Source organism: Vitis riparia, chromosome 11 (genome assembly GCF_004353265.1).
Source record: "Vitis riparia cultivar Riparia Gloire de Montpellier isolate 1030 chromosome 11, EGFV_Vit.rip_1.0, whole genome shotgun sequence".
Taxonomy (NCBI): domain Eukaryota; kingdom Viridiplantae; phylum Streptophyta; class Magnoliopsida; order Vitales; family Vitaceae; genus Vitis; species Vitis riparia.
In genome coordinates this window covers 7,304,179-7,439,009 of record NC_048441.1, presented here as the reverse complement: position 1 = coordinate 7,439,009, position 134,831 = coordinate 7,304,179, and the positions used below count along the sequence as shown (strand labels likewise).

The window sequence follows — 134,831 nt, the reverse complement described above, 5'->3', positions numbered from 1 at the left end:
TTCATTTCCTAACCTTAGATCTCATAAGGCACATGCAATCTATTCCTAGGCTTCTTTAGATCTAAATGCAAAAAAAAAAAAAAAAAAAAAAAGAATCAAAACTAATATAACTTAGATCTAAAGATAAAAACATAATATTTGTGATTTAGGTATTCTCAAATCGATTCTGATATGATAAAATAAACCATAGGCATTCTATATCTCATATATCCAGGGATCTTTTGTTTGATCACTCCTTTCATTGATCATGGTGCAAGAAAAGGGTTGTCTTCTCTAGAAAAATGCTAGGGTTTTCTTTTCTAGAGTTTGGAAGACAATGGCCAAAAAGTTTAACCTTAAATCCCTAAGAGGGTTTATATAAGCTTTCTTGCAAGAGTTGAGATCTGCCATAAATTTCTCAACTACATTAGCTAACAAAGCAAAACAACTAACTCCTAAAAATAAAAAAACAAACTAAGAAAATAAAGGGTTAATCTAAATAGATAAAAAAAAAACACCCAATGGGGGAGGAGGGGGTGAATTGGAGTTAAAAAAAAAAAAATTAAAACACAATAAAATTAAGCACAAGAAGCACAAATATAAAGCGATAAGGATATAGAAAGCAAACTCAGATTTATAGTGGTTCGACACTTCCTTGCCTACATCCACTCTCCTCAAGCTCCTAACCGAGTGAGGGCTCCACTTATATTTGAAGCTTCAACCAAGCTTCTAATCACTTTTTACACTTGGATTCCGACTTCAATGGGTTCTTACACAATCTCTTCAAGTCTCTACTTACTTAAAGGTTTTAACACTGAATTGACAAGTTTGAATATCTCAACCTATCTCAACAATGGTTCAAATACAACTCAATGCTAGGATGAATCACAAAGGTGCACTAAAGAATATGCAAATGAAGATTTAATGCACCAAGAAAAGAATGAGAGTTTTTAAGGCAAAAACAAGTAGGTAAACAAATAAATGCAAGTGTTCTACTTTTCATAAATGAAGTAAAACTCTCAATTTATAGGTTTCTAATCTTGGAACCAAAAAACCAAAAAACAGCCTCGACCGATCGAGTTGGGGGTCGACCGGTTCACTGGTCGTTGGAACATTAAATGCTTGGCAGGTGACCGTTACCCTTGATCGGGAAGGCAAATCCCTTGATCGAGAAAGAAAGGTTACTGGAAGAGAGAGAAGATTTTTTCATCTCTTAATCGGACCTCGGTCGAGAAGGAGTAACCGGTCGACCAGTACCCTAGCCGGTTGAGCTAGTTGGCTAGTGTCTTGACAGGTTCACCATTTTTTGCCCGAAAACCTATCTTTTTATGGTCTTTTTGCTTCTAGCACTTAGACAATGTCTTTAGGTAAAATAATATGCCAATTTTGAAATGTTTTGCCTAAGGTTCATTTGATAAAACTTGGATTTTGATGGAAATGTAACTTTAATGCATAAATCGAGTTTTCAAATATGCATGAAATGATATGAAAATCCTAAGTGCACCCATGCATTCATCTTACATATGTTTCCTATTATTAAAATGTCTTTCAAAAGTCTTGATCTTGCATCCATTAGGTCCTTTGATGAATTTCCAAATTAACACCTGAAATTCTTTATAATTCAAACCAATTAGTAACTTAACCATGGTTTGTTATCATCAAAACATAATTAGGAGAACCCTTGGGCTATCAATCTCCCCATTTTTTATGATGACAAACCTTGGTTATCAAGGATAAGAAGAATCTCCTCTTCAAACCAATCATGGATCAACAATCAATATTTAAGAACTTAAAACCAAAATGATCAAGACATATTAGAGAGAAATTGAAACAAGAAAAATGTAAGACATCAAATATATAAGCATATCATATATCATAAGTCAAATGTATCAATGTTCAATATGTATGATCCAAAAAAATAATAATAATGCATGTGTGAGTCTCCTATATCTAGCCTCCTAGATCCTAAAATATCTTATCTTTTTAGCAACATCAAAAAGGAAGAAAGGGGGTGTCTAATGAATCAAGGTTGAGGTGGTGGATATGAAAACATCGAACCCAGATAGGTCATCATCTTCTCATGTCGATGTTCCAAGTGATCCTCAATATGCTCAACCCTCTGCTGGAGATACTCAAATTGTGAAGTGAAACCAACCTGATATTGATCCATACAATCTTCCATAGAGTAGAAATACGTATCACTAACCACAACAAGCTTCTCCATGCGAGTGCCAAGAGAGTTGATCTGAGTAGATAAATCCATCCATGGAGCATGGTCAGGAGTAAGAGTGCCTGAGGAGGTGGTATCTTAGTATGGGTAGGCTCAGTGAATGCAAGTCCAAAGCAGGAAGGCTCAGTGTTTAACAACAGAGTAGATGGATCCTCTGTAAAAGTCGGCTTTGTCATCATTGGCTCATATAAGACAGTCTCAAACTGAACACCCTTTGTCTGGAGTAGAGGAATGTCAAGCTCGAGTCATCTCTTCTTATAGCCACTCTGAAGGTCTACTCCACCTTCCATCTCTCGAATCTTTGTCTTCTCCTCAACTCCAGGATGTGTTTGTCCTTGTCTCTATCCTTGAGCCTGTGTTAGTGTTCTCTTTGCTTTTCTCACCCAAGAGCCATCTGGGGCTTTCTCAAATTTCATCCTCCCCATGGATTGATCATCATATGTATCATATGTATTGGGGCCTCAAAATTCGTCTCTCTACTCAGAACAATGTCGGCATCTTTTAATACTCTGGTAAGGAATCGACCATAGGGGAGTATAAAAGTCGTGCTCTCGCAACATGCAATCATGAACATCATCATCAAATATCCCAAATGGATCCGTTTCCCAATCAGAATGGAATCTATAAGGAATGCCTCATAATAAGAGACCTCATCTCAGTGTCCACCCTGTGGTGGTGTAGTACTCTGCTGATAACCGTCAAGTTATGTGTTGAGGGTTTGCCTATCTCGTGGGCATCTGGAAGTCCATAAATCTTCTTAATAGCCTCTTTAGGCTCAAATCCAGGCATATTGGGCCACATCTTGGACTCGTATACTCTGAGTCCAACCGGAGCAATATCAAAGATACGATAAATGCTCTTCAGATCCAAAGAAATTTCAACTCCTCTAATAGTAGAAGTGATTGGGCTACCCATGTCGTAAGTCGCCCTTGAGTAGAATGCTCGCACTAACGTCGGAAAAACCAGCTCAGAAACAGTAAAAATAGACAACCAACCCATCCTTGTGAATAATCCCTCAAATTCGAAGTGTTGAAGTTGGGAGAAATTGATGTTTCTCCCAGGAACTACTCATCTTTGAGCAAAATGTTGCTTGTATCACTGGTAGTCCTCCACAGTACTGAACAAGGCGGTGTTAAATTGAGCCTTTTGGCATGTTTCTAGCAAAGATAGCTCAGTTGGGCACTTTCCCTATGCCCTGGAGGTTGTAGGCTCTTGCCTAGGGGCCATAGAAGATGGAGATAGAGCAAGATGAAGAGAAAGAATTGGTAGAGGCTCACACCTGAAATCCTGACGAACGAAAATGGAGAGGGATCTATGCTGGAGTTGACTGTTACGCACCTAAGGAAGAGAAGACCACCCAAAATGGAAACCCTAGCCTTCAAAGTCTTCAAAACTCTCCCAAAATCCGGTCAATCGGTCCAAAACGCATTGAAATCGGTCTCTAGAAGCCAAAACCAGAAAAACCCTAAAGAACGGAGAAGAACGATGTAGAAAAAGGAGCACGAGAGCCTCTTAAAAATTCCTAGCCCTAACGAAGTAGTAGACCAGTCCATAGTTGGTCAACCACCTAGTCGACGTGGTCAACGATTTTGACTTTCCAATTTTTGCATACTTTTTCATTTTGTGATTCTTCCTCTGCCCTTTTCAGTTGAAATCCCCAATTTTTTATCCCAATGCCAAGGGAATTTTGATTTTTGATCAAAAATTGATCATTATCTAAGTATATGTCTATATGATGCATATGACATGAAATTTATGCAATAAGAAGGCATTTTCATCAAGAATTCATTAAGCAAACATTATATCATAATGAAATCACCCCTATTTGTCTTCTAATATCAACAAATTGTTCTTCACTTAGAGGTTTTGTAAATATATCGACAAATTGATCTTTAGTGCTTACAAATTCAAGTATTATGTTACCATTTTGTGCATGATCTCTAAGAAAGTGATGTCTAATCTCTATATGCTTAGTCCTAGAGTGTTGCACGAGATTTTTTTGATTACTTATGGCACTAGTGTTATCACATTTAATGGGAACATGCTCAAAAGATAAATCAAAATCACTAAGTGTTTGTTTCATCCCAAGGATTTGTGCACAACATAAATTGGATGCTATGTATTCAGCTTCCGTCGTTGACAAAGCTACCGAATTTCGCTTCTTACTATGCCATGAAACAAATGAGTGTCCTAAGAAATGACAAGTGCCACTAGTGTTTTTTCTTTCATCCTTACAATCGGTAAAATCAGCACCCGAAAAACCAATTAATTCAAAGTTATCACTCTTAGGATACCATAAGCCTATGTCCATTGTCCCTTTCAAACACTTGAGGATCCTTTTTACGACACTTAAGAGAGATTATTTATGATAAGATTGAAATCTAGCACACAAGCATACACTATACATAATATCGAGTCTACTAGCAGTCAAGTATAACAAAGAACCTATCATGCCTCTATACACAGTAGAGTCAATAGATTTACCTTTCTCATTCTTATCAAGCTTGATGATGAGTGGAGTCTTCATTGTTTTTACTTCCTCCATGTTAAAACTTTTGAAAAGATCTCTTATATCCTTTGCTTGATTGATGAAAGTTCATTCCTTTAGTTGCTTGATTCGAAGTCCAAGGAAGAAGTTGAGTTCTCCTATCATGCTCATTTCAAACTCACTATGCATGCACTTAGCAAATTCTTCACAAAGAGAGACATTAGTAGCACAAAAAATGATATCATCAACATATATTTGAACTAAGAGCATATCATTTTCTTTGGTTTTTATGAAAAGAGTTGTGTCAATTTTTCCTATTTAAAAACCATTTTCCAAAAGAAATTTGCTCAATCTTTCATACCATACTCTAGGTGTTTGTTTCAAACCATAAAGTGCATTTTTAAGAATAAAAACATGGTTAGGTAAGTTGAAACTTTGAAAATCAGGTGGTTTTTCAACATGCACTTCTTCATTTATAAAACCATTTTAAAAAACACTTTTCATATCCATTTGATATAAGACAAAGTCTTTAAAACATGCAAGGGCAAGTAGCATCCTAATAGCTTCCAACTTAGCTACGGGGGCAAAGGTTTCTTCATAATCTATCCATTCTTCTTGATTAAAACCTTGGGCTACCAACCTTGCTTTGTTTTTAACAATTATGTCATTTTCATCCATTTTATTTCTAAAGGCCCATCTAATTCCAATAACACTTTGATTTGAAGGTCTTGGTACTAATTTCCATACTTCACTTCTTTCAAATTGATTTAACTCTTCTTCCATAACAATCATCCAATTTTCATAATATAAAACATCATTTATATTTTTAGGCTCAATTTGATATATAAAAGCTAGATTATTGCAAATATTTCTAAGAGAGGATCTAATTCTTACTCCGCTAGATGGATTGCCTATGGTTTGATCTTATAGGTGATTGATGACAAATTTCCATTCTTTAGGAAGGTCTTGGCTTTATTCACTTTGCACTTGTTGAGGAGTGAGTAGTGCCAATGGTGATCCTTCTTTCTTGGGATCATCTCCATTTTCTTTTTGTTATCTTTTATCTTCAATTTGCAATCTTGTCATGTAGGTATCCAAACCTAAATCACCATCAACACTCTCTCTTTCTTAGAGAGAATTGTTAGATTCATAAAAAATAACATGGATGGACTCCTCTACAACCATGGTTCTTTTGTTGAAAACTCTAAAGGCTTTACTTGAAATTGAGTAACCAAGAAAAATTCCAACATTCAATTTTGCATCAAATTTTCCAAGATTGTCATTGGTGTTTAATATAAAACATTTGCATCCAAAGACTTTGAAATAGCTAATGTTGGGTTTCTTGTTTTTCCAAAGCTCATAGGGAGTTTTCTTAAGTATGACCCTTAATAAAACTCTATTTAAAACACAACAAGAAGTGTTAACTATTTCGCCCCAATAATAATTTGGTAGGTTGATTTCATTTAACATGGTTCTTACCATCTCTTGAAGGATTATATTTTTCCTTTTAACTACCCTATTTTGTTGAGGAGTTCTAAGAGCCGAAAAATTATGGTCAATTTCATGCTCATTGCAATAATCTTCAAAATCGATATTTTCAAATTCTCTCCCATGATCACTTCTTATATAAGTAATTGCAAAACATTGTTTTTCATTTTGAACCTTATTGCAAAACTTTGAAAACTCATAAAAGGCTTCATTCTTTTGGCTTAAAAACAAGACTCATGTGTATCTAGAGAAGTCGTCCACAATAACATACGCACAAGACTTTCCTCCAAGACTCGATGTCCTAAAGAGACCAAATAAATCCATATGCAATAACTCAAGTGGCTTAGATGTGGAAATGAAGTTTTTGTTTTTAAAAAAGTTTTTTATTTGCTTTCCCACTTGACAAGCTTAACAAATTTTATCTTTTTGAAAATTTATTTTGGAAAGACTTCTAACAAGTTCATCTTTGTTGAGTTAGGAAATGAGGCCCATGTTGGCATGTCCTAACCTCCTATGCCACAACCAACTTTAATCATGTATGCTTGAAAAACATTTATCATGACCATCATATTTTGAAATATTTATAATATAAACATTATCACATCTATGACCCATGAAGATGGTTTTATCATTTTGAATATCCTTGATAATGTAATGAGATGCTTCAAAAATTACTTTAAAACCTTTGTCACAAAGTTGACTAATGCTTAAAAGGTTATGTATTAAACCATATACTAATAAAACACTTTCAAACCAATGATATTTCCTTTTGTATTGTCTCCAAAGATAACATATGCTTTATTTTTCTTTGTAAGAAAAGCAAACTTGGATTCATCTCCAGTCATGTGTCTTGAGCATCCACCATCCAAGAACCACTTACCCTTTTTTGAACCCTACAACATAAAAATCAAGTTCATTTAGGTACCCATATATTTTTGGGTCATTAAGGGTTAGTGACCTTGGATTTTTCAATCCAAATCTTTTTAGCTTTTGTATTTGATTTTTTTTTAGAACCATTTCTTAAAGGGCATGTACTCTAATGTGTCCTCCTCTTCCACAAAAGTTACAAATAGTGGAAGGACTTGCACTTGTGGATTCCTTTACAAAATAGTTTTTAAAATACTTTTGATTTTTTAAAGATTTGAATCCTAGCCCTTGTTTGTCAAAAACACATTTTTGGTTAGTTAGAATCATTTCAAAATATTTTTGTCCACAAGAAAAGATTGAAAAAGAGGAGGTCAATCATTATTTTTTCTTTCTTAAAATCTCATTCTTTTTTTCAAGATGAGTTTTAGAAACTTTAACATTTGAAAAATTTTCTTTTATTTCTCCAAGTTCTTTTTTCAAGTTGTTGAATTTTCTTTTTGAGAGAAATATTTTTCAAACCGAGTTTTTCAAAATCCTCATACAATTCTTCAAAAGCATCACGTATATCTTCATCACTAATGTTAGAGTTTACCTCATCAAGTTCAGTTATTGCCATGAAGTACATGTTTGCCACTTCTTTCTCATTTTCTTCTTCGGAGGATTCATATTCACTTTCACTCCAAGTGCCCATCGTTGTCTTCTTTTTTCTCTTCTTGGCTTCACTTTTGTAGAGAGGATAATCATATTTAATGTGTCCTGGTTTCTTGCGCTTGATGCACACCAAGTCCATTTTTTCTTCCCATATCTCTTTGTCACAATGAGATGAAGATTCATTTTTAGAAAAGTCTATTCTAGAAGTGAACCTTCTTCCTCTAAACTTTTCACCCTTTATGAATTTGTTGAACTTTCTTGTGATGAGGGCTAAGTCTTCATCTTCTGCACTTTGTTTTTCTTCTTCAACTTCTTCTTCTTCCTTGGTTGAAGCTTTGAGAGCTATGTTCTTCTTACTTTTGTCTTCTTCTTCTTGCCGTTTCTTTGCCAAATTGATCTCATATGTCATCAATGACCTTTTGAGTTCCTCCAAAGGTAGCTTGGTCAAGTCTTTGGCTTCTTGAATTGCGGTGACCTTTGTATGGCACTTTAATGTAAGTGACCTCAAGATCTTCATCACTTTCTCCAATTCCTTGTAGGTCTTTCCCAAGGCTTCAAGACCATTAACAATGTCGGTGAACCTAGTGATCATCTCAACAATAGTTTCATTATCTTTCATCAAGAACAATTCATAAATATGAACAAGTAAATCGATTTTTGACTCTTTAAATTGATTTGTTCCTTCATGAGTTATTTCAAGTAATCTCCAAATTTCTTTAGTTGATCTGCATTGAAAAATTCTATTATATTCATTTCTATCCATAAAACATTGCAAAGTGTAAACTGCCTTAGCATTTAATTGAAAATTTCTTCTATCGCGCTCATCCTATTCTTGCTTGGGTTTTGGAACCATGACTCCATCAACTAGTTTTGAAGGAAAAGTCAAGCCATTTTCAATAATGTCCCATATGTCTAAATCGGTTGATTGTAAAAACCAAGTCATTTTAGTTTTTCAATAGGGATAATCAGTTCCCCAAAAAAAATGGAGGTCTATTGGTTGCAAAACTTTCAATGGGAGATGAGTTTGATACATTAGTCATTTCCTCTTAAATGATTAAGTTTTAAACAAGAAGCCTAACTCTGATACCAATTGAAAAAATAAAGGGTTAATCTAAATAGATAAAAACACCCAAGAGAGGGAGAGGGTGAATTGGAGTTAAAAAAAATTATTTTTCAACACAATAAAATTAAGCACAAGAAGCACAAATATAAAGATACAAGGATATATAAAGCAAACTCAAATTTATAGTGGTTCGACACTTCCTTGCCTACATCCACTCTCATCAAGCTCCTAATCGAGTGAGGGTTTCACTTATACTTGAAGTTTCAACCAAGCTTCTAATCACTTTTTACACTTGGATTTTAGCTCCAATGAGTTCTTACACAATCTCTTCAAGCCTCTACTCACTTGAAGGTTTTAACACTCAATTGACAAATTTGAATTTCTCAACCTAGCTCAACAATAATTTAAATACAACTCAAGGCTAAGATGAATCACAAGATGCACTAAAGAATATGCAAATGAAGATTTAATGCACCAAGAAAAGAATGAGAGTTTTTAAGGCAATAACAAGTAGGTAAACAAATAAATGCAGGTGTTCTATTTTTCATAAATGAAGTGGAGTTCTCAATTTATAGGTTTCTAACCTCAGGAGCCAAAAAATCAAAAAACAACCTCGACCAGTAGAGTTAGGGGTCGGCCGATTTACTAGTCGTTGGAGCATTAAATGCTTGACTGGTGACCGTTACCCTTGATTGAACCTCAATCGAGAAGACAAATCCCTTGACCAGGAAAGAAAGGATACTAGAAGAGAGAGAAGGTTTTTCCATTTCTTAATCGGACCTCGGTCGAGAAGGAGTAATCGGTCGACCAGTACCCTAGCCGGTTAATCCGGTTGGCCAGTGCCTCGACTGGTTCACCATTTTTTTTGCTCAAAAACCTATATTTTTCTGGTCTTTTTGTTTCTAGCACTTAGGCAATGTCTTTAGGTAAAATAATATGCCAATTTTGAAACGTTTTGCCTAAGGTTCATTGGATAGAACTTGGATTTTGATGGAAATGTAACTTTAATGCATAAACCAAGTTTTCAAAGATGCATAAAATGATATGAAAATCCTAAGTGCACCCATGCATTCATCTTACAAATGTTTCCTATGATTAAAAGGTCTTTCAAAAATCTTGATCTTGCATCCATTAGGTCATTTGATGAATTTCCAAATTAACACCTGAAATTCTTTATAATTCAAACCAATTAGTAACTTAACCATGGTTTGTTATCATCAAAACATGATTAGGAGAACCCTTGAGCTAACACAAACAAATTTTCCTATATTAAATAATTCAAATTTAAAATTTGAATTTTATTAAATAGAAAAAAGAAATTATAAACCCCTAACATTTTGACATTTTCCCTCAAGTTGGTGCATAGATGTTTATTATGCCTAACTTGCTTGTTAGAAATTCAAAGTTTGGCTTAATGAGTCATTTTGTAAGGATATCAGCTATTTGTTCAGTTGTTGGAACAAATGGCATGCATATAACACCAATTTCCAATTTCTCCTTGATAAAGTGGTTATCAATATCCACGTGCTTAGTCCTGTCATGTTGAATTGGGTTATGTGCAATGTTGATTGCAACTTTATTATCACAATATAAGTTCATTATTCCTTCAATTGGTTGCCTTAACTCTTCTAGGACACACTTTAGCCACAACATCTTAGAAATTCCATGTGACAAAGATTTAAATTTCGCCTTAGCACTATTTCTAGCCACTACGCTTTGTTCTTACTCTTCCATGTAACCAAATTACCCCAAAAAAATGTGCAGTAACCTATGGTGGACTTCTTATTAGTAACCGAACCAACCCAATCAGCGTTAATATAGGCTTCAACACCATATTGTTCTTTCTTCTTGAAAAATAGTTCATTTTTTGGTGTGCTCTTAAGGTATCTCAAGATTCGATAGACGAATTCAAGGTGCTCTTCATATGGAGAGTGAATGAATTGACTCACCACACTCACTACAAAAGCTATATCTGGCCGAGTATGAGACAAGTAGATTAGCTTACCAACTAACCTATGATATCTTATTGTATCAATTGGAACCTTTTTGTCACTATCTCCAAGCCTCAAGTTCGGTTCCATAGGTGTTTTTGATGGTTTGCACCCACTCATACCAGTTTCTTTTAAGAGATCAAGGATATACTTCTTTGGTGAAACCACAATTCATTTTTTTGATCTTACATTCTCCATGCCTAAGAAGTACTTTAAGGAATCCAAATCTTTAATTTCAAACTCAGTGGCTAAGCTTCTTTTCAACCCGTCCATCTCTTTTAAATCATTTCTAGTGAGAATGATATCATCCACACAAATAATTAAAACTTCAATTTTACCTCCTGATGAAAACTTTACAAATAAGGTGTGATCTATTTGTCCTTGTGTGTAGCCTTGCTTCTTGACTGATTGAGTAAACTTATCAAACTAGGCCCTTAGTTATTATTTAAGGTTGTATAAAGACTTTCTTAGTTTGCACTCCTTTGAATCGTAGTTTCCATCAAATCTTGGAAGAGAGTCCATGTACACTTTTTTTTTTTTTTTTTTTTTTTTTTTTTTTCTGAATCTCCATTTAGGAATGCGCTCTTAATGTTTCATTATTGGAGTGTCCAATATAAATTTATTGCAATTTATAGGAGTAATTATACTGCATTCAACTTAGCAACCGGTGCAAAAGTCTTAGAGTAGTCCATACCACAGGTTTGGGTAAACCCTTTTGCCATTAGTCGAGCTTTGTATCTTTCCAAGGTGTCATCTGCATCGTACTTGATTGTAAAAACCCATTTGCAGCCAACTGTTTTTCTCTCATTTGTGCAGATCAACTACTTCCCAAGTTTCATTTTTATTAAGAGCCCTCATTTATGATGACAAATTTTCATAAGATATGAAGTTAGGCATAGGATGTTTTCTGCAAGTTTTTAAACCTTTACGAAAAGTAATAGGAACATCTAAATTTTTTATTGACTCAAACTTGAACTTAGAAAGGATTGACACCAAAGGAAGTTTACCTGACAACTCATCTGAGTAACTAGTAAAGTTTTGATTTGTACCTGGGTTGGACTCATGGAGTTGTTGCAAAGTTGAATATTTTTTTCTTTGAAGATGTTTCTTCCTTGAATAGACATGAAGCTCATATTCTGTTTTACTTGTTTTTTCTTTCATCTTCGTTTTTTCATGCTTGTGTAACGACATTAAAGGATTGGTTCCATTAATTTCATCCTGTAAACTACCCGAGTCTTGATCTATGGTTGTAGTGTTTTAATTCAAGTGTTGATCTATGGTTGTAGTGTTTTGGTTTAAGTGTTGATTTGTGGCTACAATGTTTCAATTCAGGTATTGATTTATGGTTGTAGTGTCTTGATTTTCTAGAACTGAAGGAATAGGGTGATCAAGGTAAATTCAACTAAAATTGGTGGTTTTGGTTCTATTTGGAAAACATCCCCAACACAAAAATCTTCACTCTCACTCTCCCATTGAAAATGATTATTATCAAAATATGGGGTTGTCTAAAAGAAAGTCACATTCATACACACAAACAATATTCTTGAAATAGGATAAAAACAGTTATATCCTTTCAGTGTTGGTGAGTAGCCAACAAAGATACATTTCCTAGCTTTAGGATCAAGTTTCCTACGATTATGTCTATGAATATGGACAAATGTAGTGCATAAAAATTTTTTTAGTGAAATATTAGTGACAAGACATAACGTGGGAAAACAATTTTTAAAAGCATTCATATGTTTTTGAAAATGCAAAACTCTTGTTCAACATCATATTTTTCTCTTAACAAATACACCCATGCTATCTTTGTATGATCATCAATGAATGTAATGAACAATTTTTTTCTTGAAAGTGTAGTAATTGTAGTAGGGCCCCAAACATCGCTATGAATGATAGAAAAAGGTTTGGAGTGTTTATTTGGTTGTAGAGGAAAAAGAGAACGGTGGTATTTTACCAATTCACAAATTTCACATTGAAATGAAGATGGATTTTTATTTAGGAATAGATTCGGAAACAAATACTTTAGATACTGAAAGTTTGGATGTCCTAACCTAAAATGCCATAACATAATCTTATTCATACTAGCAACAGAAAGATATTTGAAACAAATACCCTGAGCTTGTCCTTCTAATTCAAATCCATCTTCAAAGAAATAGAGTCCTCCATTTTGCTTAGTATTGCAAATCATCTTCCTCGAGTCCAAATCCTGAAACATGCAAGAAGAATGGAAAAAATGAGCCTGACATTTTAGATCATGAGTTATTTTATTAATAGACAAAAGATTACATGACAAGTTAAGAACATGAAGGACATTATGCAGAATAATGGAAGAAGAAATAACAATTGATCATTTCCCAGCTATGGCCGAGAAAGATCCATTTGCTATTTTTATTTTTTGGTTCCCCATACAAGGATTATATGAGGGAAATAATTTAGAAGATTTGGTCATATGGTCAGTTTCTCTCGAGTTTATAATCCATGGACAATTAAAATTGGGTTTGACACTATAGAGGGAAGTGGTAAGGTAGTTTACCTTTCTGGGCTATAGAAAATAAGGAAGAAGGATTTATAGTGGGACTCGAGGATTGAAGCAATTTACACAAGTTGTCTATTTTTCTTTCGTCAATGGAAGTTGATTTGAAAAAACTTGGTTCCCTTGATCTTCATTTGAGACTTGGAATGCACGACCATCTCCCACATTATTCTTTTTCCAATTCGAAGGCTTCCTATGTAGCTTCCAACATGTCTCACACGTATGCCATGGCTTCTTACAATGATCACACCATGGTTTTTCTCTTTGATTGAAGTTTCTTTTTTCCACATCTGCTTTTGGTCATTTTGTTATGAGAGTTGAACTCTCAATTTCAAGGTTGGTCTTTGGTTCTTGCTTTTGTAGGATGATTATCTGGTAAGACTCTTCTCTCCTGATCGTTGAGAATACTTCTCAGAGACTAGGGTGAGGTTTTCATCTTAGAATTCAATCTCGCACTTCATCTAATTCTTTGTTAAGACCTACTAGGAATATATAAACCCTGTCATTTTCCTTCCTCTTCATATATCGCATACTATCAATGGGAGAATCCCATTTCTCTTCATAACATTGATCTAACTCCTGCCACAAAGTTACCATTTCATTATAGTACACAACAACTTCTCTATCTCCTTGTGTAGACTACCACAACTTAGTCTTTAATTCAAATATTTGAGATGAATTCTCCATATCTGAATAAGTGTCACGAACAACATCCCACACTTCTTTTGCTATTGGAATGAACATAAATGACTTTCCAATACTCGACTTCATCGAGTTGATGAGCCATGCTATTACCTTGGAGTTTTCAGATCTCCAACTCTTCAGGCGTGGATCATTGTTTGTTGGTTTTTTCACTTCACCGATCAAGTGACCAAGCTTCCCATTTTCGTCAATTACGAGCTCCACCGTCTAAGCCCATTCCAAGTAGTTTTTTCTATTCAACTTGTTCACAGTCAATTCAAGGGAATTTGATGAAACAATAGACAAGTGTTCTGCTTCATTAGATAGTGCAGCAAAGTTGCTTTGAATGCTCTCTATTTCATCCCTTGTAGTTGCTGAGCCTCTACCAGCCCCAGCCATAACAATTTTCACCATAAAAAACTTTGATTACATCAAAGCTTTGATACCATGAAAATTTTGAAAGGGAAAGTTTTTTTTTTTTTTTTGAAAAATTGAAATTTGAAACTGATTACATCAAATAAATAGACTTAACAAAAGTTGAGATCAGCCACAAATTTCTCAACTACATTAGCTAACAAAACAAAACAACTAACTCCTAAAAATATGGAAACAAACAAATTTCTTTATCTTAAATAATTCAAATTTAAAATTCCAATTTTATTAAATAGAAAAAAGAAAGTAGAACTCCTAACTTTTAGCTCCAGCTAACTCCTAACATTTCGACATTAATAATATTTAAATTATATATTTATGATGTTACTAGTTTAACTAGGATTGAACCGTTGGTTCAAAAAATGAATTGTGAACTAATAATTTTTCTAGTTCAATGAATGGTCTGATCTTAAAAACAATGAAAAAAATTATTATGCATATTGAGAAGCTACATATGTATTATAAAATAAAAATTATTCACAAATAGAATATATGAAAACAAGAAAATAAGAACCTATTTAGCTGAGTTTTTAAAATAGCTTTCTGTTTTTAAAAACAGAAAATAGTTTTAAAAAATTTGTAACACTGTTTGATTATTGTTCTCTGTTACCAGTTTTTAAAAACAAAGTGAAATAAAGAACAACTTTTAGAAAACAAGTAAAAATTGTTTTCACTAGTTTTTAAAAACAATGGAAAGACATATACACTCTATTATTTCTCTTCTACATAGAATTATTATTTTTCAATTTTTTTTGCTAAGCAAATTAACTCCAAATTAAACAAAACTTAATGCATTGGATTTGTTAACAAGTCTATTAATTTTTAAAAATAATTTAAAACTTAAATACTAAACTCATTAATACTAGAAATTTATTAATATAATAAAATATCTTTTTTCAAACATATAATAAAATATTATATTTTCTACTAAAAATATAATTTATGATTTTATTATAATATCACTATTTATGTTTTACTAAAAACTATATATATTTTTAATTTATTTATAATTAAAAAATTATTTCATTTTCAATAAGACTTCAATTAAATTTAATTAATTAATATTATATAAATTGAATTTAAAATGTTTTTTAAAAAAACAATTTATCCGAATAGGCCTTAATATTCTACTTGGAAGCAATGCTAAAATTATATTTATCATAGCTAGAAATTGCATAATTATTTGACTATTTTTATTGTTTAATTATTATTAGTTAATATTGTGATTTTTTTTTTGTATAATGTTTTATTTCCATCTTAGAATATGTTACTTTAATTAGATTATATATAACTTTCAAATAATGTTAAATTTCATTAAATTTAAATATATTGCTCTTGATCTTTCAAGAAAAAAAAAAACTATTTAGTTTGGATACTCAACATGAGATTCATCCAAATATTATGATTCTTGGTTTAACCATTAAGGAAGGAAATAATATACCCTCTCAAGGATCATTCAAAAGCTTTGATATTCCTTTGTTATCATATTGACGAGGGATTGAAAAGTTAGTACATCATAATAAAGGACTTTTTCCCTTTTAGGAATAAATTGAAAAGAAAATATGACCATTAAAAGATTAGTAATCTCTTGAAAGCTTGTTATAAGTGCACTTAAAACTAAAAGATTTCAAATTTATTGGTGAATATAACTATGTTTGATTTTAAATTAACTTCCAAATAAAGTTATATGAAGGAAAAACAATTGAAAATGACATTGATGGTCACAATGATTGCTTGATGTCTAACTATCCCAAATTCATAAAACCATATTACACTAGACATTTGTTTGAACCAAAACAATTTAGAATGAAAAGCTATGCGATATGACTTTCTTAATATTGACCCACATGGACTCATATGAATAAGCCAACAAAATTAAGGTAAATTATCTCAATTTAAGCTCTGAATCTAAAATATCAATGGTAAATTTCTTAAATGGGATTAATTAGTTTCACTACATGTCATTCTTGTTTTCCAATAAAAATAATTGGTCCCTGCAAAAAATGAAAGTCGGTTGATAGAAAAATCTTCCATATGAGATGAGTTTGAAGAATTAACTTTATCCTCTTAAATCATTAAATGAAAAACAAAAGGTTTAGTTTTGATATCAATTGAAAAGTAAGGCTAAGAAAAACACTTGAGAGTGGGAGAGAAGGGAAGTTGAATTGGATGACAAAAACCTTTTGAAAAATAGTTAAATTAAAAATGCAAATCACCTAATCGCAAATGCAGTAAATTAAAAAGAAAGAGAAGAGGAATGCAAATGCTTTTTATAGTGTTTTGATAACCTGCCTATGTCCCCTCTTCTCAATCTCTTAATCAAGTGAATGTTTCACTATCCAAGGCTTCGACCTAATCCTTTAATCTTTAACACTTGGATTCATTAGATCCAATGTACATTATAATCCCTTCAAGTTTTCAACCAAATTGAAGTCTCAACCACTTAAAGAGAATATGAGAATTTAATATTCTTATCCTAGTAAAAATGCAGTTCAATACAAAGAAAAGATTAGGATCGATTTCAAAAGGTGCACTAAAGGATTAGCAAGTGAAGGATTCAATGCACTCAAGTGAAAAGCTTTAAAAGAGAGAAAGTATATGAAAAACAATTCAATGCAAGTATTATCTTTTCCATAATGTAAGAGAGCTATTCAATTTATAGAAAAGTAGGTGGGGTACCTAAAACAACAAAAAAGTCGTTGGCCGATTGAGCTTCGACTTGGCTGGTTAACTAGTCATTGGTGAAATTAACATTCTATAAGTGATCATTGGTGTTTTTAATATTCAACTAGACCTTGACTACACCTCGGTCGACCAGACACCAGCTACTAGAAAAGAGAGAAAATTTTGTGCAAGCATGACTATTTCTCAATTGGGATAGTCTAATAAGTTGAACTAGTTCCTTGATCGATTAGACTAGTTTAGGGCACTCTTGATCGATTGCACAGAAAACTACCAAAAATGCTTATGTTTTGAGTTTTAATCTTTTAATAACTTAAGCATTTCATTTAGAAACCTTTATAAGATGTTTTTTTTTCCTTAAGAGTTTAATCTAAGGTTTTGAAGTAAAACACACATTCATTCAATTTAATGATAAAATGTCACTTTTAAGTTTATATGAGGATGATAAAAAATATTTAGAAGTGCATAAATATATTTTATCCTAAGTGCACTGATGGGATTTTACATCTGCTCTTGGACAACTTAAGTCTTCAAGGATCCATTCTTCATGACTTTCGAATCTCTTATAAGAATATTCAAGTTTTCTTTTGAATTTATCAATAAAACTTGAAAACTTCACTTGTGTCATGACTTCACTCAGTTACTATGTTGTATTGTCTCTCAGCCTTAAGAGAATATTGATCTTGTGTCAAAGTTAGCAATGACTTTGACCTACAAGTGAGATTCTAAAGTGATCAAATATTCCATATAGATTGGGTCATTATTGATGGAAATTGTAGGATCTCAAGCACTACCAACTCTCCTAAAAGCAATTACTGTCAAGAAATGCTCATACTCTAACCTTATAGTGCATTCACCCAAGCGCCCATGAAATTTGAGTACAAGGGGAATTGATAAACGCGATCAACCCTTTGATCTGTCAACAATCTCCCCCCTAACGACACCCTTGGGTTTCGAACTCGTGACCTCGGCTCTAATACCACTTGTAGGACCTCAAGTGCTATCAATGTTCCTAAAATCAATTGCTGTCAATAAATGCACATACCCTAGCCTTATAGTACATTCACTTAAGTGCCCACAACATTTGAACATAATGAGAGTTGATGGGCAAGACCAAACCTCCGGTCTACCAACAGAAGCTAATAGCAACAAGTATTCTCAATGGAGGTACCATAACATCTCATGGACTTTAAGACAATGTATCCCTTTGGATGATCCAAAGGACCTGTATTTAGGTAACCTATAGTCATAGTAGTTTTTAATTTGGAGCTTGACATAAGCTCTGTTTGATGTAGGACTTATCAATTAATAACAAATAGGAGTATTTGTAACTCAAAGATAATATAAGAAATCTTGAGAGGTTGATAATTTTCACCTTATTAGATTACAGACACCAATTCATAGGAAGACCATACATAGTGGATGGCAAGTCATAGACTTGAGCATTTAGTGTTTCCTTGTAATATACATAGGGTACTGAATATAGTTGACTCATTATAATAGGTTGATGAGTTAGCTACAAGATTAGATTTTGAGAGAGCCAATACTATCCTATGGGTCTATTAGGACCTTGTTCAAACTTATATACCTTGATGGCAGGGTTTATGAGGGTTGGATTGATTGTTTGTTCACTTATATGCATAAAGGCTTTTTAGTAATTGTGTAAGGTTGTATAGGGGTTGGTGAGCGACATCTCTAGAATGGGCTAATTGATTAATAAGAGCCCTGATGGGTTAGTTAATCAATTAAAACTTTTTTTGGGTTAGATTCCTAAGCCCAAGATGTGTTTAAGTAATTTAAACCTAGTAGGAACCTTATAAATACCCCTTATGGGGTTAGGTTTTTAGTTAGGGATGGCAATTTTATGGGCTAATCGGGTAACCCGCCCCTATTGGGACGGGTTTAAAATATAATAAACGGGTATAGGGCAGGTATGGGAATATTTTTAAAACCCGAATCGGGTTTGGAACGGGTATGGATTTTGTTCCAACTTGCCCCACCCCGAATATACATTTACAAAATTACCCTTCAACTACCACTAAAATGTAAAAAAACTTCCTATATATACTTCATTATTTCCCATTTCCCCTAATTCTTGCCCTAATTCTGACGGCTGCTCCTTCTTCTTCTTCTTCTTCCTCTGATACAATGGTACTTCATTCTTTCCATTTGCCCTAATTCCGACAGCCACTTCTTCTTCTTCTTCCTCGCTTGAATCTCTATCTCCAGGATCAATACGACTTTTTCTTCCTCCCTCACACCAACTAAAATACTCTGAAATCAATTCCATCTTGTTCTTGGTTTAGCCTCAGAGCCCAAAACTCCTCTTTCGCAACATCAAACTAGTAATAGATGATTGAGGATCACCTTGAAATCTTTGTCCGAGAGCACGACACAAAAGGAACGCGAAAACCGTAGTGGATTTGATGAAGTCTTGGTTCAAAGATTGACTTGAAGAGGGATTCACATCCACGACTGTTCTCGTTTGGTTCAGTTTTCATAAATGGTTTAATTTTTTTTTTTTTTTTTTTTTTTTGTGGGTGTTTTGCACTAATTTTGAATCATTTAAGCTAACTATGGGCTTAAAATTAATGATTGTTGTGGTGTTAATTTCAACTTTGATATTATTTTTTCATTTTTTGGTATATTATCATAATCAGTGAAAGGAAAGTGCATTTGGGTATGAGGTTTGTTCATCACCAGTTAGGGTTAGGGCTCAATGGCATTCGGGACGGGGCGGGGATGGGATTATTAATTTTTTTGTTAACGGGGATGGGAACCAATCAACCTGCCCCGAAACAGGTTTGAGTCGGGGATGGGAAATAACTGTATAATCGGGTGCGGGAATGGGATGGGAATGACCCGTCCCAAACCTGCCCCTTTGCCATTCCTAGTTTTAGTCTTCAACCTCTATTCTCCTTGCATTCCAAAGAAAGTCATAACCTCCACCTTCTAGACTTTTACATCATATTCTACTTTCAAATTATTGACATTTTTTTACCACAATGATTAATCTGGGAACATCCAAATCTAGGTAAGTTCTCTAATATCATTTTATAGATTCTAAAATTGTTTGTAAATGCATATTTTTCATTATGCTTAGGATTTAGATAAGCTTAAGGAGAATTGCATGCGCCTAACCTGGTTCTAGTTCTAGGATAAGAAATGGAGTAATTCCATATTCCCTACATAATATGCATGTCATTTTGCCAAATCAAGATCAAAATCAAAATAAATTGCTTCTATTATATATATATATATATATATATTCAAGTCTATGTTACCTTGGCCTTTGATTATACCCAAGAATAAGAATATGTTCTGATTGGATTGAAATCAAGACCATGGAACTCAAAAAAGATATTAATAAAGAATGTATTCTAGAAAAGTATACCCACATTTTTTCCATGAAAACTAATACAAATCAAGATTCTTACCGATTGATTTGATTATGTCTTAAGAATAATACATGATATGAGGTACAAAATTAAGAATATCTACGGTGCATGTCTCTTTAAAGAATGAGTTAGAAAGAAACATTTATAGAAAGGTAGAATTATGATTTGAAAAATGGCGGAGTGTAGTCACCAAGAGACAAGTGTCGTTTCTACATGTCTGCGTTGTTAGCATTAATATAAGCATGATATATCATTTTTCCATGAGAAACCCAAGGAAAACAAGGTGAAGCTAAGATAATTTAATTATTAGTAGGGTTTTCTTCCTCTTTTTCTCATCCTTTCACATAGCTTCTATGCTTAGCATTCACAACTGAAAGATCAGAGTATTGCCAATTTACTTTTGTGATGGATTTATGACATCGCAAATTTTTAACACACACACTCTATCATAAATTGAATTAATCGTTGCTTATATAATTTCTTATCAATAGTAATTACAATAGTAAATATCCATTAGAAAAAGTATAGTATTCTAAAGAATTTAAGCCATTGTAAATCAATTAACATACTTTATTATAAAAGAAATTTACTCTAAAAAAATAAATGACTTTTCACAAACAAGTCTTTTAATGAAAATTATTGTTAAAAAAATAATGTTATTATAATTGGTATCAACTAATACAAATACCAATATACATAATTTGTTTTGAAAATAATTTTTACCGATATGAATTCTTTATATATATATATATATATATATATATATATATATATATATATATATATATCTCTCTCTCTCTCTCTCTCTAACGAGTGACTAGACAATATAATGATGTTTTTTTTTTCAATTTCATACTATATCAATGAATACCAATTTATAAGATAACATATTTTTTAATCAAAATATTTTTAATATTTTCATAGCTACTTTTTTTAGAAGAAATTATTTAAAATATTAATATATTTGAAATATTTTTATAATATAAATAATGTCTTTTTGTATGATATTGATAATATATTTTATTTATATTCTATTCTTATATTTTGTAAATTTAATAAAAAATTATAATTTTTTTTTTAATTTTTTGATACTTCATTCTTATATAAAAGTGTAATTATTTGGAATTTTTTTCATCTATTTTTTGATGAAAAATCTTTAAAAAGAAGTCATTTGACATTATGATATAATTTAGAGTTAATATTTCTTACAAAATAATTAAAAAATCTAATGACTAAATTAAGCTATAAAAAAAAAATACAAGAATGATTATTATTATTATTATTTTAGAGAATGAGAAACATTTTTTTTGACATTTACGACGGGTCATATACTTTAGTATATTCATTGGGCTGGGAGCTGAATCCTTTGGAGGATTGGCAAGGAATAGTTGAAAACATGATTGAGAGAGTTTGGAGGATTGATAAGGTCGGAGTAGTTGAAAAGTTGGCGACAGAGTTTTCAGATGTTTAAAGAAAGAGTTTAATTAACTGTAGATTTAACTTTATGCATGTTGTATGAATATATTCTCAAAACAATATTCGAACTTTTCAGCTTATATTTTTGGAAGTTTGCTTTGGATTATTGGTGATGTGATCAGAACGTCCCCAGGCTATTATGCCAATGTTGACTCCGGGTCAGAAAGGTGGCTGACTTTTGGAGGAAGTGAGAAAAACGAAGTAGTTAAAGAGTGAGATGAGAGTTCCCACCTACTAACTATAATGTAGTGGTGAAAATCAGTGAGCTATTTCCACCGACAAGATCAAGGTTATGTTTGGTAATTTTTTTTAAATGGTTTTTGAAAATAATTTTTATTATTTTAAGGTATAATTTTATTTGAATTTTAAGGTTTTGTTTGACAATTGTTCTTAAATAGATTTTGAAAATAATATTTAATTATTATCATTTAATTATATAATTATTATTTATGGTTTGAAGTGCATAAAATTTTAATTATTTTTACCATTTTTTTTATTAATCACGGATAAATTTATATTTCATATAAAAGATAGGATATTTTTACATATTATGACAAAAGAAGCCTGTACAAGTACAAGAAAATCCATACCGAAAACCGATTCAAGGTCAAACGTTTGTCTTTCACCTGTCATGGTTATACGGGGGTCAAGGTTGAAGTGTACAAAGATCGATTTTTTGGTGTGATTTAAAAAAAAATGTTTGTCTAAAATTAAAATACCTCATACTAATATAATTAGAAGTATAATAAACATTTTAAGTTGTTTTATTGAAGAATTTGATATATATATATATATATATGATATAATTTGTGATATTAGATGTAATTATATCCTGTTGATCTGTAAGAAATATTAATTTTGTAATTGTACACTCATTATGAAGTCACATAAAATACTTCATTTCATTAAATATCAATAATTTGTACATATTACATTGTAATATCCCTTTAGTACCAAAATGAAGATCGATGTGGTTCAATGGGGTTGGTAGATGAAGGAACCCCGTCTTGCTGTTGGAGACAATATTGGTACCAACTCAACGAGCCTCGATAATATTGGTTAAAAATTCTAACATGCCATGAATATATCTCTTGAGTCATGCCTACTGCCTCTACATGGATAAGATACTCAAAGTTCACCTATGTGTTAATGTCAAATCCTCCTTCCATCTGATATGGAACTTGGTATGACATTTGTGTGGAAGGGGAGCAACGCGACATACCATACTCTTCATTGGTTGAACTCGAAGGTTGACCATAACTCATCACATGAAGAGGGAAGACGTTAGCCTCATTCGAGGAGTCACTAAATTGAGTCCCTATACTCATAGATTCAAAACTCCCTGAAAGTAATTCCTCGTTATATGGTTCCATTGTTCATTCTCTTCCTTTATAAGGCTTCCCATTAGTTCCTATGCTTGGATAAGCTCTTCTAGAGCCATGGTCTTCATCTTGTGTGCAATGTGTGAAATCATTTTCACAGGTAAATTGGCTAATTGGATATTGACTTTGTTGACGTTCCCAAAATATCTCCTCCCGCACTATCACCTCCATCATCAATTACTCGTCTTGAACCATCGTAACCAGAAGTAGAAGTACCTGCAGCACTAGGTCTACTACATAGCCAACACTTGTGGATTCAACCTCTTGGCGGGAATTCAATGTTGTCTGAAATGAATCATCAGTATCTTTGCTAAAACTTTTAGAGTGAACTTTTTCGAACAACACACGTTCAACATTAACTCCAAATTCTCGAGCATGAGCGGCAATTCGTGGATCAGGATTTCCAACTTCGTCATCCAAGTAGGCCTAATCCATTGGAACAATTGATTATCTTCTTCTTCACCCACCTCGGTTGAAATGTCAAGAAAATCAAGGTAATTTTTTTTTCAACAACTCGATCATTTTCTGCCTCCATATCGCATAACTTTAGCCTCATATTATAGTAACAAAAAACTAATTGCTCCAATCGAAGGTAAGCCAAACGATTTCGTTGCTTTGTGTAGATAAGAGCAAACATGCTCTAATTTCTCTCACAGGCAGAAGATGATGTAGTTTATGAGAGGACTTTGATGGCTAACTTTCTTAATGTAGGTGTTTGATTCCCATACATGAACCACCATTCGGCTGCAACCAATTTGATAATTATATAAATACTTATGTGGTGAATTTACAATAATGATAATCAATTTTTTCCTGTAAATACTCATTGGGCACCATGGTTAACCTTGATATAATCGCTACTCGATCACCACATCATTTTTTTGCATCTCAAAAAAGCACAAGCTATGTATTGAACATTTAATTTGTTAATATCATATTTGTTAGTAAACATTCAAATAAATTAATGAATGAAATTATTATGTTATTGACAAAAATAACAATTTTTTATTTACCTCATTTCCAAATTGACTAAGCGATTCAATAGTTGGGTCTAATTTTGCAAAAACGTCATGGACCGCTTGAAGTAGTTCCGGATCACTACCAACTCCACGCCTATATTGAAATCTTGGATTTAAGAAGTATGCTACAATAAAATTAAGTAGATTTAGTATTTTATTAAAGAAAATTAAATACAAAGTAAAAACTTATAAAAATAGATAGTATTTAAGTACTTCCTACATGAAATGGATGTTTTAGTGTTTTCTCCCAATGATCTTTTATTATTTTGAAGATCCAATCTCTAGCTCTTTCATGAATAAGGTTCTCTTTCATCATGTGCATAAGTTCGTACACAAATGACATTGTAGGAACAACTTCAGAATCTATAAGTTGAAGCACCATGTATAATGGCTCATATAATGAAACTATATTTGCCACTCTGTCCCAATGCACATGGTTAAACAATAATTGCTCTAAATCTTGTCCAATTTTTGTCCGATTGAACTTATGTTGTGCCCATTCATTACTCATAAATTTTTTTTTCAAATCAACCATTTTTTTAAGAAGACTGTCAAGATCAATATGATTGGTAGCAAACCTCGTAGCTCCTGGTCGTACAATGTCTCCACCACAGTACTTTCTCATTTGTGCAAGTAACCAACCATGGTTGTAAATGAAGTTAGTTATCTTGCAAGCATTGTTTATAACATCTATAACACTGGGTCTTTTACCCATGCCTTCAAAGATTAAGTCAATGTAGTGCGCCGCACACAGAGTCTAATATAAGTTAAACTTCATCAATAGTTTCCCTGCTTTCACGAACGCCAACCTGTTATCTATGACAATTTGGACCATTTTCTTGATCGACTTCTTTGATAACAATCTTCAATAGCTTGTATATATAATTGTGGTCTTTGATATTGTTCGATGCATCGATTGACTTAAGGAACACCGTGGTCCATTTTGAATAAACCATGAAATTAATAATACTTAATTTTGTGGGCCCTGTCCATCCATCTGACATTATTGTGCACCCATATGTCTTCCATTTTTCTCTTTGCTAGTTCACATAAACTTCCATTTCTTTGTACTCCATTTCCAAGTACTTGTTCTTTATTTCATATGGAGATGGAGGTTCAATTCCCATTATTGCACTTCATATATAACAAATATATAAAACATGACACAAAAAACTATACTTACTAAAAGTTTGAAACAATATAACAATTCAAAAATTAGTAATTACCTACTTGTTATGCACCAATAATCATATTCTTGAAGTGATGAGACTTTGTTTTTTGGGGTGTGATGCTCTTATAAATGAAAATTTTTCTAATTAAGTGTCCTATCGTTTCTTTAATTGAACCACCCTTCAATATATCTTTGATATTTGTTTGTCTTGCTGCAGAAGACTTGTAGAACGAAGGGGCAATAGGGGGTGATTGGTTCGAATGTTGCATACTTCGTGATTTTTGCATCGTTATCAATGTACCAGTAGACCGTGGAGGCTTTCCCGTTTTACATTTGTTTCCTACAATATTCTCATATTGTTGACGTTCCCATTTTGTTGCTTTCGAGGCACGAACTGCAAATCAATATGCATCCCACTCATCTAGGTACATATACATATCTTCATCATCATTTTCATCTATTAGATGTGTATCACTAGCCCCCATTGTGGCACGTAATTGACCACGAATCTCTTGAATATCTACAGTTTTCTTTGCTTTCGCTTTATTTTTGTCATGCACCATTAATCGTATCTCTTCTTTCACTTCGGGAGGCACTCTCGAACACTTTTTGGAGTTGTTATGCGTTAAATGGAACTTGAATCATGTGATACCTCCACTTTTCATCAACAACCCACAAAAATTACAAATTGTCCCATTTGTATTCCCCTCTATTGGTAAACAATACTTCCAAGTTGGATCTCGCCTTGGCATGGGAAGACCACTTCCACTAGCCATGCTAAATCTATTGCAAAAAAATACACTTGAATGTGATTTCAATGTAAACAAAAATTAAGTAATCATTTAAATTTAACATATTGCAATGGAATATGAAAAAAAAATTAAATAATGATGTAAAATGAGCATATTCCAAATATACTAATTTATGCTAATATCTAAAATAATTAAATAATTTAACTAAGTTTACTAAATCTAAATCTATGAGAAATCTACAAAATATACTAATTAATTATAATTGAATGTGAAAATAAAGTTAAATAATAATTTAATATGGAATTTTTTTTTTAATCTAAATCTAAATGTATGAAAAGTTTACTAGATATAAAAATTAACTATAATTGAAGGTGAAAATAAATCATAATAATCATAAAAAAATGAACATATTTAATATTCTAAATATACTAGTTCATGTTAATTAAATTAATTAAATAATTTAGCTAAGTTATTTTTTTTTTGAATCTAAATCTAATTCTGTGAAAAATTTACTAAATATAAAAATTAACTATAATTGAATGTGAAAATAAATCACAATAATCATAAAAAAATGAACATATTTGATATCCAAATATACTAGTTCATGTTAATTAAATAATGTTGCCAAGTTAATTTTTTGAATCTAAATCTAATTCTATGAAAAATTTACTAAATATAAAAATTAACTATAATTGAATGTGAAAATAAATCACAATAATCATAAAAAATGAACATATTTGATATTCCAAATATACTAGTTTGTGTTAATTAAATAATTTAACCAAGTTAATTTTTTGAATCTAAATCTAATTCTAATGTTTACTAGTTGATATAATTCTAACTAGATTGAATGCGAAAATAAAATTAAATAATCATCTAAATAAACATATCATTCTATAATTAAATAATCAAATTAACCTAAGTTAATTTAATAAAAATATACAAATTAATTACAATTGAATGTAAAAATAACATTAAATCATCCATATTGCAAATATACTAATTAATTGAAAATACATTAATTAAATACAATTTAAAACAAAATTAATTACAATTAAAAACAAACATACCTTAAAATAATTGAATAATTGAGCAACCTTAGAAAAATTTGGAGCAAGAAGAGAGCAAATGAAAAATAAAATCAAATATGGATGAAATGGATGCAAAATGGGCTATTTATAGGAAAAATTTGGGCCAAAATAACCATTGAAAGATGATTTTACCGTTGAAAAACAATTTTAGCCGTTGGATCAAAATCTAGGCGAAATCTGACCATTTGATCATGATTTTACCGTTGGAAAAACATCCCAACTATTGGATCAAATCCAAATTCAATTTGGGGCGTCAGATGCATGACTGTTGGAGGTGGGCATGATTTGAGCTGTTAGATTAATGCAGGCGTGATCTGGGCCGTCGGATCACGCGGAAGGAAGTAGCAAAAAATACTAAAAAATTGACGATTTTCCACCATATTCGCTGATTTTTTGCCGTTATTCAGCGATATTTCTCCCATTCGATAAATCTCCATGAAATATCATGTCGACGACCTCCGATACACGATATATCGGCGATATATCTCTGATACATCCCGACATTTTCTTCCATGCTTTTACTTGGTTTTTATATGTACAATTACACAAACGCTCCCTCTAATTTTTTGAATTTACGTCATACCCCTTGATAGGCTTGGCGTTGATCAATATTGACGGTTGACCTAATAACATCATGTCATGATTGAAAATTTCAACAAAATACCTAAATATAGTTATTCTTAATTAGAATTTCTTAATTTTATTTATATAAAAAACCTAATAATAATTTTGTTTGTTAAAATATAAATTCATCCTAATTAATACCAAATTATTTGTTAGCCCAATGGTTCTCCTAATCAAGTTTTGATGATAACAAATTGTGTTTAAGTTACTAATTAGTTTGAATTATAAAGAATTTTAGACATTAATTTGGAAATTTATCAAAGAACCAAATTGATGCAAGATCAAGACCTTTGGAAGACCCTTAATAATAGGAAACATATGTAAGGTGAATGCATGAGTGCGTTTTACGTATCATTTCATGCATCTTTGAAAAAATCGGTTTATTCTTTAAAGTTACAGTTTCATCAAAACACGGTAATATTTCCTTTTATCTATTTTTCGTAAGTCAATCAATTCTTCATATTCCCTATATCTTCTTTCAAAACTTTTAGAAAGCATGACAATATAACAAATTTTAAATTCATTAATAAATTTATTTATTTATGATTCTTGTTCCTTTTATTATCTTTTTTTACATTAATTCTTGGGACATTTCCCATTAAGTGGTTTGAATGAATCACTAATTTTCCTTTCATGAAATTTCTCTTGAGTAATCACCCTCATATCATATCATTTTCATTGCATGATCTGGGTGCATTATAAGTTGCATGAAAGATCCAAGTCATAGGTTCTTTGTAAGGTGCTAAGTGATTCATAATTAGTTCATGGAACTGGGTAGTCTAGCAAATACTATAGTGCATTATCTCCTAATTGGAGGGATAACTTATCTTGGTCATTAGGATGACTTTCCCATGGTAAGTGCACTAGTGTATATGGTTACATATGAAATAAAACCTATATGGATCATAATTATTTGGTAGTCATAATTCACCAGGCTACTATACTGTGTAGACTCTCAATCTTGAAAAGATATTGAGCCTATGTTGAAATCAATACGAAGTTTTGACCTATGAGTGAGACCCTTAGGTGGTTACATATTCTCTATGTATTGCGTTACTATTGATGGATGTTGGTGGTAATAGGTATTCTCAATATAGGCACCATGATATCTTATGAGATTGATACATTATGTCCCCTTGGATTATCCTAAGAACATGTGATCAAGAAAATTATGGTCATATCAATTCCTTTAATGAAATTTAACACATGCTCTTTGTGAACTAAATTTTGTTAATTGATCACATAATAGGAAGATTTGTAACTCAAGGATTGGAAAAGTAATCCTAAGAGGTTGATAACATTACCTTGTTATATTACATACACCAATTCATTGGTGGGGGGAGGGGGGAAAAGTTTGTGTGTAGTGGATAATAGGTCATAGACCCGAGCTTTGCCTCATTAGAATTATATAAGATAGTGGAGTGCAGTTAATTCTATTTAATGAAATGTTGAATCAATTTCATTGAGAAAATAAAGGGCTAATCTAAATAGATAAAAACACCCAAGAAAGGGGGGGGGGGGGGGGGTTTCAATTGGAGTTAAAAAAAAAATTTAAACAAAATAAAATTAAGCACAAGAAGCACAAAAATAAAGAGATAAGGTTATAGAAAGCAAACTCAGATTTATAGTGGTTCGTCACTTCCTTGCCTACATCCACTCTCTCAAGCTCCTAATTGAGTGAGGGTTCCACTTATACTCGAAGCTTCAACTAAACTTCTAATCACTTTTTACACTTGGATTTCGATTCCAATGGGTTCTTACACAACTTCTTCAAGTCTCTACTCACTTGAAGGTTTTAACACTTAATTAACAAGTTTGAATCTCTCAACCTAGTTCAACAATGACTCAAATACAACTCAAGGCTAGGATGAATCACAAAGGTGCACTAAAAAAAAAATGCAAATGGAGATTTAATGCACTAAGAAAAGAATAAGAGCTTTTATGGCAAGAACAAGTAGGTAAACAAATAAATGCAGGTGTTCTCTTCTCATAAATAAAGTGGAGCTCTCAATTTATAGGTTTCTAACATCAGAAGCCAAAAAGCCAAAAAGCAGCCTCGACCGATCGAGTTGGGGGTCGACCGATTCACTAGCCGTTGGAACATTAAATGCTTGGCAAGTGACCATTACCCTCGACTAGACCTCAATTGGACATTGACTGGGAAGGCATATCCCTCGATAGAGAAAGAAAGGCTATTGGAAGAGAGAGATAAGGTTTTTTACATCTCTCGATCGGACCTCGATCGGACCTTGACTGGGAAGACATATCCCTCAACTGGGAAAGAAGGGCTACTAGAAGAAAGAGAGAAGATTTTTTTCCCTTGACTAGGAATGAGTAACCGATCGATCGGTACTCTAGCTGGTTGAGTCGATTGGGTAGTGCCTCGATCGATTCACCATTTTTGGTCCGAAAACCTATCTTTTTCCTGTATTTTTGCTTCTAGAACTTATGCAAGGTCTTTAGGTAAAATAATATGTCAATTTTGAAACATTTTACCTAAGGTTCATTTGATAGAACTCGAATTTTGATGGAAATGTAACTTTAATGCATAAACTGATTTTTTAAAGATGCATGAAATGATATGAAAAATTCTAAGTACACCCATGCATTCATTTTACATAGTTTCCTATGATTAAAAGGTCTTTCAAAAGTTTTGATCTTGCATCAATTAGGTCCTTTGATGAATTTCCAAATTAACACCTAAAATTCTTTATAATTCTAACCAATTAGTAACTTAACCATGGTTTGTTATCATCAAAACATGATTAGGAGAATCCTTGGGCTAACAAATTTCATAATTGAGTTATGAGGAAACCAATATTTTCCTATCAGTCCCAATGGTCCTCTCTCAAGCTCTTATTTCATGATGACTCATTAGTTTGAGGTATTTTGGTTTATAATTCATAAGTGTGCATAAGGGTGTTTTGGTAAAAACATAAAATTGCACTAAATCTTATGAATGGACTTTATAGATTAGACTAATTAATCAGTTGAAACCTTATAGAGTTAATTAATTAATTAGGACCTAAGTGGGTTAGATTGGGCAATCCAAGCCCTATTTGAGCTCAAGTCACTTAAGCACATAGGGAAACATTTAAATACTCCCTTAGGATTAGGGCTTAGAATTTTGCATCATCTTCTAGAAAGAGTGAGAGAAACCCATCATTCTCTTGTGGCAAGTTCCATGAAGGGAAAAATCGTGTAGAAGATCATTGAGTTGATGAGATCTACGACAACTAGCACACATTTTACATCTTCTTCAAATTGGATTTGATTTACGAACATCTAGATCATAGGTATTGCTCTTCTAATATCTAGATATACTTTCTTTAATGGTTTCTGAATGTCATGTTTCTGTTGTGCTTAGATCTTGAGATGCCTCATATCAAATTGCATGCACCCCACATGATCCAAGGGCTAGGAACAAAGTAACCTGGGGTCTCCAACAAAGCCATCTTCAAAATTAGATTATGAGGGAGTCATTATTTTCCTATAAGTCCCAATAATTCCCATTCAAGCTCATATTCCTTAATAATACATTTATTAAGGGGTATTTGGGTTCTTTATTCATATGTGTGCACATAAAGGAATTCTGGTAAATAAATAAGATTGCATAACAGATTATGAATAGTCTCTCTAAATTAGACTAATTGGTTAATTAAAGCTCAATAGAGTTAACTAATAAATTAGGACCCAAATGGGTTGGATGAAGTGACCTAAGTCTAAGATGGACTTAAGTCACTTAAGCCCATAAGAAGGCTATATAAAATTACATTATGTCAAGCCTCCTATATTGGCAAGTAGTTGGTCAAGTGCACAATGCAAGCCTCCAAGAAGGGTTTACTACCTTTAGAGGGGTGATGCGACAATTAAAAAGATACCTTCTGTTGAGAATCCGGTAAATTCCTTCACTAAGACATTGATGAGGAGAGCCTTTGATGGTCACAAGTATAACATAAGTGTTAGATGTGTGTCTAGTATGTTTTGATACTATTATGCTTTAAGGGCTATTGGGAGATTGTTATGATAAAGTCCTTAAAAGCATTACATGATGTAACATATTTTGAATTTATTATATATTTAATGATATTCTAGTTTCACTTTTATCTATCCTTATTCCATACATTATACTTTATGAGCATTCTCGTCTAACATCTCTTATATTGTACATGACTTGGGTACATTAAGAGTTACATAGAAGATCCAAGTTATAGATTCCTTGCAAGTACATGATTTGTTCACAATTAGTTCATGAACCTAGATGATCATTTAAAGTTGTAGTGCATTACCTTCTAATTAGAGGGATGGCTGGTCTTGGCTATCAGGATAGGGTTCCCATAGTGAGTGCACTAGTTTTTATGGTTACACATTGATAGGACCTATAGTGAGTCATGATGTAAGGCTATCAGGTAGTCATAACTTCACTAAACTGTTATGTTATATTGTCTCTTAACCTTGAAAGAATGCTGAGCTTGTGTAAAAGTTAGCAGTGACTTTAACCTACAAGTGAGATCCTAAAGTGATCATATACCCCTTTATGAATTGTGTCACTTTTAATAAAGTCAATAACAATATGTATTCTCAATAGAGGCACCATGATATTTCACAAACTTTGAGACAATGTGTCTTCTTAGGTGATCTTAATGATATGTGATCATGAAACTTATGGCATTGTAATAATTTCTTTAGTAAAATTTGACATAGAGTTATGAAACCCATGAAAGTTATGGAGCTCAAGGATGGTAAAGGTAATCTTGAGAGGTTGATGGCTTTTACCTTGTTAGATTATGAACACCTGTTCATAGGGAGACTATATACAGTGGATAGCAGGTCATGAGCCTAAGTACTTAATGTCTTATGAACCTAAGTACTTAATGTTTCATTATAATATACATAAAGTAATGGAGTCTAGTTAACTCACTATAGTGGAGTGGATCCCAATGGCCCTCGCTCAAGCTCATATACCTTGATGGCACAGTTTATGAGGGTTGGATTGATTTTTGTTTCACTTATGTGCATAAAAGCATTTTGGTATCCAAGCAAGGTTGCATAGGAGTTAGTGAACGGTATCTTTAAATTGGGCTAATTGACTAATTAGAGCCTTATTGGTTTAATTAATTAATTAATTAAGACAATTTTTAAGCTAAATTAAGTGACTCAAGCCTAAGGTGGACTTAAGTCACTTAAGCTTAATGAGAAGCCTATAAATACCCCCTTAGGGGTTAGGGCTCAAACTTTTGCCACTCTCATCCTTAGTCCAAAGAGGGAACCTTAGCATCCACCCTAAAGATGTCCACTATCTTAGTGTCTAGACTTAAGGAGGAGTCATTGAGTGGAAGATCAATGGTTTGCGAGATCTCTAGTGACTACCATGACATTCAATTACACTATTCACTACAAAGAATTGATCCGGGAATATCCAAATTGTACATATGTAACTATATCTCTAGATCTAGTTTTAATATGGTTTTTATGGTCATTATTTTCTGATGCATTAGATTTAGAGAGCTTAAGGATAGATAACATACACCCTACAAGATCCAAAGCTAGGGTACATAGTAATCTAGGTTTTCCTACAAGCTTTCTATAGTAGGTTATTGACTCAACTTTAGAATTGGATTATGAGGGAACTAACACTATCCTATAGGTCCCAATAGTTTCCAATCGAGCTAATATACTTTGATTACATGATTTATGAGGGTTGGATTGGTTCTTAGTTCCCTTTTGTGCATAAGGGCATTTTGGTAAATACGTAAGGTTGCATAAGAGTTAGCGAACGTCATCTTTGGACTAGGCTAATTGATTAATTGAAGTTCTATTGGATTAATTAATTAATTAGGACCCTTTTTGAGCTAAGATTAAGTGACCCAAACTCAATTTGGGTTCATATCACTTAAGCTTAGTAGGAAGCTTATAAATAGTCCCTTAGAGATTAAGACTTCAAATTTTTGTCATTCTTCTATATGTTCCAAAAAGAGGACCTTAACCTTCACCTTCCAAATCTCTGCCATTTGAGTGCTTAGCTTCAAGGAGGAGTCATCGAGTGGAAAATCAATGGTTTGCAAGATCTCTAACAACTACCGTGGTATTTGATCATTGAAAGGAATTGATTAAGAACATCTAGATTTTCGATAAGCACCCCTAACCTTGTATGCTAGACCTTATAAAGTTTTTAAATGTTGTTTTGTTTTTGTTGCTAGGATCTAGTAGCCCTAAGGATGATAACATTCACCTAATGAGCTTCAAGGCTAGGGAATGAAGTAATTTAGGATTCCCTACACATGGTTCCTCGTGTGCCAAGATGATTAAAAATTTATATTGCAGGCGCTTGATCGTTTACCCCCTAAAATAAGATGATCACATGCTTCTCATTGTTATGATCATCCTTCCTTTTATCTTTTGAGCTCTTTCCTTTTTTGATGATCATTGTACTGGTTTAAGTAAGGATAATAATAGGTCCATGCTTAATATGATTTATCATGATCTTCAAAAAAATTGATCATGCTCTTTAGAACAATTGATCACACTCTCTAGAACTATTGATCATTCTTATTCTTGCTTTATCATTTAACTTAGTCTCATAACTTAACTTTTCTTAGCATTTCTCTCATTCTTCACTAAGCTATTTAAACCTCCAAAAGTATTCTTACACTATTTGCTCCTATTTATGATTGAAAAGAAACAAAAAAACTAAGAAAATTTATCAACAGAAGCCATTAAAAAGGCTTTTAAAGAATCCTTAAAAATGTTATGTTTAAGGTCTTACCACATGGTACTTCATTATAGGTGTTCTTCCTCGTTATCAATAGTTTCTAATGAGGATTTAAGCATATGACTCTCATTAGGCTCCTTCATATCTTCTTGATTTCTCTAAATTCTCTTAATTGTTTATGGTATTCTAAGCCTCATATGCAACACAATTGCATTATTGAATAGTGAATTGGATGATGTCTCAATAATAAGTTGTTTAGTGATTAAGTGTGAAAGAATACAACATTAAGAATTCAATGACGTAAAAACTAGTAAGGTTTCTATAGCTTTCTAATTATTAGATATGCATCAATACAAGTTACATAGTTATTCAAGTTATTGTCTAAAGGGCAAATTTATGCCCCATCACAACTTGCATAAAACAACCAATTGCTCATAAACTTGATTAAGCAACTACTAAACAAAATAAAATGAAGCACAACCATAGCCTTTTTACTGTTGCTCAAAGGTTACTTATTGAGTAAACTCCCCACAATAACAATAGGTTGATTGCATGTCAACCTCAAAGACGGTGAACCTCAATTTATTATGAAGGGTTTGGAAGAAAACCAAGCTAATTTTACCACCAAATGGATTGAAGGGAATTTGATATTAGTTAATTTTTTGACATTAGTGCCAAATCACACCCAACAACTCATTTCATTAGCGTGTTAAACAGGCAGCTTATGGAATGGGCTATGGGAAAAACATTATGAAATTTAAGTGCCTAAATGGAACTTTTTTTAGTCTAAGGACCAAAGTGTAACACGGGCTATAGTTCTTAAAAATTCTAATAAGAATAAAAATTTATTTTTCTAAAAATTAAAATCCAATCATGTCAAAATTTGAATCACTCTTTCACATGGTATTATAATTCATTCCTATTCTCATGGGTGTAACCCTAGATAAGAAAAAAGAAGTATGTGTTACATTTGATTCCTAATTTGATTAATGCATATAAACTTTGCCTTAATTTTTAATAAGTTCGATGAAAAAATGTGGTTCAGCACTTATTTTTGTTATCCCTTTTTTTTGCTTATCTGGTTGTTTGTTGTCACAGGGCCAATACCCAATTTCCCCAATCCGAGAAGAATGGAATGGTACCCCTATTGGAAATCTAGAGAGGGGACCTTGGGCAGTTGGACAATTTAAATTTTGGTAGTTGATGTCTATGAGGCTAGATAGCCCACCCCACCCCCACCCTTTAATGCATCACAAGGCTAAAAGCAATACATTCAAAACAAGATACAGAGAAAAAAACAAAAACGAAGAAATTAAAGAATCAAAAGTGGGGCGTTATTGCTGTCCTTTTTTCTTGGGTGTAAGGTCTGTGATGACGACAATAGGAGGCTTACTTTTTCTCTACGCAAGGGTTGGGACTTTTTTGGTCCCTCACACGCACTTCGCTAACTAAAGCCAGCTCATGATGGAAACTCCAAGTTCCAATTACTACCTACGCCCCCACCAAAAGTCTGAAGGGGATGGCAATGAAAAAAAGACAGCAAAAAGATCCAATGAAAGGTCCCCTCAATCTCAATGCAAAGTCATCAACTTGAACATGTCGAAAGGTCCAGCGCTGTGCATGTCTGAAGCACAAGGGAAAAGGGAGCTATAAGACTTGTGGTGATTAATGTGTAAACGATGCAAATGAAATAAGTCAATGAAAACAAGCAAAATACTCTTCTCATCCATCTCATATCTACCCACCCTACGCCTTCTCAGGTTTGCATTCTATAGGTGGTAAGAACCAACCCCACTTTTGCCCCCTCCTCTCTCTCTCAACTTTCACCTATCCAATTATTTAGTTATTATCATGTAGCTTTTCCAATTTTCAAAAAGATGTTCTGAAAAGATTCCAACCCAATATCAAGAAAGGAAATTTTCATGCCCCATAATAAGAATTATTGCACAAGGATTTATGAAGGATATCCAGAAAAAAGAAAGGCTTATAAGGTGGCCAGGAAAATCATCCACACAACCATCCATGTAACCTACAGCTCTTTGAATCGATCAAAATACCTTAACAACAAACTTCTATTTATTTATTTCTCTCTTCATGCTTTTTGAATAGAGTCCAGTGCCAACACATACCACACAGAAGGGTTGTCCCTCACTGGCCCTGGGGTATATGAATAGCCCTTGTCTGAGCACAATGATTAATTAATTTATACATAATTAGCAAAATAAAAAGCACCGCACAATGAGTGTTGACAGACAAGGCAGCTTTCGAATTTACCAGTTTGAAACATATCAGATCAAATTCTCTGGTCAACATGCAAAAATATATCAAAATATAAATAAATAAATAACAATCTAATCAATGCAAATTCTCCAAACAACATTGCCCTAAAAATATGATTTACAAAAAAGGGGGGATGGCCAAATAATTGCATTCCTTTTTTCTTTTTCCCATGCCTTCAACACAGAGGTCCAGAATCATTCAACCATATAATTATACCTGGCATTGACATTGCCTTGCCATGGGCTGGCCAGAGTTATCTTTAACACTACTGAACAAAATGGGGACTGAGGAAGGAAATGACAGGAAACAGAAAGGAGGTGAAAGGTAGGAAAAAAAAAAAGTCTTCCAAGCAATAAATGAAAAGGTTTCTGATATACTTTCCATATATTTTGGTAATTCTAACCAATATTACATGAAAAAATCCAGCTATTCTTACAACAGGGATTAAAAGGAACTTTGCAATATATATGTTGTGTAGGATCATGGATATAAAGTTTGAAATGATTATTCTTAATGGAAGTCACAGTACTAACTGAACTGATTGATGTGAATGAGTGGTATCTGAACACCACAAGTTCTCACTCATACACAATATTGAGCCCCATTTCAGCAAAGCCTGAGACATTGAGCCCCCCATTTCAGCAAAGCCTGAGACCTCCTTTCCAAATTCAGTTATACTTACAAACATGACCAAACCTCTATGAAGGAAGATGAAATAAAAATTGAGTGGGAAAAGAAGGAAATGTTGATGATACAAGCTACCTTGTTCTGGACTTCCTCGGATGGTGAAGGAATTCAAACAGAAAATTGTCCTGCACTTTCTTAGATGATGAGAGAATTCAATTAAAAAATTCTGCTAGTGACGCTTCATTTCCCGGAAAATATTTGAAACCCTTGGGGATAATCTTGGAAGGAATTTAAACAACTGCACCACAAACATAACAACAATAAGAAGAAGAAACAATATCAACAGAAAATTCATAAGCTATATTAGATAAAAGAGCTCTTGTAATAATGGGTGATTGTGAACAACTTTTCAAACAAAAGAATTCCCTCTAACAAAAGAAGCACCATATATCTGGAATCTATTCTAATGTAATCAGGAACAAATGATCCTCATCATCTTTTCATCACTTACCAGGTGAAGGGTTTACTCAAACTACAAGCTCAAGTGTTTGAAGATGTTGACACTTGCAGACCAAAAGATACGAGTAATATCTTGAATCAATGACAGTTTCATGACAATGCAGATTCAAAAATTGGAAACAAGAGTTTGGAAAGGACAAGAGATAGTAAATCATCCTGATGGAATTTTATAATATAATTAGCAAATAATGCAATAAAATTGCATCATATCATTCTAATCTTTATTATAAAACTATGAAATGTTTGAAACCAGTCTTCAAGCATTTCCTCTTGGTCCTAAGAGGACAACTCAACAACTTAGGAGGAAACCCTGAAAATTGCAACAAATATATGTGGCATTGTGGAAGCAGAACAGCCTACAAACCCTAAATAGGCTATTGTGCATGATCTGGGAAACTACTGAATATTTTGCACAATATATCCAGTGCAAACCCTGATGACTTCACAATGGCTTTCTAGAAGTTTGTTGGACTATTGTGGCAAGGGTGGCGCTGTAGTAGTCTATTGAATGCAATCTCAATGCTAATTTTATGGTTCTTATCATAAGAAGAGTGTAGCAGATGACGTTAACGATTTTAAGCCAATTACCCTAAATGGAAAGCCTATGTAAACTCCCAGCAAAATTCTTGTTAATAGGATTGGAAAGATGGTGTCCAAGCATTAGGGTGCTTTAAGGGGGCAAATGAATTCTTTATACAGCCCTAATTGCTAATGAGGCTATTGATTCAAGGAAAAGAAGTTCAAGGGTAGAATTAGTTTGCACCGAGGTAAACTGCTCATATAAATTGGAAATTCCTTTTATTTTACTCTTTGTTGATAAGAAAACAAAAATTATATAAACATCATCCAACAAAAAGGAGTGCACTGAGGTACACAGGTAGCCAAGGGCGCCAAATGGCAAAGAAAAAGGAAAAAGCAACAAAAAATTCCCTTCTTTATTTTGAATCCAACCAACCAATCAAATCTAAAAAAGACATGGAATCCTCATCTATAAACATTCTAACCCACAACCAAAAGCATACTCAGAAAAGATGTTTTGAAGGCCTGATCAAATTTTTCCATGTTTTCAATCTTCTCTATCCAAATGACCCAAAAAAACCGTAAAGAAGCAATCCTATATTCTTTTCTATGCTTCTTCCCCATAAACCTCTTGTGCTTACCTAACAGAACCTCTCCAACAGAAGAAAGCAGCACCCACTCCACTCCAAATAGAGAAAATAATAAATGCTATAAGAGCCTTGTTTGGGTACTAAACAAAAGTATATGAACAACTGATTCTTCTTCATCCTTGCAAAGGTAGAAAGATTCACCAATGTCCATACCCTCTTTGTTTAACCGATCTAAGGTCAAAATTTGTCTCCAAGCTGCTTCATAAGCAAAGAAACCCACCTTAGTCAGAACCCATGAATTCCAAATTAGATCGGTAGGAAATTGCATACCAATATTCAACTCCAAACAAGGATGCAATGGTTTGCTAAAAATTTCATGTCTTTCAAATCCTTCCAAATCAACCTATCTTCAACATTTCTGAATGTTGAATGCCAGATATACTTCCAGAACTTCATCCCATAATCCAACCTCATACACATCCCTCCCTTCATAAGAACACCAACCAACTGCTTCTTCCCCATACTTCCCCAAAATTACCTACAAAAGCTCCCTTTCTACAACAAACTTCCAATACCATTTGCCAAGAAGAGCCTTATTAAGGATAGATAAGTTTTTTTATGCCAAATCCACATTTCTTCTTATCCTCACAAGCAATCAGTCAGCTCACTATAGGAAAGCTTTTTCTCAAGGGCTCCACCTCTTCAAAGGAAGCCTCTTTGAGTCTTCTCAAGTCTCAAACTCATCATTCTAGGAATGAAAAAAAGGGACATAAAGTAAATTAACAACTAGACAAAGTGCTTTTAATTAAAGTCCACCTTCCACCCTTTGATAGATATTGTTGCTTCCAAATAACAAGTCTTTGTGGAATCTTTCCTCCACCACATCCCAAGGATGGACAGGCAGATACATTTTTGTATATCTACAGTGAGATTGTTAGTCCTTCTAAATGGTACCCCCATAGAGTTTTTTCAATGTTTCAGAGGGTTACAACATGGTGATTCTTTTTCCCTTATATGTTTCTCTTGATTGTAGAAGCTCTTATTGGTCTTATATCCACAGCAGAGTGGGGGGGTTTCACTAGTGGTTTTAAGGTAGAGGCAATAAGGAGAGAAGGAATGAAAGTGACACAATCATTAATAGAGAATTGATAGCAAGTTTGAATAGTCAATGTTTGCATAGGAAAAGTTTGTTATTAAATTAAAAGTCAAAAGGTCAGTCCTTTTTTTTTTTACTAGAACTAATAGTAAATGAATATATAAAGGCTACTAATTGTATCTTAGAAACCATCAAAAAGTAGTTGAGGCCTAGCATTATAAAATGGAAGAACCTTTTCCCAAAAGAAATAAACCAAGTGACTATCCAGAACTTTCTGGTTCCAGTTTTTTTTTTTTGTTAAGCACATAGAAAAATATTATAGATAGATGATAGGCTAAAGCCCGCCAACATACACCAGGAGTATACAAAGGGAGCCAAGCGGAAAGAACAAATAAAGAAGGGCACAAACAAAACCACCTGCCCATAACTACTTGGCTCCTAATCAATCTATAAAATCATACAAAGACATGGTATTTCCTTCTAAGTGAAGCCTAACATGGTCCAAAAAAGAAAGCAAGAGAGAAGATTTAAGCACTTGATCCCAAGTTTCCACATCTTCAAAAGCCCTCTGATTTCTTTCACGTCAAATGATCCAGAGAAGGCACAAAGGGGCAGTTAACCAAGCTTTCTTCTGTCTTTACACTATTTGAACCCCACTTTAGGTTAGCAATGTCAATCTAATCGAATAATGCATCACCCATTGCAACCTAAATAATGAGAAAATCATCTGCTACAAATATTCAATTGTAACACAATGTAAAAGCAAATGGTTAATGGATTCCTCCCTCTTACATATAAAACATCTATTTACTAAAGAAACCCCCCCTCTTTTCAAGCAGTTTAAAGTTAAGATCCTTCCCCAAGATGCTTCCCATGAAAAAAAAAACAAATCTCGTAAGAACCCACAGATTCCAAACCACTCTAATTGGGAAAGACTATCCACTCCTTGGAGTCAGGAAAGAGTAGAAATCTTTAACGGAGAACTTTCCATTCCTTAAGGCTGACCAAGTCATTTTATCCTCTATCTCATGCTTAATTGAATGCTTTTGAATTCTTCGTAAAAAAACCTCCACCATCTCTAACTCCCAATCATGGAACTATCTTAAGAAACAAGAACTCCAATGACCTAGATCCCCTTCTTCCTCTAAATATCTACAACCCACAAATCCTTTTGGTGATGGCAAATAAGGCGGGGAAGACTCTTCTAGCGAGGTGTCGCCACACCACTTGTCCAACCAAAACTTGATTCTCTTCCCATTCCCAATAATGAAGCAAACTCTATTTCTAAAAACCTTCCAATTTTTCCTGATGACTTTCCAAAAGGCTACACCACTTCCCTTAGCACCCTTGAAATCCAACCTCCACATTTATTCCCCAAATTTCCCAACAATCACACAAAAGGTGAGTCAACTCAACTATCCCACTACCCCTCCCACCCACTAAGAAACCAGAGATGAAACCTCCTTCCCTTGCAGAAACCAACTTTAAAGCTCCAACAATTAAATAAGGAAGGGGGGGGGGGGGGGGCTGTCCCCTTGTCTTAAGCCTCTAGAACTTTGAAAAAAAAGTCAATGAGGGTCCCATTCACTAGAAATGAGAAACAAGTTGAAGATCTGCACCACTTCATCCAACCCACCTATTTTTGCAAATCCATGTTCTCCATAGCTACCAAAGGGAAACTTCAATTAACATGATCATAAGTCTTCTCTATGTCAAGTTTACAAATGGTTCTGGGAGTAAAGCTCTTTAAACTTGAATCGATAGCCTCATTTGCAATTAGATTACATCTAAAATTTGCCTTCTCCCACCAAAGCATGCTGAAAATCATAAACTACTTTTGCCGACAACCGTCTTTAATCTATCAACCAACACTTTGGCTAGAAGCTTATACAACCCTCCTATAAAACAAATGGGTTTGAAGTCCTTTAAATCCCTCGCCTTACCTTTCTTTGGAATGAAGACCAAAAAAAGGTAGCATTCAAACTCCTCACAAAGGAACTTCTCTCAAAGAAGTCTTTGAAGAAACCCATCACCTTTACCTTAACAAAAACCCAACATCGCTACCAAAAATCCAAAATGAAACCATCTGACCTAGGTGCTTTATCCCCTTCTAAGCTAGAGAAAGCATAAAAAACCTCCTCCTTCGAGAAAAGAGCCTCTAAGGTCCTCGCATCTACATTTTCTAAACAAGAAAAGGCTATACCACAAATACTAGGCCTTCACTTCCCACCCTCTAAGAAGAGACAACGAAAAGCATTCGCAACACCAACCTTAATCTTTATATTCTGGGAAAGCCAAGCCCCATTCACTTTGATTCTAGCCAAATAATTTCTTCTTTTGCAAGCATTAGCCATCTTACAAAAGAAACTAGTGTTCCCATCCTCCTCCCTTAACCACAAAGCCTTGGCCTTCTACCTCAAGGAGATTTCCTCCATCAAAGCCACTTACCATACTCTTCCATAGCACACCTCCTAGCATCTCCCTTTTCAGAAGTGAGTAGAATTCCTCTCCCTTATATCCCAAAAGCCAATCTGTTACATGGCCTCTTCCTTCCTAACTGAGACTAATCTAAGAATCTCTTTGTTCCACACTTTTAAATCCTTTTTCAACTCTTTCAATTTCCAAGCCAAGATATAACTAAAAGAGCCTCTCACCGTATAGCTTGTCCACCATACGTTCTCAGACCTAAAAAAGGTTCTACCTCTCCTCGTTCCACCACTATCTAACAACATTGGAACGTGACCAGAGACTGGTTTAGGGAAGGCAATCAAGAGAATGTTACCAAAATGACTCTCTCAATCTTTTGAAACAAGGAAGATGTCCAATCTCGAGGCAAAACGATTATTCAAACCCCTGCACCATGTAAAAGGACCTCTAATTAGAGGCAAATCCCACAAATTGAATTCTTCTAGTATCTCTGAAAAACGCCTCATAGAAGAAGTGGACCTGGAACAATTCCTTTTTTCCCTAGGGAATCTAACTATGTTGAAATCCTCTCAAACAAACCACGGGTCCCCCCCATAACCCCCTGATACCAGCCAATTCAACCCAAAAAGGCTCCCTCTCCTCACTTGAAGTCGTCCTCACAATTCTAGGAAGGACAAGAAATAAAGAAGGCACCCACTTCCGCCTCTAGAAGTTAGAAAACCCTATTATCCCTAAACACCACAACACCACTTGAAGCTCCCCTAGATTCCAATGCTCTCCAATCAAGAAATCTACCTGCCCTAAAGCTCTTCACCAATTGAGTTGTCATTAGCTAAACTTTAGTCTCTTGCAAACAAACCAAATTAGCCCTTTGAGATCTTATTATAAGGGATTTCTCCTTTAAGAAATCATGGCTCCGACAGTGTCCGGAGTAACTTGATTGCTAAAAGGCAAGTGTTCACTTGTCTAGAGAATCCTTGGTAAGCTCACTTGGATTTTGTTATCTCCTTCTCATTCTCAATTCATTTTCATCTTCTCTTGATTCTTGAGTTGATTTGTATATTAGGTATGGATATTAGAGGCCACACACTTGATTATTGGTTATTTTGTTCATTATCTATGATTATTTCTCTTCTTTTTTTCTCTTGATTCATCTTGATTGCTTAAGGGATTGCCTAACCTTTGATCTAATTTATTGCATAGTCATTTTGAGGTTTGGTTTGATTTGATTTTGATCACTTTTGGGTATTTTTACCCATTTTCAAGCCCATCAATCAAATCATGAAATGAGGCTTTGCTTGGATTTGAAATCCTTATTTTCTTTTTATTTTTCTTTTGATGATTTTGTTTTTCTCCTACATTTTAATGGTTTTTGAAAGCTTTTTTCACTATTTTTTAAAAAAAAAAGAAAAAAAAAATTGAGAGCCACAGAGTGTTTGTTTATTTGCCAAAGATTTTCTATAGAAAAGACTCTTTGAAGCCTCTTTTTGTCCTTTTAGGTTTTCTTTTCAAATTTGGTTGTAAACCCCCTTTTTCAAACCCTCTTTGGTTAATTTTGTGGCCCAAGGTCAAGCCTCCTTCCATAGGCTTTGAACTTACTTATATGCTTGAGAAAATTGATAGTTGCTTTCATAATTTTTGTGATTTTTGAAAACATCATTCAAACTGATTTTTAATAGATCATTTCCAACCCTTTTGAATCCTTTTTTTTTTTTTTTTATGGCTAACTGGGGTTTGAGATTATAGTCATTTTGTGATCATTAATGGTTGTCATATTCTTTGGCGCATAATGAATGATTTCACATGAGAATATCCTTATGTACAGGTATTTTGTATGTGCATTCAACACTTTTTTCTAAACTTGAGTGTTAATTTGGTCCTCTATGCCTCTTTTGAGTTCAGATTCATACTGTTTGAGGGTTGAGAAGGAGTGAATGCCTCATGGATTGGTCCATGGCTCATTTCTTTAGCCTATATCACTCATTTTTACAATTTAAAATTTTCAGATTTTATTGATTTTATAAACATAGATTAATCTTGCAAATCTCAATTTAATTGGATTATCTTTAGTCCTTGTGAGCTTCTTTCCATGATCATTAGAGGGTTGAGGATGTGGATTAGTCCATGGAAATTAATTTGGGTATTGGAAAAGCCCACATTCTTTAATTTTCAAATCTGCTTACAACCATGTTTTTTTTACCCCCAAAGTCCTTTTTGCAAATCTGGACTTTTCGGTTTGTTCTAAAATATTTTTTAGGCTTAGATGGTATTTTAGACTTCTCAAATGTATCAACGAATTTCCGTTTTGTTAAGAAAACCTTCTCCAAGTTTGTTGAATAAATCAGTTTTCCAAGTGTCAAGATTCTGCCTATTTTTTATGTTTGAAATGTTTTTGCAAATTAATCCTAGCTCATGAATTTTTAACTATTTTTTTTTTTTTTCCAGTATTCTAGATTTAAATAATCTTGTTAGCTTTGGTTTTACTCAAAAATCATTTTCCAAACTTATGAATTAATTCCATATTTTCATGCTTGTAATGCTAACTTGAATTTAGAGTTATGAATTGTTCTTTGAAATCTGGAATAATTGGTACATGTTTGAGTCTTATAGATATTTTTATTGTGTTTTAGACACTTCAACTATGTTGTAGAATTTTTGTTTTGATTTTTATCTCACCTTTATGCTTGTCAAATAATTCTATTTTTGCATGACTTGTTCTACCCTATTTTTGAGCAATAAAATGTTTAGTTAAAGTTGGGATAATTGGTACATGTTTAGACACTTTGGGTTTTTGAATTGTATTCTAGAGACTGAATATGTTGTAGAATTTTTGTTTAGATTTTATATCATCTCTAACTATTTTATTTGGATTTATTTTGTAACTACCTGCTTGTTGTCCAGTTTTTGTATCTCTTGTATAAACTTGTTAACTTAGTCCCTTTTGGCACATTGTTACATTCTTTGACTTTTGATTTGTATTATAAACATCTTATGCATGGTAGACAAGTCTTCTCCAATAGCATAATCACCCTCTAGCTATTTTATTTAGATTTATTTTGTGATTGCATATTTGTTGCCAAGTTCTGATCTTTCTGCATGATTAATGTATATTAGCTTACTTTGCTCCGGGTTTAGCCATCATTGACTCTTGATTTTGATTGTTTATATCTTGTATATGTTAGGTGGTTTTTGTTTTGATATTATGTCTCTTATTTTACTTGTACACTAACCCTCTCTCTCTTATGTAAGCATGTCGTGCCATTTTGGGCATTGTTGAGGTATGCTTCCTTTCATCTTTGTTTATTTGATTCTTTTGATCTACATGCATGTTATGGTTTGAGTCTTCATCACCATAGCCTTATTATATATTCTTGTTGTTCTCTCTTGGTATCCATTAGTTTATTAGTCAATTGTCTTAGTTCTCTTCACTTGTTTAATAGAGACCCTTTTAAGCTTAGAGGGGTGCTATCCTATGGTACTTTCCCAATAAATAGCTTGACCCCTGGATCTAAATTCGTTTTTCGCACACATGTTTTTCCTTAAAAAATGAGTCATATTGGGTTTTATTTCTTTTTTTTTTTTTTCTCTCTTTGAAAAATAAACAAAAATAAGTGGGGACTCCGACTTTTAAAAAAACCAGTTTTTCACAATACAAAAGAGTCTCACCATCAAGTGAGAATGCACATGAAAAATGCGAGTCCATAGTTCTAGATTGCTTTTCAAGGGAAAAGATCATCCAAAACATGAATGATGGAGGCTTAAGTGGACATTTTAGGTAATGTAAGACATGATCAAACAAAAATTCTTTTGGCCAAAAATGAGGAGGGATGTGTACAAATTTGTTGAAAAGTGTCAAGCATGCCAAGAATCAAAAGGAAAAAACTTAGATTACAGGTTTCTATACTCCATTGTCAGTTGTTGTAGCTCCTTAGGGAGATGTAAGCATAGATTTTGTAGTAAGGCTGCCAAGAAGTCGTCGAGGAATGGATTCCATCTTTATGGTGGTTGACAAATTTTCAAAAATGGCTCATTTCATTGGTTACAAGAAAACTATGGATGCAAATATAGCCAATCTCTACTTTTGAGAGATTGTGTGATCACATGGAGTTCCAAAATCAATCACATTAGATCGAGACTCCAAATTCCTCTCATTTTTAGAGAACAAGAAGCTTGGAACTAGGTTGTAGTATAGTACTTCATATCATTCTGAAACAGATGGAGAAACTAAGGTTGTCAATAGAAGTTTGGGAGATTTATTGAGGTGCTTGACGCAAAGTTATGGTTGCACAAGCAAAATTTACCTATAACTATTCCAAGCATCAAACTGTAGGAAAAAGTCCTTTTGAAGTCATTTATGAAAGGCAGCTAATGCATCTCTATGATTTAGCTCCTTCACTAGAAATAGGAAGAAATGGCTTAAAGGGTGAAACATGGTTGACTTAATGAAAGAACTACAAGAAGAAATTAACATTTCCAATTTCCAAGAAGGAAAATGCAGATTAGAAGAAGTGCAACCAAAGCTTCTAAGAAGGTGCCATGGTGATGGTGTACCTACGCAGGGAAAGATTTCCTACCAGCTCCTCTTCCTAGCTAAGCAAAAGAAAAATAGGACCGTACAAAATCATCAAGAAGATTGGAAAGAATGCTTATGTGGTTGATCTACCAAAACATATGGGAATAGATTCAACATTCAATGATTTCAGATTTATATTCGTACTGTAATGAAAAAGTAAAATATGCCTCCAACAGCACCAAACTCGAGGACAAGCTTCTTCTAAGGAGGAGAGAATGATGCAGTCATTAACGGAGAATTGATAACAAATTTGAATAGTCAAATATTTGCATGGGAAAAATTTGTTATTAGATTAAAAGTCAAAAGGTCAATCTTTATTTTATTTTTTTTACTAGTATATATAAAGGCTACTTATTGTATCTTGGAAACCACCATAAAGTAGTTCAAGGATAGCATTATAAAAGGGAAAAACCTAATTATAAGGACTTTTATTTATTCTTTTTTTTTAGAAGAAATATATTAAGTGATTATTCAGAACTTTCAGGTTTCAATCCATACAAAGGGTTTTCCCTAGATTTCTCCTTTAAGAAATCTTAGCTTTGACGGTGTTTAGAGTAACTTGGTTGTAGTCTACCTGGATAGTAGCTATATTAGTAGTTGTCATCGTAAAGTCTCGCATTTACTATTTGTGGATGGCACTCTTCTTTTATGCTAAAGATAGGTTTTGACTTGTTTCAAGCTTGTGTCAAATTTGAAAATTAATTTTCAGGAAAATGAAATGATTCCTACTGATGAGGTAGAGGGGGTGTATAGATTGATATCCCTATTTGGTTGTAAGATTGGGAGGCTCACTGCCTCATCATTTAGTTTGCCTTTTGAAGTGTTTTATAAGGTCTCGTGTAGTATGGACTTGGTAGCAGAAAGATTTAAAGGGAAATTGACCTCCTAGAAAAAGCAATACCTATCTCTAAGTGGGAAGATTAATCTTCTAAAACATATCCACAGGAGTCTTCCAATATGTTTCATGTCCCTATTTGCAACGCCTATGAAAATTAGAATTGCATTGGAAAAAATTCAAAGAGACTATCAGTGGGAAAGTCATTCAAAGGCAAGAAAAATGCATTTAGTAAGTTGGACAATACTTCACAAGGATAAGAAGCTTGCAGGCTTGGGAATTAGAAGATTAGATGTTCTGAAATTGGCCTTGCTAGGCGAATGGTTGTATAAGTATGCTCATGAGAACTGTAATCTATGGAGGAAGATCATCTAAGGCAAGTTTGGGAGATGGATGGGGGTGGTGCATTATAGAGGTGAGAGACTTTTGGAGTGAGTTTATAGAAAGATATTAGAAAAGGATTGGAAAAGTTCAATCTTGGAATGGCTATCCTAGTAACAAATGGTATGAAAATCAAATTCCAATTGGATATATAGGTGAGAAAGCATTCTTTGAAAGAGGTTTTCCCCTTACTTTTCAAGTTAGCATTTGCTGGGAATACTACACCAAGAAGACGTGGGAGAGGGTGGAGGCCCATGGTCCTTGCAATTTATAAGGCACCTTCATGATCGTGAAATGAAGGTGGTGATTCAATTTTACATCTTATTCATTCCATAGAGGTTTTTGAAGTAGGGATCGAAAGTTTACACATGCAAGAGGATAGGAAGGTAAACTTCCGAGTGAAGTCTTATCACTATTCCTTCTGTGCTCAGAATAATGAGTTGTTCCCTCCTAAAGAAATTTAGGGGTTTTGTGCTACTATATGAACTTGTATTTTTGTCAGGGAAGTAGAATGGGGGAAGATCCTAACCATAGATACTCTAACGAAGAGATGATGGATGGTTGTAAAGAGATGCAGCCCTTGTATAAGTGAAGAAATAACAAATCACATTCTAATCCATTGAAGTAGAATTATAAATCAGTGGAATCTACTATTAGCAAATCTTCGGTTTGAAGTGGGTTTTCTAAATTCAATGAAAGATCTCATTTTGGGGTGGATGGTTAGGGGTTTGGATAAGAGGTGAGGGAAGGTTGGGTGCATGACTCCCTGATGCTTGTTTTGATGCATGTGAAGAAAGTGTAATAGAAGGATTTTTAATGAGGAAGAGCTGCCAAATCAATGTTTAAAGGAGATCTTCATTAAATACCTTTTCGGAGTGGTATGTGCTTTGTTAGGAATGGACAGTTGCCCATTGTTGAATTGTTTAGATAGCCTTAATTGCAGATAATAAGGTCTTTATGGAGGCTGTTTTGTCTAGAAGTTTTTCTGTTTGTTTCTTCTTTGTTTGGTGCCTGCTGTATAATACCTGTGCGCATCGGGTGCACCTTTTTTTTGTTAGGCACTGCTTAATATATGTCCTGTTTGCCTATCAAAAAAACATCTGCATGCATGCATTATCACAGAACAAGTATACACAAGAAAATACAAAAAAGAAGCGGGCAAAAAAACAGGATGCAGTAGCAGGGAATAGCAGATAACATAGAGAATCATGGAATATTAATGGAAAGATATTAAAATGAAGACTGCCACTCAGGGAATGAAAGCTTTCCTCAGCCCTCACATTTTTATTTCCAGCAACTAACTACAAAATTTACTTCCTTAAAGAGAGCTGCCAAATGAGAATGCAGAAATGAACCTTATCCATGTATGGTGCATGCTGATAATGAAGAGTGTCATTCACAACAAAAAATTTCAATTTCAGAACATACCCAAAGCTTCACACATGCATCAATGACAACTGGAATCAAGCAGACAAAAATTGTAATGGCAGACTGATCAACATCAAGCCCATAGTGCTCCACAACTACCTCTAACAATGTCTGCCAACCAGATTCAGAATGATACCTGCAATTATGCAGTTTCATGATCTTGTCATATTTACAAAATATTTAAAACTAAGAGTCACACCAAATATTTCTTTTATCTGACATAATTATAACATTTAAACTATTCCAAGTACCTGAAGAATGCATTAATAGTTAATGAATACAAACATTTCCAATAAAAGATAAGTTGAATCCCAAGGGAAAAGGGGAAGGTGATCCAACCCATATTTACTATCTCAGAAATAAGTTAATATCAGATCAATTCTAGTGTGATTCCAATTTTATAACCATTAAACCATATGCCCAATCAGATGAAATTATTTTGCAAAATAAATAATGTTAAGGAAACAAGGAGCATTTCAGTGCTTTTAATCTTACCCTAAAAAAATGTCTGTGATAAGTATTATAAGAAATGCCTTCCCAGTATCTGAAATATTGTTTATTATTTTATACCCCGTAAATTTCAGCAAAGCTACCTGCAAAAAAGAGGGATAAGATGGAAAAAAAAAAATAGTTAATAGGAAGCTAGATAGAGTTGAAGATCTAGCTAATCTTTGAGAACATATGGCCAAGCAGAAAGCAAACGTATAGGCATATGTGTAACTACGAGCAGGCAATATCCATTCTGGGGCCACAAAATTTCTTTTTCGAGAACAGCATCATGTTTGACAACAGTTTGAGTTTCAAAATCACCCCAACATAAAATATAAAATGGTCGTTTTATATACAGAGCAGTTTCTCCCTTGTTTTCAGTATAAATGAACCATTGGGTTTTGTTTTATTTAGTTAAAAGGACTCACATCCATCAAAACAACAAAGTTTGATGAGGCAAGGTATCCTCCCCAGTAGATCAGGGTCAGCAGGAAGCCTTCCTCCAACCCAACCTGCCCCCTCTTCCTCTTCTACAGGCATGGGTCCCCACAAACCCAACTTGCTCACATTAACATGGGTGAAATCCAAGTCAGCAGATTTTATGTCTTCCTCTGGAAGACAAAAGGTGCATGCCAATTTTGTACCCTTTTTTCTTATAGGCAAATGAGAATCTATCAAAATGCCAGTTAGAAAAAGGGGTGCACATCTAGTACACCGGTAGCATACATCTAAAAACCAAAAGGATACAACCAACAGACAATCATATTCTGATCACTTACAGCACATCCACTCAATGGAGTGTAGCAGGGACAGGGAACCAGCTTGAATATCGTTTTAAAGAGACCTTCAAGACAACAAATATAGGTTGCAAATAAGAGAATCCTTATGAGATTGATCTAAGCATTGCAGCCATTCAAAGGTTCTTCAATTACGCTCCTGCCAAATTGTCCAAAATAGGCAAAGAGGACCTGTTATTTGAGCCTTTCTTCTCTTGTTACCCATTTGCAATTCTTTCACCAAAGAAAGGAGACTCACAAGATGTCAAATAAAGGGAACAAAAGTGCTACAGCCCCCTAGCTTTGCCACAATGGATGACAAGATGGTTTGCTGGTGCTTTTGCATTTTTATCATATAACAAAAACTCGTCAAAAACCATTCTCTTCCTTTGAGTCAGTCCATGATTAGTATCCTTCCCCATGCAGCCTCCAACATGGAAAGAAAAAAAAAAGAAAGAAAAGAAAAAAAGAAACAAGAAAAAAGAAAAAAGAAAACCACTTTAGTAGGAGGAGCTTAAAAGCCATACACTATTTTTATGGGAAAAGAAAGACCCTTCCCTCTCCAACTCGAAGTTAAAAGTAGAAAGACTTTATTGAGAATCCCCCACTCTTATTAGCTTTCCACATCATTCTGTCCTCATCTCCTATATTCCTTCCCAAAACATGTACTTCTGAACTAGCTACTCAATGTTATTCATCTCCTAATCTTGAAAATGTTTTAAAAAAACACAGTTCCACAAGATCAGCCCTATCTCTATCACCAAAACATCATCCATCCAAGCCTCCTTAGAAGCTACAAAAGAGAGTATAAATTGAAAAAAGTCCTTTAAGGAATCTCATCACACCATACATCTTACAAAAATTTTGATTCTTCACACTCGTCCTATTCTTAAGAACTTCTCATCCTTATCTTATCGTCTTCCACAATCTAATGCCAAACTCTTCCCTCCTAACCCAAGAGCACCATCCTCCTAGCTCTTTCCCAAACTTTCCCACCATGACCTTTCTCCAAAGAATAAAACTATCTAGGGAAATCTCCAACACCATTTTCCTAATAAGGCTTTCTTAAGAATGACCAACTCCTCGATACCTAGAACCCCTTCTTTTTATCTTTGCGGATCAATAAACAATTCACCAAATGGGGTTTCATCTCAAGAGCCCCTCCTCCCCAAAGGAAATCCCTTCAAATTTTCTCTAGTCTCAATGCCATCAAATTAAGAATAACAAAAAAGGACATGAGGTAAATTGGTAGGCAGCTAAGAGTTCTTTTTAGTAAAGTGAATCCCTCATCACTTTTTAGCAAAGTGAGTCTCTCATCCTTCGAGTATTATTACCTTTTCCACAATGCTAGTCTTTTGAAAAACCTTTCCATTACCACATCTCAAATGGTCAGAGACTTGAAAGGAGCTCCCAACTATAATTTTAAGTCGTGGTATCGATCATTGACTCAAGAGGTCTCCAAGAGCATTAGTCTTGGCATCATAGATCATATATGCAAAATGTATTAGTTTAAAAGCTCAAAAGATTTTAAAAAAAGAACTATGAAAATTATCAGAAAAATAAATAGAATTAGATAAACTAAAAAAAAGTTGATAAAACAAGAAGCTTATAATATTTAACAGTGTTTAAATATTCTAAATTCATATTAGTTTACAATAATATTAAGAATTAATTTTTTTTTTATTTAATCATTTCAACCCAAATTTAATTAATCATAATTTTTAAAATTAATTATAACTTTTAATCTAATGTTATTATAAGCAATTGTTAACTTCCTGATATTACTTTTTTTTTTTTTTTTTTTTGATAGGTAAAAAAGGCTTGCATAAGAAACGCCTAAAAGCGGCGAAAGCAGTACACACGAAGTGTACAAATAATACCCCAAAAAGCGAAGAAGTAAGGAGGCAAAAAAAAGACCACCTCATTACTTTACAAACAAACAATCTATAAAATCAATCATAGATATAGTGTGATCCTCTATATACACCCTACCCCAATCCTGATATTACTTTATGATAGTCACAACCAAATTAAATTTCTATCATTGATATAATTGTATTTGAATAAAGTATAGTTAATTTTATAAATAAAAAAAACATAATCAAATAAAAGTGTTATATAATTTTAATTTCATATAATTATTCAATTTTCTTTTCATTGATCATATAATCCAATTACCCAATGCGAAATCAACCCATAACTCAATTGCACAATACTAATAGGGGTGCCCATTTCTTGGTAAAGCATTATCATTCCTATTTTTATATTTAATAACAATTTTTAATATCTAGTATATAATATATTGGAATTGTAGCTTTTAAATAAAAATTATTTTTTATTTTCAAAAAATAGAAGATGAAAATAATAAAAATGAATCTTTTTTTTTTATTTTTATAATAAGTTTGTTTAAAAAAATAAGTACTTTGAAAATTTTAAAATATGTTTTCAAGTATTAAAAATGCAACTTTAAAAAAATGGATTATTTTTTTAAAAAGTAACTTTATCTTTCCTATCAAACATACTCAATATAAAACAATTTAAAATTTTAATTTTTTATTATTTTATTTTTACTTGAATCAACATATTTGAAAATGAATAGATTGTTACAATATCCAATTTTTATACCCATATCTTTATATATATATATATATATCAATATCCATACTCTATTTAAAAACTCAAATACTCATAAGCCATTTAATGTAAACTCAAATTCAAAATACCATTAAGCATGTAATGTATGACCAAATTTCCATCAAAATACCTATAATCAATTTAAACCCAAATACCCATCAAGTACCCATGAACCAAATTCCCATCAAATACCCATTGCCCATTTAAACCCAAATACCTTTCAAATGATATTATCCAATTAACAATTACCCATTACCCTCTTTGCACAAATACCTATTTCCCATTTCATCTTGAACTAAAGAGTGAAGATGCATGAATCAACCATGGCTGAAATAGCAATAGTAGAGAGATGCAAAGAGATGACCCCAAAGACATGCTATGTAACGATCAACCCCCAACTATGAAGATATTATCCACTTTGAACCAAAGAACCCTCACAACTTTAAAATGCAAAGTTAAGAGAAGTTCATATATATGCATATGGTGGTATAAACTTTTTCCACAATCCATAATTTTTTCCTTATCTAATGTGAGATATCACATTTTAAAGCATTTTATATGTATGGACTTCTCTTAACCATGTAGATGCATTTTAAAGTTGTGAGGGTTCATTAGGTCTAAAATAGATAGTATCTACACGGCTGCGTTACAAATGGTATCAAAGCCGATCTTTGACCTCGATGTGGTACTTTGTTTGTTCGGCCTGTAAGAGGTGTTTGTCTGTTTGGCTCCTCGATCTTGTAGGACACAACAAGGACATTATGTTTGCATGGTAGGATGGGGGGGCAAAGTGATTATGATATCCCACATTAAACATTATATATGTATTAGTTTCTCTTAACCTCTTAGATATGTTTTAAATCCATGAGGGCCCATTGGGCTTAAAGCGGACAAAATTTTACAAGACTGAGAGTAGGTCATTACAAACATTTATCACAACTTAAGTTTAAAGGATTCCTTTAGATCTCTTAGGTGATTCATAGGAAATTTCTACAACTTTGTTCCTTTGGGATCATCTAACTCAACTAAGGGAATCCAGTAAAAATATGGGTTTTTTTTTTTTCAATGATTAACTATATTTTTTTTTATAAATTTTGAAAAATGTTTAGATAAGTTTGAAATACTAAAATTGGGAATCATTTTTATGCAACTATATTTTACCTTACATGTGCATTTTGATTATCTGAGTCTAATCAACAAGGGAAAAGATGTTGACCTTTCTTACCCTTGGTGGGGTAATGATAATTTGAAAACCTAGTCAATAGGATAGTTATTGACCTATGGTATAACATTAGATTGGTTTTGGTTTCGTCCACCAAGAAGTAAGGAACATCTTAAGCTAGCCACTCCTGTAAGTCCCACAACAATAGGCACTTTTACAAGTCCCATTATGACGGACATTCTATTAACAACTAGAGATTTTTTTAATATGTGCATGTTTACCCAAAAAATTCAATTTGATGTTTTTCTAAAATAGCACATGTAATACAAGTTTGCTTTGTATGATTTTATTGATGTTACAAACATTCCCTATTTCATTTTAGTAAAATAAATATACTTGATCTCTACCCTTTATTGGGCTTTTGAGCTCTTTCCTTTTATTAAATGTTTTCAAGTACACTTGATTCTAGAAAGGAGTGATATGGGTAGGAAGGGCTCAAGACGTTCCTTTATTTGTTTAGTAATAAGAATAGTTTATTTGGATTTTAGTGGTTTATATTTACTACTACTTTTTGGGGAAATTGTCATAATCTTGATTTATGGATTTTTGTATGGAAAGACAAATTTCTAGTTAAGACTTTTTAGTAAGCTTAATTGCTTACTTCAAATAGGTTTATGATTAGTATGTTGCAAATTATTTTAGATTGTTGGGTCACTTTCATGTCAAGCCTTTGGGTTTCACATGTGAAATGACCATAATGTCCTGAGGACCCTTTATGCTCAAAGAGAATAATATCAACACGGTTGGGGGTCAAGTCATTACAAATGGTATCAGAGTCGATCTCTGACCCCAATGTAAGGATTTGTTTGGCCTCGTAACGGGATCCACTTGGCCTTACAATCTCATGGGACACAGCGAGGATGTTATGTCTATATAGGGGGTGATTGTGATATCCCACATCAAATAAGGAAAAAAGTTCTTGAGACTATATATGTATAGGTTCTTTTAAAAAAAGTCGTGATAGCCCTTTGGGCTCAAAGTGGACAATATTTACATGGTTAGAGACGAGTCATCACATGCTACCCCTATCTCTCTTTCTAATCTTCTCCATTTTCATTTCTCTTATTTTTTCTACCCCTTTTCTCATTCTTATATCTTAAATGCCCAAAGGCAAACAAAGGGTTCCAAAAGGCATCATGCCATCACCAAGATTAATCAATCTCAACATTGTCTTAAAGTCATGATGTGAATCCTCCCAAGACTACCAAGTCATCCCTAAGTTAGCCAATTTCTCTCTTGATTTAATAAAATACCAAACTTAGTTATCGGTATCATAATGAATTTTTTTTTTTTTTAATAACCAAGGAACTTTCCATGGCTAAGCCCTTAGGACTCTCCATAGGGACCCAAACCTTGGTGTGCTAACTGCCCCACAACAACCAACATCGGGTAAATTCAGAGTATCATCAGTGGTAGGATTCATAATGAATATGGTTGCGTCAAATATGACTTAATCAAGTCGTAGTGGTCTTGATCAAGATTTTGAACCTTGCTCCAAATGGCAAGCCTAAGTAAGTGACAGGCAACTTTCCTACCCCACAACCCAACATGAAAGCAAGCTCCTCCACACGAGAGATCTCTCCTATTGAAATTAGCTCACTTTTGTTTAAGTTAACTTTTAAGCCTGAAGAAGCCTCAAACCAATGCAGAATTTGATTGACATGGATATAGTTCACAAAGAAGTAAGGTATCATTTCCAAGTTCAAGTCCCAATATTGACAAAAATTTACCTATGTAAAAAATAAAAAATAAAAAATATAGATGTCTCTTCTTTTCCCTTGTTGTGTTGTTTGGTTCTTGAACTTGTGGCTACATGTGTTTCTTGGGACGCAAGCATAAAAAACCCTTTTAGCCACAGTTTCAAGAACCAAACAACATAATGTGGGTAAAGAAGACACTTACTTCACAAAAATTTACCAATATATAAATGTTTATATAGGAAATGTAATTATATAAAAAAATGTTTAAGAAAAAGTAATATTTATTAGTATTGTTTTTTTTTATAGGTAAAGAAAAGACGTATATAAAGAAAAGAGGAAACACCAAAAACAGTGTCCTCAAAGTGTACAGGAAATATACAATAACAGCTTAAAGGCTCAACCCAAAGGGGAAGGGGAAGAAGCAAAAAACATCACCTGCCCTTACTTAAAGTCTAACCAATCAATGAAGTTAATAAGAGAAATAGGGCTCGTATCTATAGACACCCTAGACCAAGACCACAGATTACATACAAAAGAATTTTTCAATCTTTGAATCAATAACTTCTCATTGTCAAATGTTAATAGTTCCTTTCCTTCCACACTGTCCAAAATATACATAAAAGGGTCGTTTGCCAAACCTTTTTATGAGCTTTACCCACAAAAGACCCATGCCACACAAAAAGAATTTCCTTTACTGAATTGGGGAGAGCCCAAGACACACCAAAGAGGGAGAAAAGAAGATTCCAAAGAACCCGAGCCTTTGCACAGTGAAAAAGAAGGTGATCTATCATCTCTACTTCAGAGAGATAAAGAAAACACTTATTTGTCAAATAGTGTTCCTTCCTTTGAAGTTGGTCTAAAGTTAAAACTTTCTCCCAAGAAGCCTCCCAAGCGAAGAAAGCCACCTTAGGAGGCGCGCTTGATCTCCAAATGCTCCCACAAGGAAACAAAAGAGAATCTTTGGGTTCCAAAATAGAGTAGAGAGATTTGATTGAAAAGTTCCACATCTCACAGCTGTCCAAATCACTCTATCATCCACATCCCTCTGAACCCTAAATGAATGAATCTTTTGCAAAAAAATGCTCCACCAAATCTAACTCCCAGTCATTAAAGGCCCTAGAGAAAAGAGGGGCCTATCTACCCCCTTCGCCTTCAAGGTTCCAAACATCCGCCAGCCAAGCTTTCTTAATCAAAGAAAGGATAAATAAGGAAGGGAAGGACACACAAAGTGGCTCATCTCCACACCACTTGTCCCTCCAAAATCTCACTCTCTACCTATTGCCTACTTGGAATGTCAACCTGCTACTCAAAAAATCTCACTCCTTCCTAATAGATTTCCACAACCTCACACCAAACCTCTCACTTACCTCACGAGAATGCCACCATCATCTTCACCATACTTTTGAATGATGACTTGCCTCCAAAGGGCCTCTCTTTCATTGACATACCGTCAATTCCACTTACACAAAAGGGTTATATTAATTAGAGAAAGATTTCTCACACCCAAACCACCTTTCCTTTTCTCCAAGCAAACCGTTTCCTCATTACTAGATGCGGTTTCTACACAAGAGCCCCACCACCCTAAAGAAAATCCCTCTGAATCTTCTCCAACCTCAATCTCACTTGTCTTGGCATGCAAAAGAGAGACATGAAATAAATTGACATGCTAGATAGAGTGCTTCGAATTAAAGTGAATCTCCCTCCCTTTGAGATATACCGTCTTTTCTACATGGCTAGCCTTTTTCGAAATCTCTCTTTAACACCATCCCAAACAGCCACAGATTTGAAGGGAGTCCTCAAAGGAAGACCCAAATAGCAAGAAGGGAGATTGCCCACTTTACAACCCAACTCCAAGGCCAATTCATCTATATTATGCACCCTACCTACTAGAATTAGCTCACTTTTTTCCAAATTGATTCTCAAACCCGAACAAGCCTCAAACTACATAAGAAGCCAACTTAGATAAGTCATCTAGTCTTACGACGCCTCACTAAACACCAAAGTATCATCAACAAATAGCAAATGTAAGATCAACATCCCATCACCACTCCTACCTCTCTCCCGCCAACTAGATAAGTAGCCCCCACTATTTGCCCTCCTCAAGAGACAACTAAACACCTCCATGACAATCACAAATATTTATTAGTATTGTTGTAGTCTCTTGAAGACAATTTTTTGTACAAAGTTAAAGAAAAATCCCATCATGGGCATTTAACAATTGAACAAAGCATAAGAACAGTGACATACTTTAAGTGGGTTGCACTCCATTGACTCCAAATTTTGATTTGAAGAAAGCTTTGAGAATATGTAGAAAAGGTAAATCAATTAAAGAAATATATATCATAGCAATCCAAATTGCCAAATGGAAAGGATAAAGGTTAATATGCTCATACAAACTTTGTACTCTCTCAAAAGAATAAAGACATGTTTTCAAAATATTTTTCTGAAGATAACATGTGCTAACTTATTTCATATATTTAAATGGTAGTGATTGAAACTATAGTAAAGCACAAGGTAAAAGTTTCAAGTTGGTTGAATGATAAGAAGTTTGTAGGACACTTGCATAATTTGAGGAGGATTGAAACATCTTGAATAAGCAACTTTAAAGGTCGTAGATGAAACCTCCCATCTCGTGATTATTCAATGTCCAGACAAACTCTAGCATAGATAGATCCTAATCAATGCTTTAAAAGGCTAAAGGCAATCTTGAAGCCTTTTGCACAAATGAGGCATAACATAAACCTTAAGGTGGAACAAGACATAAGCCTCAACTTAAACAAAAAATAATAATAAATAATAATAATAAGAAAAGAAAAAGTCACAAAAATTATAAAATCAATAATAAAATTACATCAAAATTAAATAATAAAAAAACCATACAATTTATAATAATCAAATTAATTGTATGTCATTTTCTATAGTTTTTAATTTAGTTCCTCTTTATCTCTTCTAAAATGCAACCTTTCTCATGCATTTATCAAATAATCTTCAAAATTACAATGACTATAACTAGTAGGATCCTCTAATGAATCATAATTATATCCAATTATTTTATTATTCTCTTTATCATGGTTAAAGTCAACCCATTTTCTTCTTATTCCATTAATTATAGTGATTTTTTTTCTTTATCTATTTTTTTTATAAGTAAAAAAGTATTGTATTAAAAAAGTACACACGATGCATACATATACAAAAACCTAATAGAGGCAAGAACACACCAAAAACGACTGCACCCTACGTAGAGCCTAACCAATCCACAAAATCTAACAAAGAAGTGACACTATCCCCCATATACACTCTAACCCAATCCCAAAATATGTACAAAAAAGAACTTTTGATTGTTTGATCTGAACTTTCCCTATCCTCAAAGGCTCTCCTATTCCTTTCTTTCCAAATAGATCAAAAAATGCAAAGCGGGACAACTTTCCAAGCCTTTTTCCTCTTTTTGTCAACCGGGCGATTATTCCAACTTAAGAGCACCCCTCTCACAAACGAATGCATCACCCACTAAACTTGAAAAGGAGCAAAGACTAGCTACCATGGTAAGCTTGCTTTCAGACAATGCAACAGAATATGATCTCCTGTTTCCTTAGCTACCTTACACATGTAGCATTTGTTTGGCAACCTCCAACCCCTCCTTCTAAGTTGGTCCTAAGTTAATATTCTAACCCAAGTTGCCTCCCAAGCAAAAAAACCAGCTCTTATAGGGGCCCAAGAGTTCCACACTGTACTGTGCAAGAAAGACTCAGAGCACCTACTTGTCAGAGAGAAGTAATAAGACTGAACATAAAGAATTCCATTCTTAGTCCCCATCCATACCATGTCATCAATAGTACCCGAAGCAATGGAGTAGTTATGCAACCTCCCAAACAAAGAATCAACATCCTCCAACTCTCAATCATTGAAATGTCTAATAAACGTTGGACTCCAACTACCCCCATCCCAAACATCTTCCACCCAAACATCCTTCGAGACAACGATAGAATAAAGGCCTGGAAATGCATCCCTCAAAGGCGTTTCCCCACACCACCTATCACCCTAGAACTTTACCCTAATCCCCGAACCGACCTTAAGCCTTGTATTAGCTTTGAAAACATCCCATCCATTTCTAATCGCCTTCCAAACTCCTACACCAAACCTACCTCTCACCTCCTTTGTGCACCATGTCCCCTCTTGCACCCCATACGTACCAATTATTACCCATTTCCAAAGAGGATCCCTTTCCTTCACAAATCTCCAAGACCATTTCCCCAACAGGGCCTTATTAAAGAGAGAAAGACTTCTAAAACCCAAACCACCTTTTTGTTTCTCCATACAAACAATCGACCATTTCACCAAATGGGGCTTATTTACCAAACCCCCTCCTCCCCAAAGGAAGTCTCTTTGGATCTTTTCCAATCTGGTCGCCACTCTAATAGGGATGACAAAAAGGGACATAAAATAAATAGGCAAGCTAGATAAAGTGCTCTTAATCAGTATCTGCCTTTCATCTTTCGAGAGATATTCTCTTCCACAAAGCAAGCCTTTTTGGAACCGTTCCTCCACCCATTCCCAAATCCTACTAGTCTTCTAAGTGGATGGAAGAGTGCCCACCTTACAACCTAAGACCTCGGCATACTCCTCCATAATTTGGACATCTCCAATAGGAATCAAATCACTTTTCTCCAAATTTATCTTGAGATTGGAACATGCATCAAACCACAAAAACACCTAACTCGAGTACTCCAGACTTTCCTTGCTTGCATCATAAAAAATGAGGGTATCATCTGCAAAGAACAAATGGGAGACCTATACTCCCACCTCATACCTTTCCTTAACCCGGAACTCCTAAAAAAAGCCACCCTCCTTTGCTCTAGAAATCAAACAAAAAAGAATCTCCATCATTATAATAAACAAATAAGGAGACAAAGGGTCTCCTTGTCTCAACCCTCTAGAACTGCTGAAAAAACCAGAAGGAGTGCCATTGATCAATACAGAGAAGCAAACTGTTGAGATACACCATCTAACCAATCCAACCAGTTGGAGCCAAAACCCCTTTTCTCCATAATTGCAATTACACAATTCCAACTTACATGGTCATACGCCTTTTCTATATCCAGCTTGCAAAGAAATCCACTCAAATTATCTTTAAGTCTAGAATCAATGGTCTCATTGGCTATCAAAATCGCATCTAGGATTTGTCTCCCCTCCACAAAAGCATGCCGAAAATTCGAGACCAAAGAACCCACCGCCTTTTTGAGTCTATTAGCTAAGACTTTGGCCAACAATTTGTACAAGCCCTCAACCAAGCTCATAAGCCTAAAATCCTTGAAATCTTCAACACCCCATTTTTTAGGCACCAAGACTACAAAAGTAGCATGCATCCCGTCTCGTAGGAGTCACTAAAGAAACCTATGACCTCACTTTTAACAACATCCCAACAGTCTTGCCAAAGAACCAAAGTAAAATCATCCAAACCCGGGGTTTTATCACCACATAAATTGGACAACTGAAAAAACTCTCCTTCAAAAAAAGGAAGCGCCAGATCTACTGCAACCACTGGCGACAGAGAATTAAACACCAGTCTCTTTATACTCAGCCACCACTCCCTCATCTCAGACAACAACAGATGAAAAGCATTTGTCACCTCCTCTTTAATGTTGTTCTCCCCTTCTAGTAAAGCACCATTTATCCTTAGCTTCTCCAGAAAGTTCCTCCTTTTACGAGAGTTAGCCATTTTGTGAGGAAATCTAGTATTTTTATCCCCTTCTTTCAGCCACAACTCTCTTGATTTATGCCTCCAGAAAATTTCCTCCAACAATGCCCAATTTTTAAACTCATTTGCCACCCTCCTTTTAACCTCTAATTCTTCCACTGTGACTCTTTCCATTGCATTCCACTGTCCTAACTGCAACAGAGCCTTTAGTTTTTTGGTAGACACATTCCCAAAAACCTCCCTATTCCACACTTTAAGATCCTGCTTCAATCTTTTGAGCTTAACCGCCAAGATATGGCTGTGAGTCCCCTTAACTCTATAACCCCCCCACCAATTCCTCAAGAGATCTTTAAACCCATCCACCTTTAATCACATATTTTCAAATCTGAACGGAATCTTTCCATTTCTTATCCCTCCACCATCCAACATTATTGGTGAATGATCAGAGGCTAGATTAGGCAGATTTTTTTGAACCAAACCACTAAACTGGTCTTCCCAATCATCAGAAACTAGAAAACAATCCAGCTTAGAGGCAAAATTGTTGTTTAAACCACCGCACCATGTATACTCGCCACCTGACAAAGGACGGTCCTTAAGGCACAACTCGTCAATAATCTTTGAGAAATGTCTCATGGTAGCCGAGAGTCTCATATAGCCCCTCATTTCCTCTGGAAATCTCACCGCATTGAAATCTCCCCCAGTACACCAAGGATCCCTCCAAAAACCTCTTATAGCACTAAGCTCAGCCCAAAAATCTTCCCTTTCCACAACCAACACAGGACCATAAACCCCGAAAAACATCCACTCAAATCCACTTTCATAATTTCTAAAACGACATGACACTGAAAAAGCACCTATCTCCATCTCCAGAAGCTCCAACACCCGCTTGTCCTAAAAAACCACAATCCCCCCTACTTGGCCCCTAGCATCCACTGCCCCCCATTCCAAAAATCTACCCACACCCAAGCTCCTAACCATTTCACCTGTTATCTACTACACCTTCGTTTCTTCAAGACAAACAAGATTGGTCGAGTACAAACAAATCAAGGATTTTATCACACTGCTTATTCTCCTCATTTATCCCTCTAACATTCCATGAAATAATCCGAAGCTTCATTGGCACACCCTGACCAAATCCCCATAGATCATCCCTTCCCATTTTCCACCACTTGAAGCAATCTTATAGTTAACAGAGCATTCCAACTTTCGAAGCTCCCTCTCCAACTTAGATCCACTTGCTTTAGCATTTTTGGTTCCCTACCTTACTGTCTTCCCTTTAATTCTCAATTCCAATTTTTCCAAAAGACCTAAAATTTCATCTTCAAATTTGTCCACCAAAAGTCCCAATACTTTGCTAAAAGCCACTAATCTATTGAAACTTCCTTAGAAACATGAAGAATCCCACCACATCTCCATAGGGACTCTACTCTTTCCCATAACGTCAGCCTCTTCTTCCTCCCCCACCAACAACCTCAACTCCGCACCCGCACAACCTAACTGAAGCTGTACCCACGACCCATCCTTCAAAATCAAGGATAAGGGATCATTCCCAACCTCTTCCTCCAACATCTGATCCTTTCTATCCGTTGCCGCCAAATCTCCCTAATAGATCAATCCCACACCATGATGATCCTCCTCAAAAGCCTCATAAAGAGGAGTAGAAGAAAGAGTCCCTCCCCCTGAGTCAGGAAAAGAAATAGATGACATACCTTGGAAACATGCCGCCTCCAACAACAGAGCTTCATCTGTAGGAGATAGATCCTCCCTCGATGACCACCTCCATGCTCTTCGAGTGGAGACCCTTCCCACCTAGGGCAAAAACGATCTTCACTGAGAGAGAGAAAAGGGTTGAACCTTAATCCCTCCCTTCTCCACTACATCAGAAGGGGTTGCGCCTGGAAAGCTCTCGTGGGCCAAATTAGAAGACTGCACATGGGCTCTTTTAAACTCCAAGGCCCTATTAACAACAGGAAGGCACCAACCTTCTTTGGGCCAGGCCTCCTCACCAAAGGGTCGAACCACTTCTCCATTGGGTTCCAAAGTCCAAGAAGGGTTAAAATTTACTCCCGCAGGCCTTTGTAAAGTTGCTCCAGTTGCAGATGATTAACCCTTCTCCCACACAGGACCTGCCATCATCTGCTCCTGTACCTCCCGCTGCAGCCTTCCCACCAAAGGAGCTGGAAAGGCCACTCCTTCTGCAAGCCTCGTCCAACTAGAAGATGTAGCTCCCTAGCTGGGTTTGGTTCTGTGATCCCCACGTAATTAGTCGCGCGTGAAACATAACTCTTCTTCTCCCAAACCTCCTATCTCTCAGCACAAGGGACCATCGGAACTACCCAAGGAGGAGTCTCCTACCACAGATTAACCAAAAAAAAAGGATCTCCTACCACCACCTGTAACTTCCCCAGTACCTTTCTTCCATTTGTCTTGATTAGCACTCTTGCCCACTGTAAATTTCTGTTCCCCATTGTCTCCTCGTCCACCCCCAAATAGCCTCCGCAAGCATCGCCCACTTGTCTAAAGAAATCCCTATGCCACAAGCAAAGCAAAAGCCCCACAATCCTTACCCAGTAGGAACTTAGTTGAGAACTCTCACTAAGAATCCTATAGTAGGACTCCATCTTTCTAGCTTTAGAGGTCTCTACTTGAAAACATCCAAACCTTCTTGCAACGCTCTTTCTGCCTCCCTTGCTAACTCGAATTCAAACAAAATCCAGGACCCACCCACAGGGAATAACGACAGACTCTCTTTCAACCTCCAATCATATCCAACCTAATCCTCTAGAGAGGACAGCAACAGGCCCTCCTCTAAGACATCTCCCCACTTTCCCACCAAACAACGATTAAGAAACTACAATTTATTGAAAGAGTTGACTCCCCCATACTGCAACCACACCTCTTCACTCACACTCCCTTGTTTAAACGAGGGAATGGCCTCCAAAGATCCTTGCCCCTGCCCATCTTTCCCCTCAAAGGCATCAATCCTACCCTCCCTGGGCTCTATTCCACAGTCTCTCAACTTTTGAGCAAGAACAAACCATCCCCCTGGCAACCCTTTCCCCTCTGGGAAAATCAACACAAACCTATTCGCCTCTGCTGAAAACGCCGAACACAGCAGATACCTTCCTACCTCGTTGCTGTGCAGCTGAAGCTTATAACTCCTTCCTCCCTCCACCCAAGAATTTTTTAACTCCTTCAAGTTCTCCTTTTGGCAGTATTCTTCCACACCTTCTAGGAGTAAGGATAAACCCCTCTCTCCAAATCTAATCCAAGAAGAAAAGTTACAACCCCTCTCTATAATCACCCCAATGCACTTCCCTTTAAACAGCTCCACCGAAATCTCAAAGGACTTGGACTCAATCCCATACCAAGCCCTTCCTCCAATCTTCATGGAGAGAGCTTCTTAAAAAAAACCTCTTTATCTATCAATAACAATATAATTATTAAATATAATACAATGACCAATAATTCCTTTATTTCTTCTCACTCTCCTTTTCCTTTTCATTTAAAGGTTCAATCCTAGTCTTGAATGAGAACTAAAAAATCTATACCAAATCCCCATAAAAGCACAACTCATCAAAACCAATGAATTTTGAGGCTTAACCCCTAATAAAATGTACACAAAAAGCCCATAAAGGCCCTAAACGCCTTAAAACCTTTTAAATATTAGAGCCTTAAGCCTCAATACCCTCAAGGATTAATCTCATTGCCTTAACAGGATGAGGCTTAAGCCTTGATAACCTTATATTGGGGCTATAGCCTTAAGGCTAATTGGCATAATCTCACCTTGAGGTGAGCCTAAATGATGGGGGAAAGCCTTTTAAAGTTTATTCAAGGAAGAAAGGGAAGACCTAAGTAAACTTTAAGTAGGATTAATATTAATTAGGATTGAATTGGGATTGGTATTTGTTGGAGTCTAATTAGGATTAACTAGTTGAGTTATAATATAATTAGAATTTGAGTCATGATAAGTTATTAGAGTCCTAGTAGACTTTGGATTTCTTAGAGAAGCCTATAAATAGGCTAATCAATGTAAATCAAATGAATAAATTTGATGAATAATATTATACTTTCTTTCATTGCAAGGTTGCAACCCTCAATGGTGAGATTCCATTGATTTTCTTCTAGGTGAGACTCTTAGAAGACCTTAGTGAGACTCTAAGATTTTCCATCTTTTCTTCATTGTTTCTTCTTTCTCTCTATTTCTTATCTTATAATTTTCTCTACCATAAAATTTATTCCTTGTTCCTCTCCTTACACCCTAAAAATAAAACCCTAGCCCACCTACCCTTGAGTGTAGGCAACCATCCTAGGGTTGTCCTACATCAATTTTGGTATCAGAGCTAAAGTTCTTGGCTTGGAGGCATATGCAATTAAGGAGCGGAGCAACTTATGCAAGCATGAGTTCCAAAAAAACTTCTAGCAATCAAGATGCCGCTACAATACGCTTGGAGGAAATTTCAACCACACAACAATCCCATCAAGATGCTATAATACAACTAAATAGAAAACTTGATGAAATCATGAAGTTATTAGAAAAGAGTCAAGAAAAACGACCAATTGAAGGGAGATCGCAAGTCATCAATTTAGACAATCGCCAAGTTGATCACGCAAAGAACAAGACAATTTTATGATGGGGAATCAAAAAAGGGCCAGACTTTTTGAGCTAGATGATGATGTGACAAAAAAGGTACATCTTGAAGTTGCTGAATTTTATGGAAACCTAAATCCAACAGCTTTTCTTAATTGGATTATGTCAATAGAAGATTACTTTGATTGGTATGCAACGCCCAAAAATAGAAAAGTTTGTTTTGTGAAGGCAAAGTTGAAAAGAGTTGCACGTCTATGGTGGCATAATATTGAGAATCAAGTTCATAAAACTGGCCAACCGCCTATTGACACATGGGAGGAGATGAAGTTGAAGATGAAGGAGCACTTTCTCCCAACTGATTATGAACAACTTATGCATACAAAATTGTTTTCCCTTAAACAAGGTACCAAGTCTGTTGAAGAATATACAGAAGAATTCCATGAATTGAGCATTCGAAATCAAGTGCGGGAAAGTGATGCTCAACTTGCAGCCCGCTACAAAGCTGGACTTTGAATGGAGATTCAACTTGAGATGATAGTTGCACACACTTATACCGTAGATGACGTTTATCAACTAGCCCTCAAAATAGAAGAAGGCCTCAAATTTCTGGTTTCCAGGCGTCCAAGTTCACAAATTGGGAGCACTTTCTTCAATAGGACAGCAACCAAACCTTTAAGCACATCAAACTTCAGAACTTCTAATCATGTGAATGGTGGGGGCAACACTCAACAAACTTCGAATGTGGCTCATAAGAATGGTAAGAAAGGTAAAAATTCAATGAGTAATGGAGATAGAAAAGTAGACGTGACTCCTTTATGCTTTAAGTGTGGTGGGCATGGTCATTATGCTGTTGTATGCCCAACCAAAGGTTTACACTTTTGTGTTGAAGAACCAGAATCTGAATTGGAAAGTTACCCAAAGGAAGAAGAGACTTACAATGAAGATGAAGTTAGTGAAGAATGTGACTACTATGATGGTATGACGGGAAGGACATAGTCTTTTAGTACAACCTTTATTAACCGTTCCAAAAGTAAAAGGAGAAGAAGATTGGTGACGTACTAGCATTTTCCAAACACGTATTTCTTGCCAAGGGAGATTATGCACCATGATAATTGATGGAGGTAGCAGTTTGAACATAGCTTTACAAGAACTTGTTGAGAAGCTAAACCTTAAAACAGAGAGACATCCAAATCCATTCAGAGTAGCATGGGTTAATGACACCTCTATCCCGGTAAGTTTTCGCTGTTTAGTAACATTCCTTTTTGGTAAGGACTTTGAAGAGTCTGTATGGTGTGAGGTCTTACCCATTAAAGTAAGCCATATTTTACTTGGAAGACCTTGGCTCTTTGATAGAAGAGTTCAACATGACGACTATGAGAATACATATGCTCTCATACACAACGGACGTAAGAAGATCCTTCGTCCAATGCAAGAAGTCCCTCCAATTAAGAAGTCAGAAGAGAATGCACAACCAGAAAAAGAGTTACCTAATCAACTCCCTTCTATGTGTGACGTACAACATGCCATTGATTTGATTCCCGGTGCATCATTACCAAATTTACCAGCCTATAGAATGAATCTAACAAAACATGTTGAATTGAAAAGGCAAGTTAATGAATTACTTACTAAAGGCTTCATTCGTGAAAGCCTAAGTCCTTGTGGAGTTCCTGCCCTACTAACACTAAAGAAGGATGGATCATGGCGGATGTGTGTGGATAGTCGTGCAATCAACAAAATCACAATCAAGTATCGATTTCCAATTCCAAGATTTGATGATATGCTAGATATGATGGTTGGATCAGTAATCTTCTCAAAGATTGATCTAAGAAGTGGATATCATCAAATACGTATTAGACCAGGGAATGAATGGAAGACATCTTTCAAAACTAAGGATGGATTGTATGAGTGGTTAGTCATGTCGTTTGGACTAACCAATGCTCCAAGTACCTTCATGCGGGTTATGATGCAGGTATTGAAACCTTTTATTGGACGGTTTGTTGTTGTCTATTTTGATGATATTCTTATCTATAGTCGATCTTGTGAAGATCATGAGGAACACTTGAAGCAAGTAATGCGCACTCTTAGGGCTGAAAAATTTTACATTAATTTGAAAAAATGTACTTTCATGAGCCCTAGTGTTGTATTTGGTTTTGTTGTGTCTTCTAAGGGTGTTGAAATAGATTTGGAGAAGATTAAAGCTATTATTGATTGGCCAGTACCAACAAATATCCATGAGGCGGCCAACAAGGCATTTGAAGAAATCAAATCCAAGATGGTGAACCCTCCTATCTTACGTTTACCAAACTTTGAGAAAGAATTTGAGGTGGCCTGTGATGCTTCCCATGTGGGAATTGGAGCAGTTCTTAGCCGAGAGGGACATCCTATGGCTTTCTTTAGTGAGAAGCTCAATGGGGCAAAGAAAAAATACTCCACATATGATCTTGAATTCTAGGCGGTGGTGCAAGCAATTAGGCATTAACAACATTATCTCAGTTACAAGGAATTTGTTTTGTATTCGGATCATGAAGCCTTGCGATATCTTAATTCTCAAAACAAGCTTAACCCCGATCTCTATGAATTGTATCAAGCATCTAACTCGTCGGAGCCGAGTTCTTTCAAGTCGAGGGGAATTGATGGGGGAAAGCCTTTTAAAGTTTATTCAAGGAAGAAAAGGAAGACCTAAGTAAACTTTAAGTAGGATTAATATTAATTAGGATTGAATTAGGATTGGTATTTGTTGGAGTCTAATTAGGATTAACTAGTTGAGTTATAATATAATTAGAATTTGAGTTATGATAGGTTTTTAGAGTCCTAGTAGACTTTGGATTTCTTAGAGAAGCCTATAAATAGGCTAATCAATGTAAATCAAATGAATAAATTTGATGAATAAAATTATACTTTCTTTCATTGCAAGGTTGCAACCCTCAATGGTGAGACTCCATTGATTTTCTTCTAGGTGAGACTCCTAGAAGACCTTAGTGAGACTCTAAGGTTTTCCATCTTTTCTTCATTGTTTCTTCTTTCTCTCTATTTCTTATCTTATAATTTTTTCTACCATAAAATTTATTCCTTATTCCTCTCCTTACACCCTAAAAATAAAACCCTAGCCCACCTACCCTTGAGTGTAGGCAACCATCCTAGGGTTGTCCTACATCACTAAAGGAGTAAGCTTCAATAGCCTTTCAAAAAACTGATCTTAATAGATCGTCACCAAGATATTCTAGTTGGCAAACCTAATACTTAAAAGCACATTCAACCTTTTCCACCAAACCCTTACACCACCCAATTCCAGTCAAGGATATCAATGTTGCAATTGCTGAACAGGGAAGATGAGCTGAATTTTATAAATTTGGTATGAGTTAATCCACACACCAGCTAGCTCCTGCTAGAAGCCAGTTTCACATGGAAGTGGGTTTTGCACAGAGTTGAAAGATGTACTTCTCAAGACTATTTTTGTGGTCAGACAAGGAAATGGGTTCTCCTTCTATGTCCTTTTTGGATTTTGTGGATGATATGGGGCTTTCTTAGTCTAGCAAAGGTGTTAGTCTGATTTTTTGAATGCTTCTTGTAAACATTGTGTACATGGACTGCTCCCCTTCCTTTTTTTTCAAGTGCTTTGAATTATATTCTCCTAAAATGAGGTTTTGACAGATTATACGAAACAAATCAAGGTCAGGTTAGAGACACTGCAACCTTTTACACAACAACACAAACAGCATCAAGGCCATGTTCTTTGAGTAGGCAATGCCATGTAATTGCATAATTTTCTGATTTTTCTAACACAAATGCTCTGATTGGGTTCAGTCTGATTTCTTCAACAATGCCATCACTATTTTGATGCCATCCATCTGTGCACTTTAAACTAGAGGCTTCATAAGACTATAAGCCTTGACAATCTATTATGAAAAACCACGAAAAAGAAAAAACACAAAGATTTACACAGTTTAGCCTACATCCATATGTGAAGGTGATGAAGAAGTATTACTATTTTTCAAAGAGATTATAATTCTAAAATTCCCAAAACTTGAAGCCCAATTACATCTAAAGCCTGAGACTTCTACTAAAGCCCATCCAGTAAGGGCCCAAAGAGGGAGAAGGAGTCGTGGGCTTCACGTTGGCCCAGACGCCCCTCAAGCCCATGACGTAGCAGCATCCCCTTCATCTCTCCAGCGAGTGGGTTCCTTTGCAAAAGCGACCACGCAGCCTCGTTTAGGCGATGAGAGGGCCGGCGTCGAGGATATACATGGAGAGGATGGTCGGGCCGATGAGTTACAGGCCCAGACTTTATCCAACCCTAGCCCACCTTCAAAGATAGAAGATGTTAGTTACGGGCGTCGGACTGTGGGCTGTAAGTCAAAAGGCCCGTCGGGGTTGGGCCAATTTCTAGGAGGATCGAAGTCCTCTGGCATGAAAGGTAGGTCTCGAGAGGAAGAAAGCGCAACGAGAAAGGGGAAAGCTCCAATGGTTCAGATTGGTGACTTCACGCAAGGGGAAAAGATGATGGATTCAAGGAAGATGTGGTCCAACCTCTTCCTTCCAAGCGCGGCTCGCTGTCATGGACAACGGAGTAGCAGCGAGCCTCTTCCCCTACGGAGCGCATCGCCATTTAGCGAAGTCCGCAATCTAGAAGTGGATGGCGGGATGGGATCTCAACAAATACGAGGTATCAAAGAGAGTCCCATCTTCCGTTGTCTTCTATCAAGGAAATGCAAGAGCTAGTCGAAGGAGGAGACCTCGACGTCAAGAGGAGAGATGGACTCGCGAAAATCCCAACTCGAAGATGACAAAGGAGGATTTACGGGCCGAGCGGGGTACGATCCTTGTCGTTCTTCAGTCACGGAGTCACCTTCTATTCCAAGAACCAGAGGTAAAGAAATCATTTTGGAAGGAAATTATGAAATTCCGGGAGTGGAAAACATGGAGGAAAGTCAGCCTTTTTCTTCTCAGCCACCCGAGCCTTATTCCTCTCCTTTCTGTAATCTGGAAAAGCATCTGCCGAGTCCCTCTGGTCCTCATCTCCCAAATTCAGATTTTCTTTCCCAGTCTCCTTCGGTAAATCAAGGTAAATTTAAAATTTTTCCTGAAATAGGCGATGTTGGCCCCTTAAATTTTGTTGGCATCCCTGTTCGTGTTGAGGAGGAGAATCAGAGAGCCGTTTCTAACCAGGTGTCCGAGAGATCTACCCCTAGGAGGTCTTCTAACCTGATGTCAGGTAGTCCGGGGGTTAATGCGGCATCCCCACCGGAAGACTTTCTTATCGATGGCCTCTCCCCTAGGAAAATGGCTAAAGTGCGAGAGGTTCTATGCTCTCTAGACATTAAGGTGTACTCTAGGAGGAAGAATAGAGGCCCATAGGCGATTGAATCCAGGTGGATTTGGTTTGGAGGGTTAGGGCCTAAGTGTTTTTCCATGAAAATTATTAGTTGGAATGTCAGGGGTTTGGGTTCAAGTAATAAGCGAAGGGTGATTAAAGATTTCCTTAGGTTAGAGAATTCGGATGTTGTGATGATTCAGGAAACAAAAAAGGAGAAGTGTGACAGAAGGTTAGTGGGCAGTGTCTCGACGGTCAGAAATAAGGATTGGGTTATTCTCCCGACGTGTGGGGCTTCAGGAGGGATTTTGTTCATTTGGGACTCAAAAAAGTTGTGCAAGGAGGAGGTGGCATTAGGCTCTTTCTCGATATCGGTCAAGTTTGCCTTGGAGGGCTGTGGACCTCTTTGGATTTCTGCAGTTTATGGTCCAAATAGTCCCTCACTTAGGAAGGATTTTTGGGTGGAACTTTATGACATTTATGGTCTAACTTTTCCATTATGGTGTGTGGGCGATGATTTTAATGTCATAAGGAGAAGTTCAGAAAAATTGGGAGGCTCTAAGCTAACTTCAAGCATGAGGGACTTTGATGGTTTTATTAGAGAATGTGAATTGCTTGATCCACCTCTTCGGAACGCATCATTCACTTGGTCAAATATGCAAGAGTCTCCCGTGTGTAAGAGATTAGACTGTTTTCTTTACTCAAATGAGTGGGGGCAGCTCTTTCCCCAAGGCCTTCAAGAAACCCTTATTAGAAGGACCTCGGATCATTGACCAATTGCTTTGGATACCAACCTGTTCATGTGGGGCCCAACACCTTTTAGATTTGAGAACATGTGGCCGCAACATCCTAGTTTCAAGGAGAACTTTAGAAATTGGTGGAGGGGTTTTCAAGGAAACGGATGGGAAGGCCACAAGTTCATGAGGAGATTATAATTTGTTAAAGCCAAATTGAAGGAATGGAATAAGCTTTCTTTTGGAGAGCTTAATGAAAAGAAAAAAAGTATCCTCAATGATTTAGCTAACTTTGACGCTATTGAGCAGGATGGGGGTCTCACCTCTGAATTGTTAGATCAAAGAGCTTTAAGAAAAGGGGAGCTAGAGGAATTAATTTTGAGGGAGGAAATCCATTGGAGACAAAAAGCTAGGGTGAAATGGGTTAAGGAAGGGGATTGCAACTCTTAAGTTTTTTCATAAAGTGGCTAATGGCAGGCGAAATAGGAAATATATCAAGGTGTTGGAAAATGAAAGGGGCTTAGTGTTGAATAATGCCGACCGAGAGAATCACAGAGGAGATCTTACTTTACTTTGAAAAACTCTACGCGAGTCCTATAGGAGAGTCTTGGAGTATTGAAGGATTAGATTGGTCCCCTATTTCGGAAGAGAGTGTGATAAGTTTGGATGCCCCTTTCACTGAAGAAGAGATTTCTAAGGCCATTTTTCAGATGGATAGGGACAAGGCTCCGGGGCCTGATGGCTTTACTATTGCAGTATTCCAAGACTGTTGGGATGTGATTAAGGAGGATCTAGTGAGAGTGTTCGTAGAATTTCATAGGAGCGGAGTTATCAATCAAAGCACTAATGCCTCTTTCATTGTTCTTCTGCCCAAAAAGAGTACGACAAAGAAAATCTCAGATTTTAGACCCATTAGTTTGATCACTAGTCTCTATAAGATAATAGCCAAAGTGCTCTCAAGGCGTCTAAGAGGGGTTTTACATGAAACCATCCACTCTACTCAAGGCGCTTTTGTTCAAGGGAGACAAATAATGGATGCAATTCTCATAGCAAATGAGATAGTGGATGAGAGAAGACGATCAGGGGAGGAAAGTGTCGTCTTCAAAATTGACTTTGAAAAGGCTTACGATCACGTAAGGTGGGATTTTTTAGATCAAGTGTTGGAGAAGAAGGGGTTCAGTCCTAAATGGAGGAAATGGATGAGTGGATGTTTGTCCTCGGTATCTTATGCAGTATTGGTGAATGGTAGAGCTAAAGGTTGGGTTAAGGCATCGAGAGGATTAAGACAAGGTGACCCTTTATCCCCCTTTTTGTTTACTTTAGTAGCAGATGTATTGAGTAGGATGCTTTTGAGAGCAGAGGAGAGAAATATGTTGCAGGGTTTCAGGGTGGGTAGAAACAGAACTAGGGTATCTCATTTGCAATTTGCCAATGACACCATCTTCTTTTCTAACACTAGGGAGGAAGATTTGCAGACTCTCAAGAGTCTTTTGTTAGCATTTGGGCAGATTTCTGGGCTTAAGGTCAATCTTGACAAGAGTAATATTTATGGTATCAATTTGGATCAAGCTCATATTTCAAGATTGGCTAAGAAGCTTGAATGCAAGGCTTCTGGCTGGCCTATACTCTATCTGGGTCTTCCTTTGGGTGGGAACCCCAGGACAGGTGGATTTTGGGATCTAGTGATTGAGAGAATTTCAAGAAGATTAGATGGATGGCAAAAGGCATACCTATCCTTCGGAGGGAGGAGAACTCTCATCCAATTTTGCCTTACCCATATGCCCTGTTACTTTCTTTCTTTATTTAAGTTACCCGCTTCAGTCGCTGCAAAAATCGAGAGGTTGCAAAGGGATTTTTTATGGTCAGGGATTAGGGAAGGCAAAAGAGATCATTTAGTCAGGTGGGATGTCGTGTGTAAACCGAAGGAAATAGGGGGTTTGGGTTTTGGGAATATTTCTCTAAGGAATCTCGCTCTTTTAGGGAAATGGCTGTGGAGGTACCCTAGAGAGGGTTCAGCTCTATGGCATCAGGTCATACTAAGCATTTATGGTTCACACTCCAATGGTTGGGATGCTAACACAGTAGTCAGATGGTCACATCGTTGTCCTTGGAAGGCTATTACTCAAGTCTTTCAGGAATTTTCCTCGTTTACTCGGTTTGTGGTAGGAAATGGGGAAAGAATTCGGTTCTGGGAAGATTTGTGGTGGGGGGACCAACCTTTGGGAACCCAATATCCAAGACTATTTAGAGTAGTCTTGGATAAAAACATACCTATTTCTTCAGTTCTCGGTCCTACTCGTCCTTTCTCTTGAAATTTAAATTTCCGTCATAACCTGTCAGATTCTGAGATAGAGGACTTAGAAGGCCTCATGCGATCTCTCGATGGATTGCATTTATCTCCTTCAGTTCCAGATGTCAGATTTTGGCCCTTATCTTCTTCAGGGCTTTTTTCAGTTAAATCCTTCTTTCTAGCTTTATCCTAATTTTCTGGATCTCCTCAGGTTTTTCCTTCTAAGTTCATTTGGAATTCTCAAGTTCCTTTCAAAGTGAAGTCCTTCATCTGATTAGTGGCACACAAGAAGGTGAATGCTAATGACATGCTATAAGTGAGAAGACCCTACAAAGCCCTTAGTCCTGATATTTGTATTCTGTGCATGAAGCATGGGGAATTAGCTGATCATATTTTTCTTCATTGCTCCTTGACGATTAGGTTGTAGCACAGGTTATTTCAGTTAGCTAAGATGGATTGGGTCCCCCCGAGGAGCATCCTTGACATGATGTCCATCAAATTTAATGGATTTGGTTCGTCTAAGAGGGGGATAGCCTTGTGGCAAGCTGCAAGCATCGCTCTTATTCGGATTGTGTGGTGGGAAAGAAATGCGAGGATTTTTTAGGATAAAGTAAGGAATTCAGAGTATCTTTGGGACTCTATTGTTTTCCTTGCTTCTCTTTGGGCTAATTGTTCAAAGGTTTTTAAGGGGACTCCCCTTAATGTGATACAACTTGACTGGATAGCAGTGTGTGCTCCATAAGGAGTGGTCTTTTTAGAGTATTCGCTTGTTTTTCAGTGTATTTTTCTATAGTTTAGCTTTCTTTGGCGGGAGGATTCCTCATCCTTCTTTTGTACTTATTTTTAACTATCAATAAATCTTTGTGTCGTTTCCAATAAAAAAAAAAAGAAAATTACATCTAAAAGTAGGGGTGGGTAAAAAACAAGCAAAGGGATGGATCCAAAAGAATCAAACCAAGCGAAACCATACTGAATCAAGTCAGGTTTTTCAAATTTTCACTTTTTTTGGTTAAATTTAATGGCAAAAAAAAACTGAAAATTTCAGTTAGGTCTGCAGGATAATAACATTTGAAACCAATGTAAACTGAACCAACTATAGCATGTAAGACACTTTCCAACATGTACTTTTATGAGGTTAGGAAGGATATTAATATATAAATGGGATGTCTACGTCTATTGCAGATTTTGTAGATTTGTAAGATATTATTAGCTAAGGGGAGGGAGTTGTTTTTTGTTGCTCTGTTTTTTCTTTGGCTTTTACTGTCCTTTGTATATGTATTGTGAGTACTTCAGGTCTCCCTCTCTGTTAGGTGTTAGTAATAATTTCCCTATCAAGAGAAATAATCACTCCGAGTAGCAATCCATGTTCAGAATTGGTTTTAGGAGCACAAAAGGCTGAACAAACAAAAAACCATCTCATGCGAAATCTCATCAACAACATCAACATTCAATACATTCGAAATATAATGATCATATTCACAGTATCCATTGCTGTTGTTTTTGGTACTACTACTATTTTTTTATTAAATGATCTATTGTTGTTTATGATGATTATTACCTATCAAAAAAAAAAAATGTTGTTTATGATGATTATAATGATATAAACAGTAAAACAACACCAATAAATTCATGGTAGATAATATTCCTTCCTTAGTGGAAAAGAAAATTCTTTATTCCAGAGAAAGAAAGAATCAAAAAAGAGTGAATGGTAACTCACTTGACTCTGATTGAAGTACAAAAGAATGAATAATGATATCCCAAATACCATATCTGACCATATATTGGCAAATGCTCTACGGTTCTCTAACCTCCACTCATCTCGTAATTCTAACCTGTCAGAGAAACAAGAGAGAAGATGAAAATAGGATTCTGTAATTAATTGGAGTTCAAAAATTTTGATTACAAGAAAAAAGTATTAAGGAAAATTTTCACAACATAGATGGCAAGGAACAAACCCAAACATCAAAGTTATAACTGAAATCATAAGAAAGATCCAATCCCAAGAAAGCAACCTAATAATATGGACATTTAATAAGCAGAAAATTGTATTCTATTTAGGCTTTTTTTTGTCTGATAAGTAAAAAAATAAGTCTATTTAGGCTTATAAGTCTAAAGAAAGCTTTTAATCCTCTACCTTTTGTGTTCAATCTGATCCTCTGGCTTTTGAGTTCAATGAGGGATTAATGTCAATTTACAGCTCCCAAGCTCTTCCTAGAGGGTGTGATTTTTCCTTTTTTTAAAAGTGTTTTGCTTAAGAAACTTTGTGTGCATTTTTAGGTTTCTTCCTATTCATTTGTTATACATGAAATAAACATAATTTTATTCTAATGGAAAGAAAGAGGAAATACAGAGGAAGGATGAGATGTCCTTCATAGAGAAAGCAAAACGCAAAAAGGAACATCCAATATCTAAAAAGACAAATTATAACCAAGCACATAAAGCCCCCAGTTCAAAAGCTCAAGGGACCAAAATATCCTATTAGAATTTCCAGGTTATTAAGTCCTCTCTAGAAAAGCTCCATCAGCTGACTGGTTAATCAAGGCTCTAGCTGAATTGAACATCCATGCAACTAGAAATATAATATATCTCCCTCAACAATAATGATGCAAGGGGCCTCTACTCCTTGAAGAAGTCAATAAGTAACAAGTTAGGAGTCTCCTTTGTTGATGTGTTCATTTAGGTTGGCATTTTTTTTCCATTTACAAACCAAGTCCAATGCATCTTACCTTCAAAGTCATTCAACTACAAGCGCTTCCAAAATTGATTACTTTGTGAGGTATGTATTATTTGGTGCTATTAGAGTTTAAGGAATGACTATGAAATGATTACCAGGAGTTCATTTTGGGGAAAACCAAGAAAAAACAAAGTTTGGAGCACAAAAAAGGGGTAGGACGTTTCCAAAGGAACATTCAAACGTCCTACAGTGCATTCAAACATTGTCTTGAAGAATGCTCAAATGTTCTCTCAAGCATTCAAAAGTCCCGCTCTAATGTTCAAATGCTAGGCCCTCTTCTTCATATTTTCAAGCATGTTCTTTGTGTTGTGAAGGGTATTTTTGTAAAATTAATTTACAATTGCTTTCCAAAATGATATCCTAGGTTTTTAGCATAAAAATATGATTTCATTGAGTTAAAAAAATATGCATACAAGCATAACCGTCCCTAAGCCATAGCACACCATCTCTCAACCTTTCAAGAACGATCTTGAAAGAACTCTTTGGCGAGAAAATAAGGTGTTCGATCCTATAGCCTTAACATGGGGTTAAGGTATCCATTAAGGAGCAAGAGGTACTGCATCAAAGACAAGAAGGAATAGTGTAGGTGCTAACCAGTATAAGATATAGGGGAGTAAGCGCATCTAGGTTAGGTAAAACTATGTACTTTCTTTTCAAAGTTAAGGGATTTGTTTGTGGTCTTTTAACCTCCCGTGGTCTTTTACATCTCCAGAGTTTCTAGGAAATTTAGTACAAAGTTTTTCCATGTTAAATCCAATGTTTATTTGTGTGATTGATTTTACTTGTGCATTGGATTGATTAACTTCAAAACAATACTGATAAAACTATTGAAATAATTGAATTCTAGATATAAAGATTTAATTTAGGGGATATCTCACTTAGACTATCTATTCACCCCTTCCCTCATTTAGGCAGTTCCATCAATCAAGATAAGAACTTTCATCCTTCATCAAGGAGGGACAACATAAAATTAGTCACTCTTAAGCTTTCCAATAAGTCAAAAATGTTTGCCAATATCACCAGTGCATATCCTACTAGCCTTACAAAATATTGATAATCTCACCTCTATTTTAAAACATCCATTGAATGCCTAGCTAACCCAAGTTTTCTAACAAACACTCATTGAACTTTACCTTAAACTATACCAAAAAGAAGGAATAAATGGAGATGGGGTAATTAGTTTCCTCTTCCCTACTAAACAAACTTCCTTAAACCAACACCAACCAAACCCAAACCTCAAATCCCATTGCACATTTGCCCCCTTCCCCTACCCCTAACCACTTAATGAAGATCAAAGGAGTATCTAGGTAAACTTTTTAATATTTAGTGAATGACACCCACAAAAGATGTCAAAAGGAGGATCCTTTCCCTCTTTGTCAATTATGTCTAGCTTATCATCAAAGATGCTCACATTTCTTCCCAATCAAACCATCCAAACAATAGCTAGAACAGCATGATTCCAAAGACTCTACCTTTAACTCCCCTACGAGACCTCTTAAAGATATAACTATCAAGTCATGCTTAATCGTTCCCCAACATTTTAAAGATTTGACATCTAACCCAAGAAGTAAAATTAGGGTAATGCACGATAATACTTTCGCAATTTTTTTCAATTATATATTCAATTAGGTTAAGACTAATGAATGGCTTGGGTTGAGTTAAGAGTTGTTATATTTGGTATTATGAAAGGGTAAATAGAAATCCTATGTGAATCTCTAATCTATTTGGGAAAACTACAGGTTTGTGAGGAAGGGCGTACTTGAATTGACACACAAGGGTTTTTAGTTAACTACTAGTGTTTTTAACCTTAATGAGGTATTTCATTTGATTTAAGAAGGATGATCATGCTGCCCCAATTTTCTTCTAGCAGCTACAAACACAATGCTTGATTTAGTACTTGATGAAGCATGTTCTTGTTGTCCATCAAACCAACATTCCTTCTTGCCAAATTCTATTACACCTCTTCTTGGGTTTCTATAAAACTGAATGTTGTCTAATAAAATGATTTTGAAACAAGGAACTACAATCACACGAGTTGCACTCGTCTTACTTCATCTACCTACTCAAGGCAGAGATATTAGGAGACCAAAAGGAGTGCCTATAAAAAAAGAGGAAAAAAAATTGCATTGGCCATTACAATAGCTTTGATATGAAATGTAAATCACTTTAATAATATGAACAACCTTCTTGCATACAAATAGTTTTTTTGAATAATTCAAATATCAAACATCTTCTTGATACTTTACATATCAAACATCTTCTTTAACTGAAAAAGAATAAGTCTAAAGCCTCAGATGTCCAGCTGCCTGCAGCATGCTTTAACAACCTAAAACACTAAAAATTTAAGGGGAAATGCTCAGTCAAGTGTGGTCATACTATCTATTGCCCAGACATTGGGCCAACTTTCACTTGTGGACCTTTGAGATCAAAGATAGTACCTCCAGAATCAGTCTAGTTTGTTTAGCAGCATTTAGATATTGAGATGCACTGAATGTTCAAGACATCTTAGAGCTAAACTCACTGCCTAATGGTAGCTAAATCTTAAACTTTTAGCAAGCATAAAATTGAATAGAGAAGATGCTGCTATCTTCATACTTTGATGTTTATTATGAAATTGTAACATGACCAATTGTTGAAACTGCAGACTTTTTAGGAGTTTGAATTTAAAATAAAACCAAAAGATAAGGCTTGATTAAGTCCTATTATTCTGGGTTTTTTAGTTTGGATAAGTCTTAGATTTTTAGGAGTTTGAATTTAAAAAAAAAAAAAAAGATAAGGCTTGACTGAGTCCTATTATTGTTGTTTAGTTGGAATAAGTCCTAGTGTGTTTAAATTTGATTTTATTTCTGGTTTGAATTAGAGAGAATATCGAATGATATTTTGTAGGTTGGTTAGTTGCTAAAATTAGTATTTAAGTTCTGAATGTAAAACAATTTTTTTAAAAAAAAAAGTATTATCCAGTTTCTCTTCCAAATTCAATATGGTATCAGAGCACACAATCTGAACTTAAACATGGTGAAAACTGCAATGACTAGTGAAGGTCCAGCAAGCTCTTCGAAGGTGATCTCCGATTCTACTGTTGTCAATTCCGGTGGTAATGGTGGTCCTGAGAATTCCGTTCACCATAATACTGTCCACAAATTAAATGGCAAGAATTATCTCCAATGGTCTCAATCAGTAATGATATATATATGTGGGGGAGACAAAGACGATTACATCACAGGCGTGAAGACAGCTCAGGCAAAGAATGATGCATCTTACAAAACCTAGTTTTCCAAGAACAATATGATTATGTCTTGGCTTACTAATTCCATGTAGACGAACATAAGCCAAACATTCCTATTCTATAAGACAGCAAAGGAAATCTAGGATGCAGCCAAGGAGAAATTTTCATACAACAAAAATGCAGCAGAGGTGTTTGAAATCAAAAGCCAACTTCTAGAATTATGGCAAGGGGACCTCAACATGACCCAATACTTTAGCATTCTCTCCCAATATTGGTAAAAACTGGACGTGTTCAAAGAATTGGAAAGGGATTGCACTAGTGACAACATCAAATATCAGAAAATTGTGGAAAAAGAAAGGATCTTCACATTCTTGGCAGGACTCAGCAAGAATCTTGATGAAGTCCGTGGAAGGGTTCTTAGCACCAAGCCACTCCCATCACTCTAAGAGGCGTGTTTTGAAGTCCGGCAAGAAGATAGTCAAAAGAAGGTCATGATGAAGGATCACACCTCATCACATTCCTTTCCAAGCAATGACAAATCAGCCTTAGCCACCAAGGGACTGAATTCTCAACACTTTGATTCACGAAGGAGATCCAATAGGTTGTGGTGTGATCATTGTAATCGAGTTGGTTGGTCACACTCGAGAAACCTATTGGAAAATTCATAGGAAGCCGCCCAATTTGGAAAAGTAACAGAACACAAGAAAATGAACCTTGAGGTTATTGTGCCACAAATGATGAACTACCACAATCCAATAACTCAGCCAACAAAACACCTTTCAATCCAGAACAGATAGAGCTACTTCAGAAACTCCTCACATGTGATCCTTTAAGTACCTCCACTATAGGATCAAGTTTCATTGCCCAAAAAGGTAAATGCTCCAGAGCCTTGAATGCTTTTCGAAGTCAAACCCATGGATTATCGACTCCGACACATCCGATCACATGACCAGTGATATAACTCTCTTTCACTCTTATCAGCCTTGTTTTGAGAGTTATAAAATTAAAATAGCTTATGGTTCTTTCTCACTGGTGGCCAGTAAAGGAAGTGTCATTCTTCCGAATAGCTTTAGATTGCTGTCTGTTCTTCATGTTCCCAAGCTGTGTAACCTGCTCTCTATACACAAAGTCACTAAAGATCTTAACCGTGTTACTAAATTCTTTCCTAATCACTGCGAATTTTAAGAAATGGAGATGGGGAAGATGATTGATTGTGCCTAGGAGCATGAGGGTTTAAATATCTTTGACAATAAAGCTTCAGAAGGACACACTCAGAAGGCAAGCTACAATGTTCTTTCATCTTTTACAAATTCCAGTGATCATGAAATAATGGTTTGGCACTTTAGGCAGGCCACCCAAGCTTTCCATATTTGAAAAAGTTGCTTCCATCGTTATTCAAAAAGAAGAACTTAAAAGAGTCATTTCATTATGAGTTCTATCAATTGTCTAAACATTGTTAAAATTCTTATGTTTCACAACCTTATCAAAAATCTCATACTTTTTCGCTCATACATAGTGATTTATGGGGACCATCCAATATTTGCAACGTAACAGGCTCTAAGTGGTTCATCTCATTTATTAACAATCATACACGAATATGTTGGGTGTATTGGTTAAAAGAAAAATCTGAAACAAAAGAGCTTTTCAAAAATTTTAACGCCATGATTAACACTCAATCCCAAACCAAAATCCAAAATTTTCGCATTGACAATGGTACTGAATACTTTAATTCAATCCTTGGACCCTATCTTCGTGAACATGGCATCATTCATCAAAGCTCATGCATTGCTACACCACAACAAAATGGAACTTCAGAAAGAAAAAATCATCATCTGTTAGAAGTTGCTCAATCCCTTATGTCCACGACAAATGTTCTCAAATATTTTTAGGGGGAAGCCATTCTCAATGCATTATACTTGATAAACAGAATGCCCACTAGAGTATATTACAATACCAAACTCCTATTGAAGTCCTAAAAAATTGCTACCCTAACATTCAACTAGTGTCATCCCTTCCACCAAAACTTTTGGTTGCAGCGTTTTTGTCAACACTTATGCCCAAAACAGAACGAAACTAGATCCAAGAGCCCTCAAATGTCTTTTCCTAGGATATTCTTCAACCCAAAAAGGTTATAAATGTTACTACTCACCAATTACAATAAGGTTTTATATTTCCATGGATGTAACATTCCTTGAGCATCAAGCCAATTTTCCCAAAACTCAGCTTCAGGGGGAGATTTCATGGAATTCCAGCTCAGATCAATTTTGAGATATTGGTCTTCCAACTAATATTGCTCTTCCAGCCCCAGTTTTTGAATCTGCCACCTCAACAACCCCTGTAACAGCAAGTAATTCCAGCCCTGAAACCACTGTTGTTCCCTTCATACCAAATTCTGCACCCAATCTTCCAGCAGATTCGACCCTAGAACTAGATTCTGCACCTAATTTTCCGGCAGATTCAACCCCAGAACCAGATTCTGCAACTAATCTTCTAGCAAATTTGACCTCAAAGCTTCAGGTTTATTCCAGAAGAAAAGTTGTCAGGGATATAGAAACTCGCATGCCCTCTGCACACAGTCAGTTAACTGAACCTAATCCGGATCCTCATGACCAGAATTCAGGTAACACAGTAACTGATACTAATCCAGGTGTATTAAATGATTTGGATGTTCCTATTGCATTTCAGAAAATGGTTAGATCGTGTTCCACACATCCTATTGCAGATTTTGTTTCCTATGAAAGATTATCTCCACAGTTTCGAGCATTTACTACTAATCTTTCTAAAGTGCATATACCCAGGGACATTTATAAGGTATTCAACATCCAAATTCGAAGGCAGCTATGCACGAGGAGATTAAAGCTCTTGAGAAAAATGGAACTTTGGGAAAATCCACTATCAAATGCAAGTGGATTTTCAATGTGAAATATAAAGCTGATGGGAGCATTGACAAATACAAGGCAAGATTGGTGGCTAAGGGATTTACGCAAACGTATGGAGTAGATTCTTAGGAAAAGTTTGCTCCAATTGCGAAACTCAACACTGTTCAAGTTCTACTCTCCATTGTAGTCAACAATGATTGGTCTCTTCATTAGTTAGACGTAAAAAAATGCATTTCTAAATGATGATCTCAATGAAGAAGTCTACATGGATATTCCACCAGGATTCAAGGATGCTAAAAAAAAGAATCGAGTGTGCGGGTTAAAGAAATCTCTGTATGGCCTAAAGCAATAAGGGTCTGGTTTGACTATTTTACTTCAACTGTTAAGAAAGTTGGATACAATTAGGGACAATTGGATGATACGATGTTTTTCAAGCATTCATCAAATGGGAAGATAGTCATTCTTATCATCTATGTGGACGACATAATACTTACAAGTGATAATGAAGTAGAAATGATAAATCTAAAAAACACCCTCTCTTGAGAATTCAAAATCAAGGACTTGGGAACTCTTAGGTACTTCCATGGCATGGAGGTGGCTCAAACTTCGAGTGGAATATCAGTCTCTCAACGAAACTATGTCTTTGATCTTTTAGAGGAAACTGGTACGCTCGAATGTAGACCAGCGAACACACCTATGGAGCAAAATGGCAAGCTTAGGGATGAAGAAGAAAGCCCTTCGGTTGACAAGGGTCAATACCAAAGGCTCGTTGGGAAGTTGATCTATTTATCCCATACTAGGCTAGACATAGCCTTTCTTGTTAGTGTGGTTAGTCAATTCATGCATGCTCCCACTGAAGAACATCTCAGTGCAGTTCATAGAATTCTCCGATACTTGAAAATGACACTTGGAAATGGGTTATTTTTTGGCAAAAGTACTAGACGAGGAATCGAAGTATATTCTAACGTAGATTGGGTAGGTTTCGTGAATGATAGAAGGTCCACCTCGGGCTATTGTACCTACGTATGGGGTAATTTGGTTGCTTGGAGAAGTAAGAAGCAGTTCGTAGTGACTCGAAGTAGCGCAGAAGCTGAGTGTCGGAATATTGCACTGGGTGTATGTGAAGGGCTATGGCTAAAACGTGTAATGGAGGAGTTGAAGATTTCAATCGAGTTTCCGATGAAAATGTTATGTGATAATCAAGCAACCATTAGCATCTCCCATAATCCAGTTCATCATGATAGAACCAAACATGTGAAAATAGGCAGACATTTCATTAAAGAGAAAATTGAGAATGGAGAGTTTTTACTGCAGTACACACCTACCAAGCTTCAAATTGTAAACATTCTTACAAAAGCTCTACCAAGACAGTATATTGATTCTCTTATAAGCAAACTGGGAATTATTAATATCTATTCCTCAATTTGAGGGGGAGTGTTGAAACTGCAGGTTCTTTAGAAATTTGAATTTAAAATAAAACCAAAAGATAAGGCTTGATTGAGTCCTATTATTCTAGGTTGTTTAGTTTGGATAAGTCTTAGATTTTTAGGAGTTTGAATTTAAAATAAAACCAAAAGATAAGACTTGACTGAGTCCTATTATTCTAGGTTGTTTCGTTGGGATAAGTCCTAGTGTGTTTAAATTTGATTTTATTTCTGGTTTGAATTAGAGAGAATATCGGATGATATTTTGTATGTTGGTTAGTTGCTAAATTTTGTATTTAAGTTCTGGATGTAAACCAAATTTTTTAAAAAATAAAGTACTATCCAATTTTTCTTCCAAATTCAATACTAATCAATATAGTAATGAATACTTGGTGCAGATTGTCCAGGCACTGTTTGTAATAACAGTGAGGGTGTGATGCATAGCTAGATTCCTGGTTGTTAGGGTATGGGTTTGATATTGTTGATGAGTTTCAGTAACACACAAATACAAATAGCCTATTTATATACGTGTTAACAACACTCATCTTTATTACAGTATAAAATATAAAAAATAAAATAAAATAAAATCAACAGAATAAAGAAAAGGACAATAAAATTATTACAGAAAAAAGTGTTTGTCTTACGCTTTATGCCTTAACTCCAGCCAAACCTCATCATCTGAAAGAGGGGGAGATTTACCAATCTCTACCTCAAGCCGAAATCTTGCTCTCTCAATTTTTAATTCTTTAACCATTTCAAGCTTTTGATGTCTTCTTACATCAAGCATCTTTGCGGCAAGTGGTACAGTCTTTACATACCTGTTCACAACATGGTGGTCACTTGATCCACACTTGGAAATTTAGAGGTTCTAGCACACCACTACCATTAATAGAGTGAATTCTCAAGTACCAGTTAATTATGGACAAGGGAATATCCTAACATATCTTTCACTTCTGTTAGGATAACTAGAATTAACATCTTCATCAAATTTTAACAAAAAGAAACAATAAACCTTTTAGCACAAAACTAAAGAACAAAGCTGTGAGTACATCTGTGTAACTGGTAATGCATCATCTAAACAGGAAGGGTACAGTGGAATAGGGGTCAAGGGAGAAGAGGAATAAGTGAATTTCATGATAAAAACCCTCATAACTTAATTTCTATCTTTTGGAAGACAAAAAAAAAAAAAAAAATCGTTTTAAGTAAACACAAATCCACCTGAAGAACACACACAAAGAGAAAAAAAAAATAATGGAGAAACAAACGATACAAGATGCAAAAATTGAATGATGGGGAGCCTACTAGCCCAACAAAAAGCCGTCCACAGTGTGCAACCAAATTCAAGGAATTTTCGCAAACCTATTAATGCAAAACTGAATATTAAAGTATATGCACGTAAACATAGTACAGGTAGTAATACGATAAAAGGATTGTATACAGGACCACACAAATTCATCTGCAGTAGTTATAGTAGAGAGAGTGCTATTTCAAAATAGGCCGTCACTATGCTTGAGAAACAGACTAGGATGTTCCCTTTGTCCGGTGCAAATAAAATCTAGTAACAGACACGCCCCTTGAACTTGAGGGATTGATAATGTGTTACTACTAATGGTACCTGTAGGAATTCATAGCATCTCGCTCTAAAGTAGGTTAATTGGCAATCTTTCTCACCCAAAAGCAAACATGGAGAAAGAGAGACCAAAGAAAAAAAAATGGTACCTCTCATATTTTCTTCACGTATGACAGAAATCACAAGCGCTAAAACCATTGAGTCACAGCAATTACCTGTCTAAAAAAGGCATGAGGACGTAATCATGAACCACAAAATCTAATGCCCATGGTATTATCAACAACACAGCCAAAAATTTAGCCTGCAGCAACAAAACAGAAACAGGTTAGAAATTTTCAAATTATATGTTTCAAATGTAAATCAAAATTTGCAAATAAAAATGTAGAATGCACATACTGAATTGAAAGACGCATAGCGGAAAACCCGGTCTTCATACAGCAACTCATCATCTTCCCTTCCCAGAACCAAATCCCTCACAGACTCAACAAAACCCTTGTCCGGAATGATCCCACCCAAATCACCACCGTCTCCTCCTTCATCCCCGGTATGACTGCCAGCAACCCAATCAGAATCAGAATGAGAATCAGTAGACCCTTCCACAAGCCAGTCCTCCCACCTCCTACCCTCTTGATTCCTTATATCTTCTTGGGCTTCCCTGAGCTCCAAAATGGCCTCTGCTCTCCTTTTCCAGGCTTCAAACTTTTGGGTCTCGGACAAGTCCTCTTCTTCGCTGGAGCTCTCCTCCAAATCCACCATGTCCCCATCTTTGAGGCCAAGCCAATTGCCATCGTCGTCGAAGAACTTCTGCCACCAGCTCCTCCTTGGTCCGTGGAATGCACCAACCCAAGCGGCCGCCGCCTCCTCGTTCCTCTCGCTGATTCGGTGAATTGAGGCAGCGACAGACCGTGGGTGTGGGAGTGAAATGAGCTGCGGCGGATGAAGATTAAGTTTTCACATAAGACCATTGAAGTGCTCATCAATTAATCAATTTGGGGACATACGCCCACATTTTTCAAGCTACCAATCGATAATGCTTTTGGGGTCCTACACCATTTTCATTGCTAATGTTTGAAAACCCTAAACCCATGAATGAACAGCTCTCAACTATACCCAGAGGTGGAGCGGGAGAGGATAACGGTTTTAAGCAGAAAGATAAACTTATTTTTGGGCTTGAATCACCTGCTTACCCTTTTTCTGCTTTTGTTGGTAATGTATGGGACCCGTGGGTTTGGATTGAATCCCACCTCATGCCATCTGCCCAAAATATACTATGAAGGAATTATTGAAACATGTACCATCCATGAAAATTAGTTTTCATCCACACTTCAAAAATAATTCTCATTTCATACATAAAAATAAAATTTTTATGTACATACTATTTTCCACTAAGTGGAGGTAAGCTACCATCTATACATGGTAAACTGACACGTACACCAAGGATGAAAATATTGGTAATTACGGATATATTGATATTTCAATTTTACGGATAAATCGAAGATATATTGACGGATATTTTGGAAAAAATATCAGTAGACTTAAAATTATTAAAAACTTACAAAAATGTAAAGAAACTTCATAATAATATAATTAGAAGTATAATAGATATTTTAAAGTTATTTTATTGAAAATTTTGATATATGTATAACATGATTTATCATATTTGATAATAATATCGTATGTGTCAATAAAAATATGAATTTTATAAGTTTACATTTATTATTAAATTACATCTAATATTATGATATTTGATTATAATATGTCTAATTTTAAAATATATATTAATATTAAAATTATGATCCATTTAATTCAATTGTATTAAACAATATAAAATAAATTATGATATATATATATATATATATATAATTATTTTATATTTAATTAATTATTAATGATATTAAAAACATTATGAAGAAAATTATATAATTTTTATATTTTTGGTAATCAATTAAAAGAAAATTTTGCATTTAATTATAAAATAATTATAATTAATTTGCTCTTTAAAATATTCTTTTAATATTTTCTTTATATAATGAGTTTAAGTATATATAAATTTAGTGGGGGATTTATCCCGAACTATCGCCGGACCGATATTTCTCTATGAAATGTCATGTCGATACCCTCCGATACATGATATATCGCCGAAATATCGCAACATTTTCCTCCTTGACGTACACTAAATTGGACCCTCCATATGGAGTTATCATATCGTCTATCATCGCTTCAACCTTTATATCAAATATGCAATTGAAAATAATAACATTGTTTTTACCTAAAAAGTTATGATGCTAGTAATTAAAAATACTACTATAAATAGAAAGATGTGTTAGTCTATTTATTATTCATCACCACTTCAACATTTACATTAAACATGTTACTGAAAATAGTAACATTATTTTTACTTAAAAATAATAATATTAGTAATTAAAAGTATCATTCTACATAATAGAATATGCTAGCTTATTTAGTTTTTTACCGTCATTGTTATAACTTTGACAACAATTATTAAATAATATGTCAAAAAAATACACATAATGTACTTTTTAAAACATTATTTATTAAAAATAAAAACAATTTTAATAGTTTAAGTTTTTAATTAAACAAAAATGTACTACATATTTAATAAAAACAACATTAGTTTTTCTTTTTTCTTTTTTAAATATCAATGTATTATGATGAGAATTATGAATTTATATTTAAAAAGTTAGTGTAAACACTTTTAAAATTTTAATTTTATTTACCTTCAAATAAAATTAAATACTCTTAAAGAATTATCATTACTAATTTTTTGTTGAATAAAATTAAAGGTAAGTTAATTTTTTTTATATTATTTTTTTTGTTTTGATTTTGAAGAAAGCAAAAACTTTGGTTTCAACACATGTGGATAGTGTTTCTTTATTTTTATTTTTTTATTTTAAAATTTAGGTTTAATATTCTATAAAAAAAATAAAAAAAAATAAAAAAATAAAAAATGAAACCCATAATATAAAAATTATAAATATTATGAATATAAAATATTATGAATACAAAAAAAAATTATATATATATTTGAAATCAATATTATTTAAAATATTAGTATTTATTTATTTATTAGATTATTAATTACTATAGATGAGTATATGTTTATATTAAAAACTAATTTATTTTAATTCATTAATTACACATGATGCTAAAATAAAAAAATTAATAAAGAAAATGAAAAAAACTAATGAATAAATGAATTGTACTTTTAAAAAATAAAGTTTGCTTTTTTAATTAAGTAGATTTTAAAAAATAGGAAAAAGTGAGAATTATTTTACAAATTTAATTAAAATCAAAGTATTAAAAAAAATAAAACTTAATTCATTTAACTATAATAATAATAAAAAAAACTTAATTTAATTTGGTGAGAAGTGGAAATGAGGGCAACTAGAATGAGGAGGGAAAAAAGAAAAAAGAAGAAAAAAAATGGGGGAGGCCCAAAATTTGGGTTGTTTAAGTGAGAAAAAAAAAAAGTAGGGAGCCCACCTATGGTTGGAAGGGAGTCTTGAAAACATACATAAAGTATTTTAGAGCATGAAATGAGAATTATTTTCCCCAAAATGCACTCCTATGAAAATAGTTTTTTCGAATGCTAAATTCATTCATATTTTATGAAAAGTACATATTTACATTATTTACCCTATAATAAAAGGTTTTTTTCCCATTAAATTCAACAAATTTGTAAATGTTATGAAAATTTATTAAGTAATGAGAACTTCTAGATTATCTTGATCTTCCTAATTATTTATAAAATAGAAGACCGCCTAATTAAATGATATGTTATCAACGAGCATTACAATCTTTTTTTTTTCTTTCAATTCCTTAAGTTCATTATAGGATATTAATATGATTATAAGATCCATCATCGGAAATTTCTTTTTCAATTCCTTTTCTACTATTCTTTGTAATATAAGAATTTTCCTATCTTTTTGTTGATTTTAAGTAAAGTAAAGAAGATTTTTTACTCATCTCAAATATGGTTCATAGCCTAAAACTACAAGAAGGTACATCACAAAACTCATTCTGATTTTTTTTATATACAATTATTAATTACTTTACTTGTTTCAACAAAGTTTGAATGTTAATTTTCTTATGATTATTTAGTTAGAAGTTATATAAGTTGATCCAATTGTTAATTCATATAGCTGCAAGACACATGTGAATTAATCTATTAACATATAATAGCAAGATATATGAAAATTATCTCCTCTAGAGATTAGCATCATGTAGATAGCAAAAAGCAATGGAAATATTATTATTTTTAAAAATTAATAGCTAAAACATAAACAAGAAAATTAATAGTGTTTTAATAAAGAGAAGGCATTGCTTTACATATTGTCATAATGAGAAGTTATGTAAAATTATTGTTGTAAATCTTCGGATTATCTTTTGAAAAATCCAAGAAAAAGAAAAAGAAAAAGTTGTTTCATCGTTCGATTTTTCACCTTTAGTTGTAAATGGAATCATAGTAAAATCAAGAAGCACTTCGTTTCACAACACAAAAGTCTTTCACCTCTTTTCAGATACATTTTCTTCCCAAGTTCTCTATGTCTTTCTTTTCAAAGAAAAATAAAAATGATTTGGTTTCTGGGCAGTTTCTGACAATTCCTACTACCAAAAATTGCTTCCCCAAAATCTCTAATTTGGTTGGATTGGGTTAGGTCAGTTCGACTTGGGCACTTACCCAACTCCAACATCTCCCACTTGCATAAGATGGGTTGATGCAGTCAATCAATAATCATCCAGGTCCATTTTCGCAGCTTTTTAAGGGTGATTCATACAAGTAAATGGGTCGTGTGACCATGTGAGCACATCTACAATTTGGGAGCTTATAAAGTTATGTACCTATTAAGGAAACATAATAGCTTAACCCCAAAATTATGAGTGAATAACTATAATCATGTCTCGTTGTACCCAAATTTATTTAGTCACATTTTAATGTATACACTTAATCCCTTAAAGCTGCATATTACACAACATTATAAATGTATTCACAATTATATTAACTATAAGTCGATCAACCATGAACACATCTTTATCAATGTAACTAAAAAAAATCTTTCTTTTAAGTTAAGGTCTTTTAGATTCAAATTAATCACTTGCCCAATATGTCCCATAAGGATAAATTATTTTATTTATGTCGAAAACATACCAAAGTAACCACATTAATTTGTCACCTTAAAACATAGCCAAAAATATAAAAAGTACAATGTGGGCTATTATAATTGTAATAAGCCTTAAGGATCTCACATAATGAGGATGTAGGGATTAATCACTCACTTTTCTTATTAGTAACTTTCAAACACATGTAGTATAAACACATGCTCTGGTGGTTTCTCTTCACTTAGAGAGAGTATGTCAAATGATCACCATACGAACTTCAACTAAGAGCTTCATACCAACAACTTGTTTGAGTTTCGCATCTATAATTCTCCTCAAACTTTTTATGCTAAAACTTAAGTTTGGTTCAACAAGCAAATGTAATTGTGGACAATTACATTCGGTTAAGATGTCATTTATTATAGACCTCATCTTGATACTTAATCAAGGTGACACCCATTATCTTTGTATACTTTTTACTCATTTATCATCATTAATATACCATGTCTCATCTCAACTCATAAACACATTGATTGGGAAGGTTGCTCATGTGAGAGAGCTAACCTTTGCTTGTTGACATACATTTAGGAACATATATGTATAAGTACCATTTACATATTCAATGATATGAATAACAAATACTCATTTCATTTGATAATTTACATAGTATCTTATATCCAATCAATAATAATTCATGTCATATAATCAACATAAATTATAACTTACACAATCCTACTGACTTTATATGAATAGAAAAACATGTCTCTCGAAATGGATTTTGTGAATGGATCAACAACCATCTCACGTGTAGGTAGATATTTTAGGATCACCTCATTTTGTACAATAATATCTCTTATAAAATTATGCTAAGTTTTTCCATGATATTTCGGGTCCTCTACATAAGCAATCGCAACTTAACTGTTATTATAGATTGTTGTTGGCCCAAAAACGTCCTTGACTATTTTCAAGCTTTGCAAAAATCTTCTCAACCATACAACTTCCTATGTTGCAGCTGACAGACAATAAATTCAGTTTCCATGGTTGACAAAGTTATACAAGTTTGTTTCTTGCTTTTCCATGAAATAACACCATTGTTAAGCAAGAATATATATCCAGATGTTGATTTGTGCTCATCTAGATCACTTGCCTAATCGACATCTGAATAACCCACCAAACACAATTCTTTACCTTGATAACAAAGGGAATAGTCCATAGTGCCTTTTAGATACCTAAGAATTCTTTTTACTGCTTTCCAATGTATCATTCCAGGAATTGCTTGGTAGTTAACCTTCCCAACAACATAGCAGATGTCTAGTCTTGTACATATCGTAGCATAAGGAACCATTTCTTATTTTCTTTTTTTCTTCTAGAGTCTTTGAACATATTTCTTTGCTTAGGTTTTCACCTCTTGAAAATGGAGTGTCAATGGGATTGCAATCTTGCATATTAAATCATTCAAGGATTTTCTTAATATAGTGTTCTTGTGAAAGAGCCACTAGTCTAGTAGAATGATCTCTATGAATCTTTACTCCAAGAATATAAGATGCTTCTCCCATATCTTTCATCTCAAAAGTAGATGATAATCATTGTTTAATGGTTTGACCAAACTCCAAATCATTTCCAGCTATAAATATATCATCCACGTATAAAGATAATAATACATATTTATCTTTATGTTGTTTAATGTAAACATAATGGTCCTTATCAAACATTGTGAAATCGTACGAAGTTATTGCATAGTGAAATGTCAAGTACCATTATCTGGATGATTGCTTAAGGCCTTAAATCGATCAATTTAACTTACACACTTTGCGCTTTTAGCCTTAGATAATGAAACCTACTAGTTGTTCCATATGGATTTCTTCATTTAATTATCCATTAAGGAAAGTTGTCTTAACATCCATTTGGTGTAGCTCTAAATCCATAAGAGCTACTATATCTAGAATGAGGCAAATTAAGGCAAACCTAACTACTGGAGAGAAGGTTTCCTCATAGTTTATACCCTCTTGTTGGGTATACCCTTTAGCAACTAATCGAGCTTTATAATTTTCAATGGATCCATCTGCCTTTCATTTTATTTGAAGAACTCATTTGTTTCCAATAACATTTTTATCTGAAGGTAGATCAACCAAGTCCTATACTTGATTCTTTTGCATTGACTCCAATTCTTCTTCCATTGTTTTTCTCCATTCATCCTTAGTTGGAAAAATAAGAGCCTATAGAACCAACTTAAGCTCAATATCATCATATTGAGTAACAATATGAACTTTCCTTTCAATCTTAAATCATCGTCAAGGAATGAATTGTCAAAAAAAATTTCTCAACATTAACTCTTTTACTGTAATTGCTATAGGTACTAGTTCACTCCCACTAGGTTCAAGAATCAATTGTTGTTCAAGTGTAGATCTTATGTCAGGATCCATCATTTTATAAAGATGTGAATCCCTATCAATCTCACCCATACGTGGGAAATCTCTCTCTAAGAATGTGACATCTAGTGATTCTAATTTAGTTAATATTCCATATTTCTGCTCACCTATGAATGCATACCTCTTCGATTGTTCATTGTATCTTATAAAGATGCATTTCCTTCCTCTAAGACCTAATTTTCCATATTTATGAGAAAGATTGTGAATATAAGTTGTTGACCCCCATAGTCACAAATTGCTAAGATTAGGCTTTCGATTATTCCATAACTCATATGGAGTAGATGCAATAGTATTTGAGGGTACTTGATTAAGTACATAAGTAACAATCAACAATGCATCTTTCCAATATGAAATGAGAAGATTTGCTTGAGTCATCATTGACCTAACCATGTCTAACAACATTCTATTCCTCATCTCAGTAACACCGTTTTGTTGTGGAGTCCCTGGAATAGTCAGTTGTCTACTAATACCCTTTTCATCACATAAATATTTAAATCGTTCTAATAGATATTTCTCTACCTTGGTCTATTTTTAATTTTTTAATCTTTTTATCCAATTGATTCTCAACTAAATTAATGTTGCGCTTGAATCAATTTAATATTTCTAACTTATAAGAAATTAGATAAACATGACCATAACAAGTAAAGTCATTTATAAATGTGATGAAATACAAGGCGCCACGCCTTGCTCTAACACTCATAGGACCATAAATTTTAGAATGGATCAATTGCAATGATATTTCAGCTCTAGTTCCTTTTCCAAATGGTTTTCTTGTTGTCTTACCAGTTAGAAAATATTCTCAAGTTGGCATATCAATTTTAGTGAATTGACCTTGTAGATTTTCTCTAGCTAGTATATTCACTCTTTATTTTCCAATATGCCCAAGTCTAGCATGTCATATGATCATATCATCATATGTATTTCTAGAAGTGGTCATCAACAAATAATAACTATAATTAGTATTAGACAATACACAATTATCAATGTCAAGAACCATAAATCCACTCAGAATAAATCCGGAACCATAGTATGTTGTTCCCAAATACAACTCCATTACCGAATAATGAAAATTCAAATTGAAACATAAACTAAGAAGGACTAACATAGAGACCAAATTTCGTCGAATATCCGGAGCATAAAGAACATCATGTAGGAATAGGGTACGTCTTCTGCAAAATTCTAATTTACATGTTCTAATACCTTTGACCTCAACTTTAGAGTTGTTTCCTACATAGATCCATCTTGTATCAGAACTAATTCGCCAAAACTCTACATATGCTCCTTCATCTCTAGTTATATGGTCGGTGGCGACTAAGTCTACAGTCCACAAAGGAATAGATTCAGTTAACATTACATAGCTAGAAACATAAACACATGATTTATTTGAACAAGACCACACTTGTTTCGGCTCAGTCCACTCAGAGGCAAAGTGACCCTTGTTGCCACAATTGTAGCATTTCAATTTGCTCTTATCCCTCTTAACACGCTTGAACTTCTTGTGTGTCCTAGTTTTTCCTTTCTTTGAAGTGTCATCAGATTTCTTATTTTTCTTAAAGAATTTTCTATTGTGCTTAAAGCAGGAAGTTTTGCATGAATTGGATTCAACTACATAAGCTTGTTTATTAGGCCTAATAACAACAAGTCGCTTGGCTTCTAATTCAAGATGAAGAACTATATCATCAAAGGTCTTGACACTCTCATTATGTGTCATGTTCACCACCACGTGTTTCCAACTCTTTGGTAGAGATTTGATGATTGCCTCAACTTATTGCTCATCAGCGAGGACATGCTTGAATGTCTTAAGCTCTCTTATAATTCTTTTCATGAGATGTTTCATTGTATGGTTCAATTGCATCTTGTAATTTCTAAATTTCATTACAAGTTCTCTTAGTTTTGTAGCTAAAAGTCCACCATACTTTTCCTTTAGAGCTTCCCACATCTCATGAGTAGTTTGGTATACCTCATACTCAATCAAGAGATCATCTTGCATACAACTTAACAACGTAATGAGAGTTAAATAATTCATTTTCTTCCAAGCCACATAAGTTTCCTAATATATTTTATGTTGGGCAGAGTTCCATTATTCAGATTCTTGCATGATATGATTTAATGTTGCAAAAACCTCTTGCTTTTCAAGGATATACCAAACCTTGCGATGTCAAATCTTGTAATTATCACCATTTAGTTTCTCACTCTTATTTAGTTCTACTATGATGTTCTTAGTTGCAGTTGACATATTCACTACATAAAAATATTGCACAAATCTTATTAATAGGTATTTTTACGAATATCGATACTCATACTTGCTCTAATTATCTTCTAATATGTAACAATCTTAATTGTAATAAAAACGATAGTTCACTATGTTCTCAATCAGCTCCTATATACAATTTTAATTATTACAAATTAGAAATAATCTATGCAAGTATTACTATATATATATATATATTTAGGAAAGAAATTACATAAATTTCCTTTAACTTAAAAAACTCCCACTCCATGAAATTATATTGTACAACTAGCATGTGTTGACAATATGTCTTTAAAGAACTGAAGACTTGTGAATAAAAAGATATCTAATTCATCAATAAGGTAAATATACATGTCATGTCTTGCATATCAAAATATTTACATTTTATATACAAAACATAAAAAGATATAATAGATAGAAGAAAAACTAATTTTCTCCCTTAAAGCTAAAAAAAACAATGTTTTGATTATACACAATATCTTTTATAACTCTAGAAGTTGTTTTCAATAACCATAACCCTCTAAGATTTTTATGCTTTATAGAATTTGAAAAACTTGCACTTCACAAGTTAGAAGAAATAGAAAACATTGTCGTTCATCTAATGGCATTATTCACAAAGCATATTTTTCATTGTTCCTTAAAAAGAGCTACTAAGTCATCAAAATACTTAATTGTGAAACCTTGAGGCCCTTCTTGAATGAATTCTCATATATTTTATAAAACTTTAGCCTTAGGTTCTGTTAATAACATTTGTAAAATTCGCTTTTTATAGTCTGATAGAAAAATATATTCCACTTCCAAACTCTTGATCATATTAACAACATGAGCCTAGTGTTCATTTATGGAATGGTTAGGGTCCCTCTTGTAATTCATAAGCATATCCAAAAATGGCCAAGGTCCTCTACCTATAAGTACTCTCCTAGTTCTCTTAATTCGTACCATTTTCACACCAGACCAAAAGGATTTAATTTAATTTTAATGGGTAACACATACCCATACTTTAATTAAATATTTGAACAAATCAAAATTTAATTAGGACACAATTATTGTAGAAAAATGTCTTTTATTGTCCCTCATTTTTTCTTATTATTATTTTATGAACAAATCAACATTCATCATTTTGATTAAAGAATCATGTTAGATACCAAGTCTTTAATCATAGTTTAACTATGCGAAAAGGTAATCATCATATTTGAATTTAACAATATAATACTAGTAAATGGTATTTATGTCACATTAAGTGTTGGTATTTTAGTGGTAATAAGGGACTTTGTACATGGGAAAGACTTAGGTTCGAATCTTGTGGATGTTCCATCATTTTTCAACCAGTGGCATGATAGGGGTGGACTTCTACAATAGGGTGGGTTCTATGGGATTGCAGTGTCATCCCATCATTTTATTTATTTATTTGTTGGATATTATTCACTTGTCATTTCACCGCTAGATATCATCCAATTTTCACATGCATCCACCATTTACTCACTACATCTACCAATTTTATTGCATCCACCCACTGCATCCACCATTTACCTAATGATTTTATTTTATTTTTATTTTATTTTATTTATGGGAACATTATTCTTTTTGGAAACAAATCAGAATAGGAAACAATGTTATTTTTGAAAACAAATAAAAACAAAATAGGAAACAAACAAAACATGCTCTGATACCAATGTTGGAAATCTTCAGATTCCCTTTTGAAAAATCTAGGATAAAAAAAAAAGTTGTTTCACTGCTCAATTCTTCACCCAAGGTCATGAATGGGACCATAGTAAAATAAAGAACCAATTCATTTCATGGCATAAAAGTCTTTCACCTATTTTCAAAGAACTTTTCTTTCCAAGTTCTCTCTATATTTATTTTCAAAGAAAAATTAAAATGAGCAAGAAAGAGAGAGAGAGAGAGAGAGAGAGAGAGAGAGATGTCTCATTTTATTTATTTATTTAGTGGGGTGGTTTCTGGGCAATTTTTGGCAGTTCTAATTCCCAAAAATTGTAACCCCCCTAAATCTCTTATTTGGTTGGATCAAGTTAGGTAAGCCTGACTTGGGTACCCATCCAACTCCAACAATTATTAATATGATTTTATTATTATTTATGGTAATTTTCACTCATCTCATTTGAGGTTTGAGTTAAATACATTTATAGTTTATTTGGAAAATGTTTTCAAGAACAATTTTTTCTGTTATCCAAAATTAAAAAAAAAAAAAAAAAAACCAAGTTTGTCAACTAGAAACTATTTTCTATTCTAAAGAACAAAAAACATGGTGTTTCCAAATAACATCTTTTAGTTTTTTTTTCACTTGTTTTTTAGGGTTGTTTTAGAAGATAATTATACAAGCATGTAGAATGATTAAAAATAAAACACTTGATATAAAAATTATTTTTAAAATATATTTAAAAATATTAAAAATAGGTTAAAAATATTTCAGTTTCCAAACAAACTTTTGTTCTACAAAATAGAATAGTTTTGAAAAATTATTTTCAAAAACTATTTTTCAAAATTGTTTTTGAAAACATTTACTAAACAGAGCCTTATGTCACGGACTTAGTCTCTTCATAAGCTCATGCGACACTTAGACAAGTCAAGACTCTTGATCTTGCTAAGTCAGCTTGACTCCTAATGATTAGTTCGCTAGGCTAAGATGCTCACGACTTGAAAGCTTTAAAAGTCATAGTAGACAACTCTTAAAGAATGGAAGCTTTTATTACTCAAGGAAGCCTTTACAAGTACTTTGAGAACTCACTTGCTTGGTTGGTTAGGTTTTTGGATGGTGCCTTGGCCAAATGAGGCCCTCACCTATTTATAGGTACCATTAGAACTCTTTGGAACCTTGGAGGGTTCCTTACAACTCAAGAATAATCTAGAAATTCTTACACAATTCTATGTACAAACCTATGAACAAGAATATTCAAGAGATTCCTAGAATTCTTTAGAAAGCCTTGGACTCCTCTCATGTCTTCCACCATAGTGTAGAGATGTGTGGACATCTCTAGGCATCTCTAGAACCTTCCACACTCTTCCCACCAATGGCATAGTGTAGATGGCTCCAAGAGTCTCCAAAAACTTCTTAGGTTCTATATAAACCCATGGGGAGGCTCATTTTAAGCATCCTATGACACTCTCCCCCACCTATGTCGTCGACTCCCTCGTCGTTGCCTCTTCTTGAAACCTTTCGATGTGTTTCCAAAACCTTCTCAAGGCATCCGCATGTTACCATCTTACCTACCTCTTAGGTAGTCCTTTCCATCGAACTAGACACTTTATCACAGGAAGGACCCCTTGTTTCTTAGTAACCTGTTCAACCAGGATATTTTTCACCTCTTTTTCCCATGAGGCCTCGGATGGAGGCAGATCCCTGCACTTTCGATGCTTGGAGTGTTGCTTCCTCTTATCCATCAAGTTCACCTTTCCCTTGGTGACCTTGTCCATGTGTGTGCAGGTTACCTTAGCTTGCTCCCCTTTTGCCTCTTTTACTTACACCCCTGATAGTAAGGAGGTCTTAAGTGTACTAGGCTTTGGGTTGACTTGGAGGGTGCCTAGTAGCTGTATCGAGCCCATATGTGCTTCGTGTTCCTGCTTCCTCTCCTCAATCATGGCACCGAGCGCCTTCCTCTTTGGACAATCCCATGCCCAATGTGGACCATCACACATGAATCATTTGATTTTAGGCGTAAACTCCTTTCTTTCCACCTTACCCGTTCTTTCTCGGACGTTAGGCGTCTACCTGATCCCATTCTAGGAGCATTGTGGTCCCTTGAAACCTTGTCTCTCCCACCCATGGCGTGGCTATTCTCCAAAGACTCAACCTTGGAGGAGTCTCCCCTCTTGTAAGTCGTTAAAGACTCTGCTATTGCCACAACAGTGGCTAAGTCTTGAACACCTCGGTGCCTTAATTCCAGCTTGGCCCACCCTTGCAGGTTATCCATGAAGTTGAATAACAATTCCTCCTCAGTCATATTAGGAATCTCAAGCATGAGCAAAGAGAATTCCTTGACATAGTCATGTATCGAGCTTGTGTGCTTGAGACGCCTCATGTTTTTCCTAGCCAGGTAAGCCACATCTTCAGGGTAGAATTGCCTCTTGATCTCCCTCTTGAAATCCTCCCATGTCTATATGGTGCAAATGTTTATCTCCATATCGGCGAACCTCCGACGTCATCATAGAGTAGTTGTGTCAGTAAGGTAGAGGGTTGTAGTTCTTACCTTAGCCATCTCATCAGTTGATGCGACAACCTCGAAGTATTGCTCCATATGCCATAAGAAGTTGTCCAACTCCTTGGCATCCCACTTGCCACTAAACCCTTGTGGCTTTGGCACCTCCACCCTAGATGTCTCATGTGTGGCCATGATCCGTGCCAACACAATAGCCTTGTAGATGGCCAACTCCTGCCTAACCTCCTGGTCTTGGGACTCCATTCGAGTGGCCAAGGCCTCTATCATTGACTTCATGCTAGTAAGCATGCCTAAGACCTTTCCTTGGAAGGACACAAACTCCTTGTGCGACACTAGTTGAACCTGTGAGATTAGTATCCCCTCATGAAGGTCTTAGATCTACTCCCTTAGATCCTCTAAGTCCTTCTCCATGCCTTGCTCGATCAAGTCCAACCCCTCCTGAGTGTCCGCCATGGCTGGCTCCGCTTTACCTAACTTGCCTCCATGTTGGCAATGACATCACGAGATTTATCCTTCTTGCCCCTGCCCCATGTAGTAGGCTTGGTCTCCTTCTCATGGGTTTGCCCGCTAGTCTCCTCCACGTTGGAACCCGACATGCTTCATTTACTATGCTTGCTTCGTTGCCGCGCTTTGATACAACTTGTCACAGACTTAGTCTTTTCCTAAGCTCGTGCGACACTTAGACAAGTCAAGACTCTTGATCTAACTAAGTCAGCCTGACTTCCAATGCTTAGCTTGCTAGGCTAAGATGCTCACAACTTAGAAGCTTTAGAAGACGTAATAGGCAACTCTTAAAGAATGAAAGCTTTTATTACTCAAGGAAGCCTTTACAAATGTTTTAAGAACTCACTTTCTTGGTTGGTTAGGTTCTTGGGTGGTGAGTTGGTCAAATGAGACCCTCACCTATTTATAGGCACCATTGGAACTCTCTAGAACCTTGGAGGGTTCCTTACAACTCAAGAATAATCTAGAACTTCCTACACAATTCTATGTACAAACCTATATACAAGAATATTCAAGAGATTCCTAGAATTCTCTAGAAAGCCTTGGACTCCTCTCATGACTTCCACCATAGTGTAGAGATGTGTGGACATCTCTAAGCATCTCTGGAACCTTCCACACTCTTCCCACCAATGGCTTAGTGTAGATGGCTCCAGGAGTCTCCAAAAGTTTTTTAGGCTCTATATAAACCCATGGGGAGACTCATTTGAAGCATCATGTGACACTTAGCTACTATAAGTTTGAAATTTCATCAAATATCTCTTTTATTTTAAATCAATAAGGATATAAGTGAAAATGACAATAGAGAAGGTGAAGAGAGGTATTTGGTGAAATTTGAAACTAATGATGGTTGGATGCATTTTAGCCCAGACCTTGGAGAAGGTTAATGAAATTAACCTTTTATTTATTATTTATTTATTTTTAATCAACCTTGTCAGATTATCATCAATCTTTAGAAAAAATAAAAATATTGAAATATTCACTAATATTTCATACTCTATATTTTTTTTTATGTTATAATATCTTTGAAATTTCATCAAACAAAAATGATTTATCTTAATATTTTTTTTTATTAATTTAACGTTTAATTATTATTATTTTCCCCTAAACTTTTTTATGTTTGAAATTTAATTAAATAACAATTGTGTAAGACATATTTATATAAATTTAAGCATTCAATTATGATTGTTTTTCCAATGAAATTTTGTAATTTTTTATTTTTAAAATTTGATTAAATAACAATTGTGTAAGTCATATACACATAATTTCATGAATTTATGTATATATATATTTTTCATTTTCTTTCTTTGTTTTCCATACCTTGGCACTAGAAAATTTATTTACACAAATGCATAAATGTCAAATATAATTTGTTTATATTTTCACATATGTACAAGACACATGTACTAAACATATAAAGTATTTGTACTAATTGCATCAAGCTTACACAAGCTTACCTATTGTGAATATATTTGCGTATTGTTATGGATCTTAATAAAAATATCTTATACATTTAATATAATTTTCTATATGTAATATTTTCATATATGTACAAAACACTTGTATTAAATGTATAAGGTATTTGTACTAATTGCAGCAGGCTTGTACAAGCCCACTTATTATGAATATATTTGTGTTATGAATGTTAATAAAAATGTGACAATATCTTATACATTTAGTATAATTTTCTTATATATGAGTAAACATATGGAAAAAAAAATGGGAAACTTGTGTTTTGGGCTGGTAATGTCCAAATAATATGGTTTTTGAACCCCAAGAATTGGGAATATCGGAATCAACTGTTAAAAGGAAAAATATTATTGTTTTTATGCACTTTGTGCTGATTTCATTTTCTGTTCCCACTTTGTCCTTACCCACTCTCCACATCAATAGCCACCAGATTGTTTGAAAAAAAAAAAAAAACAAAAAACAAAGTTGTTTGAAATTTTAGGAAAAGTTTGTCTTTTTATTTCACTTTCTTACCACACTCGAGAACACTCGAGACCCATCTTCCAAACTTCTTGATCTCATTTTGCCCTTGATTACTACTCAAAAAATGTTATTTTGTAGCTTGTAATTAACTCTTTTAAACACTTTTGAGTAGTAGTTATTACCTTTTAACTCAATTGGCATGTTAAGGACCCTTACAATCGTTTCTAATCAAAATGTGTTAAGTTTTGGTGTTTTTGATAGCTTTTTTATCACCAAAGCAATCAAGATTGAGGAGAATTCTATAGAATCCATGGCAAAGCAATTGGAAGCTCATTTACAAGAAGAATCCAAGCTTTGGAGCTTTGTAGTCCTTTGCCAAAAGCAAATCATGAATGCAAAGAGGAGAAACAAAGAGAGAAATTTAACATGAAGAAATTCAAGAGGATAGCAACTCTTAGACACATTTTGAGCACTTCCTGGAGTCCATTTCATGCATACTATATTTCGTTTCGAAGCTTAGGAAGTCAGGAGTCCAACGCTTTAAACGGTGCACAAATCAGAGTTGAAAAGAAGAAGTTATGGCCATTGGAAGCAAATTGCACCAAGCTGAAAGGCAATTTCGTAGCTACGAAATCACAATGTGCTAGCTGTGAAATCAGCCTTTTTGTGCGAAATGGAGACTTTCAGCTTGCGAAATCTCGCAGCCCATGTTGCATGCTGCGAAAGCCACCTAAGTGCTTCCAGATATTTGCGACCGACTATTTTAGATTTTTTTCTTCAGATATTTGTTGTTTAAATCCCCATTTTCTCCTTATAATCCACCAATCATAGAATTCCTTAGTTAATACGTAAGAACAAAGGGTGAATAACCTCACATATATAGTTTATAATTTTCTTTACATAGACATCTCGAGAACTTGTTCTCAGAGACCAACTTTTTGTATAGTTTTGAAGGAAGTAATACACAGAGCTTTGCTCTGCCTTACCTACTCATTTTGATTGTATTTTTCTTACTGGCTAAACAAGCTCTGAGGATGTTTCCTTAGAGAATGAGTGGCTAAGATTTTTGTCTCTTGGAGTTAAGGAAGTCGGGTAAGGTTCCGAATGCAAAAATTAGAAGTTTTGTTGTTTCAACTTTTAATGAAGAGAAAGTGTCACCCGTTAATGGTTTCTATGTTTTAAGTTAACTTAAAACGCCTTTAAATCACCTGGGCCAACACTTGGTAAGGCAAGTGATCTCCATCCATTGAGATGCACTAGTTTATCTCTTGCGAGCCTTTGGGAGGTGGTTTGAAGGTAAGATTTTCTAGAATAGCCAACACTTGGTAAGCTTTTCGACTCTAAGAAGACATCCATTAGTTATCTCTTGCGAGCTTGTGAAGGGAAATCTAAGGTTAAGGATCACCTTGAATGGCAAATGCTAGGTGAGAGGCACGAGCCATTGCAAGATGAATCAGTGAAAGGGATTTAGTATTTAAATCCATAAAAGGGAAGCATCTGTACCACACCGGTTCGAGAAATAACTATATGTTAAATCTCCAATGCGAGGTAAAGATTCAAGTGACCATAACTCTAATTTTGTAGTAAAAGCTTGACCCCAGTGATCCAAAAACTCCAAGAAACACTTTTCTTTATTAGTAATTTCAGTTACTATTTTTGGTTAGCTTAAAACCAATCATTTTTCAACCAAAGATTATGTTTTCTTTTAAAGCTAACCTTGAAATGAAAAAACACCAATTCAACTTTGAATTAATATTAGTAATAAGTTGAAAACCTTTCCTAGTGAACGATCCTAGAGCCACTATGCTATGATAGCTGAGGCTATCCTAGTACATGGTGATATAGATTATAAATTTTGTTGATTACTCTTGTCTGAGGACCGAAATCAAGGTACACCAGTTGATTGAACACCAATCAACAAGACATACACCAGCTGGGCATGGAAATCAAATGGCACCATTGCCAAGGACCATTGAGAGGACAAGAATCAGTTGGTACACCAATTGAGAACGAATTAAATGGCGCCGTTGCCGGGGAGAGTGCCAATTTCAAAGTGATATTATCTTTTTAGAGTATTTGTGATTTTCATCACAAGTTTGGTGATTTTTTCTTTCATTTTACTAACTCTTTTAATTGTTTCTTCTACTTGTTCATATTTTAGCATATCTTTTAATTTAGTTTTAGTTAATCTTAGTCTTTTTGTAGTTTTGTTTTCTTTTGTTTTCTTTTATTTCTTTGTGTTTGTTATAGTTGATACTAGTTGTGTATGCCAAATTGGATACGAGACAGTGGAGGAAGGCTTGTGAAATTTGAAACATCTCATAACAAGGAGTTGGAATTGAGCTTGAATATCATGGAAGCTACACCTGAAGATCAGCATAGTCACCATGGTCATCAGGACAATCCCAATGCATTCAGATCAAAGAGGGACTGCATGCATCCACCTCGTATGAGTGCACCATCATGTATAGTGCCCCCTACAGAGCAGTTAGTAATTAGACCGCATATTGTTCCACTTCTACCTACTTTCCATGGGATGGAAAATGAGAATCCCTATGCACATATCAAGGAATTTGAAGATGTTTGTAATACATTCCAAGAGGGAGGAGCTTCGATCGACTTGATGAGGCTAAAACTATTTCCTTTTACTTTGAAGGATAAGACCAAGATTTGGCTTAATTCTTTAAGGCCAAGGAGTATCCGAACTTGGACTAATTTGCAAGCTGAATTCCTTAAGAAAATTTTCCCTACTCATAGAACAAATGGCTTGAAAAGGCAAATTTCAAACTTCTCAACTAAAGAGAATGAGAAATTCTATGAGTGTTGGGAAAGATACATGGAAGCCATTAATGCTTGCCCTTATCATAGTTTTGATACATCGCTATTGGTGAGTTACTTTTATGATGGGTTGTCTTCCTTAATGAAGCAACTCCTCGAGACTATGTGTGAAGGAGATTTCATGAGTAAGAATCCGAAGGAAGCCATGGACTTCTTGAGTTATGTGGCTGAAGTTTCAAGGGGATGGGATGAACCAAACAAAGAAGAAGTGGGGAAGACGAAGTCTCAACCAAATGCCTTTAATGCTAAGGCTGGGATGTACACCTTGAATGAAGATATTGATATGAAAGCAAAGGTTGCAGCTATGACAAGAAGATTGGAGGAGCTAGAACTGAAAAAAATACATGAAGTGCAAGTTGTTGCTGAAACACCAGTGCAAGTCAAGCCACGTCCTATTTGTCAATCTTATGAGCACTTGGTGGATGAGTGCCCTACAATTCCAGCTACTAGGGAAATGTTTGGAGATCAAGCAAATGTCATTAGACAATTCAAGCCCAACAATAATGCTTCATATGGAAATACTTACAACTCAAATTGGAGGAACCATCCAAATTTCTCTTGGAAGCCAAGAGCACCTCAGTATACACAACTAGCTCAACTATCTCAACAAGCTTCAAATCTTGAGCAAGCAATAGTGAATCTAAGCAAGGTCGTGGGAGATTTTGTTGGAGATAAAAAATCCATCAATGCTCAACTTAGTTAAAGAATTGACAGTGTAGAGAATACATTGAATAAAAGGATGGATGGGATGCAAAATGACTTATCTCAGAAGATAGATAATCTCCAATATTCAATCTCAAGGCTCACTAACTTGAACACAATGCAAGAGAAGGGGAGATTTCCTTCTCAACCTCACCAAAACCCCAAGGGTATCCATGAAGTGGAAACTCATGAGGGAGAATCTTCACAAGTGAGAGATGTCAAAGCCTTGATCACTATAAGGAGTGGTAAAAAGGTTGAGCTGCCAACACCCAAGACACATGTTGAGGAAGAAGAAGAAGAAGAGACAAAGAAGAATGAGGAAATCAAAGGAAATAAGAAAGATAGCAGTGAAGGGAAAGAGGACCATAATTCAACAGTGAATGCAAATCCGGAAAAAGTACTTATAAAGGAAGATGTGATGAAGAAACACACATCTCACCTTTTCCTCAAGCTTTGCATGGGAAAAAAGGAATCAGAAATGCCTTAGAAATTCTTGAAGTATTGAGACAGGTGAAGGTCAACATCCCATTGCTAGATATGATTAAAAAAGTTCCAACTTATGCAAAATTCCTAAAGGACTTGTGTACTATCAAAAGATGGTTGAATGTCAATAAGAAAGCCTTCTTGACTGAGCAAGTAAGTGCTATCATACAATGCAAGTCTCCTTTGAAGTACAAAGATTCAGGTTGCCCTACCATCTCAGTCATGATTGGAGGAATTGTAGTGGAGAAAGCTTTGTTAGATTTGGGAGCAAGTGTGAATTTGCTACCATACTCTGTCTACAAGCAATTGGGACTTGGTGAATTGAAACCAACATCAATCACTCTATCTCTAGGAGATAGATCAGTGAAAATTCTAAGGGGGATAATTGAAGATGTCTTAGTTCAAGTTGATAATTTCTACTATCTAGTAGACTTTGTTGTTCTTGACACAAACCCAATTGTCAAGGAAACTAATTATGTTCCTATCATCCTTGGAAGGCCATTCATTGCTACATCAAATGCAATCATAAATTGTAGGAATGGACTCATGCAACTCACGTTTGGTAACATGACCTTGGAGCTCAATATCTTCTATATGTCCAAAAAGCCAATCACTCCGGAAGAAGAAGAAGGTCCAAAAGAGGTGTGCATCATTGACACTCTAGTGGAGGAGCATTGTAATCAGAAAATGCAAGACAAGTTGAATGAAAGTCTTGGGGATCTTGAAGAAGGGTTGCCTGAACCCTCAGATGTGCTTGCTTCTCTACAAGGTTAGAGGAGGAGAGAAAAAATTCTACCTTTGTTCAATAAAGAGGAGGCACAAGAAGTTGCTAAAGAGGAGACCCTAAAGCTCAATCTGAAACCCTTGCCCACGGAGTTGAAATATACATACCTAGAAGAAAATAAAAAGTGCCATGTTGTTATATTTTCATTTCTTACTACCCCTCAGGAGGTGTGTCTACTTGAAGTTCTCAAGATGTGTAAGAAAGCAATAGGATGGCAAATATCTGACTTGAAAGGCATCAATCCTTTGGTCTGTACACATCATATATACATGGAAGAAGAAGCTAAACCAATTCGTCAACCTCAAAGAATCCTCATATGCAAGAGGTGGTGCGAGCTGAGGTCCTGAAGTTACTTTAAGAAGGTATTATCTACCCCATATCAGATAGCCCATGGGTGAGTCCTACTCAAGTGGTACCAAAGAAGTCAGGGATCATGGTGGTCCAAAATGAAAAGGGAGAAGAAGTTGCTACACGCCTCACTTCAAGTTGGAGGGTGTGTATTGATTATAGAAAATTGAATGTTGTGACAAGGAATGATCATTTTCCATTGCCATTTATTGATGAAGTGTTGGAGAGAGTCTCAGGCCATCATTTCTATTGTTTCTTGGATAGTTACTCTGGGTATTTTCAAATAGAAATCGATGTTGAAGACTAGGAGAAAACCACTTTCACATGTCCATTTGGAACATATGCCTACAGAAGAATGCCTTTTGGCTTATGTAATGCACCTGCAACATTCCAACGATGTATGCTAAGTATCTTCAGTGATATGGTGGAGCGAATTATGAAGGTTTTCATGGATGTCATCACCATATATGGAAGTACATTTGAAGAATGCTTAGTCAACTTGGAAGCGGTTCCGAACAGATGCATTGAAAAGGACTTGGTACTCAATTGGGAGAAATTCCATTTTATGGTACAATAAGGAATTGTCCTTGGCCACATCATCTCCAAGAAAGACATTGAAGTTGATAAAGCAAAGGTGGAACTTGTTGTCAAATTGCCATCCCCAACAACTGTAAAAGGAGTAAGGCAATTTCTTGGCCATGTAGGGTTCTACAGTAGGTTTATAAAAGATTTCTCTAAGCTTTCAAAGCCTCTTTGTGAACTATTGGCTAAAGATGCGAAATTTATATGAGATGAAAGATGTCAAAGGAGTTTTGAGCAACTGAAACAATTTTTGACAACCGCTCCAATAGTGAGGGCTCCTAACTGGCAACTACCTTTTGAAGTGATGTGTAATGCCAGTGACTTTGCTATAGGAGCTGTTCTTGGCTAAAGAGAAGATGGAAAGCCTTATGTGATCTACTATGTAAGTAAGACATTGAACGAAGCTCAAAAGAACTACACAACCACAGAGAAAGAATTGTTAGTTGTAGTGTTTGCCTTAGACAAGTTTCGTGCTTATCTAGTAGGGCCTTTCATCATTGTTTTCACTGACCATTCAACCTTGAAGTATTTATTGACAAAGCAAGATGCAAAAACAAGGTTGATTAGATGGATTCTCTTACTACAAGAGTTCAATCTCCAAATCAGAGATAAGAAAGGAGTGGAAAATGTGGTAGCTGACCACCTTTCAAGGTTGGCTATAGCACATAATTCCCATGTTTTACCTATTAATGATGACTTTCCAGAAGAATCACTCATGTTGCTAGAAAACACTCCTTGGTATGCTCATATTGCTAACTATCTAGTTATTGGTGAAGTCCCAAGAGAGTGGAAAGCACAAGATAGGAAACACTTCTTTGCAAAGATTCATGCCTATTATTGGGAAGAACCTTTCCTTTTCAAGTATTGTGCAGATCAAATAATAAGGAAGTGTGTCCCTAAAGAAGAGCAACAAGGAATCCTCAGTCATTGCCTTGAAAGTGCATGTGGAGGCCACTTTACCTCTCAGAAAACAACCATGAAGGTGTTGCAATCAGGGTTTAGTTGGCCATCACTTTTCAAAGATGCCCACACCATGTGTAGGAGCTGTGATAGATGCCAAAGGCTCGGGAAGCTGACACGAAGAAATCAAATGCCTATGAACCCCATTCTAATAGTTGATCTCTTTGATGTTTAGGGCATTGACTTCATAGGACCTTTCCCAATGTCTTTTGGTAACTCTTATATTTTTGTGGGGGTAGACTATGTTTCTAAATGGGTTGAGGCAATCCCCTATAAACACAATGACCACAGGGTGGTTATTAAGTTTCTCAAAGAGAACATTTTCTCAAGATTTGGGGTGCCCAAGGCCATAATCAGTGATGGGGGTACTCATTTTTGCAACAAGCCTTTTGAAACCCTATTAGCCAAGTATGGGGTGAAGCATAAGGTAGCTATACCTTATCACCTTCAGACTTTCGGGCAAGTTGAGTTAGCAAACAGGGAAATCAAGAATATATTGATGAAAGTGGTGAACACAAGCAGAAGAGATTGGTCTATTAAGCTCCATGATTCACTATGAGCATATAGAACAACTTATAAGACTATTCTTGGCATGTCTCCTTATCATCTAGTCTATGGCAAAGCATGCCAATCTCCCTATGGAAGTTGAATATAAGGTTTGGTGGGCAATCACAAAGGTAAACATAGACTTGATCAAAGTCAGGGCAAAGAGGTGCTTAGACCTTAATGAGATGGAGGAATTAAGAAATGATGCCTACATCAATTCCAAAGTTGCAAAACAGAGGATGAAGAGGTGGCATGATTAGTTAATTTCCAACAAAGAATTCCGGAAGGGACAAAGAGTCTTACTCTATGACTCTAGGCTCTATATCTTTCTTGGGAAGCTAAAGTCAAGGTGGATAGGTACTTTCATTATTCACCAGTGCATCTCAATGGAGTGGTGGAACTACTGAATTCCAACAACACAGACACTTTTAAAGTCAATGGCCATCATCTCAAACCATTCATGGAGCCATTCAATTAAGATAAGGAGGAAGTCAACCTCCTTGAGCCACATAAATCCTAACTAAAAAGAGGTTAGATGGACTTTGTCTTGCCAAAGTCCATATTTTTGTTTAATCTTGCTAATTTAAGAGCTTTATTAATTGTTTTCATTTTAATCTTAGTTTTAATTTATGTTATTTTTATATAACTTAGACTTTTTGAATGATCAAATTTAGGAGGAATTGCAAAAGAGGTGAAGGAAGGTCTCAGGGAACCAAAGGGGCTCAAAAGCAAGGAAATTTATTGGCTTGTGAAAATTTCACAATCGAAATAGCTCCCCTACGAAAAGGGGCTTCCCCTGTGAAACCATTTCGCAGCCAAAAGAGCCTTGCTGCGAAATTGAGGTCTTGCTGCTAAACAAGCTCCCCTCTGCGAAACCATTTCGCAACCCCAAGCACCTTATTCGAAATCATTTCGCAGCTGCGAAACACTCCCTAGGCACACGAGTGCCATTTTGCAACTCCACACTCCCATTTCGCAGCTGCGAAATGGTCTGCGAAATTGCCCATTGGCTGAGAAATCACCCTCATGCTGCGAAATGAGTCTTCTCTTGCGAAAATCTCAACCATTACTTAAATCCTAAATTGAGCCTCTAAATTGTTATATTCCATTTCACACCGATCATTTGCCCTACGAAAATCCCCCTCAAGTGCAAAATTGAGCCAAACCAGAGCACCATCTCCAAGGGGATTCCAGAGACCTCCGTCTGAAGCAAAGCCCCCCGCGCACCTCCGACCACCCTCTCTCAACCTTCTTCAAGTCAACCATGGCCAAAATAAGAGGAGCCAAGACCCCATTTCCGTCAGCCCGCAACAGAACACTGAGAGTCTCACCTGTGCAAGACTCCATGACTGAGCCTTCACAACCACCTGCTGTCCCACCTTCAGTAGAGGGGACACCTCCGAGTCCTCCTCTGAGACGATATGAGACCAGGAGACCACCCACTACACCAGGGGCAAGCTCTTCTCGTCCCAAGAAGTCAGCTAGCCGCCCTCCTAAGAAGAAAGCAAGGATATCGGCTCCAATAGAGTCATCAAAGCCTTCAGCAAAGCCTCAACTACCTACTATAGAGTCTCAGATTCCTTATGGGATGACTCCTGAGGTGATTATCAGGCGGCCTATGGTCACTCAGCCACCCATAGAGGGCAATTTGGATTTCCGGGCTAGGTCATTCCATTTCGAGCTTTGTTTTGACAGATAGACCTTCAGACTTCAGCTAGAGCTCAGAGATTCATTCCATCTACTGCAAAGGTACCATTTTGAGCATCTAATGACTCCAAGGGATTTTTTCTATCCCCGTGTAGTATTAGAATTTTATCAGTCTATGACTACGCATCGCGTCCGAGATCCTACTGTCATCCACTTCACTATTGACGGACGCCATGGTATCTTGAGATCCAGACACATAGTAGAGGCCCTGCACATTCCCTATGAGCCAGCATGTCCAGAGGATTATAGAGTGTGGACTCATCCTTCTCAGAGTGTTATGGTTCATATACTGTCCAGAGGGACATCCACACGTCCATATCTTTTGAGGAAGGAGCTCTCACCCAATATGTTCTTTCTCGATGCATATCTGTGCCACAACATCTATCCACTTCAGCATATGGTGCAGAGGAGATGAGCTTTACTAGAGGCCTTGTTCCGGATATCAGAGGGATTTTCCTTTGGCCCTCATCATCTCATCATGGCCCCTTTTCTTTACTTTGAAGAGAAGGTCCACAAGAAGAAGCTACTGAGAGCGGATGCCATTCCACTACTATTCCTGAGATTGCTCTGTTAGATATTAGAGCACTTAGGATATCCATCCGAGCCTCAACTTGAGCGCAGACGCATTTGCCAAGAGATATTCACTCTAGACAAATGGACTAGTATGACAGCTTATAATGCACAGCCAGGAGCCCCAACTGGACCAGAGCATCCAGAAATACCACAACTAGAGCATCCATGGGAGCCACAGCTGGTTGAGATACCTACGGACATCAGAGCACCTGCCCCTGCAGTGCCTTCTACAGGACCTACGCCTGAGGTCGCATCTTCTGCTCTCCCTGCCACCCCCGGGACTCCGCCAATTGTACCAGCTGAGTATAGTATCGCCATATCCATTTCAGAGTTCAGAGGCTTATGTCATACTTTGCAGACATTGACTACTACTCAGAGCATCCTTGCCCAGCAGATGGCGACCATACGTGCCCATCAGGATTAGCTTATCGCCACCCAAACCTAGCATACTACCATCCTTAGGCAAATGCAGTAGCATTTGGGTATTCTATCGCCACCTAGACCCAGCATACTGCCATCCTTAGGCAGATGCAGCAGCATTTGGGTATTCTATCGCCACCTGAGCACGATATGCCTATCCCATCAGAGCTTACAGATCCATCCCAGGGCCCTCCTCTAGCAGAGCAGACTATGCCCCCTGAGGAGACGACTACAGGAGAGATAGAGGCATCCATCCCGAGCATTCAGACTTCTACAGCCAAGCCATCGTCTCCACATAATACTCCCACCACCATATGATCATTTATCTATTTTCTTTTCTATTTTTCTTTACTTTAGTAGAACTCATAATCCTATGTTTTTTTTTTATGTTTTATATATTAGGATTGGATGTATTACTTGTTTTTGCTCCATAGTTTACTTTCTTAAAGTAATACATATCTATCATTTTTTTAGTATACTTGGTATAATCTTATTTTATTTCCTTTACTCATAATTTTTGTTGTTTTTGAAACATGTGGTTTCTCCTATTCTACTCAAACTTCATGTCACTCAGGAGGTACCACTTCTTCCTTGTATTTTCAAATGCTCTTGCCACATTGAGGGCAATATTCAGCTTGGTTGGGGGGAGAGTTGAGGAAAAAAGTTTTTATTTTAAATGCTAACTTATTTTGGTAATTTAGTTGTTAATGCTTATTTTTTTAAAAAAAAAAATTTCTACTCTCCATGGTTATTAAGGAAAAATTCTCAAAATAAAATGAGAGAAATTGAATTTTTGTTTTTTTTTTACTTGACTTAGAGTTTGTATTATGCTTACTAAAGTTGATGAATTGTTGAAACTTCTATTGAATTCAACCTTATGTCTTCCACTTTAAGCTATTCACACATTGTGCACAATAGGTTCCAATTATAAGATGAAAAACTATTTCCCTTTCAACTTAGGAAAATTTAGACTTGGTACCTTTGACCTCATTTAATAGTGTTGGGACACTTTATAAAAGGCCAATGAGCCTTTGAAAATAAAAAAAAGAAAGAAAAATGTTTGCTTGCCTTGAAACCCGAGCAAGGTCTAAGGGGTATATGGTGAAAATCTTTTAAACCTGGTGCCCTAAGCCTTCATTGGTTGGGAGCCACCGACCTCAATGCTCGTTACAAGGGTGAATAGGTGGAGTTTAACATACTGTAGGTGCTTGGGTATTAAAATTCATTCTCAAAAGTCCGGGGTAAAATCCGAGGATTTAGTGGTTGAAAGATCCTTAAAGCTTGATGCCCTAAACCTTAATTGGTTGGGAGTCATCAATGGACCCCCATTACATGGAAAATTTAGAAAATGATACCTTTAAGCCTTGTACTCCTACAATGAAAAAAAATGTGTGAGTGCGTTCTTAGCCTATTGAATTTTGTCAGTTTGCTAAGTATTGAAAAAGAGCTAGGTTGGGGGGAGAGATTAGTTCAGCATACTATATTCAGAAACTAATAAGAAACATTTAGTTTTTTGTGGAAGAGTTAGGATTGGCCCTTTGGAAGTGGAAATCATTTTGAAGCTTCAATTTGCATAATGCATTCTCTTTATGAATTGTGATTAGGCAAGGTATTTGATAACTCTTGTTGAAGTTTAGATTTTATGTCTTTAATGTTTTATGAGAGAGTTTGATCTTCATGCCACTTAAAATTTTTTGAAGTGATCAATATGAGGTTGTAAATTATTTTACTGTTTATTTTCCTTTTTCTCTCATTCATTGCTAAGGGACTAGCAATATGTCGGTTGGGGGGAGTGATTACTACTCAAAAAGTGTTATTTTATAGCTTGTAATTAACTCTTTTAAACACTTTTGAGTAGTAGTTATTACCTTTTAACTCAATTGGCATGTTAAGGACCCTTACAATCGTTTCTAATCAAAATGTGTTAAGTTTTGGTGTTTTTGATAGCTTTTTTATCACCAAAGCAATCAAGATTGAGGAGAATTCTATAGAATCCATGGCAAAGCAATTGGAATCTCATTTACAAGAAGAATCCAAGCTTTGGAGCTTTGTAGTCCTTTGCCAAAAGCAAATCATGAATGCAAGGAGGAGAAACAAAGAGAGAAATCTAACATGAAGAAATTCAAGAGGATAGCAACTCTTAGACACATTTTGAGCACTTCCTAGAGTCCATTTCATGCATACTATATGTCGTTTCGAAGATCAGGAAGTTAGAAGTCCAATGCTTTAAATGGTGCACAAATCAGAGCTAAAATGAAGAAGTTATGGCCATTGGAAGAAAATCGCACCAAGCTAAAGGGCAATTTCGCAGCTGTGAAATCACAATGTGCTAGCTGCGAAATCAGCCTTTTTGTGCGAAATGGAGACTTTTAGCTTGCGAAATCTTGCAGCCCATGTTGCATGCTACGAAACCCACCTGAGTGCTTCCAGATATTTGCGACCAACTCTTTTAGATTTTTTCTTCAGATATTTGTTGTTTAAATCCCCATTTTCTCCTTGTAATCCACAAATCATAGGATTCCTTAGTTAATAAGTAAGAATAAAGGGTGAATAACCTCACATATATAGTTTTAATTTTCTTTACACAGACATCTCGGGAACTTGTTCTCAGAGACCAACTTGTTGTATAGTTTTGAATGAAGTAATACACAGAGCTTTGCTCTACCTTACCTACTCATTTTGATTGTATTTTTCTTACTGGCTAAACAAGCTCTGAGGATGTTTCATCAGAGAATGAGTGGCTAGGCTTTTTGTCTCTTGGAGTTAAGGAAGCCGGGTAAGGTTCCGAATGCAAAAATTGGAAGTTTTGTTGTTTCAACTTTTAATGAAGAGAAAGTGTGACCCGTTAATGGTTTCTATGTTTTTAGTTAACTTAAAACGCCTTTAAATCACCTGGGCCAACACTTGGTAAGGCAAGTGATCTCCGTTCATTGAGATGCACTAGTTTATCTCTTGCGAGCTTTTGGGAGGTGGTTTGAAGGTAGGATTTTCTAGAATAGCCAACACTTGGTAAGCTTTTGGACTCTAAGGAGACATCCATTAGTTATCTCTTGCGAGCTTGTGAAGGGAAATCCAAGGTTAGGATCACCTTGAATGGAAAATGCTAGGTGAGAGGCACGAGCCATTGCAAGATGAATCAGTGAGAGGGATTTAGTGTTTGAATCCATAAAAGGGAAGCATCTGTACCACACTGGTTCGAGAAATAACTATATGTTAAATCTCTAATGCGAGATAAAGATTCAAGTGACCGGAACTCTAATTTTGTAGTAGGAACCTAACCCTAGTGATCCAAAAACTCCAAGAAACACTTTTCTTTATTAGTAATTTCAGTTGCTATTTTTGGTTAGCTTAAAACCAATCCTTTTTCAACCAAAGATTATGTTTTTAAAGCTAACCTTGAAATGAAAAAGCACCAATTCAACTTTGAATTAATATCAGTAGTAAGTTGAAAACCCTTCCCAGTGAACGATCCTAGAGCCACTATGCTATGCTAGCTGAGGCTATCCTAGTACATGGTGATATAGGTTATAAATTTTGTTGATTACTCCCGTCTGAGGACTGAAATCAAGGTACACCAGTTGATTGAACACCAATCAATAGGACATATACCAGCTAGGTACGGAAATCAAATGGCGTTGTTGTCGGGGACCATTGAGAGGACAAGAATCAGCTGGTACACCAATTAGGAACGAATCAACCTAACCCTAAATATTTGAAATTTCCTATTTTCCCTTATTTGAAATCTAAAAACAACTACCTTCCTCAAGAAGGTATCTCAAACAACTATCATTGTGTCTCATTTTTAGCTAATCCAAAGTCAAGATGACCGATTCAACCAAAGAACTTAAAATATATTGGAAATCTGAGACTCCTAAATTGTTTGTCTCTCCCGCTCCTTCTCATGCCTACCATGGTGAGCAAGTCTTCATTGGTATCGTCTTCGTGCCACGTTTGTTGTTGCCATTTGCAAATCGAACCCTCCCACATCTCTATGTGTTTTCATCATTGTGCGCTTTCAGGTACTATGCATTGTGTTGCTAGAAACTTTACTAAGCTAGCAATTATTTATTTATTTATTTATTTATTTTTTGTTGAGTCATGACATTTTAGTTTACCTCCAAAATTTGCATCAGTCTTATTTCTGAAATTTGAATGAAATAATCGGTGTTATTGTTGAGTCTTATTTATGTTTTTGAGATCATATTACATTGTAAGTTTGTAAATTTGAGTGGAGTCTTATTTTATTTTATTTTACGTCAAATGGTATTGTGGTTTTAAGACTACATGATAGATGCAAATGTTTCCCTTATGGAGGGTTTAATGCAAAGGGTTTCTCTATTTTAGGGGGATGAGATCAAGAGTTGTTCATTTATAAATTGAGCATTCTAGTTCAAGAGCTATGAGCATTTTCTTTTTATAAATTACTTCATGTTTTGATTCTTCATTTATTTTTAATTTCCTTATTTTTAATGTTTGTCTTTTAGCAAATCATATTTTTGAATACAACTTTATCCTTTTGCATCAAGAGAACATTGAGTTCCAAAATTTTGGTCTGCGTCACAATGTTGCTCAACTTTGTGTTTTGAAGGTATCAATGGTTGTTGATTTTAAGAATTATGACTTCTACAACTTCTCTTTTCAATGTGTTTATGGCTCTAATTCCTGAAGGCATGTTTGTTATATTTTTAGTTCTTTTATAGAAAAACTTATATGTTGATTCCTGATCATTTTCAAGGGTAATTTATTTTAATTGAAATTACAATCTACTGTGTAAATATCTTTTCTAAAATTGCTTATCTTTCCATGTTTCACCCTATCTACTACCTTTTCATGTGTGTTTGGGTTGTGATCAATGAACTTTTTGAAACTAAAATCTCTTTTAGATGTGATTGCATATTCTAACAATCTATGGTCACAACTTATGAACAAAGATCCTGAAAAGTGCCAAGGTCCGATGAAGGATATAATTGTACACAGGCTTGATGGTAAAGAAATATTTAGCTAGACCTAAGAAATGGGATTAAGGCTTTGTGGAGTTGAGAATAATCCACCAATCTATACTTAATAAATGTTTAGGACCACTCAAATTAGGTATAGAACTCTTGGTATCAGATCAAACTCTAATCATTGTGTAGGGAAATTGTTTAGTGATAAATTTGAATTTGAAGTTCAATATGAGTCTCAGAAAGTTTTAAATGCTTAACTTTGATTAAACTTCTTCCAATCTATAAGTAGAATCATGTTGTTTTCTTATATAAAAGTTTACAAAAGTTTCAAGACCATTTACATAGGCAAGAGCATATAAAAGTAATAGATTTTCTGGGTATCCTTTCCTTGCAACCTACTATTTTACTAAAAAAGGCAAATTTGCTCATAAAATTTTGTGAGTTGCATTTGTTTAGTTATATTATTTCTCTTTTTATTTTGTGGATATTTCTTGATTTTTTGACAATTTGTTTCTAAATTGGTGAGCCACATTAACTTGTTTAAGACTTGATTTTAAGATGTCTACTTGATTGGTTGAGGGATATGTGCCTTTATTCTATCCAGTATGATGCCAATATTATAACTTTTGTGTTTTCCACATCTATTGTTTTTATATTTCTTTGTTGCTATAGAGAAGGCCACTCTTGCTTCCAACTTTTGACATATTTTCTTTCTCCTAGTTGACTTTTCTTTTTCTTGTATAATAATTTATTTTCATTTTTAAAAAAAATTAGATGAATCAAAATTAGTCCAATTCCAATGTAGATACTAAACTAAGGCAATGTGTTATAACAACACAATATTGAACATTGAACATGAACTGTGAGGTTTTAATTTGTAGAAAAGAAAAAGTGTCCAATTCTTATTCTAAGTTGATCATTGATTTGATATCTAATATCCAGGGATGTGAAGGTGTATTCAGTTTTTTGGAATGCCAAAGGGATAAAGGGAAAGACTGGCCCAACATTTCTCAGATCACCTATATAGTGATTGAAGAGGATTTTGGTTTGTCATGAGGGCCTTGCGACATCCAAGATCTTTCTTTTATATGCAAATATTGATTCAAGTACTTACTTTATGCTTTTGTTCAATTTTTGTACAATTGATACTCACAAATTTACTTTTCATTCTCATTTATCAATCACTCCCAAATCATTCACTGTACGACTAAAACTTTTGCTTCAGAATTGAAACTAATTTGTAAAACTTTACTGGCAAACAAAGCAAATTACTTGAATATGAAATTATAATCTTAATTATGTTTTTATTTTTATAAATTTTAAAGGTGTCTAGTATTGAGGTTCATTATTCCACCCATTTCATCATTGATTTTCTAGTTCACTATTGAAGAACTTAGGATTCTTCTTGGGTTTTTTAGACTAGGTTTTCTAAATTCAACAATAGATTGGATAATGTAGATTTTTTACTCTCAGACTTTTTTTTTTTTTTCCTTTTCTCAAACCCATTGGATCTTTTCACATATTATTGTGTTGCATGTGACCATTCCCTTTCAACAAGCGCCCAAAGCCAAGAAGGTGAGAAGGTACACTAAAAATAACAACTAGGCTTTACTTAAAACTTAACCACTTCACAAAGTTCATCAAAGTTAGGTTTGAAGCTTTTTTTTTATTTTTTATTTTTATTTTTACCAAAATGTTGACAAAGCAACTAAATTTCACTTTCCTCGATGCTTGGCTATTCAATATCTTATATTTGGTTGCTTATTGATAACTCATATGGGAGTTTGCTAGTCTATTTGCTTGCTTATATATATAAAAAAGTGAAATAAAACAAATAGAAGCTATCAACATATTTGTTCTAAAGATACATAGAAGAAGCTGTCAAAATACTCTATAAAAAACCACAAGATGAAGTATTTATGCCAAATCACAAGGGACTTCCAAAAATATACCCTTTATGATACAATCCTGTTGTTTTTTCTTTGTGAGTATGTAGGTTTTGCTACTAATATTTAATAAACCATTAAAATTTAAGAATGTGTGCATTTAGTCTCGATGGTCCACCTTCTCGTATTCTTGTGTGTGATTAACTAAATTATCTTAACAAATCTTTTTGAGTATGAAACTATTTAGGAATACCACAAGTTGCCGCCCGATATTCTTTTGTGTATTTTCATGTATGTTTTTACTTTCATGTCAACACCACAATTATTGTTACTCTATTTTTAGAATGGATAACACTTTGTCTTAGAATTGGATGAGTAAAGGCTTGTTTAGCAACTGTTTTTAGAAACGGTTTTATATTTTTTTAAATATAAAAAGTTTTCTTACTTCAAAAACACATTTTTTTTTTTTTTTACTAAAACTAGTTTTTGAGAATTTGTTTTGAAAACAGGATGATTCTTATAGGAGATTTAGGTGTTCTCATTGGTTTTTTTTAGGTTGTTTTGAGAACAAATTTCACTTGTTCTTCATATTGTCTTTCTTTAAAACATAAAGAATAAGGTTGTTTTCTATAATTGAGTTCTCAAACAAAATCTTGTTCCTGAAAAAAACATAGAGCTTTCTTCTAAAATGTTACCAAAAGTCCATAAACCTCTATTTCCTCTTTAAGTGTGTACATTTTGTCGTAATATATGTATATATTCTATATTCTATTTTCTTCTCTTCTCTCTTATAAGGTATAGGCTACAGGAATCTGCTTTAGGAGCAACAGTTCAAATATGAGCTTCCATGGATCTCTAGAGACTATAGGAGATGGTATGATTAGAATGGAGCATTCCATGAACTCACCTGCAATTTAAACCAATGGACCAGGTTTTGGATTTCTAAGGTATTTCACTCTCCTTAGCTTCAAAGTTTATTTTTACCATCAGTGGTAGAAATATCTTGTGAAAAATCAATCTTTTTTTTTTTTTTTTTGCAGTTCTATAGAATCTGTTTCTCTTCAACAAGCAAGAACACTACAGGATGGGAGAAAGGAATTTCCAAGAAAATGGAAAATTTCAACTGGGGCTTTCTAGGAAGAGTTCTCAGAAGTGTCTGCACAGGTATAGAGCTATGATGTTTTTGTCATATTCTAGGTTGATTCTATACAAAACTATTGGAGGAATTCGAGTTTTTGTAATTTTGTAGAGACATGCCCTTGTTATTACATTGAAGCTAACACGCTCTTTGGAAATTTTTTGTTTTTACACATTTTGACAAAGTTTAGAACCTTGCCCATATTGATTTCTTGTTTGGCTTTCCTAGATAGTAGTACACAAATGGAGAGTTCTATGGTCCTAAGACCAAATCTTCTCATCCAAGGTCACGAAATATTAGTGATCCCTTCTATCTAATGAATGAGAAGTCTACATTATGAATATCAACTCCATAGAAAATGATACGTTATGCTGTATGATGTAGATGGAATCAGTGAAGGAAATAAGTCATATAGGATACATACTTCCATAGCTGTGAGTGTTAACAAACAAATTGTTTCATGTTCCAAAAATTAAATTGATTTTGTGAACTACAAATTTGATAATAATAATCACATAGTACCTCTAAATACTATCAAAACAACATTACTGAACATGCATATTCATACCACATGTGCACAACCTATGTTAAAGTAGTTATTATAATAAGGAAAACACATGTTACAAAGAAGCAAACAATGAAACTGATTACATATGGATATGAAATATTTTTCATGGAATGGTGATTGCCAACTGCATGTTCAGAATTTGGTTTGATAGCTATTAAAGATTCATCACTTTTCCTCCATCTTGGTTCATAGAGCATCCAAACTTGGACAACTTCCTCTCTTGAAGTATATGCCTTGTAAATACTCCCCTTATAAAAGATCTCATGTTTTTAGCATTCAACCTAACTATCGTACACTCCATGTTTGCGCCCAACAAAGACTACATAGTATTTTTATAGGTTCGACATTTGTTAACATAATTGTTGTTAGTTAATTTTTTTTATAATCACTCAAGTAATGACTATTGCAAAAGATAGTACAAAACATATATAATAGTACACATGTATACCACATTTTAGGATAATGATAGTGTTGATTAACAAAAAAATTCAAAATATAACATGCCAAGGTTGCAATCAAAGTTGACAAAGCTTCAGACAAGTAGGACCCAAGGTTAACTAAGGTAGTGCCTAAGGTTGATTAAGGTAGTACTTAAGGTAGATTAAGGTAGTACCTAAGGTAGATTAAGGTAGTACCTAAGGGTTCCTAAGGTAGTATCTAAGGTTCAGTGAGGTAGTACCTACGGTTGGAAAAACAGCTAAGGTGAACAAACTCACTAACATAGTAAAACATGATGTTGAAGCAAGTAGCTAAGGTGCATAAAGGTAGTAAGCCAATGTGTGCTAAGCTAGTACCTAAGGTTTACTAAGGTAGTACGTAAGGTTGGTTAAGGTAATACCTAAGGATGGTTAAGGTAGTACCTAAGGTATAACCACCACTATACCAAAAGTGGACTAACTGATCACATTAATTAAATACATAGTGTCGATTAAGGTAGTACCTAAGGTTTAGGAATGACTCTAGAATCGCTGATGTGCTCCATTTGAAATAGATGAACTAAAGAACATTAAATTAAAATTAATTACCTTCAGATTTCAAGTTGGGGTTAGAACAAAATGTGATAGAATGAGACGAAGAGGAGATATCTTGTTTAGGAAGCCAATATTTCGGAGTTCACCTTTCTATTCGGGTTTGCTCTGTTTTAGCACAATCTGAATCACAACTATTCCTCTCAAGCCATCTTCTAACTCGACGTTGTTAGAAAGAAGTGTTCCATTTGGTTGTTAAGAAACTGTAGAAGAAAGATAAATGCAGATTGGAGTTTTGGATTAAGGGTTTCTTTTTCTGAAATGAGAGAAATTTTGGAATATTTTACAGGGGTCTTCTGTTCAACTGGGTGAGGAAGTGAAAAGAGAGGAGAGAAATGTTCCCAAACTTTGAGATGGAGAAGTTTTAGATTTGGGAAATTTGAGATGGTTGTCAAGTCAAGTGTTTTTTGTGTTTCAAATTTGAGAAGTTTTAGATTTTTGTGTTTTTTTTTCCATTGATCCCTATTGATATGGAAGCTAGCCTGCTACTGAGCTGGAGACATGGAGGGGCAAACTGGGCACATATCTCTCAACTAATCAAGTAGACATCTTAAAATCAAATCTTAAACAAGTTAATGTGGCTTACCAATTTAAAAAAAAAATTGTCAAAAGTTTAAGAATTATCCACAAAATAAAAAGAGAAATAGTATAACTAAAGAAATGCAACTCACAAAATATTATGAGCCAATTCGCCTTTGTTGGCAAAATTATAGGTTGCAAGGAAAGGGTAACCAAAAGATTTGTTCCTTTTATATACTCTTGCCTATGTAAATGGTCTTAAAACTTTTGTAAACTTTTATATAAGAGGACAACATGATTCTACTTATAGATTGGAAGAAGTTTGATCAAGTTAAGCATTTAAAACTTTCTGAGACTCATATTGAACTTCAAATTCAAATTTATCACTAGATAATTTCCTTACACAATGATTGGAGTTTGATCTGGCACCAAGAGTTCTATACCTAATTTGAGTGCTCCTAAACATTTATTGAGTACAGATTGATGGATTATTATCAACTCCACAAAGCCTAAATCCCATTGCTTGGGTCTAGCTAAATCCTTCTTCACCATCAACCTTATGTACAATTATATCCTTCATTAGACCTTGGCACTTTTCAGGATCTTTGTTCATAAGTTGTGACCATATATTGTTAGAATATGCAATCACATCTAAAAGATATTTTAGTTTCATATAGTTCATTTATCACAACCCAAACACACATGCAGAGGTAGTAGATAGGGTGAAGTAGGGAAAGATAAGCAATTTTAGAAAAGATATTTACACAATAAATTGTAATTTCAATTAAAAAATAAAAAAAGTTACCGATTTACTTGAAAATGATCAGGAATCTGTAGATAAGTTTTTCCATAAATGCATTAAAAATATAACAAACATGCCTTCAAAAATCAAAGCCATAAGCACCTTGAAAAGAGAAGCTATAGAAGTCATAATTCCTAAAATCAACAACCATTGATACCTTCAAAACACAAAGTTGAGCAACATTTTGACGCATACCAAAATTTGGAACTATATGTTTTCTTGATGCACAAGGATAAAGTTATATTCAAAAATATGATTAGCTAAAAGTAAACATTGGAAATGAGGAAATTGAAAATAAATGAAGAATCAAAACATGAACTAATTTATAAAAAAAAAATGTTTATAGCTATTGAACTAGAACACTCAATTTATAAATGAACATCCTGATCTCATCCCCTAAAGAGAAAAGGCCCTTCACATTAAAACCTTCATAAGGGAAACATTTGCATCTATTATGTAGTCTTAAAACCATAATACCATTTGAAGCAAAGTAAAATAAAATTAGACTCCACTCAAATTTACAGAATTACAAATGTAATATGATCCCAAAAACATAAATAAGACTAAAAAATAACATTGATTATTTCACTCAAATTTAAGTAATAAGATTGATTCAAATTTTGGAGGTTGGCTAAAATGTCATGACTCAGAAAAAAAATTCAAAAAAAAAAATTATGGCTTACTGAAGCTCCCAACAACACAATGCATAGTACCTGAAAGCGCACAATGACGAAGATCCAAAAAGATGTGGGAGAGTTTGATATGCAAGTGGAAACAACAAATGCAACACAACAACGATACTAACGAAGACTTGCTCATTGTGGTAGGTGTGAGAGGGAGTGAGAGAGACAAACAATTTGGGAGTCTCAGGTTTCCAAATGATTTTAAGTTCTTTGGTTGAATCGGTCATCTTGACTTTGGATTAGATGAAAATGAGACACAATGATAGTTGTTTGAGATACCTTCTTGAGGACGGTAGTTGTTTTCAAATTTCAAATAAGGAAAAAAAGGAAATTTCAGAGATTTGGGGTCAGGGCAAAATGAGAGGAAGAAGTTTGGAAGATGGTTCTCGGGTGTTCTTGGGTGTGGTAAGGAAGTGAAAAAGAGATAGACTTTCCTCAAAATTTAAGACAACTTTGTTTTTTGTTTTTTTTTTCAAACAACCCGATGGTTGCTAATGTGGAGAGTGGGTAAAAGTAAAGTGGGAACAAAAAATGGAATCAACACAAAGCGCACAAAAACGATAATATTTTTCCTTTTAATAGCTGATTATGATATTCCCAATTCTTGGGGTTTAGAAACCATATTATTTGCACATTACCAGCCCAAAATACAAGTTTCCGAAAACAAATTGTATTTAACATTTATACATGTGAATATATAATGTTTCTAGTAGTATAAAAAATAAACAAAGAAAAAAAATGTAAATATAATCACAATTGGTAGATTTGTATAAGTCTTGTACACTTAGTATAAATGCCTTGTATATTCAGTACAAGTGTCATATACATGAGCAAAAACATCAAAACAAATATATATATATATATACATGTATGTATGTGTAAACAATATTTCCAATTGTTTGATATCGAAAACAAACTATGAGGATCAAGAAAAACATATAAATAGAGATATATGAATGATAAATGACATTTTTGTCCAAAAATTTCATGGACTTGAGAGCAATTATACAAACTATACACCTCTAGAGTTATTTTCAACCCCATATCTCCTTTAAATGTAATTGTCCCTTATATACGAGCTCTTTTAGCTAGCGTAGAAGTTAATATGAACCAAAATTACGCAGTCATTGGTTGTATACCTCAATTTTGTATAGATCTTAAGGAATTCACAAAAAAATAAATAAATAACTGTAAATACTAAATGTTATGATATGGAATTAGGAAGTAAGAACCTTAGCATAGCTATAGGATTTATAGGAAAAACCACTGATGCTTTAAGTTTAAAATGTATGATGGAATTTGATGATATAGTAAAAACCTTTGGAAGTAAGGCTGTAAATATGATAGAGGCAAAACCTGTAAATATAGATTATTTATTAGGACAAGAGTGGGAATTACCTCAAATAAATAAACTAGTAATAAAATATCCAACATCAAGTAGTTTATATGAAAATCAAGATGGAAGTGCAAGTATAACCTTTGGAAATTATAAAACTGTAAATGTTATATAAGAAGAAATTTTACTAAATATTGAAACAGTAGAAAACTTGTATAAAAACTCAGAATTAGTCAATATAATGTTAGAGGAATTTAGTAACCCAACATTATTAGAAGAACGGGTAGATCAAGAAAACTTTATTGATATAATGTGTAAAAGCTATACAGATGAGTAAACAATAGAACAACTTTATAAAACCAACTTGATAAAAAAACTGATAGAAATAGAAATAATAAATCAATTTACTATTCAACCAAAAGTTAAAGAAAACATAGAAATAGTCTCAAATGAGTCAGTAAATACAATAAATGAAGAAAAAGAATTTGTAAATGTAAAAAATGAAATAGTAAGATATAATAAGCTGTACAGTAAGCCAAAAGGACCTCAATGGAAAACTAAAACAGAACCTTCTAGTTCTTTGCAACCAATATATGAATATGGAACAATACTAGATATAGATAATACACAAGATCTCAGGAAAACCATAGAAAATTGGGAGCAATCTTTAAATTTAGCAGGTGTAGTAGTATCTTTTGAAAACCAACAAGAAATTTATGAATTTTGTAAAAGCACCGTTAGAGGAACCGTATTACAGTTCTTTAGAAACATGGAACAAGAAAACAATAGTTATTTTCAATAAGTTAGAAATAATTTTCGCATATTTGTATTTATAAATTTAATAAAACTATATTTTTTAGGAACAACTCAAAAAGATATAAAAGAACCCGCAATATACCTTCATAAGTTAGAACAATTAAAATTATGTAACCCTTCATATATAAGGGAATATGAACAAATATTTAGGAAATATGCAATCCTTGCTAGAGTAAGATAAAACACTTGAATATTTAAATAAATATATATTAAAAATACAAGAACCCGTAGGACTTAGACTATAGAATGAATTTACAACCTCCGAATATAAAAACTCTCCTTATATAGGTGCTAGAATATAATTTGTAAAAAATTGGTTAGAAAGAGAATGTGTAAGTATAGGAGAAAGAAGTCAAATAAAGAAACAAGATATAAATCAACAACTTTGTAGAAAATTACATATAAGAGAAAATTTAGACATAGGATGTAGAGAATATAAGTTTAGAAAACCCAAGAAATATAATAAATTTTTAAGAAGAAATTCAATAACCTTTTATAAAAAAAATGTCCATACCAAACAAGATATAAAAAACCTGGAAAGTTTTGGATAAAGAGAAAAAGAACCGCATAAAGAAAAAGACAATGTAAATGTTATTTGTGTGGTCAAGAAGGCCATATAAGACCTGAATGTCCTGAACTTAAAAAACCATTAAATGAACGAAATGAAAAAGCTCAAGTAAAAATAAATCTAATAAATGAATATCAGGTAGATAGTGAAGAAGAAGAACTTATTAGTGAGTTAGATTTTGAAAGTGAAAATTCAAGTGTGTATAGTATAGATGATAGTGAAACTAAACAAGAAGAAATTTGTATGATCATTGAAAAAGAGAAAAATCAACCTAAGAAAACCCCTTTAAATTTAGAAAACCTTGTTCAACCTTTAGAAAGTAAAATAAAACCTTATAATATATGGAAAGATTTACAAATAATAATTAAAGGAAAAATCTTGGAAGAAAAGGAAGGCAGTTGTTCAAACCCTAAAGAAATAAAAGAAGCACTAAATCCTGAAAAAACAACCATACAAACAATAGAACAAGTAAATATGGCAAATAAAGTTAAATCTATCATTTTTCCAACAATAATTAAATTAAAAACCATAGAATTAAATGTAGACGCAATGTTAGATACTGAAGTCAGTAAAAATCTTTTATTTGAAACCCTAGTACCTCAGGAAGACCAACAAACATTAGTTCAACTAGTAGAGTTAGTCCAATATAATCAACAAAAACTAATACTAACCAAGTATATTTCAAATGTACCAATCATAATTAATAACATAACCTTAATGTTACCCCAAATTTATCTTGTACCTACTATAAGTTTATATCATTTTATTTTAGGTTTAAATTGTGTACATTCTTCACAAGGAGGGATAACAATACAAAATAACCAAGTCAGTTTTCATCCTAAAACCATGACAATTGTTTATACAAACATGGAAAATGTATTAAATAAAAATCATAATGTAACATCTCATCAAATTAACAAAGTAGAAGCACAAAAGGATAGCATAATTCATGAATACTCAGAACAATTAAGAAATGCAAATAAATTAAAAAAACCTTATATTAGAAGTAGAAAAAATAGGATCATAGGAGAAGATCCACAAAAACATTGGAATAAAAATAAAACAACCTATAAAATACCAATTAAAAACCCAGATTTAACAATAAAAACAAAAAATATAACATGTAACCTTATAGATACAAAGTATTTAAAATTCAAATAGAAGAACTATTATAAAATAACCTCATAAAACTAAGTTTCAGTCCCCATAGATCCTCTGCCTTTTTAGTTAGAAACCATAATAAAGAAAAACGAGGAAAAGCTAGGATGGTTATTAATTATAAAATACTGAATGATAATACATATGATGATGCCTATAAAATTCCAAATAAAGATTCTATAATGAATTCTATTCAAGGAAGTAAATACTTTTCTCAGCTAGATTGTAAAAGTGGATTTTGGAAAATTAGATTAGAAGAAGATAGTAAACCATGGACGGCGTTTTCATGTCCTTGTGGATTATATGAATGGAATGTAATGCCATTTGGACTAAAAAATACTCCTTAGATATTCCAACGAATGATGGATAATATTTTTGGTAAATATTCTTTTGTTCTTGTATATATTGATGATATTCTTGTTTTTTCATATACTCTTCAGAAACATATAAAGCATTTAGAATTTGTTTTTGAAAAACTAATTAGTCATGGATTAATAGTAAGTAAAAAAGAAATTGAAATTATTTAAGACCCAAATAGAATTTTTAGGATTAGAATTAGAAGATGGGCAAATAAAACTACAAGATCATATAGTACAAAAAATAAATAATTTTCCAGATAAACTCGAAGACTTAAAAACCCTTCAAAGTTTTTTAAGATTATTAAATTATGCTAGGCCATATATTAAAAAACCTTAGTAGATTAGTTGGACCCCTTTATAGTAAAACAAAAAACACAGGGCAAAGATATTTTAACCAAGAAGATATTAAACTTGTATAGAAAATAAAAGAACTTGTGAAACATCTCCCAACATTATATTTACCCTTAGAAAATGAATATAAAATAGTTCAAATTGATGCTAGTCAAACAGGATGGGGAAGTATACTTTTAGCAGTATTTAATATAGGAGAAGAAAAACTTTGTAGATATTGTAGTGGAACTTTTAATGATTATCAAAAGAACCTTAGTCCTACAAACTTAGAAATTGAAGCAATAATATTAGTCTTAGAAAAATTTCAATTATTTTTTAACCAAGAACAATTTACTTTAAGAATCGATTGTGAGAATATTAAAAAATTATTTGAACATAAAAATTCTTCAAAACTTTCCACCAAAAGATGGATAAAGTTTCAAAACTCTTTAATTGGTTTCAAACCTAAATTTGAACATATTAAAGGAAAAGATAATATATTAGCAGATTGGTTAAGTAGACAAATAATTAATAATGTTGATAATATTAATGATTGATTCCATGATTACATGAACATGGCTCAAAGAAAACCCACTAAAGCTAGAACATTTCAATATGGAACCATATGTCTGAACGAAGTGTTGAATCCAAATCTGAGGTTTAACTCTTTATTTTCTCAAAACCTTTTTGAAGAGCATAGGGTTATTGTAGATAATTTTTTGTCTCTAAAACCACAAATTTTTCCAAACCAAAATTTAGAATACGCTTTGAAAAACTGTGTCAGCTTTAGCCCAACATTTACAAAACCTTCAAAACCAACTGATTGCTTTAGAAACCCAAAAATTTCAAAACCTCAAAATCCAAGAAAATAAGGAAAAACTAATAGAAGATTTGAAAACCAGTACAGTGTCAACCAGTCAAACCAATTGTTCGAACAGTCAGACTGAAGTAATTAGTTTAATTAAGAAATCAGCTCTTTTGTCTGAACAATATGAAAAACTTGTTGTTAAAAACCTAATTGGAGCTGATAACTACTCTTTAGCCAAAACCTTTTTTCTAAAAACACAATATAACAAAGTATTTAAAAATCAAGAACTTTTGTATAAACATTTTAGAACCAAAAAGTCGAGATAAAAACAAGGTATATGACATATCATGACCCTAAATTTTTCTTTGTTATATATCTAGCCTATGTAAATATGTTTGTTGTAAATAAAGAAATTTTTTATCTAGTACCCCAGTTCATGGAACAGGGAATTTTAAAAAATGTTTTTATGAACCATGTATCTTAAATCCCTAAAAATTTCCCAGAAAAATTGAAAGATATTTTAACTTATCTTTTCAAAACCGAAAAACAGATAGACATTTCTTTTGAAACCATTCCACCTTTATTTCAAACCGATGGATCAATAGTACCAGCCTATCACCATTTATATATAAAACATAATAAAGAACCACTCATCCATCAACAAGAACTAGAATGGGAAATGACCCGTTCAAATGAATTTCCAGAATTTTTTACTCGCTTTAGAGCTTTTAAGATTTATGATCTTAGACCAACCCAGAACAAATTATTTGATCTCATTGGTGAGACAAAAACTATGTCCAATGAAAATGGAAGCTTTTCACGATTTTCATTATTTATAGCGGTCATTTTCTACACAATAATATTACTAAAAGAATACTAAGTAAAATGAAAATGAAAAAATTATAGTAACCTAAGAATTAGATAAATATGTTAGACAAACAACCAAACATATAATAAAGTCTTTCTACCATGTTTTAAGTAGTTGATTACTGCTCAAAAAGTGTTATTTGATAGCTTATAATTAACTCTTTTAAACACTTTTGAGTAGTAGTTATTACCTTTTAACCCAATTAACATATTAAGGACCTTTGCGATCAATTCTAATCAAATTGTGTTAAGTTTTGGTGTTTTGATAGCTTTTTGATCACCAAAGCAATCTGAGATTGAGGAGAGTTCTTTGGAATCCATGACAAAGCAATGGAAAGCTTAGAAACATGAAGAACCGAAGCTTTGAAGTCATTTGCCATAAGCAAATCCGGAATGCAAGGAGTGTGGGATCCTCCCTAAAAAATGCCACGTAGCTGCCAAGTGGACGCACGCTTTCAACCTAGATTGAGTTCTGGTTCAGTCTTCCCTGTAAAAGATGTCCGGACAGGGCGTCCGAACACACCATCGGAGGGCGGCGGAACGTGGACTGTGGCAGGCTATCGGAATGACGTAGCAAGGCTTGCTTACTTTAGTCAATGATCCGGACATAATATCCGGATAGGATATGCTATCGTCCGGGGTGTGATGTTCGAGAGTACCGTGTGCTTCTCCCTGAGGGAGTCCGGATAAGGGAGCGCCCCACGTGTCCTCTTGGGGAATCCGGATGGAGTTGCTCCGGATAGCAATGTGCGCTCCGTGTCATCAGAGGGAGGGGTCCCTACACCTTGCACATGCAGACAGTCCCCCTTGCGACGCGCGGTATAGCTCATTCCACCCAGGGAAGAATTCTATTTGACCGACTTTCCACTTTCTCCGGATATTTCACATCCGGCGCCTGATGCCGGATGGGAGAGGAGGACGTTTCAACTTCCCCGGTCAGACATGTACGGATCCTCTGATATCGCTTACCCGGAGAGTTTTTCTCTCAGTATACAGTGCCACGGTGTTCTCCTGAAGCTTCCCGATATTCCCGACCGACATTTTGAGATATTTTGCTTTAGATATTTGATGTCTAAATCCCCAAACTCTCCTTGTAACCCACCTATCATAGGATTCCTTAGTCTTTAAGTAAGAACAAAGGGCTGAATAACCTTTTATATATAGTTGTAATTTTCTTTAGAAAAGAAGATTGATCTGGGGGAGCTTGTTCTCAGAGACGCATCCTTTGTACAGTTTTGGAAGGAAGTAAAATACAGAGCACTTGCTCTGTTTTTCATATATATTTTTGTTTTCTCATTCTTTTTCTTACTAGCCAATCAAGCTCTGAGGAAGTTTCCTCAGAGAATGAGTGGCTAGACTTTTAGTTCCTTGGAGCTAAGGTTGCCGGGAAAGGTTCCAAGTGCAAGAATTAGTAGCTTTGTTGTTTCAGCCATTAAAGAAGAGAAAGTGTGATCTTTTAATGATTTCTATGTTTGTAGTTAACTTAAAACACCTTCAATTCACTTGAGCAAACACTTGGTAAGGCAAGTAATCTCCGTCCATAGAGATGCACTAGTTTACCTCTTACGAGCTTTTGGGAAGTGACTTGAAGGTAGGATTTTCTAGAATTGCCAACACTTGGTAAGCTTTTAGACTCCAAGGAGACATCCATCAATTATCTCTTGCGAGCTTGAGAAGGGAAGTCCAAAGTTAATGATCACCTTGAATGGCAAATGCTAGGTGAGAAGCACGAGTCATTGCAAGTTGCATCAGTGAGAGGGATTTAGTGTTGAACCCATTAAAGGGAAGCATCTGTACCACACCGGTTAGAGAATTAACTATATGTTAATTCTCTAATGCGAGGAAAAGAAACAAGTGACCGGAACTCTCCTTTTTGTATGAGGAACCTGAGCCTAGTAATCTAAACTCCAAGAAGCACTTTTCTTTGTAATTAAAATCAGTTACTAGTTTTGGTTAGCTTAAAACCAATCCTTTTTCAAACATCTTTATGTTTTCTTTTAAAGCTAACCTTAAAATGAAAAGGCACCAATTCATCTTTGAATTAATATCAATTGTGAAGTGAAAACTCATCCCAGTGAACGACCCTAAAGCCACTATGCTATGATAGCTAAGGCTATCCTAGTACATGGTGTAATAGGTTATAAATTTTGTTGATTACTCCCTGAGGACCACAATCAAGGGACACCAGCTGGACATGAATCAGCTGAGACACCAATTGGGAACGAATCAGTAGTCTCCTTCATTAATCAGATTATATATACACCTATGTACAATGTTTTAATTTTTCATAATAAACCAACATTCCAACATAGCATTTCAATTATTCATAATAAACAAACATTCTAATAGAACACTTCAATTTTTCATAATGAATCAACATTATGACATAAATTTCAATTTTCAACTTGTTTCAAGTGACAAATTCTTACTTTTTACTTCAAAATATACCAATTAACGAAAAATTCACATTTTCATTTTTATCTTTCCAACTTTTAACTTCTACAACACTTGAACCTAATTTTTCAATCACAGTAAAACCAAATTCTTAACTTAAAAATAAATTAAATTTATGAGCTTTTATTCAATACTTTGACAAATTAATTTATTATCAATTAGTAACAATTATTAATAGAAATCAAATATAATTTATATATTTTTTATTTTTTTTAAGAATTTCTTCCTTCTTAAATAAATTTAGATATATAATTTTCTCAAGAATATTTACTGAATATGAATAAAAATATAAGAACAAATTAATTTCAATATGAAATAAATTTAAACTCGTATATTTTGACTTTGACAATATGAAAACATTTACTGTTTTCCAAACAAACATAATTAAATACATCAATATGATAATAAATTACCGATACTAAGACTTACAAATATATCTAATAATTACTATTTTTATTTTAAAATAAATATTTGAACATCACTATTTAATAATTTTAGACACAAAAGATATTTTTTTTACCTTATAAAATAAATAATAATACGTAAATTCTCAAACCAAATTCTACATAACAACAAACCAATTGGGCGAAAAAATAGGAAAATACACAATTTCTCAAACAAAATTATGCTTAATAGCAAACTAGTCAAAAAATGAAAAATAAAATAAATAATTTTAGAAACAAAAAAAAATATATGTATAATAACAAACAAACAAATGGGAATCCTAAAAATAACAAACAGACCAGAATTATATATAATAACAAAAAAACAGGAAAATATAAAATAAAAATAAATAATGTATTACGTGATGTGTAGAATACATCAAATACCCATAAAAAATATTTAATCAAATATCTTATCCAATAAAATTATGTATAATAACAAAAAATTTTGAAATAAAAGTGACCAACAACAGTCAACATAACAAACTAAAATAAAATTATGGGCCACAACAA

The 134,831-nt window shown here is 34.5% G+C and overlaps 1 protein-coding gene across 1 annotated transcript; it reads right to left on the bottom strand.

Annotated features, from left to right (window-relative positions):
• Window positions 1-37,343: 37,343 nt before the first annotated feature.
• On the bottom strand, window positions 37,344-100,490 carry LOC117924725 (proton extrusion protein PcxA). The gene is made up of 8 exons (XM_034843447.1): window positions 100,288-100,490; window positions 87,657-88,209; window positions 87,476-87,561; window positions 86,335-86,508; window positions 77,145-77,259; window positions 50,481-50,578; window positions 49,986-50,121; window positions 37,344-37,915 (listed from the first exon to the last, which is right to left on the bottom strand). The coding sequence occupies exons 1-8, from the start codon at window positions 100,488-100,490 to the stop codon at window positions 37,847-37,849; spliced, it is 1,434 nt and encodes a 477-aa protein (XP_034699338.1). The 3' UTR covers window positions 37,344-37,846.
• Window positions 100,491-134,831: the final 34,341 nt, after the last annotated feature.

What these genes read in the sequence shown, in the direction of transcription:
- LOC117924725 (XM_034843447.1), bottom strand. Translation starts at nt 100,490, where the DNA reads ATGGACAAGGTCACCAAGGGAAAGGTGAACTTGATGGATAAGAGGAAG. An exon ending in TGGAAAGGACTACCTAAGAG is followed by an intron (nt 88,210 to 100,287) that starts GTAGGTAAGATG and finishes TCTTATGTGAAA; the next exon opens with ACTTAATCTTCATCCGCCGC. An exon ending in TGTACTTCAATCAGAGTCAA is followed by an intron (nt 50,579 to 77,144) that starts GTGAGTTACCAT and finishes TCTTTTTTGCAG; the next exon opens with GTAGCTTTGCTGAAATTTAC.